At 52.3% G+C, this 142,505-nt stretch overlaps 2 protein-coding genes across 2 annotated transcripts; both read left to right on the forward strand.

Moving 5' to 3' along the window:
• Window positions 1–20,971: 20,971 nt before the first annotated feature.
• LAPTM5 (lysosomal protein transmembrane 5) lies at window positions 20,972–47,120 on the forward strand. Its single transcript, XM_007979702.3, has 8 exons — window positions 20,972–21,145; window positions 37,009–37,102; window positions 37,842–37,918; window positions 39,619–39,747; window positions 40,481–40,603; window positions 41,835–41,930; window positions 44,266–44,358; window positions 45,655–47,120. The coding sequence occupies exons 1-8, from the start codon at window positions 21,059–21,061 to the stop codon at window positions 45,742–45,744; spliced, it is 789 nt and encodes a 262-aa protein (XP_007977893.1). The 5' UTR covers window positions 20,972–21,058; the 3' UTR covers window positions 45,745–47,120.
• Window positions 47,121–58,485: 11,365 nt separating this feature from the next.
• MATN1 (matrilin 1) lies at window positions 58,486–69,039 on the forward strand. The gene is made up of 7 exons (XM_073007582.1): window positions 58,486–58,915; window positions 60,627–60,973; window positions 63,392–63,614; window positions 65,288–65,413; window positions 65,886–66,302; window positions 66,892–67,044; window positions 67,878–69,039. Exons 1-7 carry the CDS (start codon window positions 58,822–58,824, stop codon window positions 68,075–68,077), a joined length of 1,560 nt encoding a protein of 519 aa, XP_072863683.1. The 5' UTR covers window positions 58,486–58,821; the 3' UTR covers window positions 68,078–69,039.
• Window positions 69,040–142,505: the final 73,466 nt, after the last annotated feature.

The raw sequence follows: 142,505 nt of genomic DNA on the forward strand, positions 1-142,505 counted from the left end.
TTACAGACGAGGAAACTGGGCTCACAGAAGAGAAGTGAGTTGCTCAAAGCTCACATAGCCAGAAAATGACAGAGCTGGAGTTCAAACCCAGCTTCTCCTTCTCCTCCAGGTGACCATTCAAACAAAGGCTACTGTGCACTCTGACTCTGTGGCCAGGCCGCCTGCCTTTGGCTCCACCACTTACTAGTTCTGCCCCCAAGGGTTGATCATTCCACCTCCCCCAGGTTCAGTTTTCTCATATGTACAATAGAGCTAATAAGCCTTGGATGATTCCGGATTTTAACAGTGAAAGGAAACATCTTGTGTTAAAGGGAAGTCCCGGGCACAGCCGCTTTCAGGGATGGAAATAACAGGGTTATCCTTCTCTATCATTTATTCTTGGTTTCTCAGTCGCCTCTCCACCTCTCTGGGCTCTGCTCATCTCTGGGATGGTGGCCTCACTTTCTCCTGCTGCAGGCTTGCTTTCTTGATGTGATGGGTGAAGAAAGGAAGGCAGGGCCACAGACAACATTGAGCTTACATCTTTCCAGCTTTTCACCCTCGAGAGAGAGAGAGAGAGAGAGAGCTTCTCTACTCACAGCCAAATAGTAAATCACAGGGAAAGAGTCTGATTGGCTAGGCTTATCTATTCCTGGGCCAATCACTGTGGCCAATTGGAGATGAGGCATCCTAACTGGCTGATCTAGGTTACATGTGTGGCCCTGTGGTTGGGAGTGGGGTCCCGGTGAGCAGCCTCTCCAGAACCACTTGGAGTGGGGCCAGGGCAATCAGTCATAGCTAACGCATCACTTACCATGTGCCAGTGTTGTTCTCAGCACATTGAACGCACGAATTCATTTAATTCTCACAACCAGGGTCCCATTCTACAGGTGAGGCAACCGAGGCAGAGAGGCACACAGCTGGTGAGTGGTGGGATTTGAACCCATTCTGGTTCCAGAGCACAGGCTCTAGTTCACCTTGAGGAAGGCTGTGGCGTTATCAGAAGCAGAAGGGAAGGGCTGCCTGGCAGACAAACCCTACTCCATCCAGCACCCGTGGGATTCTTGGATGACAAAGAAGTCACCCTTTCCCGGGCTTGGCATACAGTAGGCCTTGTGGAATAGATGTTCTTCCCTTTCCTTGGAAAATCAGGGCAGACCCAAGGAACCAGGTTGGTGCTGTCCGGTTGAAAGTTCTCTGTGGACGCAGCCCTAGCCTAGGAAGCTCCAATGGCCACTGCTCCCCAACTAGGAAAACAGAAGGTGGCCATTGGGCCCTTCCACCCCACCAGCCTGCACAGAGGGCTCTCTCAGTGTGGAGGGAGCTTAGGTGAGAGGTGTGAAGTGGGATGAGGGCGGGGAGTCTGGCCGGATCCCCCTTCATCCTGCTGCCACCCGCACCATGCTCCTTCCCTCTGTGTTATCCTTGGAGCTGAGGCTGGGGCAGGGGGCTCACCAGGGGTGGGGGCGAGCCTCTGCTGGGTACACAAACACCACTCAGCCATCCAGTGGCCAGTGAACAAGGCGAGCCCTCAGCAGAACTCGATATCGTTTCCAAAAACAAGCCTGGGCCCTTGGAGGGCTGCATTCCTCCCTGCTGCTGACAGCTGCTAATTTATGCTAATCAGATGCAGGAAAACCCCAAATCCCCAGTGGGCCCTGGGGGACAGGGAGGATCCAGCCCTGCTGAGCAGGAGGGTGAAGTGGACCTGTGTTCCCGTGGCCTCCCGGCCCCTGCCCTGCCCTGGGCCCCAGAGTGGCCTCAGTTCTCCCGCCCAGCTCCTGCCCTGCCCAGGGCCCTAGAGTGGCCTCAGTTCTCCCGCCCGGTCTCTGCCCTGTCCAGGACCCCAGAGTGGCCTCAGTTCTCCTGGTCCCTCGCTCTGCTAGGCGAGAGGGGCTAGGACTTTGTCCCGGGTGCCAGTGCCCCTGAGAAAGATGAAGGGGATGGGGGTTTTGGGGTCAGTTTGCAGCCTGTCTGAAAACAGGCAAGGTGGCTGCCACCAGCCACACACTCAGGCATTAATTCATTGACTCCTCTCCAACCCTGCAAGGTGGGAGTCACTGTGGCTGTGGGGAAACAGAGGCCTGGGGTGGTTCAGTGACTTGGTCAATGTGGCCTGGAGATGAAAGCATTGGGTGGCCACTCTGGGGTCAGGCATCCTGGGCTGAGCTCCTGGATCGGCCACGGAATAACTGTGTGACCTTGGGCAAGTTGCTTCACCTCTGCGCATCAGTCCCTTCATCAGTAAAGCGGGAATGATGGCCATATGTCCTCACGGGATGTTTGGAGCATTAACTGAGATGTTGGCACGTGGCGGGCAAGAGCAGAGTTGGTCATGACCTTTGGCAAATTGTGGCGTGGCCTGGAGTCTGTCTCCATGGGTCTGACTCCGAAGCCCAAGTTCCTCCAAATGCCCCAGGCTCTTTCCTCCCTGAGGAGTTTGGGGACAAGAAAATCCCCAAGGTGCAGGCCCTTCCCATCCGAGGCCCCCACCCACATGATATGACCAACTGCAGAGTGCAGGGCGGCAGTGAGAGTCCCTGGGCCTGCTCCGGACTCCTCCAGGCCTCTCAGTAGGCAGCATTCCCCATGGTCTGCAGGGCTGTGTGTAGGGTGTCACCATTTCTGCCTCTTACCTTGGCCTGTGCTGTTTCTAGGCCTTGATCTCCCTTTCTCAGGTCAAGGCCGGTCTCTTCAGTCCAGCCCTGCTGGCTGCCCCTGGGTCCCTGTGACTTTCCTTTCCTTCCCATTCCCTTTTCCCCTTTCCTTTCCTTAGAGTCTCACTCTGTCATGTTGGAGTAGGGGTGGCATGATCTGGGCTCACTGCAACCTCTGCCTCCCAGGTTCAAACGATTCTTGTGCCTCAGTCTCCCATGTAGCTGGAACTACAGACAAGCACCACCACGCCAGGCTAATTTTTGTATTTTTAATAGAGATGGAGTGTCACCATGTTGGCCAGGCTGGTCTTGAACTCCTGACCTCAGGTGATCCCCCCGCCTCGGCCTCACAAAGTGCTGGGATTACAGGCGTGAACCACTGCGCCAGGCCGATAGTGCATTTCCTTAACCCTTTGCTGCTGGCCTCATGCTCCTTGGGGTCCATTCTCACTCCTTCCCTCAGAGTCCCTCCCTCCCTCCCCACTTCAGCTCCCCTCATCCCTCCCCAGTTGCTCTCCTCACCACGCATCTGCAGCCTGACCCGGTCACTGTGGCTCAGGCACTGGCATGGGGGTGGGATGGCCTGGTGGTCAGCACTGGCTGCTACATGTCTGTTTCCTCACAGGAGGAGCTGACTGAGCCCCAGTGTCCCCAGATAAGGAGGGGAGGATGCTCCTGGAAGCGCTAAGTGAAACCTGGGCAGCCCTTCCTCCAGAGCCCAACATCCACGAGGCCCAGGCTGGCAGGCATGGCCCCTTCTGGCACCAGCGTCCTGAAGGGCTGAGCAGTTGGTGACTGGATCATCCTTCTCTGAGTGTATCATGACCTCTGGCTGTGTGAAGAAGACCAGAGACCGACTATGGCTTCCTTGGGCTTCCAGAACATTCTCGGGTTTCTGGAACCATCAGAGCCATGGTGTCTGGTGATTGTGGGTGGGCTGTCTGGGGGCCTGGGTCTTGCAGCTGTGAAGGATTCATTTAAATTTTCCACGGAGGGATTGGCTCCCAGCCAGCCATGTGAGTTATTTTGAGGCACTCTGGTCGGTGCTCTCTGCCCTCGTCCAAATAAACGAGCCTCACTGAGTGGGCCTGGAAACCCCACCCAGCCTTGTTTATGACCCTGCTGGGCTCTGCGGCTGGTCGGTGGCCGCAGTCCGGCATCTGCCCCCATTCCCCCACCCCAGGCTGGGTGGAGTGGGCACAGGACGGTAACATGTCCTGGCCTATTCATGGCAGTGTGGTTTCTGGGCCAGGCAGGGGCATCCTGAACTGAAGAAAAATAAAAATAAGATAAACATAGCAATCCCAGTGTCACCCCTCTGGGAGGCCTCCCCGCGTGTGACAGGGCGTGCGGTGCAGCCGGACGCCGGGAGAAGACCGTGTCCCTGCCGGCCTACCGTGGGCACACAGCCCAGCACGGGCAAAGCTGCCCTGTGATTTTTCCACTAAGAAGTGCTTCAGCGCATTCAAGGTTGGCTCTGGTTGAGTGTCTGGCGCTCCAGAGGTCCCATCCCCTCTTTTCCACGGCGTTGCCCCCCAACTAGAGGCTCATGCCCAACTGCCTGCTCTCTCCAAGGTCCTCCCAAGAGACTGGGTTCCCAGCTCGCCTGGGAGGTCCGGAGAAGGTCCCGCTGCCCGCTTGGGGCTGGCCTGGGTCTTTTCCAATCCTCGAGTGAGTGAAACATCCTCAAGTCCAGGCCTGCTCAGGGCATGGGGCAGGGGGGTCCCTCACATGGAACACCTTTGGTGACCCACGGAGCTAAAAGATCCTCCCACTCTCAGCAGTCAGTGGGGAAGGGACAAGGCTTGCAGCGGGACAGACTCCCCTGTGCCCTGTCTTTCAGTCAGGACGACTGCAGGGGCAGCTGTGGAAACCAGCTTTGCAAAAAGTTATACCAGTTATATCCAGGGCCAAGCCCCCACACACTGGCAGTTCCTGTCATGGCAACCCTAGCGGATGGATTCCATTCAGGGGGAGGCTGGTAAATAGGCTCTCTGAAAAAACAAAGCAACCAACCAACCCCAAGCACAACAACTACTGCTTTGAAGTATTTATCAATTCTCACACTTCCACAGAGGACCGTGAGGCCACTGAACGCAGAGTTAAGCCATGGGATGCACCGGTCCTGTTCCCACGCCCACCATAAGCTGGGGAGCGGTCTCCATTCACAGATTCAGATGCGTGGGGAAAGCACCCTGCCTCTGCTTCCTGAACTGACCTTTGTTTCTATTTTAGATCCTCATTCCATTAAGTGATGGAAGCCCCACATCTAGACAGCATGGGTTCCTGCCCAGGCTTGTCTAGGGTGTGGGGGTTTAGGTGGAGCTGAGACACTGGTGGGCAGGGTGCTTTTCTTAGCGTTAGATTCTTAGCGTTGTCCCCTCTCGGCTCCCTTGTGATGTTTGCATTCCTTTTCCTCCTTCCTTCCCTCCCTCCCTTCCTCCCTCCCTCCTTCTCTCTCTCTCTCTCTCTCTCTCTCTCTCTCTCTCTCTCTCTCTCTTTCTTTCGATGGGGTCTCTCTCTGTCTGTCATCCAGCCTGGAATGCAGTGGTGCGAACATGGTTCACTGCGGCCTCAACCTCCTGGGCTCAAGCGATCCTCTCACCTCAGCCTCCCAAGTAGCTGGGACTATAGCCATGCACCACCACGCCTGGCTAATTTTTACATTTTTTTTTGTAGAGATGGGCTTTTGCCATGTTGCCCAGCCTGGTCTCAAGCAATCTGTCCACCTCGGCCTTCCAAAGTGCTGGGATTCCAGGCATGGGCTCCCGTGCCTGGCCTTGTGTTCTTGTCTAGACTTTGCAGGGAACTGCAGAGTCCTTCCTTGTTCCTGACCACAGTGTGTCTTCAGAGCCTCCACATCAACGCCATGTTCATGTCACTGTGAGAGTCACCACGTCAGTGCCGGGTCTGTGCCACTGTGAGAGTCACCACATCAGTGCTGGGTCTGTGCCACTGTGAGAGCCACCACGTCAATGCCGGGTCTGTGCCACTGTGGGTAGAGGGGCAGCATCCGGTTGCATCTGTCCCTCTGAGAGAACTCTCTGGCCCTGTTGCCCTCCAGGCAACACCCCATGCTTTCCATGGGGTGGCTCTGGCCATGCCCTGGGCTCTGCTCTCACCATATGCTGTCTTTCCCTGGGCCTGGGAGAACTGTCACCTCCAGGGGGGTGCAGGGGCCCCCCAACCCCAGCTTTCTCCTCTGTTCCTCACCTTTTACCCCAATCTCAAGGGTGGGGAGGATATTTCTGGTTCATCACGTGAGCTTCTAAATTTTCTGTACTATTCAGAGCGTGGGCTCTTGAAATGTGGAAAACCAGGTACTCTGACTGCTGTGCCTATGTTCTTCTGTGTCCTGCTCAGCTGCCCAGCTGTGGGGACTGGGAGCAGAGGGCAGGGAGGGAGGGGCAACAGCAAATTCTGGAGAGAGAGGCGTTGGTGAATATTTCAACAGATTATCCTGATAGAGCAAACACAGAGAGGTTAAGTGACCTGCTCCAGGTCACCCAGCAGGTCAGAGGCAGAACCAGCCAAACCAAATCTGAGTCCTTGGCTTTCAGCTCAGTAGAAAGCAACTAGTGAGAACATCATGATGTCCCTTTGAATAGATCGGGACGAGGCCCAGAGCAGGGAAGAAACTTACCCAAGTGGATGCAGCAAGTCGAGGCAGAGCGAGGACTAGAACTCAGCATGCCGCCTTTGCCTGGTGCTGCAGCCCAGAACCTCCCGGAAGCCTCAGAGAGCCTGAGGGAGGAGGAGAGAAAGGTCAGAGCAGGGAGCTACTAGGCTGGCTGCTCTGTTCCTGTGTGGCTCAGGAAGCGCTTGTCCCCTGTGAACATCTATTTGTCATCTCCTTTGCTGGGGTGCTTTGAAAGGCGAAGGACGGGCCAGGTACAGTGGCTCGTGCCTGTAATCCCAGCACTTTGGGAGGCTGAGGCAGGAGTATCACTGGAGGCCAGGAGTTTGAGACCAGCCTGGGCAACATCGTGAGACTCCATCTCTACAAAAAATAAAATAATTAGCCAGGCACAGAGGCTCATGCCTATAGTCCCAGCTACTCAGGAGGCTGAGGCAGGAAGACTGCTTGAGCCCAGGAAGCCAAGGTTTCAGGGAGCTGTGATCGCACCACTGCACTCCAGCCTGGGTGACAGAGCGAGACCCTGTCTCCAAAGGAAAGAAAAAAAAAAGTGAGGGATGTGTTTCAAGGCAGGCTCCTTCTTCCTGCCTCCTGTCTGACCATCTTGGCTCTGACCTGAGATTTCTGAAGCCCCTATCTCCTTTCTGATTTTTTAACAATCTCAAACATATAAGGACATCCCAAGTACACTAGGGAAAGCTATTTTTCTCCCTGGCCATCTGAGACTAAGTTGCTGTCATCGTGCTCTATCCCTGCTGAATACTTGTGTCTGTTTCCTACTAACAAGGACGTTCTCCTACACAAACACGATGCCACCTGAAAATCCCAAAGCGATCCTCACGCTGTATCCTAGGTCCCCCTGTTGTTCCAGGAATGTCCTAGCCATTGAGTCGTCCTGTCTCTTTAGCCTGGAACGACTCCTCATCGAGTCTTGGTTTTGCACCCTTGACATTGTTGGAGATTCCAGGCTGGTTTTGGAGAACGTTCCTTATGCTGGGTTTGTCTCCTCTTGGTTATATCAGGCCGGGCATCTTCAGAGGGCTGATCTCAGAGAGATGCTGCTTCTCCTCCTGCATCCCTGCAGGTGGCTCGCGGTTCTCATTTGCCCTGGTACCGATGAAATCCACTGGGCTCCCTTGGTTGGCGTCTCCACTGTAGAGTGAGTCTTTTCCCTTCATCGTGGAAAAGGATTTTGTTGGGTTGGGACGCTGAGATGCCTTGGGTAGCCAACTCCACACCAAACTTTTGTCATGCATTCATTAATTCACATCAGCCTGAACTCACAGTTCCCTATTTTTTTCAGTGGATCATGATGTGCTACTGTGGGTGTTTATTTTGATGCTCAGAAGAACCTGGAGGGACTTCCGTCATGTCCCCAGTGATGGCCCTGTCATTCCTTGATTTCTTCCTTACTTTGTGGCACAAAAGGTGTTTTAGGCTCCTCTTGTTCTTTCCCTGGCATAACCCTGGAATCAGCCATTTCTCCAATGCAGGGGCTAGTTTTAAGCTTTCTACCAGACTCCCAGATGAGGCTGAACATTTAGTTAACATATCGTGTGTGTGTGTGTGTGTATGCATGCATGTTAGATGTGTGTTAAAAAAGTGTACTTATGAAATACAACATTAAAAAAGATAGAGATTCTAAAACTGAGGTTGGGCAGTTCTTTTTTTTTTTTTTTTTAAATATACAAATACACTAGAAGCTTTAAGGGGGGCCTGGGATGGTGTCCTGGGCCTCTTGTGGTTTCTCCCTCGCCCATTAGCCTGTGAGGCGCACGCCCCTGACCTGGCCTCTCCCGCCTGGGCCAGCATGTCTGAAGCCCAGAGGGGCGCAGGCGAGGCTGGAGTCCTGCAGAGCAAACATAGCCCCTGTGCAGGGCCAAGGGAAACAGCGTTGGGTCAATATTAGCTCGTGCGAAACAGGCCTGAGGAACGTGTGGTTTGTCCCGCTCGGCCTCTGGGAGGGAGAGGTGGACTCAGGCGCTCACAGCAGCGCTTACCATTGTTGGGCCAGCCTCCTTCTGTGTGGATGGGGAAACTGAGGCTCAGATGTGGCAGGGCAGGGACTTGCCTTGGGTCACAGTGCTCAGAACAACACTCTTTTGTATTCTACTTTCTATTTTTTTTTTTTTTTTTTGGAGATGGCCTTGCTCTGTCGTCCAGGCTGGAGTGCAGTGGTGCAATTATAGCTCACTGAAAGCTTGATCTCCTGGGCTCAAGGGATCCTCCTGCATCAGCCTCTGGAATAGGTGGGTCTACGGGTGCACACTTCCATACTGGCTGACCTAATTTTTTTTTTTTTTTGAGATGGAGTATTGCTATGTTGCCCAGGCTGGTTTTGAACTTGTGGTCTCACGTGATCCTCTCGCCTCAGCCTCCCAAACTGTGTATTCTCCATTCTTTTCCTTCAGGTGTTTCTGGGAAGCAGCTGAAGTCAGGTCAGCGAGCACTGGACTGGGAATCGCGAGTTCTGGCCCCATTTCTGTCCAGCTCTGCGGTGGGACTCTGGGGATGTTACTGCTTCATTCTGGGTCCTTTTATCTCAAAGGTTCCTTCTCCCTGAAAATTACAAACTTCGACCTTCAGCGCATCTGCTCAACTAATTCAGGTCCTCAAAATGGAAATTCTTTAGAGGCCAGGTAGAGAAGGTAAATGTGGGTGTGACCGGTTCTGGGACAATAGGGAGAGGCAGGGACAGTGGAGAGCTGGAAGGTGTGCGCCTGTCGTGAAGACATTCAAAGTAAAACAATAAGATGGTGGGACCACGTTGATCGCGAGAAGCCCGGAGCTTCTCCTGCAGGCCCGGCTGATGACTTTCAGGTGTAGCAGGGCTGAGGCAGAGCAGAAGGACAGAGCCCCGACTCTCGCACCACGTCACACTGCCCCCCGCACCTGACCCTGGAGAAGAGGGAGGCCTGGCTGGGGCTGCAGTGTCCAGGCCCAGGAAAGTACCCTGATGGCTGCTGCGAGGCTCAGGGGTGAGACGTGGCCTTGAGAAGGAGAGGTGGTCAGGCCTGGAGTGACGTGGTCCCTGGTCCAGCCCTTCTTCTGGGCTCTCTGAGATTTCATCTACACTCCAGCTGCTGGGATGTGCACACCCGCCCCTGTCCACCTCCTGCTTTATCTGTAGGCCCTGCTGCCTCAGCCTCCTATCTCCCAACTCCAGCTGCTTCCCCCACCTCTTCTTCCTGCCACAAGGGAAAGTCACTGACCACCAACTGCTGCCCGCACCCTGACCCAACCTCCCCAGCCCCCTCCAACCCTTGGAGAAGCTGAGAACCTGCTTCTGCTCATCCAAGGCCAGCATTTGAGTTCCAGTCTGCCACTTAGGACCCTGGGCTCTAGGATCTTGGGCAAATGGCTCAACGTCTCAGAACCTTGGTTTTCTCATCTGTAAAACGAAAGGTCACCTGGCCTTGCTGGATCACTGGGTCGCGCTGTTGTGAGGATTGAACCAGGTAAGGTAAGAGAGTGAGGTGCAGAGCTGCTGCTCAACACACATTCCTCCTTGCAGCTTTGGCTCCCAGACTGGATCAGAAACTCAGGTCTCAGCGTACCAGGGCCTACCTCCTCCTGGAAGCCTTCCCTGTTTGCCAAAGCCCAGGCGGAACTCCCAAAGAATAAAATAGCTCCAAAGTGGGGGGGGAGAGAGAGGAGCAGGAAGGAGCTTTAGTGTGCAGCTAGTACATAATTCGCATTTTGAAGTTCATGAGGCGAGGCTCTCTTATTTTACAAAGGGGTAAACTGAGGCACACAGAGTAAGTCTGTACACGAAGCAAGTAAAACAGCTGACTTCCGCTACAACACCTGGCCTTGTGATTCACAGCCCTTCCCTTCCAGCAACCCCGGACAGTGGCCTGTGCTACTCGGTGGACAAACACTATGGATGCTCACTTCTGTGCCCAGGCTCACCTCTGCCTGCTCGAACCTCCGCTCCAGACTAACACAGACAGGATGAGGACACAGCATGTCCGGGCCTGAAACGTGGTGCAAGCCAGGACACACAAATGACTCAGAAGAGGGACTGATGTAAAAGCAGCAGCATGAAAGTGCTAGCAAAAACCGTGGAGGAAAGTTTTCATTTTAACAGATACTATAAATTACATTATCAACACATTCAAGTTCCTTTTAAAAATGGTGAAAGGCCGGGCACGGTGGCTCACGCCTGTAATCCCAGCACTTTGGGAGGCCGAGGCAGGTGGATCACCTGAGGTCAGGAGTTTGAGACCAGCCTGGCCAACATGGTGAAACCTCATCTCTACTAAAAATACAAAAATTAGCCAGGCGTGGTGGCGGGTGCCTGTAGTCCCAGCTACTCGGGAGGCTGAGGCAGGAGAATCGCTTGAACTTGGGAGGTGGAGGTTGTAGTGAGCCGAGATCGTGTCACTGCACTCCAGCCTGGTGACAGAGCAAGGCTCTGTCTCAAACAAGAAAAAAAAAAAAAGGTGAAAAATTCCATAAGCAAATCCAGGGATTCTTGCGACTTACATTACAGGTAAAAGAAGAATTTCCTTAACATCAAAAGAATACCTGCAAATCAATAAGAACTAGACCAACAACCAGAAAAAATAAGTGGGCAAAGGATCTGGGCAGTTTCTAAAAAAGGAAATACGAATGGTTCCTAAATATGTGAAAATATTGTTAACCTTCTAAAAAGAATTGAACTGCAATGCAAACCATTTTTTATCAATCATATTAGTGAAGATTAAGAAGTCTGATTCCTCACTGTGTTGGTGAGGCTATGGGAAGTGGCCACTCTTTCACCTTGCTGGTGGGAGTACGAATTGGTACAACCTCTGCGAAGGGCAATTTGCTGATACTGAAAAACACTGGAAGGATGGTACCCTTTAACCTAGTAATTCTGTTTTCAGGAACCTAACTTCCACATGTATTGTATTCACACATGTGAAAATGATACGTGTACAATAGTGCTTAGCTATAGTACTTTGCTATAGCGTGTGTAATTGCAAAAGGCTGGAAACAATCTTATGTCTGTGGGTTAAAATTTATTTAATGATGAGATAGTCACCCAAAGGAATAGTATGCAGCCAAAATAAAGACTGGGCACACTCTTCATGTAATTAAATGGAAAAGGCTGGGCCCGGTGGCTCACGCCTGTAATCCCAGTACTTTGGGAGGCTGAGGCTGGTGGATCACCTGAGGTTAGGAGTTCGAGACCAGCCTGACCAACATGGTCTCTACTAAAAATGCAAAAGTTAGCTGGGCGTGGTGGCAGGTGCCTGTAATCTTAGCTACTTGGGAGGCTGAGGCAGGAGAATTGCTTGAACTCGGGAGGCAGAGGTTGCAGTGAGCTGAGATTGTGCCACTGTGCTCCAGCCTGGCAACAAGAGTGAAACTCTCTCCTTCCTAAAAAAAAAAAAAAAAAAAAAAAAAATTAAACGGAACAATCTCCAAACACATTAAGTGTTGAACAGCTGGTTCAGAACATGGTAAGTTATACTACTATTTGTGATGCTGGTGTGTATTTGAATGTGTTTGCATATGCATAGAAATCTCTGGAAGGAAACACCACAAAATAGGTAATCATGTTTGTCCTAGTAAGAATAACAGGGTAGATGGGAGGGGCTAGATGAGTACTTATTTTTCACTGTATATCCTTTTGTATATTTTCAACTTTTTACCATGTGCATTCGCTATCTATTAAAACATAAATTTTCAAAAGTGGGCAGCCAGGGGTATTATTTCACCCACAAGGAGAAGGGCTAATGCCAACATCTCACACATTGCTGAGGGGCTGATGGAGAGGGAGGGGAGATGAAGAAGATCTATACCTTGTACATATCTCAGAATTCTTTTCAGTCCTAAGCAGCATCAGGAGATCATGTGGGATGGTGGTAAGTATACAGGATTTCATGCCTGAGCCCGAAGTCCAAATGTACTTCCAGTAAACCGCTTCATTCCACAATCCTCAGTTTCTTAGGTCTGTAAAATGGGGGCAACACAGCGCCTCATTCACAGGGTTACACTTGTGCTCTGCGATGCTGCCCCTTCGGCGTTCCCAGACATCACCATGACCCTCTGCCACCCCTGGGAACTCCCTCTGAGGCCGGCTCCCTCTCCGCTCCCCTCCCCAGGCAGGAGACAGAGTCACATTGCTTACCAAAACAGCTGAGGGTGGAGTGGAAAATGTCAACATCAGATAGCACCATGGGAAATGGCGTGCTTCTCCAACCACAAACGCCCCCACGTTTCCCTCCAGTATTTAGGGGAGTGGGGTGGGGCTGAGGCTGGTGAGGCCTTGTACACCTTCAGGCCTTGTACCCCTAAGCTTTCTTGGCTAAGGCATCCTTAGGTGGTGGAGAGTGCACTAGCAGGGGCCTTAGCCCTCTTGGCTGCCCTGCTCTGGGACCCAGGAGAGGTGCTGCATGTGGGCTCTGCTTCCAAGAAGGCCTTGGCTTCTCTGGAAAGCTTCAGACAGAGAGGCAGCACCTGATTAGTGGGAACATTCCAAGGCTCAGTTGTCTGGCTATGACTCTGCAGGCAACAGGGAGCCATTGAAAGTTCTTGAGCCAGGCAGGCTTGTTCTGAATGAGCCTATAGGAAGTACAGGTGGCAAAGGGGAAGGTGACAGGTTGGGGACCACCTGTCCAGTCCAACTTCCTCAATGTTTTCTTATTCTTTGAAGTAATTCCTCAAGAGGGGCCGACATATTGTTACCTCCATTCTACAGTTGAGAAAACCGGAGCAGCCGAGAGGTAGTGAGATTGGCTCTTGGTCACACAGCGTGCCGGGGGCAAAGCCGGGATGTGGACTAGGTTTGTCCCTTCAGGGTCTGCGGACTTCCCCTACACCTGATATGTCTCTAAAGAGGGGCTTGCTATTTTTAGCCCACTGGTGTCATCTCGATTGTGCCTTTGACTAAGAGATGGCATTGTTACCCGGCTTGTCTCGTGATGCTGTCACTCACGTTGTGACTATTACTGACCTCTGCCTTCCCCACCTGGAGTCTTTGGGGCTGCCATCTGCAGCCCCAGCCTCACCCAGCCCCCAGGCAGCCTGGACTGGGAAGGAAGTGTGGTGGGAGGGCTTCTGTGAGTGGGGCTGGGATCTGGCGGGCACCCTGAGCAGATGGCAGCCGCTGCAACCAGGGTTGTCTTGGTCACCGCTCTAGGGCCTAATGCAGTGCCTGGCACATAGCAGGCATTCAAGACATACCCGACGCTGCTTGGAGAAAGGAATGATACAGTCGCCTGCCAGATTAGCATATTCACACTGTCCCCCTGGAGGATGCCAGAACAGACCCAAGTTCTCTTCATGACAAGGCCGGTGTGTGCGGGGCCACATGGTCTCCTCACATGCGTCCTAATGGGGGCATCCTCACAAGCACAGGTCGTGGGCTCCAGGAGCCACGGCAGAGCTATTCTGTGGGGAGTGCGACCTTTCAGTTGGATGCATGCCCTAGTTGATCTCCTCGTTTGACAAAACGTTTTAATTGTTCAAGTATACATGTAGCCAGGTGTGGTGGCTCACGCCTGTCATCCCAGAACCTCGGGAGGCTGAGGTAGGGGCATCTCTTAGCCCAGGAGTTCGAGACCAGCCTGGTCATCAAAGTGAGACCCCATTTCTACAAAAGATAAAAAAGTTAGCTGGGCATGGTGTTGCATGCCTGTGGTTCCAGCTACTTGGGAGGTGGAGGTGGGAGGATTGCTTAAGCCTGGGAGCTCAAGGCTGCAGTGAGCTGTGGGCAGCATTGCACTTCAGCCTGGGTGACACAGCAGGACCTTGACTCAGAAAAAAGAATATGTGTATATATATTCTGAATTTGTTGGTGGCCTAGACCTCCTGCTCTTTAGCCACTTGCTGGACGGTGGCCTGGAGCCCCAGGCCTGATAGATCCCAGCCCTCCAAGCCCCTTGGCCAAAGAAACCCTGCCCTGCTGGGTGGAGCAGTGCAGCAGGCCCAGGCAGCAGCCCCTGGAGCCTGGTTGGTTCAGGTCAGGCCTCTTCTTCTGCTCCCCGCCTTTTGCCACAGCAAAGTCTCAGGTGTGGGGTGGCGTTGGGGGTTGGATCTGGGCAGTGGGGGTGGAGGAAACCAGAAAGATTTGGGAGGTGGGAGGGAAGCAGAATCCACAGGGCTTGGCGGTTGGGAGGAGGTGGAAGTGAGAGTGAGGAGAGAGAGGAGGCTGTGCTGCAGTCTCTGGCTGGGCAATGGGGAGACTGGAGGGGCCAGCACTCAGACGGGTCAGTTTGAGATATATGGAGTGCACGATGGGTGTGGGGGGTGTGTGTGTGTGTGTGTGTTTGTGTGTGCCATACAGGGGTACTGAGACTCGTGACTGATCTGGGCAGGCACTAGCCACAGCTGGAGTCGCCAGAGTAGGGATGGTGGCCCTAGAACAGCAGGGGTGGCCCCCTCATGGCCTGGCCCTTCAGGCTGCTCTGTGCCAGGCACTGGCAGGGGGAGCCTGAGTCGCAGTTGGGGTCTTCAGCCTGCAGCTGGCTGAAGATTTGTGGATGTCCCTGAGAAGGATGCAGTCAGGAGGCCTGGCTGGCTGACCAGAGCTGCCCAGCTGTTTACTCAGTGCCAAGGAATTTAAGGGCAGCAACAGCCCAGTCACTTTGGAGGGGGTTCAGCCTCTGGGTATAGCTGCTCAGAGTAACCTGCCTAGTGCCAGGGCCTGACTGAGAGGGGCCAGGCCTCAGAGAGCATGGATTTGGACCCCTCCTTGATGTTATAGATAGGAAAACAAGCTGGAGTGGGGAAGTGGCCATCCCAAAGCCCCACAGCAATTTGGTGCCCCGATCAAGACCAGAAGCCTGTCTAGGAGGGCAGCAGGAGGAAGCGATGGAGAGCTGTCACTTGCTGAGATGCTCTTGTTCATGTGTGTCCTTGTTCATCGCCTCTCCTACTAGAATGTTTGCTCCATGAGACCAGGGACCTTGTCTGCCTTGTTCACTGCTATGTCCTGAGCACACAAACCAAGGCTCTTGTTGAAGGGATGAAGTCAGAAGGCCTGGTGAGGTTTTTTCCCCTTATATTACAAGATATCCAGAGAAAGGAGGTTCAGGGCTGGTACAGAGGCTTCATGATGGCATCCGGGATCCTGGCTCTTCCTCTCTCTCCTCTCCGCATTAGGGTATGGTTTTTGTCCTCATGATCCCCAAATGGCTGCTGTGCCTCCAGGCATTGCACCTGCATTTCCAGAAGGTAGAAGGGAGTTAGGACAATGGGTAGAAGTCATGTGCTTATGAAGTCTGTCCCTTTCAAATCAGGAAAGTTGCAGCTTTCTTAGAAGTGACCAAATAGCAAACCATGTGTAGTAGTTCTCTACCTCGCTTCTTTTTTTTTTTTTTTTTTTAAACTATCTAGACCCTGGCCCCAGACTTGGTCCTCAGTGGGACCTGTCACTTTTGTTGTTTGCAGGTGGTTGTTGTTTTATTTTTTAAAATAAAAATCCCCTAGCTGGGAGAATCCCCTAATGAGGTAACTCCTACTGTGGTGTTAATGGCAGTTGTGCTATTTTAGCCACCAACTTCTTAAGGTGCCTCGATCTCTGAGGTTTTTCCTGAGGATGGGGTTAGCAGCAGTGAGGAGGGGGCTCTGGCAGAAGCCAGTGCTTAGGAAGGAATTACCTAGTTCTTGTGGCACCCTGGATGTGCTTTGACAATCCCCACTCTACAACTCAGAGTGAGGCCAAGGCTGGGTGGAGACCAGGGCCAGGAGGGAGCCGGGTTTCCCAGCTCTGCACGGACAGCACTGGCTGCACCATGATCTAAAATGCTCCATCTTGGGGTGTGCCCAGAGCTGATATTCAGCTGGAGGGTGCTGGCTTGGCTATGCCTGCTCTTCCCATCTCCCTGGAGCCTCCTGCCTGCAGAGCCTGTGGCAGCAACAGACTAGGATATGGTGTCATTGTGCCCCTGGGTGCAGCCAGGGACCCCTGGACTGCCTGGCTGAGGGGAGGCCTCCTTGGAGTGTCTGGCAGACAGTTGGGGTCCCCTGCCTGCCCACTGGACTGAGCGGCTGGTCTTTGGAAGGTCTGATTGTCCCCAGGCCGCAGGCCTGTGGGCTGCCCTTGCCAGGCTGACTCTCCAGGCTGACTTCAAGGCCTGGACCCCTTCCACAGGCAGGGGAGTAGGGGAGGGACCCTGTGGGTTGCATGTGCAGGCCCTGACCCCTGGTGACCGTGCTGGGTTTGGGGCAGGAGACAGGAGAGAATGCTGTGCCATTTCTCACATTTTTCAGGCCTTTGGCTTTGGCCGTACAGGTTCCAGACCCAAACCTCAAAGGTAGAAGTGAGGTGGGGCTCGCAGCCAGGAGGGAGTCACAGGCCAGTGGTCTGGCAGGAAGCTGACCTTCAGCCTGGGTGAGCTGCAGGGGGCACCCAGGAGCGCCTCAGGAGAAGACAGCCCTGGAGCTACCTTGGCTGCCACCACTCACATGCTGCCCACGCAGCTGTCTCCAAGGAGGACCTGTGTCCTGGCTCTGCTCCTGACCAGCTGTGTGTCTTGCAGCAGATCACTGGCCCCTTGGGTCTACGGGAGCTGATCTGTGCCTCTCTACTGCCAGGGCTGGGGGAGGCTCGGCTGAGAAAGGGTTTAAAGGACAGGAAGAAGAATCACAGTGATAATCGTGATCAAAGTGCCTCCCACTGTGCAGTCCTTACCATGACCCAGCCCCTCCTAAGTGCTTCATCTAGGTTAATGGAAAGGACACAAGACTCCCAAAGTCTTTGTTTAAATATGAAAGCTGGCAGAGTCGTGGGTTTTATTTTTACCTCCAGGCATGTGGGTGAAGAGGGAAGTTCTAGTGATGTTCTGACTTAATAAAGAAAGCTTACAAGTAATTCTGCCTTTGAGGAAACAGAGTTGTCTGTTTAAATATTAATATACCATGGCAGCAAATTATTAAGCAGGATAACCAGCCAGAATTACAGAACTTTTCAAGATTAAAGATGACTCTCTAGGGTCTGGGAACCATCTCTGAAGTCAGGGGGTCTTAGAAGATTCCTCTGTCAGAAATAACATTGACAAGGGCAGTTTGACAAGCAGATTTGTATTTGCCCTGCTGCGGCTGTGGCAGCATGGAGCATTTCCTTGTCCTTATCGTGATGAATTCAGAGGGCCTGAAGGTTTCAAGGGTTCCACCTGTCTGCAAAGAAGGTATGAAAAGCAACTTGAAGAAACTCAAAACGTATCATTCGTAACGGAAAACAGCAGAATATAAATAGTGAACTTATGTAGAGTGCTGCCACCTGCACGTACAGACAGCGACATGGGCATTACCATTATCCACACTTGGTGCAGGAGGAAGCGGAGGCTCAGGGAAGCTCACGACTTGGCCAGGGTCACACAGCAAGGAAGTAAGTGCTGTACTCGTGCAGATAGGGACTGTGGTCTTGGTGGAGTGCGTTGGGCTCCAGCGACAGGGGGCCCAGGCTTGGCTGTGGCCTCCACTGAGCAGCTGTATTTGTTCCCTGTGGCTGCTGTAATAAAAGACCAGAAACACAGTGACTACAACAGCACACATGTATTGTCTTACAGTTCTGGAGGCCAGAAGTCAGGAATGGGCTTCGCTGAGCTAAAATCAAAGTGATTCCCTTTCGAGCCTCTAAAGAAGCGATTCCCTTGCCTTTTCCAGTTTCCAGATGCAGCCTGCACTCCTTGGCTCATGGCCCTTCCTCCATCTTCAGAGCCAGGCGCGTGGCAACTTCCAGTCTCTCTCTGATCTTCCTTCACTTATGGGGACTCATTTGATGACCTCAGGGCCATCCAGATAATCCAGGATAATCTCCCCACCCACCTCAAGATCCTGAATTTCCTGGCGCCTGTGGAGTTCCTTTGCCATGCCAGGCCATGTATGCACAGGTTCCAGAGAACAGGGTGGATTTTTTTTTTTTGGGGGGTGAGAGGCATTATTCTGCCTATTGCAGTGGCTTTGGCCAAAGGGTCTGACCTTTGGGATAATAGCTATCCTCTCCATAGGGAGTTTGGTGGGAATTAAAATAAGGTGATTCAGACTTGTATTCCACAGGGAGTGACTGAAGCACCTGCCAAGGGGCCAGTGTGTGCTGGAGCCTGATGACCCGGTGATGGACAAATGATTCCATCAGAACTCCTGCTTCTGCGAGGGAGGCAGTGCCTGAGGGGACTCAGAATCAGACAGATCAGGGGTTCAATCCCAGCTCTGCCTCCTCCTAGCAGCCTGAGTATGGGTGAGATCGGGGAGCAGGGAGGGGCTGGAAGGGAGAAAACAAACAGATGCATTCATGTGACCTCATTTCACCTTCACCGCAGCCCTGCCAGGCAAACTTCTGTTCCCTCCCAACCCCCCCGCCATTTCGCAGAGGTGGAAACAACAGCTCAGAGAGATCAAGTGCCTTGTCTGAGATCACACAGCTACCAAGTGGGGAGCTGGGATTCCCCATGCCTCAGGATTCCCAAACGGATGCCACCCACTCCACCTCCAGGGCTGTCTGCCACATCTGCTTCCTCCTAGGCTGTGGCTTCCTTCATATGTTCTTTAAATCGACTTACTGCCTTTTTTATTTGAATGCGTTCTTTTAAAATGAGACTTTATATTACTCCTATAAATGGAAAATCACAGGATTCATGGGCTAGTTATGTATATTTTTATAATGCACATTAAAATGAATTTATCACCGTAAAAATGAGAAATGTTCATCCATAGACCATGTACAATTATTCCACATGCCATCAGTGTGTTTCATCCCTCTCTTTGGGAGTCGGCTTCGCACCTGTCCTAGTTTCACCAAATCACAATGTTATGAATGGCTATCATTTATTATGACATGAAATCGTCAAATGACTTCTGTGCACAATCAAATGCAGACTCCCCAGCATGGTCTCAGGGCCCTCCTGGCCCCTGGTTTCCTGATCTCCAGTTCCTCTGGCCTTGCTACTCTTAGACAAAGGAGGACTTCTCTTGTTTTTCTGCCTACTCAGCCAGAAGATCCCAGGGCATGGGCCTGTGGAGCCAAAGTTCTTAACCACTGCACTGTGTCACCTTTCTATGATGTCTGGCCTCAGCAAGGCTTATGAAGGAACAGAAACAGACTTGAAAATGAAGTTGGGGGCTGGGTGTGGTGGCTCACGCCTGTAATCCCAGCACTTTGGGAGGCTGAGGTGGGCGGATCACGGGGTCAGGAGATTGAGACCACCCTGGCTAACACAGTGAAATCCCGTCTCTACTAAAAATACAAAAAATTAGCCGGGTGTGGTGGTGGGTGCCTGTAGTCCCAGCTACTTGGGAGGCTGAGGCAGGAGAATGGCATGAACCGGGGAGGCAGAGCTTGCAGTGAGCTGAGATCACACCACTGCTCTCCAGCCTGGGTGACAGAGTAAGACTCTGTCTCAAAAAAAAAAAAAAAAAAAGAAAGAAAATGAAGTTGGGAAGGGATAGGCCAGGCCTCCCAGGAGCCCCAAGCTTGTGGAGTCCCCTTGGTCTCATTGGCACAAGGAGAATGGTTTGATCAAGTCCACCAACCAAGTTTTGTGGGTCTAACAGTGCAACTTCTGCCAAGTGGGAGGAGCTTAGGGACTTTTTATAACCTCTCCTGGGGCAGACACGATGGGCTGCAACAGTGTCCAATCCTAACTCCACGATCTCCTGGGAGGGCAGGGCTTCATGGCAGTTCCTGTCTGCTCTCCACTAGAAGCTTGGCATTGCAAAGGGGCTCAGTTGTGGGACAAAGCAGGGCTTCTTCCAGAAAAGTTGCATCTACTTCCTATTCCCTTTCTTTATTGCAATATGGATAACTTATCATCTGAGGAGGGAGTAGAGATCCCAAGGTAGCTTGCCGAATAGTTGTGCTTATTAATTCCAACTTTTCCCAAGATCAAGGGGAAAAGCAATCGCTGATTTTGTGTGAGTATGGGGAGGGTGTCTCGAGGTCCTGAAAATGAGGTTTGGGTCTCGCAGATTGCTGTGAAGAGGTATTGCCCCAGCTAGAAGAGAAGCCTAGCTCAGGGCCTAGCGCACAGTTGATGGGTTTGCTTAGTGGTTATTCTTCCGTCCTTGTCTGGAACTCTGCATGCCTCTTCATAGCTTAGGAAGAACATGCTTCTCCCTGTGGCTCAGGGCGAGGGAGTGGGAGAGAATGCCAGCTCCAGGGAGGCTTCTAGCACCAGTCAGCCTCAGTTAAAATCCTTGTACCTTCATTGACTAGCTGTGTGACCTTGCACAAATCATTTCCCCTCTGTGCCTCAGTTTCTTCATCTGTAAAATGGGGATCATAATAGTACCTCCCTCAAAAGATTGAGGTGAGGATGAAAGGAGTGAATCCAGGAGCATGCCTGGAAGAGGCAGGAAATGCCTCCTACACAACAGCTATTTTTGCAGCCAGACAGATCTGGGTTTGAATCCCGCCACCAGTGCTAACTACTGTGTGATTTGGGGCAAGTGCCTTGACCTCTCTGGACAGCTGTTTCCTCATCTGGAAATGGGCTTGGTAACAGTCCTGGCTTCCAAAGTTGGTAGTGTGCTTCTAGTAAGCAAGGTGTGTGAAACGGCAGAACCCCGGCCCTGGTGCAGAGCAGGGCCTGATGACAGTGTTAGGGTCTGTCCTCCCCGGAACCCCCTCCTGGGAAGGGCAGAGGGCGGTGGGGTGCTCTGAGGCAGGCTGCTGCCCTGCCCCCAGTCCCCCTCCCCAGCTGCCCCACCCCAGCTGTGACGACCTTGTCCCTGCCTGTCTAAGGGGCAGGAAGGAAGTGAGGAGGGCAGCCAGCAGCTTCCCCTTTTCTGCCCTGCTCCAGGCACCGGGCTCTTTCCCCTTCAGTGCCTCAGAGGAGGGGACAGCAGCACCATGGATCCCCGCTTGTCCACCGTCCGCCAGACCTGCTGCTGCTTCAATGTCCGCATCGCCACCACTGCCTTGGCCATCTACCATGTAGTGAGTGTGGGGGCCCCGGGTGTGCGTGTGTGCGTGCGTGCGTGAGTGTGCGAGTCTGCGGTGACCCCTCATCTACGGAGCCCCGCAAATGAAAGAGTTCCTGCTCTCCACCTCTCAGGGGGGATCCTGGGCAAATCCCTGTCCTGCTCTGGGCCTCAGTTTCCTCCTCTGTCAAATGGCTGGGGGGACCCGCAGGAGTGAGGAGTAAGGGAGCAGGAATCCACTTTCCAGGCAAATGTAACTGGCGTTCACTCCGAGGCTGGCTCTGTTTCTGCCTCTGTGAGATGGGGCACAGCAGCGGCCGGAAGGTTATTTGTGCGCAAAGCCAACAGCAGATGTGAAAGTGCTTTGGAAGTCAGGGATCTTGGAAGGAATGTGGGCTGGGATTGTTTGACCAGGATGTGAGGTCGGCCAAAGACACAGCCCCGATTCTTCCCCTGGGGCCTGAATGGAGCCTGGGCCACTCAAGAGGAAAAGAAGTGGGCATCACCCCTTTGTGCTTCCAGTGGGAAGGGAGGGGCCGAGTCCTCTTAGCTTCCAGCTCAGTCAAACCACGGCCTTCTGCCTACCAAAGAGAATTGCGACCTGTGCTAATAATTAGGGTAACTTGCCTGGCCCAAGCTCCTGTTGGGCAACTTGTGAAGTCACAGCTGTCCCTGGTTCCTCCTTTCCTGGTAACTCACAGTGTGATCTTGGGCAAGTCACAGTGCCCGGGGGCCAAGGCTCCCCCTCTGCCTGGGGTGGCTGAGGGTCAGGGTCCTTGTACTGTCCTGCCTAGATCCACCTCACCCCCAAACTCCTGGCCACACCCATCTCCCCTAGACCCAGGCAACTTCCTCCTGGGGTGACTCAGGGCCTGTGGTTGGTTGACAGTTTTCTCATGAGTCTGGAAGGGCTTCCTCAAAATTAGCCTAGATCCACATGCTGTGGTGGGCTGCTGCACATTTAGACCTGCCTGCATCTGCTTCCTGTCACAGGCAGGGCAGGCAGAGCTGTGGCAAGAGCCCAGCCTTCAGGGGGGCGATGCTGTTCAGTGGTTAGCGCGCGGCCTCTGGATGCGGACCTCTGCATGCAAATTCTGGCTTCCCTGCTTCCCGGCTGTGCAGCCTTGGGTGATTTACTTAACCTCTCTGAGCCTCAGTTTTCTCATTTAAAACAATGGGGATGTGAGTTATCGTACCTATCTGATAGGGTTTGTTGTGAGGCTCAGGGAGTTGATATATACAAAGCTTGCAGAACCATGCCTGATGCACAGGTGAGTGCCTTATCATTCATTGTGCATCATACATGGCACCTGTTGTGAGCATCCTTGGAGTCAAGCTGTCAGATTCAAGGACTCTAGTTTTGGGAGCAGGAACTCAGAGGTTGTCCTGCCCAGCTCCTGCCAATGCAAGAGCTGAGAGAAGCATATCACTCTTTGGGTGTCCCTGTACCCTGTCTTTTAGGCCTTCAAGCTCTGAGACTATGCAGCATTCTTGGAAGGACAGTGTGGCATGCAGGGACATCTCACAGGTAGCAAGTCCCTGGGTCCTCACCCCAGCCCTGCCACTAACTGGCTGTGTGGACTCAGACAAGCCTCTCTCCGGGCCTCAGTTTCCCTTTTATAAAGTCAGGGGTAAGGTGATGTTGACTGGCTCAGAGGTCTCCAACTCTGATGCCTCCAGGGTCTGGGCAGGCCATGTGAGTGACAGCAGGGGGCAGATGGGCCTGCGGTGACCTGGGGAGGCCTTGCTTGTCCCACCCTAAAGCTGCTCTCTGTTTTTGCTGGTTGTTTCCACAAAGGATTGTGGGCCCTGGTGGCCACTCTTCTGATGTTTGGAGAATAGGGAGCAGGCTTTTGTGTCACATCTTCTGATGTTTCAATGCTAGTGATTGATGCACGGTAGAAAAAAATCTCTGTGCCGGCCAAGTGGAATCCATCTGCAGGCTGTGTGGGCCCAGAGGCTGCCCTGCAAACCCGGGACTGTGGGGCTGTTAAGGTTTCTTGTTGATCAAGAAATGTTGATCCGATGTCCTCACCTGTAAATGGTGGTGTGATATACGGTCCCTGCTCACAGAGCTGAAGAATGTGTGGGCCCAAGCAATCATGGAAGACTTCTTGGAGGTGGTGCCATTGGCAAGAGGGAGAGTTTGGTTGTGGGAAGTATAGAAGGGGAGGAGAAACAGGTGAGCAATGGCGTATATGTTTGGCTTCTACAGGGATACAATAGAGACCAACCTGGAGTTTGGGGAGGAGGTGATAAAGGTTTTGAGTGACAAGCTAAGACTTTGGATCTTCCCTGCAGTGCACCGTTGATATTTTGGGCTGGATAATTCTTTGTCATGGGGGAGTGAATTGTGCGTTAGAGGAAGTTCAGCAGCATCCTTGATCTCTACCCACTACATACCAGTAGCACTGCCCCTCTCCCTACCCTGCCTCTTGTGATAACCAAAAATGTTTCTAGTTATGGGGCCCAGTCTCTCCCAGTTGAGAGCCAATGCCTATGAGTGATGAGATGTTCTAGAGCAGGAGCAGGCATAAGAACAGAGGGGTGTCCTGGAAGCTGTGCGCTCGGCCCAGGTTGTCTCCAGGCTGTGGTCCTCAGTTGACTCCAGTGGGGGGTTGTCTTCCTGCACCCCGAAAGAGTCTTCTCTCCTTCCCAGAAAGGGCAGGGCCTGGGGGCTTTCCCATAGGCTAGCAGGTGTGCTGATAGGACCTTGAGCATCTGAATGGAAAAAGAGAAGCTGTGGTCCAGATGTGTCAATAGCTCATGCTGGCTGTCATCTGGACCCAGCCATGGGTGACACTCTACACATCATGAGCTATTTGTGGACTTGGCCCCTCTGGGGAGGGTTAAATTGGGCCCTTGCCATCCTGAGACAGTGCTATGCTCTATTGAGTCATGAGGGCGTTATTACATGAGGGAAAGACTGGTCCATAGCTTTCGGCTTGGGCGTCTTCCTCAGGATGTCACTGGGTTTGTGTAGAGGATTCTCTGGGTCACCCAAACTTGCACACTTTGGGAAGCCAGCAAACTAACTTACTTACTTACTTTCTTTCTTTCTTTTTAAAATTTATTCTCTTTTCCAAAGTTCAGTAACTTGCCCATCTTTTGTTGTTTGTTTTGTTTTGTTTTTGTTTTTAAGAGATGGGGTCTTGCTCTGTCACCCAGGCTGGAATGCAGTGGTGCCATCACAGCTCACTGCAGCCTTGAACTCCTGGATTCCAGTGATCCTCCCGCTTCAGTTTCCTGAGTAGCTAGGATCACAGGTGCATGCCACCATGCCCAGCTAATTTTTAATATATATCTATTTGTAGATACAGTGTCCCACTGTGTTGCCCAGGCTAGTCTCAAACTCCTGGCCTCAAGTGATTTTCTGCCTTAGCCTCCCAACACTCTGGGATAACAGGCATGAGCCACTGAGCCCAGCCTAGATAAATTTCTTAAATTGATCTCTTGGGTCCTGGCTTTTTGTCAACCTGAAGCATGTCCTAAGTCAATGGGAGAAAGTGGGCACCCCCAGAAGACACTTTTGCCCAGAATTCTCTTCCTTTCCTGACCCCTCTTCCCCAGGGTGCCCAGAATTCCACTCTTAGAAATGCATTGTCTGGGTTAAAAAACTTAACACCTGCTATGATTTCAACAGTATCGAAACAGGATACGTCAAAACAGGGCAAGGAGGAAATGTGTCTGGGTTCTAGGATGGTGAAGGCTCTATTTTTTCTACTTTTCTGTATTTTCCATATTTGGTACAATGAGCACGTACTCAGAACGGTTTTAGATTTACGAAAAAATTGCAAACACAGTACAGATAGTTCATGCGTCCCCTGTGCCTAGTTCCGCTATTGCTAACGTCTCAATATTAGCAATAGAGCACAGTTAGCGTGGTGTGTTTGTTGCAATGGGTGAATGAATATTCGTGGGCTGTTATTAACTAAAATCCACGCTTTACCCCTATTTCCCCAGATTTCCTCTTATATCCTTTTTCCGTTCCAAGATTGCATCCAGGATGCCACGTCCCATTTAGTCTTCATGCTTCCTTAGGTTCCTCTTGGTACGATGGTTTCTCAGATTTTTCTTGTTTTTGAAAACCTTGACAGTTCGAGGAGTGTTTGTCAGGCATTTTGTCAAACGTTCTTCAGCTGGGGTCTCTGGTGACTTTCTCATGCGTAGACTGGGAATGTGCTTTTGGGAGGAAGCCCATGGAGGTGACGTGCCAGTCTCAGAACATCGTACTAAGAAAAGGTTCTGCCAACTTGACTCACCACTGTTGCTGGTGACGTTGAGCCCCCGGCTGAGGTTGCTCCCTTGTAAAGTTATTCTTTTTTCTCTCCTTCCCATGCTGTACGTTTTAGAAGGAAATCACTGTGCTGTTCCATGCAGCCCAAGTTTGATGAATGGGGAGTTCTACCCCACCTCCTTGAGGGCAGAGTAGCTACATAAATTAGAATTTCTTAAGAAAGAGATTTCTCAAATCTCCTTAGAATTTCTCAAGGAGATTTGTCTGTACTCCCAGTTTATTATATAAATAAATGATGTATTTGTATCACAGGGACCCAGGGATCTTTACCGTATGCTTTGGGTTATAACCCAATGCTACTTTACTTTGTGGCTCAAGTATACTACTTTTAAATCGAGAAAAATAAAAAAATAAAATAAAATAAGGCCGGGTGTGGTGGCTCATGCCTGTAATCCCAGCATTTTGGGAAGTTGAGGCGGGTGGATCACTTGATGTCAGCACAAAACCCTGTCTTTACTAAAAATACAAATATTAGCTATGCATGATGGTGGGAGCCTGTAATCCAAGCTACTCGGGAGGCTGAGGCAGGAGAATTGCTTGAACCTGGGAGGCAGAGGTTGCAGTGAGCCGAGATCGCACCACTGCACTCTAACCTGACAGAGTGAGACCCTGTTTAAAAAAAAAAAAAGGGCCGGTCGTGGTGGCTCACGCCTTTAATCCCAGCACTCTGGGAGGCCGAGGCGGGTGAATCACGAGGTGAGGAGATTGAGACCATCCTGGCTAACACAGTGAAATCCCGTCTCTACTAAAAATACAAAAAAATTGGCCAGGCGTGGTGGCAGCGCCTGTAGCCCCAGCTACTAGGGAGGCTGAGGCAGGAGAATGGTGTGAACCCAGAAGGCAGAGCTTGCAGTGAGCCAAGATCACGCCACTGCACTCCAGCCTGGGCGACAGAGTGAGACTCCATCTCCACAAAAAAAAAAAAAAAAAAAAAAAGGTAAAGCATTCAAATCATAGTATTTGAAGAAGGAGTGTCTATTGCGCTGACCTCATGCAGGTAAGTCCCCCCATGTCTTTCTGTGCCCAGTCCCAGGCCAGGAAACAGCCCTGACTCATTCATGGCCTCTGCCCTAGAGGGGCCAGTCTGCCAAGGAAAAACGGTGACAAGGACAACAGATGACATTGCGGGCTATGACGGGGGCACAGATGCAGGGCTGGAGGTTGGGATTCTGGAATAGCTTCTTGGAGGACGTCTGAGTCCTAAGGATGAGTAGGGCTTTGCTTGGGCACCTTGGAAAAGAGGCCATGCTGGGCTGGGGGGCGGGGGGGCGCGGTGGGGTGGGGTAGCATGAACACAGGCTTGAAGGGCAAGGACACTTCAAGCCTGTGTTCAGAGACCTAGGAGGTTCAGAGACCTAGGAGGTTTGTCAAGCTGGGTTAGGAGGGGTGGCCACGAGGTGTGTGGGGGAGCAGGGTGGAGAGGTCCCCAGGGGTGGGACCTGCCCGAGTCCTTTGCTTTTACAAACTTCAGAGCTAAGAGGATGGATCTCTGCTCAGTCCGTCAGCTCATTTTGCAGATGGGAAAACAGGTCCAGCAGGCCCCTTACTTACTCCAGGACACATGGAGAGGTGGGGCAGGAGCTTCCTTCAGGCCCCACTGCTGGCACACAGGTGTGTGGAATGATCCAGAAAGTGGGCAAATGAGTTCCTTCCCTGGCCCATGGCTGGGGTGGTGTGTCTGTCTGGGAGGCCCTGCCCTCATCCAGCCTCCCACCATTCATTTCTTCTTTATGGTCCCGTTCACGGGAAGCTTCCTCCTCCAGGAAGCTCTCCTGATTTGACCTCCTTAGAACTCCTGGGGCTCTTTTCTCTGCTCCACTTCGGGGACAGTGATTTGTGATTGAAAGGAACACAGGCCCATCTCCATTACTCACCGGCAATGCAACTTGAGCAGGCAGGCACCTTTGTTATCTGAGCCTTGCCTTCCTCATCTGTAAATGGGGCCAGTGGTCCCTGCCTCAAAAGTTATCATTTAGAGGAGGCCCTAGCGAAGCCAGGTCAGGGGCTAGCAGGCGAGTGCCTGAAGTGGGCTATGGAAGAAGAACACAAGGCCCCCGCTTTTTTTGAGACTGAAACTCACTGTTGTACAGACCGGAGTGCAGTGGCGTGATCTTGGCTCACTGCAACCTCTGCCTCCCTGGTTCAAGTGATTCTTGTGCCTCAGCCTCCCAAGTAGCTGGAATCACAGGTGTGTGCCACCACGCCTGGCTAAGTTTTGTATCGTTAGGAGAGACAGGGTTTCACCATGTTGGCCAGGCTGGTCTCAAACTTCTGACCTCAAGTGATCCACCCGCCTCAGCCTCCCAAAGTGCTGGGATTATAGGCGTGGGCCTTCGTGACTGGCCCCGTTCCCCTCTTGAAAGTTCATCTGTTTGGGGTTGAAAAATGGGTCCAAACTGTCAGGTGGGGAAAACCCTGGGTGAGAATCTGTTAGAACTTGCTACCTTTAACCCCGATGCCCCTGGGCTGGATAGAGAGGCTGTGTTCTCTGCCACTGCAGCTCTGTGCCCTTCATGGAGGGGTGAGGAGGCCGGTGGGGGCAGGGTGGGAGTTGTAGCCCCTCCTCAGTGTCAGAACTGAGTTGTTCTCCTCACCTCAGGGGCGTGAACCCCAGCTTCTAAAAGCAGGAGGGCCCCATGGCCCATCCCATCGAGAGAGTGGCTGAAGGTTCTAGCCTGGCCTGGCCGAGACTTCTCTGTTTCCAACCTGGCCCCGAGGCCTCCAGGAAATGAGGCTTTTATTTTGAGCCTAGAGCACCGGCCTGAAACCAGGACTTCGCTCTGAGCTCACTGTGAGGCGAGCGTTGGTCTCCCAGGGGACCCCACCCTGCCAGGGGAAGTGGCGCAAAGCACCCCCTAATGAGGCAGGAAGCAGAGCCATGAGCTGCACCGCCTCAGCCCTGCGCAGGGGCTGCTTGGGACAAGGCACCCCTCCCCCGGCCTCAATTTCCTCCCCAGTCAAATGGGGATCAGTAACTCCCACTTGTGGCACCGGACAAATGGCAGCTGCCACTGGGGCCGCCAGTTTACAGATGAGGAAACTGAGGCTCAGGAGGGCAAGTGACTCTGAAGCCTGTGTTAGATAAAGAATCCGAGCCCAAGTGTCTGCTCCAGGTGGAGGCAGGGAGGGCAGGCTTCCTGGCAGCCATGGGATGGGGTGGGAGGGTCAGTTCTGCCGTCCCCAGAGCCTTGTTCTGAGAAGCACAGAGCCCATGTGTGAAGAGCTGATTTCAATTCTACCTGCAAAATCAGAAAAACGTGGGACTCATGTCAGAACCTGTCTCTCAAGACTGGCGCGAGGATGACATGAGAGAGCGTGTGGTTGGTCGGCCCTCCCTACCCGCAGGTTCCGCATCTTGGGTTGCAGATTGAAAATACTCAGATGCAGAGCCCGTGATACAGAGGGCCGACTGTATATGTTCAGAAGAGGACCTGGCGTCTAATAAATGCACAATAATAATAGTATCAATACTTATTATCACTGTTGTGGGTCTTTGTTCTGAAGATAAAGGGAGAAGCGATGGTTTGAGAGAATCGTTGGGGGAGTGGAGGGCGCTTCCCCAGATATCTAGGAAGTGGAGGATGACAGGGCCTTGTGTCATACCTAGAGGCCAACTCTGAGCCCCCAACTGGCTGCTCCTAAAGGGAGATTTGATAAGCTACCACCAGCCAGCATACCTCTGCTGCTGGGATTCACTGGCACTGTTTGTTTTTGGGGCAAAGTTAGCTGCTAGCGCCCAGTCACAGCACTTCCTGTGCTGCCCACGACAGCCTCCTCCAGTGTCATCTGAGCCATCTGAGTCTAGGTTCTCTAGGCTTTTGCATGAGCTGTCATGTCTCCTGCATGCTCTTTCCCCTTTCTCTCTAACCCCAGAGGCCCCACCCCTGCCAAACCAGTGGATCCGTGTGTTCTCCCAGCCAACTGCTGCCATTTACTGAGGCCTGCTGTGTATTCAGCACATGGATGACACCAAATCACAGTTCACTAAGAGGAACGTCTTGCGGCTTCCTGAATGCAACGCACACACACTGGCCTCTGCTCATGCCCGTTCCTCTGCCTGGAACACTTTTCCCATTGCTCTTTGGGGGAATCTTCTTCAATATTCACCTCCTCTGAGAAGCCCTCCTTGACTCCCACCATTGGACCCTGAGCTTTGGGTGTTGACCCAGAGCCCTGTGTGCTGGGTCCCTGGGAGTCGTGCCCTCTGGCCTGGATGCTCGTTTGGGTCTTGACCCAGCCTGATTCATCTTCATGATCCTGTGGAACCTGGCACAGTAGGTGTCAGCCAATCTCTATGTTATTTTATTTTATTTTTGCAAACCTTTTCTTGATGTGTAATTTACCTATAGAAAAGCACAGTTATCGTAAGCGCACATCTTGGTGAGCTTGTACAAGGTGAACACGTCCATGTGACCTCCAGCCAAACTAGGAAATCAGACAGGACCAGCACCCAGAGGCCCCTAGAGCCCCCCCTCGCCACTGCCCCGCCCCCACTGACTTCTACCTATCTATGTAGTTCTATATCACATACAGCTGTAGAACTATGTAGAAATGAAATTCTGTAGCGCGTGTTCTTTTGCGAGCACTTCTTTCTCCCAACGATATGTTTGGGAGTGTCATCTGTGTGGTTGCGGGTAGCTAACTCATTTTTTCCATTGCTGTGTATACTCCATTGTATAAATCTACCACAATGCGTTTGCCTGTTTTCCTGCAAAAGAACATTTGGATTGATTCCAGCTTGGGGCTGTTACAAATAAGGCAGCCACGGCCAGCAGGCTCCGTGCTGGGTGTCCACACACAGCCACCTCTGCAGCTCTGCTGATCTTTCTGAATCACTGTCTTCAGTGATTTACTTCTCACACCCACTCCGGGAGGTGGATGGATTCTTCCCTCCCTTCTACAGATGAGGAAATGTTACAGATGAAGTAACGTGGCCAGGCCAGGATCCCACAGGGGATCGGCACTGGGGTTCTTACTGAGGTCTGTGAGCCCCAGAGCCCAGTGGAGGGAGGAGGGGATGAGGTGGAGGTGGGAGGGAGGATGAGGACTGCAGAAGAGTGAAGAAGAGAGAGAAGCAAGGCTCTGGGGAGCTGTAGGCAGCCAGGCGGGGCTGCTGCGGAGTGCGTGGCCCCAGGAATGGGGGCGTCTGGTGGTATCTGGGCTGGCTGGAGAGGTGGTTGGGGAGATAGAGCTCTTGGGGGGCTGGTCCCCACTGAGCCCCCCATAAGCTCTGACCAGAAGCACAGGGTGGGGCAGGGGAGCTTCCTCTTGACAGTGATACATCTGACTCCCTTCTGACATCCTCCTCCCAGACAACCCGGGGAAATCAGGGTGGGCAGGTGAGGTTGAGGGGACTGAGCTTCAGGGAGGGGCCATAATGATAATGATGATGGCAGAAGTGTGAGGCCATAGGACACAGGGTCAGGGTGGAGCAGCCCTGAGCGGGAGGGGCAAGGGAAGGCTGTGGCACTTGGGACCCATTTGGCAAACTGCATTGTCTGTTGGGAAGGGTTGAGGACAAGCCCGGGCGTGTCTTCTTGTGCAGCCTCTGTCCTGGGCTCGCACATTTGGTAGGAGGAGCCAATGAAGTAAACGGACAGGAAAGTGTCCACACTCTGGCTGGCACGATGGGTGCTCACTGAAGGCTAGGTTCTTTCTCTGTAACCTTTATCTCCCTGAAAATCTCAGAGGATGGGTCTCTGCCTGCCTGCTTCTGAGATGGTGGGTCCTGGGCATCAGAGAGTGTGAGAGAGTGGGCCTGTTCTTCTGCAGAAGGGACTGGTCTTTGAACCCCAGAATTGGGGGTTCTGGTGTCATCACCACCATCCACATGATCTTCCTTATCACCATCCTATCCTGATGTCCCCACTGCCGTCACCCCCATCACTGTCACCAGTATCACCAGCAGCATCTCTGATCATCACTGTCATCACCACGCCAACTCCAACAACATCCCAACAGCCACTCCCCATCTCACATGATCACCATGGCCAGTGCCTCCCAGGTGACATCTGGTGCACTGTTTACACGGCATCCCCTCTGGCACCGCCATCCTTATTGCCCAGCCATGTTCAGTACTGACCCTATTGTCCCCACCTTCCCTGATTTCCCTCCTCCAGCCCCTGCCCCCATTCTTTTAGCTCAACCTGTTGCTTGCTCCTCAGAGCCACCAGGAAAAGAAACAAATCCCCCTGCACCCTGGCCACTTCCCCACTGGCCAGCTTGGGGAAGCTGTGTTTGTCATTAAGAAAGAAGTGCTGCATGCAGACAGGAATAAGAACTGAAACCAAAGAGGGGCAGAAGGAAGAGGTGAAAAGCGGGAAAGGAGAGTGGGGGTGGGAAGGGTGGCTGAGCATGGCTGGGACCGCAGCCTGAGCCCGGATTGGAGGCAGGAGGACAGAGCTGATTCTGACCCTGCGACAGTTTTGGTGTGTGACCTTGGGCTGGTCGCTGTCTCTCTCTGGGCCATACTTCCCCACTGGTAACATCCTCCTCTCAGGGAAGAGACACTCCTGCACCTTCTGAGTTTCCCTGGAGAGACTGAAACACACCTGCACTGCCAGGCCTGTAGCCTTGCACATGATGTCCCCTCTTTTGGAATGCTTTCTTCTCTTCTGTGTTGGAAAACTCCTACTTATCCTTCAAAGCCATGCTTGTGGGTTTCCTGTTGGTGAAACTCTCCTTAAGTTTTTAAAATAGCAATGCATTATCCCTGGTCAAGGACCCCAAGCCCCATGCGTGTCCTCTGTCATGACTCTGAGCACACCATTCACGCACTGAGTTCCCTGGAGACTGAGACACTGGCACGTCAGAGTCAGTGGCTTGTCTAGACAGAGTTTGGAGGTGGTAGGTGCTCAGAGGGTGTTTACTGAGAGTCAGTGAATGCCCAGAGGTAGCAAAAACCACCACCCAATTGTGTTTGCTTGTGGCGCATCTGCTGTGTGCCCGGCTCTGTGCACCACATGATGCCATTTGACCTCAGCAATCCTGTGAGGCAGGTCAGTGATTAACCCCATTCCTCAGATGAGGAGCGGAGGCCCAGAGAGGTTAGTGGCTGACTCAAGGGTGCAGAGCTCAGCTGGGGTCTGGGGCCATCTGACTCCAGCACCCCAGCTCTTATCTTCATGATCTCACCAGCATAGAATGAAGGGACAGTGGGTTAAAAGATGCTGTAATGGGGGAACAGGTGGGTGAGGGCATGGTGTCTGCCTGGGCATTGTTGGAGGAGAGAAGCCTTGTGCCTGTCGTGGGAAGGCTTGGATTCCAAGGTCACAGCCCAGCTGGGCTCTCAGAGCTTAGGGAGAAGCCAGCGCTGTGTTCAGGTGGAAACCAGGGGCATGAAGGGAAAGCAAGGGCTGGGGGCTTGGAAATATTTTTTTTTTTTTTTTTTTTTTTTGAGATGGAGTCTTGCTCTGTCGCCCAGGCTGGAGTGCAGTGGTGCAATCTCGGCTCACTGCAAGCTCCGCCTTCCGGGTTCACGCCATTCTCCTGCCTCAGCCTCCTGAGTAGCTGGGACTACAGGTGCCCGCCACCTCGCCCGGCTAGTTTTTTGTATTTTTTAGTAGAGACGGGGTTTCACCTTGTTAGCCAGGATGGTCTCAATCTCCTGACCTCGTGATCCGCCCGTCTCGGCCTCCCAAAGTGCTGGGGTTACAGGCCTGAGCCACCGTGCCTGGCCAGCTTGGAAATTTTGACTCTTTGCATACTCTGTAGGTCGTCCAGGCACTTTCCAGGAATTACCAATAGCTGTTGGTTAGGGACATGGGTGGGGCAGTGAGGGCCTTCTGAGGGGTAGGGTGCTGGCCCTGGGGTGGCTGGGGGTGGAGGACTGTGGGCAGCCTGGGTGAGAGGTCCTGCAATGTGTAGGAGCTCCACCCCACTGACCCTCCTGCGCTCTGTCATCCCAGTGGTCCCAGGGGAAAATGAGGGTCTCTTCTCATTGACCAAAGGCTAACACAGGCCGGGGAGAAGCCAGAACCTGGCCAGGGCCACACAGCAGTGAGGCAGTGGCGGAGGCCTCCTGCTCCCCAGCTGTGGTCTCCTGAGCTCTGAGGGGCTGGGGCTTGGCTGCCAGCGAAGAGTGGGCAGATGGCTGGAGAGATCCTGGAGTCTCAGGGGAGCCAGCCCAGCCTTGTGGGGAGCCCCGGACCCCAGGAGAGAGGCAACAGGGTTCACACCCCAGCCGGGCCACGTGACACAGGACATGTGAGTTCTGTCTCAGCCTCCATTTCCTCATCTGTAAAACAGGAAAATGTTGCCTCTTTTGTAAAGTTTTGGGAGATGGCAGTGCAAGCCTGTGTGTGCGGGTCTGAGCACACAGTAGCTGCTGAATAAATATGAGTTCTTCTCCATTCTATGTCCTAGAGAGCAGCATGGGCGCCTGGAGCCGAGCTTCCTCCCTTTCTCCCGGGTCAGGGACTGGCATCTTCGTGGAAGGTCGGGGCCCCGCACAGTCTGAGTCAGGCTCTGAGGTTGCCTTGCTCTGTGACCGTGGGCCGGTCCCTGCTCTCTATGAGCCTTGTGGGCCATCCGGCAATGGGGACAAAGTCCTCCCCCGTCCCCTGCCTCAGGGTTGTTGAGACGGTGAAATAGGGGGAGGGTGACCTGGGTTTTAAGTGCACCTGGTTTTCACAAAAGTAGAAATACCTCTGGTGTCTGGTGCTCAGGCTGAGGGGAGGGAGGGGGGACTGCAGAGGGAAAGGGGATGGGGGCACCTCTCTGCCTCCACTGAGGCACTGAGGGAAGGGTCAGGCCTCAGGCAGAGCAGGGTGGCTGGGAGATGCTGGGCAGTGGAGGGAATTGGCCAAGATTTGAACCTTAACCCTACAAATGACCAGCTGGGAGGCCTTGGGCAAGGCCCTGGACCTCCCCGAGCTGCACTTTCTTCGTCTGTGAAATGGGAGTGAAAGTATTAAGAATAGTCCCTTTGCTGAGTAGAGGGGAAGATCATGTGGCGTGGAGTTAGGCTATACAAATGTCCCCTTCTTCCCCTGGGGTGGTTGGAGGGGTTGCAGGGCAGTGAGGGATGCTTGGAGGAGAACAGAGGAGTTGAGCAGGGAGTTGAGGATTAGTAGAGGTCTCTAAAGTCGGGTAATGTTCAGGGTGACCTCATGGCCTCAGGATGACAATATTAAAATTCTAAATTTTTCAATCATACAATTTTTTAATTTCTGGAAATTTTTTAGTAGCTGTTTTATGATGTTCATGATAAACTAGGACAGTAACACATTCATGTAATTTAGAAAGAAAGGAAGATAGAGGCGTGTGTTCAAAAGGTTTTACTGACATAGGTGCATGATCAAAATATCTAAGTCCTCCCCAGGGTTCAGGCTAGCAGGGCTCTGAGGCATTTTGGGGGTCAGGGGAATGGGAAGGCATCAGAATAGCACTGGGAGACTTGGGCTCCCCCCTCAACTTGCTGTGTGTCCTTGGGCAAGCCACCTAATCTCTCTGAGTTTATAAAACAAGCAGAGGGAGCTTATAAAACAAGTAGAGGTAGGCTCCTTCTAGCAAGGGGAGGTTGAGATGATCTGATTCTAGGCTTTGTTCCAGATCTCAGATACTCCTGGAATCTTGACACTTTGAAAGTCTTCTCATTTCACAGCTGGTTGATGCTCATGGTCCTTCTCTAAGCCCAGCTGTGACTCATCTGTGATCTGCTTACATACTCCCAGGAACGGGGAGCTCACCACTTCACAGGACACCCCATTCTGTGCTGGACGGAGCTGTCATCTGCCTCCCTTTCTCTTTCTCTCGTTCAAGGTGAAACTGAGAGGAGAGGGGCTGCGGCTTGGCCTTTAGGGACTGAGGAAGGAGTTTTTCTCTCAGGGCTGTTTCCTCTGAGTGTTAGCTACAGCCCTTACCACACCTGCCTTCTGCTCAGGGTGCTCTCGACTTTCATGATGAGACAAAGCCTTTCCAGCTCACTCTCCAGCAGCTAGAGGGGGCAGTTAGAGCATGCACCATGCTCCTGGTACTACTGCCCAACCACGTAAGCTTGCCCCAGCCAAAAGCAGATTCTGTTTGCTGGGCACCCCCTGCCAGTCCCTGAGCTCAGTGTTTTGTAAGTATAATGCAATTTAATCTTCACTGAATCCAGCGATTGCAATTTTCCGGATGAGGCAACTCAGAGATGTTAAGAGACTTGCCCAAGGTCACACAGTGATCTGGATTCAAATCCCTCTTGATCTGGAGCCCAGCTCTTCATCACTCTTCTGTTCAGTCCCTTTCCACGCCCCTAAACAGGATGTAATGTGGCAGGAAGACAAGTTGAGACCTGTGTCTGAGCAAAAAAAAAAAAACAAAACAAAAAAAAACAAACCCACACAGTCAGCAAGGGGGAAACAGATGGTGGGTAGCTGGTTGCCTGTCAGCTGAGCATAAGTTACCAGTGCAGGGCTGCCTAGAAAGCCAATGTAAACTTAGGGCCATATTAATAGAGATAGGGCACCCACTAGAAGGGAGGGGAGAGTCTTCTTGTTCTTTATATGGGCAGAGGAGAACTGCATGTGTGTCGTAGGGGAAGGGTGGAGGGCTTGCTGCAAGGACATGGACACACGTAAGGTTGTGAGTTCCCCATGGCTGGAAGCACTTCAGTAGAGGCTGCATGGCACAGGATTCCTGCACTGGCTGGTGGAAGGCATGGACAAGGTGATCTCCAAGATTCTTTAAAACTACAGTTTTGTGGCTGAATTTCAGTGGTTTCTAGGTCCACCCCAACACTCTGGCCTATCAGATTCGCCCCTTCCCCATCATTCTTAGCAACGGTCCTCTGAGAGTGTGGGGTTCATTTGTTCATTCGTTCATTCATTCATTCATTCATTCATTCAACAAATACAACAGCTAGGGGGATGAACAAAGACACACACAAGCTTTCCCTGCCTGGAACCTACAGTCGAGTGGGGATAACAGTAATAATAATAGCACAGATTGAGTACTTACTATCTGACAGGTACTTTAAGTGAATTATCCCATCTGGCTCCACCACAATCCTATGAGGAAGATGTTATTATTCCCTGAGGGGCCATGGGAGATGGGGATTCAGGGTTAGATGCTCTCCAGGGCCCTCGTGGGCCTGTGTTGATGATTCTGGGAACCTGAAGCTCTATGATGCTCTCTGATCCCCAGAGCCTGTTGTTAGAGAAGGGGGTGCAGTGGAGGGGCCTTCAACTTCTACCCCCCACCCCACCCCCTTAAGCCTGACCTTCAGTAGTAACAGTTACCACTCTTACTGAGAGCCGGGCCCAAGGGCTCTCCTGGGATAGTCTCATTTACTCCTCATGGCAGCCTCCTAAGGAAGTTACTAGTATTATCCCCATCTTGCAGATGGGCAAACCAAGGCATATAGAAGTCAAGTAGCTTGTCCAGGGTCACACAGCTGGAGAGAGGAAGACCCAGGATTCTGAGCATGGGCTTTCTATGTAAAGGCCACTCTTTTGTCTGGGATGCCCTACTGACCTGGCATGCCCTCCACTCCAGGATCCTCACTACTGGCTTCCCTGCTGTACACCACTAAGGTGGGAAGAGCTGGTCGGGAGGCCGTGATGCAGGCTCAGCTGACTGATGCTTTGCTCTGCCTCCAGATCATGAGCGTCTTGTTGTTCATCGAGCACTCCGTAGAGGTGGCCCATGGCAAGGTGTCCTGCAAGCTCTCGAAGATGGGCTACCTCAGGATCGGTAGGTCCAGGGGACGCCGGTGGAGTGGCGGCGGGAGGAGGACAGGGAGGTCCCCGGCCAGGGATAGCCAGGCTGGGGTTGGAGGCCCTGTCACCTCTCCATGGACGATGGATGACCTCTGGCAAGTGTCTTCCTTTCTTGGGGCCTCGGCTGTTTCATCTGCAAATGGGGATGTTCCACCTGACTCCACCCACATATGCAGGTGGTGAGAGCAGATGGAATGGCACTTTGCAAACCCCCACCAGCTGGTAAAGGTGACAGCCTCACTCTTCTGCTTAAAGCTGTCAGTGGCTGCTCATCACACTAGAATAAAATGGAAACTCCTCACCATGGGATCTAGCCCCTGCTCACTTCTCTGATAGCATCTCCCTGCAATTCTTCGCCCCACACCTTGCTTCAGCCACACTGACCTCAGCAACCTTGTCCCTGTCTCAGGCCGACTCCTCATTGCTCTCAGGCCACTCCCCAGGGATGCCTTCCTCGGCCTCACCCTGGCTGAAGTGGACCCCAGCCTGCACCTCCAGCCCAACACCCTCTGTCGCATCCACCTTGTGCTACGCATGATGTTCTGCTTTTGTCTGTGTACCCACTCCAGACTGAGGACTGTGTGAGGGCAGAGCCTGGGCTTTCCTGTGCACCCTCGTGTCCCCAAACCAGTGGTTCCCGAAGTGTCTTCCTGGGAGCCTGGCTGGGTGCCGGGGGTACCCCTGAGCGCCTCACTGCTCTCCTTGCCTTTCAGCCGACCTGATCTCCAGCTTCATGCTCATCGCCATGCTCTTCGTCATCAGCCTGAGCCTGCTGATCGGTGTGGTCAAGGTGAGGGCTCGGGAGCCCCGCTGCCCCCGCCCCTTCCTGTTATTCACACCCGCTGATGGGCAGTGCTGAGTGCGGAGAGGGTGGAAGGCGGGTGTGTTCAGAGGTCCCACCTGCATGCTGGAGATCTTCACATTTACCTTTTGGAGAACCATGTTTCTCCCTGAGATTCCCTGGGCTGGTGACCTCGGTTCCCTGGTAACATGAGCCTCCATGGGGCCGGGCCTGGTAGGCCATGCTGGTCACCGACATTTCGGTGAGAACTAGCTGATGACCCACATCCTTTTAAATGGCAGGTGGAAGCAGGGAATTTGGAGAGTGAGAAGAGGAAGTGTTGTTTCTGGGGGTGAGGGAGGGGAGAAGGCACTGGATTTTGTAATAGATGAGAGGAGCCGAAGCAGGAGGAACGTAGGGTGCATGTAGCTCTATCCATGCAGTGACAGGTGCCAGCACCCTGAGGGGGACCTACGCCCTGGAAGGCCCCCAGAGAGTTCATGATCTAACTGGGGAAGATGGGCCCTCAGAGAGACAGGGACAGTCTAGCGTGACAACGAGGGGCTCCTGGGCCCGAGGCAAATCTGGTGGGAGGATTGAGATGGGCTGCAGCTCAACCCCCTGCAGAAGAGGAAGCTGCTGTCCCTTGGTCCCCAGAAAGGCAGGAAGCCAGGGCCTCATCACATGGCCATGAGAGTAGGATCCAGAAAGAGGGTCCTTCCTGTGCAGACAGGGGCCTGACACTTGCAGGGCCAGAGGAGTGGGGCGATGATTTGGTGCTGGTTTGGAATGCATCCACCCTGCCTAAAATGCCAACACCCTCTCCCCTTGCTAACATCCACTGTGTCTTGGAACCCATGTTCCCCGGGGAGGCCGTTTGCATTGTGCAGGGTGGCTCTGGGTGCTTGTGCAGAAACTCAAATGGTTCAGCTAGGGAAATGGAGAAATGGAGCAAGTGGTCCTTGACTCTGAGATCAGTCAAGGTTGTTCTGGTTGCCTCCTGAGTGATTTTAAATGACCACATGAGACACCGGGAAACCCCTGTTTCCGTGATTTTGTCCCCAGCTGTGAGAGCATATGAATGAATACTGGTCACGGTGGTCACTTGCTTTCAATGGAAGGAGAGGGACTTCAGCCTCTTCCTGGCAGGGCCTCTTACTGTGACTTTGGACTCCTGGGAGTGGCCCACGGAGGGAGGTCCAACTGTATGTGGGGTGGTGGTGGGGGAGATGGAGGGGGTGGGGGGCCAGGGCTCTCTGCTGCCTCTGGGCCTTCGCTCATGTCGGTCCTTCTGCCTCCAGTGCCCCACCCCTCCCTCCCTCCTCGCTCCTAGTCTCCTTCCCCGATCTAGCCCTGGTGTCCCCAACTCCAGCAAGTCCTCGCCGATCCCTCTCCTCTGTAAAAAGTGCACAAAGCCCTTCCTTGCTGGGTTCTTGTGAGCAAATTGAGTCAAATCCTGCTCTTTGAGCCCTGATAGATGGGGATGGTTCCCTTACGTCTCCTAGGACACCAAGACTCCCCTCATTCAGGGCCTGGGTCTTATCCACTCCCTGTCCCCAGAGTGTCACTCAGAGGAAGGTGACCTCAACTGAGGAGGGCAGGGAAGATTTGGGAGAGGGTGGGCAGGGGATGTATGAGGACATCAGGCTGGGTAGGGGAGTGTGGGCTGCAGGCAGGGGACACTTGATGGTGTTGGGCCTACCTTTCAGAACCGGGAGAAGTACCTGCTACCCTTCCTGTCCCTGCAAATCATGGACTATCTCCTGTGCCTGCTCACCCTGCTGGGCTCCTACATTGAGCTGCCCGCCTACCTCAAGTTGGCCTCCCGGAGCCGTGCTGTGAGTACCCAGCCCCCACCTCTCACCGGACAGCAGACCCCAGGCCTGGCATGGGAGATGGGAGGGGGCCAGACACGGGCCCTGGGCTCAGGCTGGGGAGGGTAGGAGCCCTCTTCCTGGCTGCGGTCTTGACCTAGCCTCTGAGTCCCTCCACATTGCCCCAAGTTTCTTCCTCTGTGGAATGTACCTGCAATCACATCTCACCAGCCTGCCTTATGAAGGTTAAATGAGGAACATGCACACGGGGGGGTGCAGCCCATGGTCAGCACTTGGTCAGTGCCGCTGGGAGTGAATTGACACCTGAGGAAAGGGCACGTGTGCTTTTAGGCCCTCAGCCCCCAGTGTTATTCCAAGTTGAAGAAAGGAAGAGAAGGATGATTCATGCCAGTGCGTGTCCACTGTGGAGTGGCTTGAGGCCTGCTACCAGTCAAGGACACAGTCACCCAAAGTTGCTTTTCTCACTTTCCCCAACTGTTGTCCTTGAAGAGACCGAGGGACTACATCGTGGAAGGGCCCTGGCCTGGGAGTCTGGAGACCCTGGTTCTAGTCCCAGGTCTGCCACCAGCTCTTGGTATGAACATCTGTGTGTTCACGTCTCTCTGTGCACAGGGGATGAGTCGATGATGTCTGTAGCTGAGATGCTCTCTCAAGTGAGGGCCTACTGTGTGCCGCTCAGTAACTGGGACTTTAATTGCCACTCCTTATTCCTCCTCCTTGTATTTGTCCTCCCCAGAGCCCCTCCAAGTTCCCCCTGATGACTCTGCAGCTGCTGGACTTCTGCCTGAGCATCCTGACCGTCTGCAGCTCCTACATGGAAGTGCCCACCTATCTCAACTTCAAGTCCATGAACCACATGGTGAGTCTGGGGCAGGGGTCCATGCCCATTTGCTGGCTGTGTGGCCTTGAACAAGTTACTTCATGTCTCTGTGTGTCTGTGGTTTAGGCCAGGTTCCCTGGAGCTGGAACCTGGGAGGAAGATTCTTGTGCTGGTGATGTATTGAGGGAGCCCTCTCAGGAGGAAACTTGTAAGGAGTGAGGAAGGCAGGTTCGAGAAAAGGAGGAAACCAAGCAAAGACGCGACTATAGGAGCAGCCCTGCATGATCCCAGAGAGGGCCTTGGTGTGTGAATTGCAACACAGACATAATATCCGTTTTTACTGCTGTCTAATGAATTATCTCTAAACACTATGGCTTAAAGCAATAAACATTTATTATTTCACACAGTTTCTGAGGATCAGGAGCTTGGGAGTGGCTTAGTTGGGTTCTTCTGACTCAGGGACTCTGGTGGGCTGCACCCAAGATGGTCCCTGGGCCTGTGGACAACTGAGGGCTTGATTGGATCTGAAGGATGCACTCCCAGTGGCTCACTCACAGGATATGGGCTCTTTGTCTAATTCCTCATTGTGTGGACTTGTAGTAGTGATGCTTGAGTGCTCTCCTGACATGGCTGCTGGCTTCCCCTGCGGGAGCGATGTAAGAGATAAGCAAGGAGGAAAGGCAGTGTCTTTTACGACTTCCATCACTTCTGTTACACTCTGTTAGTTAGAAGTGAGTTGCTAAGTCCAGCCCACACTCATGGGGACAGGAAATAAACACTACCTTTAGAAGGGAGGAGTCTCAAAGAATGTGTGGTAATATTTGCAAATGACCACAGAGGCAGTCTCACCTAGGGCGAGTTCCTCTGCATCAGTCATTGGTTTCAAGCTGCCCCTAGAGGAGGGAATGTAACCTCCCAGGTACTAGTGGATTAGGTGGTCCCTATCAGCCAAAATGATCTTCTAGAGAAGGGCATAGGTGTGGCCCCTGGGCAGCTGACACCTGCCAGTTGGGGATGGGCAGGTGCACCAGCCTGGGAAGCGGATCTGGAGGTAGTAGTCACTTGGCTTTTCTTGGTTTGCCCATCAGTGGGATGGGGCTGAGGGTAGCACCTGCTTCCTAAGGCTGCTGTGGCGGTCGACCAAGGTGACGGCTGTGCCACACTGTGCTCCTGTGTGTGTGGAGGGTGGGATCATTAGTCCTGGATGTGTGGGTGCTGTTGGAATTCCTTATGTCCAGAGACATTGATGTGGCTCCCAAATCTGTTGCAGAATTACCTCCCCAGCCAGGAGAATATGCCATATAACCAGTTCATCAAGATGATGATCATCTTTTCCATTGCCTTCATCACCGTCCTTATCTTCAAGGTGAGTGGACCCCTGCCCTGTGGCTCTGGGAGGGGTGGTGAGGCGTGCTGGGCCCAGGCCTGCCCGTGCCAAGCTGTTAGAAGGCAGGGACATGTGTCCTCCATGCCTCCTCTCCTGCTTTTAGCTCCTTTCTCTTGCTATCCCATGCCAGCTCCTCTGACTTTACTTGGGATCCTCCGAGACAGCCCGTTTAGGGGATATGAATCCATGAAGGCCACCTGCGTTCAGATGTCTAATTCCAGCTGTCCAGAATTAGATTTGGACTGTCCTGCGTTTGAATCCCAGCCCCACTGTCATTAGCTGTGTGCTTGGTCTTCAGCAAGTCACTTCTCTCTGGGCCTTAGGGGCATGAGTCTTACTTTGCCTATGTTACAGTTTTATGTACTTCAGGCATCCAAATGTGCCTGAGATCATGTTAATAGAGGTTTGGTGATGAGAAGGAGGGAGGGGAATGATCTCATTCTTCTCTGGGGTGGTCAGGCCCAGGGATAGGGTCCAGCTTCAGGTCCTAGGTCTGAGTGATGGTGAAGCACCAGAGTGTGTTCACAGCAGTGCAACCAGCAATGTGAAGAGACAAGAAAACGTACCGTCTTAGGAAGTCAAAACCCCCCCACAAAACCCAACAAAGACCTGAGTGCTATTCTGCATGGAAAATAGAGGACTCAAGGGGGACATGACTGCTGTTTCTTAACACCTGAAGAACTCTCGTGGGGAATTTTGTGGGATCCTAGAGGCCACAATGGGGGCCTGTGGCCTGAAGCCACAGGGATGCTGATGACCACAGAACAGAAGGAAGGGCTTTTAAAAAGTGTTCTTTTCTGATCATAAAAGTAACATAGGTCATTGTAGAAATTAAAAAACTACAGATGAGCTGGGTGTGATGGCTCACACCTGTAATCCCAGTGCTTTGGGAGGCCGAGTTGGGAGGATTGCTTGAGGCCAGGAGTTCAAAACCAACCTGGGCAACATAGCAAGATTCTGTCTCTACAAAACATTAAAAAAAAAAAAAATTAGATGCATGTGGTGGCACGTGCCTGTAGTCCCAGCTACTAGGGAGGCTGAGGCAGAAGGATTGCTTGAGCCTGGGAAGTTGAGGCTGCAGTGGGCCATAATCGTGCCACTGTACTCCAGCCTGGGTGACAGAGTGAAAATCTCTCTCTCAAACAAAAAACAAAAAACTCCAGATAAGTAGAAAGAAGACAAACACTCCACCATGCCCACCCCACACAGAGAACATCACTGCTAACTTGGGGCATTTCCCCCCAGCCTTTCTGTGCTGGTGGGTGGGCGTCTGCGGACTCCAGCTCCTGCTTCCATCTGAGGCCCTGGGCAGTCTCTGCCGTCACCTAATGCCAACCTAGAAACAGAACCTTGCCCCTTTTAACATCTTCTCCAAGGACTGACCTAGCACAAAAGCACTAGTGAGTGTGCAGTGAGAACGCTCGAAAGGCTTCATGGGGGAAGTCAGTGTGGGGTTTCCATGGCACTCTCTACTGCAGGACCCCTCCCCAGATCCCACCACACAGCTCCATCTCCCAGCTCCCCTTCTGTTTTTTATCTTCCAGAATGAGGGGCTTCCCTCTTTGACCCTCATTCTGCCTTGCTGGCCCCCTCCACCTACTTGATTTTCCCTGGGCCTTCATGCCTCAATCTTTGTCACTCAGTACCTCCATATGTCTCCTTGCCCCACCTACGTGCCCAATCAGGGAATCCATCAAACAAGACCTTCCAGTACAGGACCCTCTCCTCCTACTCAGGGGGCATCCTGGGGGTTTTCTGTTGTTTCTTGAGCTCGCCCCTTGGGATTGTACGCCCCACTCTGGAAAGCTTCTGCCCAATTCTTACATCAACTTGCATCAGCTGATGGATATATACCAATTGTTCCTCCTTTATAAACATGGGCCAATACTGCACATGCTGTTTTGTAATCTGCTTTAGAAAACAACGTATCAGAAGCAATTTTGAAGAAAACATGTCCCACCATCAGCTCTGTTTCCAGATGGCCAGGGCTGTCTCGGGAGGTAGTGAGCTCCCGGTCAGTGTGGGCAGTTAAGCAGGAGCTGTGGGACTATTGCCGGGGACATTGGAGGGTGGGCCAGAAGCCACCAAAATCCGCTTGCTATGTGGTGTCTATGGGGCAATGAAAAGGGCAGTACCTGGAATATTCTGGACTGGCTGGTGAGGAACCCCCAACCAGAATGAGAGGTCTGAGCAGGAGCGGCTGGATGCTGGCTTCTGGGGAGAGTGGTGGCTCCTGCCTGGCATACGTCCTAGGCCTGCTGGAGTGTGAGAAGGATGCTCAGCAAAGCACAGCCTGACCTGGGCCTTTTTCCAGGTCTACATGTTCAAGTGTGTGTGGCGGTGCTACAGATTCATCAAGTGCTTGAACTCGATTGAGGAGAGGAGCAACTCCAAGATGTTCCAGAAGGTGAGTTTGGCTGCAGGCGGGTGCCAGCCTTGCTATTCACTGCCTGTGCCATTTGGGTCGAGTCTCCTTCCTTCTCTGGACCTTGGTTTCTCTATTTGTAAGATGAGGGTTGGAACAGAAGAAATGTGGTCTCTTTCAGTTCTGGTAGTCTAAGATTCATTCACTCACTCATTCACTCACTCATTCATTTATTCAGTATTTACTACCTCTCAGTCTTTGCTAGTCTCATATCGATTCCAGGGGACGCAGAGAAAACTAAGATGCCACCTCTGCCTTAGAGGAGTGTATAGTTCAGACACAGAGATACAATTACAACTTGGTGTGAAGCACAGGGACAGTAAGCACAGAGGAAAGACCTGGCCTCTTTTTGGATATCAGGGAAGGCTTCCTGAAGGAGGTGACAGTTGACTGGTCTTGGAGGGACAATGGATATGAGATAGCTGGGAAAGGAGAAGGAGGCTTTTGGGGAAGAGAGGATGGGGTGTACTTAGAAGTAGCTTATTGGAAAGTGATGTTTCAAATTCCTGGTAACTTACTTTCCTCCCCGGTAAGGTGGAGATTGTATTAGTTAAGGCACTTTTGGTTGCAAGTGGCAAAAACCCAACTCAATCTGACTTAAGGAATTTACTAGCTCATATAACTTAGCAGCCAAATGTAGGTCTGGCTTGGGCCTGGCTGAATTATGACATCAGGATACGATCTCATCCTCTCCATCTCTTGACTCTACTTTCCTTCATGTTGGCTTCATTTTCAGGAAGCCCGTCCCTTGTGGTGGCAAAATGACTGCCAAAACCCCTAGGCGATATCCCACCCTCTCAGTAATCCCAACAGAAAAAGAAGGTCCCAGTAGCATGTCTGATTGGACCAACTTGAGCCACGTGCCTATCCCCAAACCAAGGACGATAGCCAGGAGGATGGAATTCTACTTTGAGTGGCCAAGTCCAGCCACCCCGCTGGATCTGAGGGATGGGACGAGTTCTTTTGGAGGTATATGGATAGAGAATGTTTTCCCAAGGAAAATGGTGCACTGTATTCAAAATAAGGGGGACTTGATGCTGAATAGGCAAAGGCAAGTATGTCCACTACAGGGCTGGGAACTGCACCTATCTCATGCAGGCAGTGTCTAGCACATAGCAAACATCCAAGACCTGCCAGTCATTATCATCATCATCATCATCAGCAGCAGCAGCACCAGCATCATTTTGCCAGAGGTGGGGGTTTAGGTCCCATGACCCCGGGTTGGAATTGCAGGTCGTTTTTGACCATACTCAACCCTCATCTCTGTGTCTCTCCCAGATGGTCCTTCCGTCCTACGAGGAAGCCCTGTCTTTGCCATCGAAGACCCCAGAGGGCGACCCAGCACCACCCCCATACTCAGAAGTGTGACCCTCGCCAGGCCCCAGCCCCAGTGCTGGGAGGGGTGGAGCTGCCTCATAATCTGCTTTTTTGCTTTGGTGGCCCCTGCGGCCTGGGTGGACCCTCCTGCCCCTCCCTGGCAGGACAATCTGCTTGTGTCTCCCTCGCTGGCCTGCTCCTCCTGCAGGGCCTGTGAGCTGCTCACAATTGGGTCAACGCTTTAGGCTGAATCACTCCTCACGTCTCTCAAAAATTCAGCCCAACAATGCTTGGTTTATGTCAATCAGCTCCGACACTTGTTTAGACCATCGGTCATTCTAAAGTTGGTGAGTTTGTTAAGCAACTATCGACTTGATCAGTTCAGCCAAGCAACTGATGCATCAAAAACCCACTTGTCAGTTCAGTAAAATAATTTGGTCAAAACAACAGTCTATTGCATTGATTTATAAATAGTTGTCACTTCACATAGCAATTTACTCAAGTAGTCATCAATTAGCTACCCCCATATATAAATATATATGTAATCAATTTCTTCAACTAGCTTGCTTAAATGATAATCAGTTAGCCAACCATGAGTCGTTTAGAATAGTGATAAATAGAATACATAGAATAGTGACGAAATTCAATTTAAAAAGCCAAGTTAGCCTCCAAACCATTTAATTCAAATGAACCCATCAACTGGATGCCAACTCTGGTGAATGTAGGACCTCTGAGTGACTGTATAATTGTTAATTCAAATGAGATTCATTTAAACAGTTGACAGACTGTCATTCAATAATTAGCTCCAGGAAATAACAGTTATTTCATCAGAAAACAGTCTCTTCAAACACACAATTGTTCTGTGGAAGAGTTGTCATCAACAGTCCAGTGCTCACCTATTCAGTTGCTCTGTGGTCAGTGTGGCTGCATAGTGGTTGATTCCATGAAAGGAGTCAGCTCAATCACAGTCATTTTAGTGACGAGCCGCCAGTCCGTTCCCAGGCCAGGCCGTTGCTGGCCATCCCTTCAGTCGATTCAGTCATAGATGAGTCAGTTCTGCCTGAGGCTTGTGATCAAGCAAAAATTCAGCCCTGAAGTCGGGCACATCTGTTCGTCGGACTAAACCCACCAGTTAGTTCAGTCAAAGCAGGCAACCCCCTTGTGGGCACAGACCTTGCCACTGGGGTCATGGTGGTTGTGGCAACCAGGGAGGTTTGGCCCCCACAGCCCTCCTGTGCCTGCTTCCCTGTGTGTCGGGGTCCTCCAGGGAGCGGACCCAGAGGTGGAGACCACAGAGGCAGGGTCTCTGGGGACTGTCGGGGGGTACAGAGGGAGAAGGCTCTGCAAAAGCTTCCTGGCAATACCCCCTTGTGTAATTGCTTTGTGTGCGACAGGGAGGAAGTTTCAATAAAGCAGCAACAAGCTTCTCTCTGGCTGATGTGTTTCTGGAAATACAGTGTAGGGAGGGTGGAGACCAGCCTTCTACCTCCACCACCCCCAGGATTCGCCCACACTCCCCCACACCCACATACACACCCCCCACAACCACACCCACCAACGTACACACCCACACCCCCACACTCACACCAACACCCACGCCCTCACATAAGCCCCACACCTACACCTACATACACACCCCTCACACACTCCCAGCCACACCCACCAAAGTACACACCCACACCCCCACACTCACACCCCCAACACCCACCCCATCACCTAAGCCCCACACCTACACCTACATACACACCCCTCACACACTCCCAGCCACACCCACCAAAGTACACACCCACACCCCCACACTCACACCCCCAACACCCACCCCATCACCTAAGCCCCACCTACACCTCCATACACACCCACATAGACACCCGTCACACACTCACCCCCCACAACCACACCCACCAACATATACACCCAACATACCCACACACACCCACTCCCACCCCCTCACCCCCAATCCCCCACACATACACACCCCCACACTCACGCTCCCAACACCCACACTCACCAACATACACACCCACCAACATACCCGCAACCCCACACACAACCACACCCACCCCCTCACCCCCACCCCCACACACCCACACTCCTACACCTACATACACACACACTCACACACACACCCCACAACCACACCCACCAACGTACACACCACACTCCCACATTCACACCCACCCTTATCCTCCACCCCCACTCCCACTCCTACACCTACATACACACCCCTCACACACACTCCCCACAACCACACCCACCAACATACACACTCAACATACCCACACTCACACCCACCCCACCCCCTCACCCCACTCCCACTCCTACACCCACATACACACCCCTCACACACACTCCCCACAACCACACCCACCAACATACACACTCAACATACCCACACTCACACCCACCCCACCCCCTCACCCCAACTCCCTACACCTACACCTACATACACACCCCTCACACACATCCCCCACAACCACACTGACCAATGTACACACCCACAGCCCCCACACTCACACCCACCCCACCCCCTCACCCCCACTCCCACCCCTACACCCACATACACACCCCTCACACACATCCCCCACAACCACACTGACCAATGTACACACCCACAGCCCCCACACTCACACCCACCCCACCCCCTCACCCCCACTCCCACTCCTACACCCACATACACACCCCTCACAAACCTCCCAACCACACCCACCAACATACACATGCCCCACCCCCCACACTCACACCAACACCCACCCCCTCACCCCCACTCCCACCCCTACACCCACATACACACCCCTCACAAACCCCCCAACCACACCCACCAACATACACATGCCCCACCCCCCACACTCACACCAACACCCACCCCCTCACCCCCACTCCCACCCCTACACCCACATACACACCCCTCACAAACCCCCCAACCACACCCACCAACATACACATGCCCCACCCCCCACACTCACACCAACACCCACCCCCTCACCCCCACCCCCCACACATACACACCCCCACACTCACAATCGAACACCCAGCACACACACCCACCAACATACCCACAACCCCCACAACCACATCCACCCCTCACCCCCACCCCCACACACCCACACACCTACACCTACATACACATCCACATATGCACTCCTCACACACACCCCACAACCACACCCTCCCCCTCACCCCTAACCCCTCACACACCCACATACACGCCCCCCACACTCACACCCCCCACACCCACACCCACCAACATACACACCCCACCCCCTCACACATCCACACACCTAAACTCACACACCCACCTACACCCACATATACATCCATGCACACTCATACCCTCACCCCCACACCCCCACACCGACACCTACACACCCATATACTTACCAACGCCCCATACCCACACACACATCCACACATATTCACACCCCTCACACCCACACACACATATTCACACAAACATACACACCAACACCCTCCACACAACCACACACACTCACATCTACACACACCCCCATGCACTCACATCTACACTCACACACACACCCCTACCCCCTCACACTCCCCCATACAGCTACACATCCAAACACCCACACAGCCACACATCCACACACCCACCAACACCCCCCACACCTCCACACACATTCACGCACAGCCACACCTACACCCACACACTCCCACCCCACACCCCTACACATATACCCCCACACCCACACTTACATACACACCAACCTCCCACACACCCACACACCCAGCCAAACCCACATCCAAACACACCCACACACATTAACACCCCCCACACCCACACACCCATATACCCACAAACACCCACATACACACCAACTCCCACACACAGATACACACATCCACACCCAAACACTCACATCCACACACACCCATGCACTCACACTCCTCCCACACACACACTCACACATACCCCCCATACTCACACTCACATACACAGCAACCCTCCACACACCCAGACACATCCACACACAATACTCTCCAGAGCCACACACACCCACACACACCACCATACACACCAACACCCCCACACCCCCACACACATCCAACACACAGCCACACCCATCAAGCAATCACATCCACACACACCCACACATTCCCACCCCCCACCCCCCTCACACATCCACATCCACACCCCCACCCCCACCACCACACCCACAAACACACCTCCACATCCCGCACATACCCCACACTCACACCCCCACACCCCTCCACACACTCACACCCACCCCACACACCCACAAATACACCCACACACCCCCCACATACCCACACGCACTCCTCCACAACCCTCCACATACACCCACCCCCACACCTACAAACACCCCCCACATACCCACACACTCACATCCCCCACACCCCTCCACACACTCACACCCACCTCCACACACCCACATAAATACACCCACACACCCCTCACATACCCACACGCACTCCTCCACAACCCTCCACATACACCCACCCCCACACCTACAAACACCCCCCACATACCCACACACTCACATCCCCCACACCCCTCCACACACTCACACCCACCTCCACACACCCACATAAATACACACACACACCTGGTTGTTCCATCCAGAAACTCCTCCCATGAGCCATGCTGAGTGAGAGGTGGTCCTGACCCGATACTGGCTGATCATGAACCACAGCCCGAGATGAAGCACTCTGACGTCTCCCCAATCGGGCGCGCACTCCACTCCCCTGGGGCTGGGTCCTGCTCTGGACATGGGATGACCTCAACAGGTAGGACTCGCCTCCAGTTCCCCACAGTCTGGGTAGGAGGGACAGATCCACAAAAGGGCTGCCACAATAGGGAAAGCCTGGGGGACCTCAGATGTGGCCTGAGGGCCAGAGAAAGCCTCTTGAAGGGTGTCACCAAGTGGAGTCTGAAGGATAAGAAGGCAGCAGTAAGCAGAGTGGGAAGGGTGCTCTAGGTCTAGGTAGCAGGACGTGCAAGGACTCTGTGGCATTGGGGAGAGGAGCCGGGGCGAGACGCTCAGTGTGGCTGCAAGTTGGGTGGGGAGGGAGAGGAGGCCAGCCAGCTGTGGGCCAGCTGTGGGGGTCTGGGTGAGAAAGAGCGTTTGCAGACAGTGGGGCTCTTTGGGTGCAAGCTCTCCCTGGCTAAGTTCAGCCAAGAAGGGAATTTACAGGAGGGACAGGGTTGCAAGTAACAGAAGCCTTATGAACCAAGTTTATTATGAAAAACCAGAAGGTGGTTCACGATGTTTCTTGGCTCTCATACAAATAAAAAATCCAGGGATTTTCGGCTTCAGGTATGGCAGGATCCAGGACTCCAACTCTTTATTAATGTCTCTTTCTCTTTCTCCATCTCTTATCTTTTCTCCCCTGGTGTAGCTGAGCTGTTGAGGGCTCACCTGAGAGTAAAGTTAATAAAGAGACCAGGGCTGTTTGAATTGGAATCTGTCACCAATACCAAAAGAGCCCTCATAGAGCCTTGAATGTCACACCGAGGAACATGGACTAAACCGAGACAAGTGTCGTTGAAGGATTTTGGGCCAAGGAGTTACAAGATTTGGGTTTTAGGAAGGAAGAGCCCAAGTGCAGGGACCCCTACAAAGGCTGGGGAAGTTGTCCTATGGGGAGGTAGGGATGGGGATGAGTTTGAGAGGCATTGTCAACCTTCTGGTGGTGTCAGTTTTTTGGGGAAATGGCAGATTTCTTCATGGATGTTATCTGCTCCTTATCAGACCCCCAAGCAATCGGTGCAGTGTAACTCACAGAAATGGAAAGCGAGCTCCTGTTCACACTTGAGGGCAGAGACCCAGAGACATCAAGTGACTTTCCTGAGGCCACACAGTGGTCAGAGATGAGACCAAGCACCTTTTTTTTCCTACTCCGAGTGGAGGCTATTAGAGGGGCTGGAGCCCCAGTCTGTGTGAGTTGTTGCTTCTTGCAAAGACCCATGGGAAGAGGGCCTGCTGAGAAGCCCCAGGAAGTGTGGATGGAGAGCAGAGGTCACAGGAGGAGCGACATCGGCCCAGTCTTGCATCCTTTCACAAGGAGACCGAAGGGCCATGGCTGCCTGTATCACAAGGACCAGGAGGCCCTGAACTTGCCAGCGTGACTCTCCTGTCCTTCCCGCCTTCCCCGACTCCCACCTCTGGCCTGGAGCCGAGGAACAGGCTGAGCTGTGTAGTGGGATTGTACCCTGTGGCCAGGCAGCTGGGAGGGGGCCACCCGAGGGACAGGAAATAGCTGGGTTTGGGGAAGTCCGCATGACCAGCCAAGCTAAGCGAGCCCACGATCGCCTGGGCAGCCCTCACCCAGGCCCTATCAATGCTCCGTTTGAGGCTCACACAGGGGTCCTTTGACGGGGCTGCGATGCTTTGGACCCACTGACGGCGCCTGTTTGAACTTCATGCCTGGAAAGGAGCCGGCCCCAGGATAGAGGGAGCTGCTCCCAGGCCTGGGCAGGTGAGGGCAGCCTAGAGTGGCTGTCTCTTGGAGGGAAAAAAGAGCTGGTAAAATGAAACCTGGGGTGCTAAGTGGGGCAACCTCAGGTTTCTCGGGGGCTGTGATGGTAGCAGGAAGGGTCCCCATAATTGAGCAGGCCCTTCAGTGTGCTGGCTCCATGAAGCTCCCAGTGGCCTCACACGGCAGGTGCTGGGTGGTGATCATTCCTGAGGTTCAGGGAGGGGCTGCCTCTGCCCACAGTCATGTATTGGCCAAGGGGCAGAGCTGGTTGTACTTCAGTCCACCCAAATGGACCTGAGCTTGTCTCTCTAGACCTTTCTGGGTAACCTCACCCTTCCTCTGGGAACTTCCACCTCACAAGGCCCTCACTTAATTCCTATTCCAGGCTCTGAGCCCTCTTGGGAGGGCCCTGGCATAAGAGGGAGGCCTCGGAGGCGGCAGGGAGCTTTTGGATGTTGCAGGCCCCTGGATAGTGATGCCCAGCTCTGAGCAGAGGACACAGAGTGGGGGATGGCAAAGGACGCATCGAGTTTTGGTGGTGCTGGATTTGCACTACCTTGGGGGACATACCCTGGGAGGTGCTCAGGAGGCAGCTGGTTCTCTAGGTCTGGAGCTCAGGAGAGCGAGGAAGGAGGCAGGCTGAGATGTGAGCACCACTTGTGGACGTGTGGGTGGGATGTCAGGTTGGGTGGGTGTCACTCAAGTTCACAGAGGTGTTAACCCATCAGCAGGACGTGCTGCTGCACCATAGCCTCCCCAGACAGGCCTGCGGATGAAAGCACATGCCTCCTCACCCTGGATTCCAGTTTGGCTGACCAGGCGTGGGGCCTGAGACCAAGACAGCACATGGGAGGTGTCATGAACCACATGTGACATCTCAGACCATGGGGGCTGTGGTCCGAATGGGGCCTGGGCAGGAGGAGCAGCCCAGCTGCACTGCAGGCTCCCGGATGCCAGGATGAGCATGGCCACCTTGCAGATGAGGAACCTGCCCTATGACTGTGGGTCCCGCCACGTCTCTGCCTGACTTTTGGGAAGACCAGAGATTCATGCCCAATCCGATACTCTGGCAGTGTCTCCAATTTGCAATGAAACTGTTTAAGTGTCAAGAAAAGCAGTTGCAGGTTAAAGGTAGTCAAGGGCAGGACCCATCCTTCGGTTCTCCTTGGGTCTTTGGGTGGCAGCAGGGCCTCCGCGGAGGGTGTAAGAAGCAGCCACTGTGTGTCTCTGCAGCCACAGGCCTTGCCCATTGCCCTCCCGGATGGGCTCTCTGGGAATCAGTGCTCACATTCCAGTCTGTCTCCTGGGTCTCCGGGAGGAAGCCTCCCTAATCAGCCACGAAGAGCTCTCCGATGGTCAGTGGGCACAGCAGAGAGCTGCTGGCACGAGGCAGCCGCAGTTCTAAATCAATAAACAACATCCACCTGAGAAACAATTTTGCTGCCATCTCAGTGGCCCAGATGGTCAAACAGGACACTCGCCTGCTGCTTCCTCTGCTCTACCTGCTGGGGGGACATGCCAGGCTGGAAAACAGCGGGGCCAAGGCCTGGAGATATGACCAGGTATCCTGAGAAAAGGACTTGGGTGCAGGTAGCTTATTTGGGAGGTGATCCCAGGAAATACAGTGAGGGGAAGTGAGGTGGGGACAGGATAAAAGCCAATACAATGCGCATGAATAAGCTGGTCATCTCTGTGGGCAACTGGGGCTCACTCCTGCTGGGGACCTTCTGAGGAACGGTGAGGAGCGTGTCTCAGAACTGTCCAGTGGGGGATGGGGACGCTGGGGTCTTCTGATCCCCACGGGTTGTGGGTTACCCCTGGGGATGTTAAATCCCAGGCTGCCTGGCCCACTGCCCACGTCCCTGGGAACTACCTGCTGCAGCTGTAGGTGAGCTGGACCCACAGTGGGCTGAAGGGCCATGGGTCGGGGCATTAACTGGGCCAGCTAGAGTTCGCAGTGCTAAACCTGAGCCCGCTCCTCCAGATGCTCATTTCTTCTTCCATTGTGATTGACTGCAGGGGCCATTTGCTTGGGAAGCTCTCACAGCCGCTCCTGGGGTGAAGGCTGACCCTCTGGTCCCGAGAAGGCATGGAGCAGGGGTGGAGCTTGTAGTTTTAACAACAGGTGAGTAGCATGGGTGGCCAGGTGGAGATGACTTTTGAGTTTCCCTCACAGCCTGAGCTTCAGGGTTTGACATTTCCCCACAAATAAAATGGGTCACCATGGATTGAGTGCAAACTCTGATGGGAAGTTAGTGTGAGGGCTGGAGTCTCTCTGGGAGGCTCTGAAAACAGGAGTGACTCATTCTGTGCTAGAGAAGAGAGGGAGATGGCGGGAGGGAAGGAGAGGGGGAGAAAGAGAAAGACTGACAATGGCCTGGAAGGTGGAAGGAAGCTGACAGTGAAGAGCTTTAAATGCCAGCTAAGTCTGAATTTCCATCTAGAGGTGATACAGGGCTAACAAAGCCTTACCCCTCTGGCAATGGTGACAGAGACTGTCATTGCTAACTAAATGCCATATCCTGGCCCTGGGCATCCAGGTAGAGTCAGGTAATGTGTACTCCTTGTCTGAGGCAGTTAAGAGAGATGCTTGCTGTCTCTCTCTTGTCTACATGGCCAGAGACAAGGACTTGGAAATGGTGGAGGCAACTTTGGAGAGGGCCTACGTGGGGGGCACCTGCCTGGCCCTGACGGTGCCAGGAGAGAGAAGCAAATGCTGTATTAAGCCATTGTGATTTGGGGGGCGTGTTTGTTATTGCAACATAGGCTGTCCTAGCCTGACTGATATAAGAAGGCATTGTAAGAACAATAAGCATTGGCCCATCATGGTGGCTCACGCCTGTAATCCCAGCAATTTGGGAGGCTGATGTGGGCAGATCACTTGAACCCAAGAGTTCGAGACTAGCCTGGGCAACACGGTGAAACCCTGTCTCTACCAAAAATTAAAAAAAAATTTGCTGGGCATGGTAGTGGACACCTATAGTCCCCTACTTAGGAGGCTGAGGTGGGAAGATCACCTGAAGCAGGGAGGTGGAGGCTGCAATGAGCTGTGATTGTGCCACTGCACTCCAGCCTGGGTGACAGAGTGAGACCCCATCTTAAAAACAAAAAACAAAAAAACCCCAAAAACTAAAACAAAAAGTCCAATACGCATTGATGTAGCATTCATTGCATTGCTTCCTTACAACCTTCCCGTGGCATTAGCATTAAGATTCCAATGCTACAGACATGAAACAGGAAGAAAAGGGAGGGATTTACCGGAAATCGCCACAGCTGAGGGGGACTCAAGCCCAGCTCTCTTTGATTTTGAAGCCGTTTCACTTCACAGCATTCCTCAAAGTCTGTCGTGCATGCCACCGGCAGAAAACAAGAAAATCTTCAGTGATATGTGGATGAAAAAGCTAAATTTAATTAGTTTTGAATTTATTTAAATGTTATGTTCAATGAATGTTTATTGGAATAAGTAAATAAACCGTACATCAAACCAGTGATTTCATGGCTATTATTTCTTAGAAGGCAGAGACATTTTTAAGAAGTGAGTTGCTTTAGAGTGAATTATACAAAAAGATTAAATAAGTACTGGTAAAGGCGTATGTGGCTACTGCCAAACTGATGATGGTGAGCGAAGAGTGAAGGGGGCAGCCTGCCCCGGCTGATGTTGCATCTGGTTAGCTAGGTTATTGCAAGTTAACCAGGTTTGCTCTTTAGGGAAAGAGTTGATCCTGGGAGCACTGGAGAGGGAGTCCTGGGTGCTTCCCACTGAACCACACTGCCCATGGGCCTCTCCATGGATCACAAATGCTCTCTCTTGCATTAAACACTAATGGCTTGAAGGTTCCGGAAGCCGGAGGGATGTGAAAACAGGAGGAGGGAACAGCAGAGCCCTTCACTGTTTGCCTTGTGAGCAACCACGCGGAAGGCCTCTCCTGCATTTTTTTTTTTCTTCTGGCTCATACCAGACACACTGTTCTCAATTTTGAATCCTGGGGAAAAATGTTTCATATTAAAAAAACACAAATATTGATTTTCTTTCCTTAATGTATATGGTGAACTTCCAGATCTCCTCTCCACCACCGCCCCCAGGCCTTGCCCCTCTACAGAATGCCAAAGCTGCCCTTGTTTTTTTTTGGTGGTGGTCGGTGGGGGACCCATCTCTCTTCCTGAAAACTTACCTGTAGTGTATTTCGACAGCTTTGCTAATGAACGCAGAAGTGACACAGAGAAGGCGCCTGTGTTCCTCCGAGGAGCCCATAGAACTGCCATTCAGAGGTGGAGCTGAAAGGGCTGTTTCATGGGCCAGCTGCTACCCAGCTAATGGAGCCTTGTGCCCTGAGCCCTGGACACAGCCCTGGCCGTCAGGGGAGTTGCGGGGGGGCGTGCGCAGTTGGCGAGGAGACCCCAGCTCACGTTCTCCTCGTTCACCTCCAGCATGGCACGAGGACAGCACTGTACATTTCTCACCCCTGGTCACCGTCCATGGCCCTTGTGTGACCCTGGGTGGTTTATAGGGAAATGGAACCGGTTCGTAGTTAGTTCTTTTCATTCTTTCCTTCATTTGCTCACCAGAGATCCTGTGCCAGGCATCACGCTGGGTCCCAGGGATTCAGTGGTGACTGAGACAGGCAAGTCCCCTGCTCAGAGGGAGCTCATGTCCTGTGGGGAGACAGGTAACATCTTTATGACACCATTTTGGGAAGGGAGAGGCACCACCATCACCCCACCCCACAGCACCTCTGGAGGAGAATTCGACTTCAAAGTTGTAGCAGAAAAAGGAATCAGCAGCTTCACGTGGTTTTTGGAATTGGGGAGGGCTGTGAATCAGGCACACATAAAATGTAAGAGGAGAAAGTCAGAAGGCGATGCTCTTAACATCCTCCTTCCCTAACACTGGTGCAAAGGCAAGTGAGGCCTGAGCTTTAGGCTTGGCTCTGCCCCTAAACTGGCTGGGTGGCTTCGGGTAAGTCAGTGAACCTCTCTGGGCCTCAGTTTCTCCATCTGACAAATGGGCCAACACACTCAGCTCTGCTGACCTCACAGGTTTGTTGGGAGAGCGAAGGAGATAGAGTGATAGAATGAGTAACTGTGCCATGTCAAGGGTGGACGGGATCATTATAATAATTGCCAGAGAGCGTGGTAGCCATGAGTTGGGTCTGCTGCACCCGGCAATCACTTTTTGTCTGTATATTTCCTTTTATTAAGGATAATTTACACCGAGTGAAGGGCATAGGTCCCAAGTCTTAGGATTCTGCCTCCGGGAGCAATGACAATCCTTTAAACCCATCTCCACCTCTTGCCCCTCACATGGGGCAGGGAGATCAAGACGACCATTCCCACTGCACCATGGCAAGCTGAGGCTCAGAGAGGTTAAGTTACCAGCTCCAGGTCACACAGCCAGATAGGAGCAGAAGTGGCTTTGAACCTGGCTCTCTCAGGTAGCCAAGCCCATGCTCTTTCCGCTCTATCTCATGACCTACTGGACCCAAATGCAATGAAAGGGATCATTCCTGGTGATTTCACTTTATTTAGAAAGCTTTATCTTTGCCTTCTCTGTGCTGGGCCTGATGTAGAGTTGAATCCACTGGCTCACAGGTGAGGTGGGACAAGCAGGGACCCACAGTGGGAAGAGATGGGCATGGAGAAGGCACCTCCATCATGCTGCACTGAGACAGCAGCATGGCAGAGAGCCAGGCCTGGGGCTCTATCCTGGCAATAACACTTCTTAGCTGTGTTACTTCAGACAAGTTACTTCACCTCTCTGTTCTTTAACAGTAGCTGCTTTACAAAGTTGTCATGAGGATTAACTGAGAAACCACACCTAACTCCTTTGCTCCTCGAGTCAACCCTAGAAGGTAGGCGCTCTTACCATCCCTAGTTTCCAGATGAGGAATCTGAGACACGAGAGGTGAGGTCACTGGTCCACGGTCACACATGTGGTTTGCTGGTATAGCAAACCCAGGTAACCTGGCTCCCAAGTTTGTGCTCTTAACCATGGTCTATACTGCCCTGCCCATACTGAGTGAAGGTACATGTTAGCCCTGATTATGACCTTGAAAGATACTGCAAGGCAGAGAGTTAGCGAGAGGAAAGGATTCTGGGCAGATGGCCCTGCATGTGCGATGGCCTGGAGGCCTTCGAGGAGAATCCAGGGGTAGCTGGAGAGCAGGGTGTGTGCAGACAGCAGGGCACAGTGAGGCTAGGGAAGGGGAAGTGCATTTAATGAGAAACTTGGGGTTGTGGGTGGGGGAAGGATTTGGGTGTGGGATGAAGGTGCAGGGCAGGGCTGGGCTCGGCTGTTGGACTCAGGTATGCCTGGGCTTGGGGTGGAGCTTCAAGGCAGTGCGGGCTCCAGCCCCTGGAGGAGCCACCCCCCACCCACCTGAGATTTCCCAAATTCCAGCTGCGGCTCTGGTTGCTTCTGCAGGCAAAGGAGCCCTTGTGGTCAGAGGGGCCTCCGGAGCCCGGGCCAGGCGCTCCCGCCCTCTCAGGGCACACACACCTCCATTCAGCCCGAGCCCCGCCCCTGGGGGCCTAGGGGCCAGGGCGGGCTGCCCCCACATCAGTCGTCAGTTGGGGGCCACCTGACCCGGAGGCTGGGCGGGCAGCGAGGTTGATAAGACCTGGACCCCACTGGCCCCCACAACCGCGCCGGCTGCTGCCCGTGCTGCCAGAACTATGAGGGTCCTCTCTGGCACTGGTCTCGTGGTCTGCAGCCTGCTGCTGCTGCTCCAGGCCCCGTGCAGCCCTGGCCTCGTTCCCCAGTCCAGAGGTGAGGGGGCCTGTGTGAGGTGGGGGATACTGAGCGAGTGGGCCCTGACCATCAGCACTGGGGGTTGGGTACTGATATGGCAGGGAGCAAATGGGAACCAGGATGGGGAAGGGAGCAGGGTGGCAGCAGTGGGCAGTGGGCTGGTGCAGGAGCAGACAGGGACCATGGTGCTGATAAGGGTCAGGCAGGGGTGCTCCTCAACCCTCAGGGACCATGCATGCGGCAAGGACCTTGGTCTTCCAGGTCTCTGGGGAGCAGAAGCTACTCAGAGCTAGCTGACATCTGGAGCTGCATCAAGCCTAGGGCTGAGTCCACAGCTGTTTGATGAGAGCACACCTGGGATGCCAAGAGCTCATTCCCCCTTTGCGGGTCCTTCCAGCCGTGGGCTCCCTGGGGGCAACACCACCCCCCAGAGTTTCAGGTTTGGGCACTGAGTCCTGGAATGCCCATTCTTCCTGTACAGATGGGGAAACTGAGGTCAGCGAGGGCCTAAGACCACACAGTGAGATAGCCCCAGAGCCTCTAGCTACTGATCTACTGCTGTACGATGTGGCCAACTCCCTTTCCCTCTCTGGGTCTCAGTTCACCCATTTGTAGCCTTAGCTCGTAGACAGCAGGGAGCCAGCTGCATGGTGGTGTCTAAGGTATCCTGAGGAACTCTGATGTCCAGAGCTCCAGTCTGGGGCACTGTGAGTTACTGCGACTTGGGGGTTGGGACGGCCCTGCACGTTTCTCCTTTCCTCTTTGGGATCGGCTCTGCTCAGTTCAGAATCCACATGGGATGAGGAGGGAAGGGCCTTTGTAGTGAGCCCTTCCTGACTGCAGGCCCAGGCCAGTGACAGTGTCATGCAGTAGCCTCATTCTCGCCACTGGACACGTGAGATTACTGAGGCTCAGAAAGGTGCAATGATCTGCTCAGGGCCTGACAGAGTGGCTGAGCCAGGATTTGAACTCAGGCCTGAACTCACTCCGACCTTGCATACTTCCCAGCACATAGCGCTGCCTTCTTGGGTCTCTGGAGGACACTGCTCCTTGGGGGTGTGTCTTGGGGGTGCACCTGATCAGGCTGCTGAGGTGGCCACCTGGAATTCCTGCTCCTTTCCCCTGTCTTCCGCAACCCGCCAGCAGGCGCTACCAGGCTGAGGGAAACTGGTTCTACTTTGGTGATTTGCTTTGATGCTCAGATGAAAAAGGCCATGTTGACGGGCACTGCTTTGGCTCTCAAGGCTGCACCCATGCCCAGAGGGCCCATCCTTGGTGCCCTCCTGCCCAGCTAGAAGAAATAGCTGCCCTTGTTTCTGGCAGCAAGTCTGGGCTGAAACCTAAGTATGTTTTCAAGGCCACGGGATCCTTTGCCACCCCTGGAATACTCACTGCATGCCCAGCCCTCTCCTGGCTCCTCAGAACATTCTGTAAGGAAGGATTGCCAGCTCACTGCTCAGATGAGGAAACTGAGGCTCAGAGAAGTGAAGCGAATGGCCCAGGCCAGGCTTGGCCCTCTGTGTTCCCCATGGGCTGAGCCAGGGGCCTGTGACAAGTTGCTTGCTGGTGTCTGCACGTTGACAAAAGGGTTCAGTCAGCCCAGCTGAAGTCTGCAGCCTACCGGGCCTGAGGCCTCGCACTGGATCTAAGAAGCCGCATTCTGTGTCTTCAGGCCCAGTCCCTGACCTGTGTCCCTGCTCTCTGCTTACCCCTCCTGCCCCACTCCCAGGCCATCTCTGCCGGACGCGGCCCACGGACCTGGTGTTTGTTGTCGACAGCTCCCGCAGTGTGCGGCCTGTAGAATTTGAGAAGGTGAAGGTATTCCTGTCCCAGGTCATTGAGTCGCTGGACGTGGGGCCCAATGCCACCCGGGTGGGCATGGTCAACTATGCCAGCACCGTGAAGCAGGAGTTCTCTCTGCGGGCTCACGTTTCCAAGGCCGCCCTGCTGCAGGCTGTGCGCCGCATCCAGCCGCTGTCCACAGGCACCATGACTGGCCTGGCCATCCAGTTCGCCATCAGTAAAGCCTTCAGCGATGCAGAGGGTGGCCGTTCCAGGTCCCCTGACATCAGCAAGGTACGTGCACACCGCCCTGCTAGGATGCTGTTGTTTGGAGGCTCCCGCTCAGAGTTACGAGCTTTGCCTGCAGACACTTTAATTCCCACGATGCCCCATGAGGTGGCCATCTCATAGCTGGGGAAACAGGGTCAGAGAGGGGTGGTCATTAGAGGTCACCAGCTGCAAGTGACAGAGGTGGGATATGAAGCCACCTTTACCCAACCTTTCCATCCTAGGAGCTCACAATCATTTCAGTTTAGTTGACCTTGGCTCCCCGACCAGTCTGAGCCCCTTGAAGACACTGTAGACAGACCAGATGCTTACGGGAGGAGTGAAGGTGTGGACTCCGCCACCAGCCTGTCTGGCTTCACGCCCTGCTTCACCATACAAGCTGTGCCACCCTGAGCAAGCGATGTCATCTCACTGGTCCTCGGTTTCCTCACCTGTAAAATGGGAGTAATGATAACACCTTCCCCACGTGCTGCTATAAGGACTGAGTTCATAAGCATAAGGCACTCAGAACGGTGCCTGGCACCACATAAGCCTCATCATGGCATTTGCTAATTTTTAATTTCATAATCCTCTGAGGGCAGGGGCTTGGAAATGGAAAGGTTGTGCGGCCACCTGCGCTGTCAGCGAGGGTTCCAGGCAGAGAGCTGAGCGTTTCCCAGGCCTTGTATCCTCACTGTCATGTTCAGGGCTCAGCACAGAACCTGAGGTTAAGCCAGGTGTCCTCTGTTCCTGGGGCACACCCATAGGCTCCAGCACTTCCCCACCGCAGCCCTCATTAGCACCAGTCACCACTTCCCTGCCCAGGGCCCCAGCCCAGGGGAGGTTCTCTTTCTTATCCCCCCTTCATACCCCACTCTGTAGCACGCAGTGAATAAATGAGCACGATCCTGTTCAGAGGTGGTATCCCCATTTTACAGATGGTGAAACTGAGGCATAGGGAGCTTAAGCAACTTGCTTAGCCAATAAGTGGGAAAAGTGTTCACAGAGACAACAGAATATCATCCCAGCCATGACCACCCCTCAAAGAAATGACGTATCAGGCAGCCTGTCGGTCTTGAGGCCAACTACAAGTTTCAGCATGGGGTGCTGCAGATGAAGCTGATGGTTGAGGTGGTGGAGAGGGGGAAGGAGATGGGGGTGGGGATCTGGGGTGGTGAGGTCCTCCAGCAGGTGATACAGAGGGGAGCTGGTGCCAGACTCCAAGTGTTCAGCCTGGAGTTCGTCTGTGGGAGGACCCAACAAGGTGGACAATCTGAAAGCCGGGTTGCAGGGAGAGTAGGGACTCGAGGAGGCAGTGGGTCTCTGGATGGCAGCTAATAGTCACAGCTAGATTTTCAAAGCCAGGAGCCCAGGCCCCCGGAGAGGAAGAGATTGTGCAAGATCACTCCCCAGGGAGCCCAGGGTAACGACGGTAAAAATAAGAGTTGCTCTTTCTGGCTTCTAACCACGAGTCATCTCACTCAACCTCACCACAACCCCTTTCTACAGATGAAGAAACTGAGGCTCAGGAAGGAGACCTGTAGCCTGTGGAGCTGCATTTCTAACCACAGCTTGTCTAAACTGCCTGTCATCAGGACAGGGGGTCAGGGCCTGGGGCTAAGGATGGGACCCAGGAATCAGACGCAGACCCAAGTCAGAAGCAGAGAAGCAGCAAAGGGGGGCTGGACGCCTAACCCAGACTGGGCAGAGCTGGGAGCGCCCTAGCCTCAGGGCGGGTGGGTGCAGGCAAGGGGTCATGAAGCCGAGTCTCAGAATCTGCCGCCTCTCTTTCCAGGGTACAGACCAGAGGAGCCTAGTGGGAGGGGAACGGGCAGATTCTTTCCCTCTCTGGAAGGGGCATGTATCATACCGGGGAGTGGAGGAAGAAAAGGGAGGCATCTTCTTTGGGTTGAGTGGCCCTCCCTCTGTTCCCTGGTCCAGGGTCCCGGGGCTTAGAGGCACAAGGACAGCGGGACGGGAAGCGGCGGCCCCATCCCTTAGCCTCGGCTGCCATCTGGTGGCCAAAGCTCAGAACAGCACCATGTGGAGCCACTGGACCCCCGGCCCGGCATCACGGGGGCACGAGGGGCGTGGCACGGCTCCCATAGCCATCAGTCTGAGGATCCTGCCCTCAGCCGCCTCAGTCTGAGGGGAAGGCATGGCCCTGACCTTAGAGGCCCCAGTTTGGCGATGGGGCATCACATCCCTCCGGGCATCTCAGAGCTGCCTGCCCGAGGGAGGCGACGCAGATGGGAAGCCCCTCCGCCACGTCTTTCAGTCAGAGGAAACGGGGTCCCCTCTTTGGCCAGCTAGGTCCTTTTCCCCCGGGTGCCGCCTGGCTGTGCGACCCCGGCAGTCCCCCCGCCTCTCCGGGCCTCAGCCTCTTCTCCTAACAGTCCCGTGGGCTTCCCGGAGCCCGCTGTCACACCGCCCCGCGTGTCGCAGGTGGTCATCGTGGTGACAGACGGGAGGCCCCAGGACAGCGTGCAGGACGTGTCTGCGCGGGCGCGGGCCAGCGGCGTCGAGCTGTTCGCCATCGGAGTGGGCCGCGTGGACAAAGCCACGCTGCGGCAGATCGCCAGCGAGCCGCAGGACGAGCACGTCGACTACGTGGAAAGCTACAGCGTCATCGAGAAGCTCTCCAGGAAGTTCCAGGAGGCCTTCTGCGGTGCGCTGGCAGGCGGGGGCGGAGCCAGGGCGGGGCGGAGAAAGGGAGAGCTGCGGGGCGGGGCCAAGGCTGGAGGCGGGACCGAGGGCGAGGCGGGGACGGAGTCAGCGCCGGGGCGGGGAAGGGGCGGGGGCAGGGGGGCAGAGGTGGAGACCGAGAGAGCGAGACGGAGAGTGTCAATGCCCGGGCGGCGCCGGGGAAGAGCCGGGGCGGAGGCGGAGGCGGAGAGAGTCAGCGCCGGGGCGGGAAAAGGGTGGGGCCAGGGCAGGGGCGGAGACGGAGAGCGCGGCGGGGCGCGGCCAGGGCTGGGGGCAGGGCCAGGGCAGGGGCGGAGACGGAGAGAGTCAGTGCCGGGGCGGGGCCGGGGCGGAGGCGGAGGCGGAGGCGGAGACGGAGAGCGTCAGAGCCAGGGGCGGGGCCAGGGCTAAGCGAGACAAGGCCATGGCAGGCGCCGAGACAGAGTCCGCGTTGAGGCGGGCCAAGGCTAGGGGCGGGGCCAGGGAGGAGGTGAAGACAGAAAACTCAGAGTCGGGGGCGGGGCCACAGCAGAGGGCGGGGCCTGGCTGGGGCAGTAGCCTATAAAAGGGCGGGGACTGAGTTACACGGGAACATCAGGGCGGGGTCAGGGCTAGGGACAGGGCCTAAGTGGATTGGGGGTGGAACCTGGATTAGACTGAGGTGGTGCCAGCACCAGGGGTGGGGCCGTAGCTGGGGCGGAGCCTGATAACGGAGGAGGGTCTCCAGATCCAGGTGAAGGGAGTTGGGGAGAGGCGATGTTAAATGCCCTTTTATGGCCGGGCGCGGTGGCTCACGCCTGTAATCTCAGCACTTTGAGAGGCCAAGGCGGGCGGATCACGAGGTCAGGAGATCGAGACCATCCTGGCCAACATGGGGAAACCCCGTCTCTACTAAAAATACAAAAAATTAGCCGGGCTTGGTGGTGGACGCCTGTAGTCCCAGCTGCTCGGGAGGCTGAGGCAGGAGAATGGCGTGAATCCGGGAGGTGGAGCTTGCAATGAGCCGAGATCGTGCCACTGCACTCCAGCCTGGGTGACAGAGCGAGACTCCGTCTCAAAAAAAAAAAAAAGCCCTTTTATGTGGTGGAATCCTGGCAGGGACCAAGGAGGGCCCGGAGCCCAGGAAGGAGAGCTCCCAGAAAACCTACACATGTTTCTGTGTCGTGAGTTTTAGGTGCCAGAGTTTTCTGTGACGCGGGAGAGTCTGAGGGGGCCTGGCAGGGGCTTTACCCATTTGCAAAATGGGTCTAGGACGAGCATGCACGTTATTCCGAGGATCCAGTGACATAATGCAAGGTGTAACTCTCATTTTATGGTATTTAACAGATATCTGCTGTGTTCATTGTATGCTATTCTAGGCACTTGGGTGTCTTGATACAGCAGTGAACTAAACAGACTAAAGGCCTTAACCCTTGGCCTTTACCTTTTTAGTGGAACTTTTCATGCTTATCATCAGCATTAACATCTTCTTCAGGTATCTAGGCACTGGTGCAGTGATTCCAGACCTGGGTCAGGGACCTGGGCCACAGCACGTTGGAGGCCTTAGTTTCCCTGAGTCTGGATGGGGCCTGGTATCCACAGTCAGGGAGGGACAACCGGTCTGTAGTGCCCAAGGCATTGTGATTGTGAGATCTGAGCTACCTCTTGTCCCCGCAGTGGTGTCAGACCTGTGCGCCACAGGGGACCATGACTGTGAGCAGGTGTGCATCAGTTCCCCGGGTTCCTACACCTGTGCCTGCCATGAGGGCTTCACTCTGAACAGCGACGGCAAGACCTGCAATGGTGAGTGGGGTGGACACAGGCTCGCCCTGAAGAGGGTGTGGAGGGGCGGTGATGGGGCCTCAGCAACTCCCCAGGAAACCCAGTCGAGCCTCCCTGCACCTTACCTCTGAACCAATCTTCAAAGCAGACAGATGCCTTTTAGAATTTGGTATCTGCAGAAGTTCTCGCCTGACTTCTGCCCCTGTTTTCAACACAATAGGTGGTGGGTTTAGTGTGGTAGAAGGACTCACATAGTCTCAAAATCAAATCCTGGTGCTACCACTTCTGAGCTGTGTGATCTCACAGCTGTTGGAGTTTCAGTTTCCAATACTGTACAGTGGGACCCGTCACCTTGGCTTTATAGAGGCAGTTCTGAGGGCACAGTGGAATGACCCTCAGCACAGAGCTTGATGTGTGATGGGTACCCAGCCAGGGAACAGGATGGATGACTATGTCCTTCAGCTTCATCCCCTTGCCTTCCTGCTCTCCCCAGTCTGCAGTGGTGGTGGTGGCAGCTCGGCCACTGACCTGGTCTTCCTCATTGATGGATCCAAGAGTGTGAGGCCAGAGAACTTTGAGCTGGTAAAGAAGTTCATCAATCAGATTGTGGATACACTGGATGTGTCAGACAAGCTGGCCCAGGTGGGGCTGGTGCAGTACTCAAGTTCTGTGCGCCAGGAGTTCCCCCTGGGTCGCTTCCACACCAAGAAGGACATCAAGGCGGCTGTGCGGAATATGTCCTACATGGAGAAGGGCACAATGACTGGGGCTGCTCTCAAGTACCTCATTGACAATTCCTTCACTGTGTCCAGTGGGGCTAGGCCTGGGGCCCAGAAGGTGGGCATTGTCTTCACTGATGGCCGGAGCCAGGACTATATTAATGATGCTGCCAAGAAGGCCAAAGACCTCGGTAGGTGTTGCCTGCCTGGACCTTGGACACCACTGATGTCCAGGGGTACACATGGGTACAGCCCAACTGTAGTTTATCTTGTTGTCTTCTGTTTAGTGCCTTAAACCCAGGTAAGTTTGAATGAGGAGGATTGGTTAGTCCAATTCTCTCTTATATCAATGACAAAATTGAGGCCCCAGAAAAGTAAGATGGTCCTTTTGTAAGTGAGGCTTGGAACTTTTCCAGTCGGATATTCCCAAGAACACATCAACTGTTGGAAGGCAGCTCTACTTTGGAACAAGCCCGAGTCTCAGTTTTGCAACCTATTAAATGAGGCAAAAATAACCACCAGATGGATGATTATTAGGGTTAAATGAAGCTTGCTGAACAAAGCTTCCAGTACAGGAAGTCACTATAGGGTCTGACACAGAGTAGAACCTCAGGAAATGTTGATTTCCTCATTGTCCTTGTTCCAGGCATTGTGCTTGCAATTCCAGCAGCTGCCAGCAGGAGGTGTCTGGTGTTGGCTGCCTAAGCCTTCCCCAGGAAGCTCAGCCATATGGTTGCCCGTCCCCACCTGCAGCCTTACTTCTCTTGTTCCTCCTGGCAGGCTTTAAGATGTTTGCTGTGGGTGTGGGCAATGCTGTGGAGGATGAGCTGAGGGAAATAGCCTCGGAGCCTGTGGCAGAGCACTACTTCTACACGGCTGACTTCAAGACCATCAACCAGATAGGCAAGAAGTTGCAGAAGAAGATCTGTGTGGGTGAGTGAGGCCAGGGCTGGCATTGATGGAATGTGCAGGTGGGGCACTGTGGGAGTGGAGCCATCCTGGAACTCAGTGTGGGTGGAGAAAAGCAGGGGCTGAGGTGGCACCAGGAATTGGCAGAACCAGAAAGTGGGCTGGCGAGTACAACTCTTACTACCAGAAAACGTGTTGAATGCTCATTACGTGGCTGGCACTGTTCTCAGTGCTCTCCGGATATTAAATCATCAGATCCTATCTGGTAAGAATGTCATTACTCCCATTTCATAGATAGGATAAATAAGGCAAAAGGGGCGGAACAACTGTTAATAGCTGGGAGAGCCAGGATTTGAACATTACTGCCTCTCTGGTCATCCCTGGTGACCTCACCAGCTGGTTCTTAGTGGTAAGGCATGTGGGCTTCAGAGCCAGGCATGCCTGGGCCTGTGTCTTTGCTCTGACACTGTTGGCCATGGGCAAGTTGTTTCACTTCTTGAATTCTTCACTTGTAAGATGGGAAAAATGACTTCAAACCCAAAGGGCTGGGGTGAACTCACTGAGGTGACATAGAGGTCCCTAATAGTGTTCTTCATGCAACAGGTACAGGGATGCTCTCGTAGTTCACTCTCAGGGCTCCAAGGGACCAGGAAGACATTAAGGGGTCACCCCTCCATCACTCCTAAGGGTGCTGTCTCAAGGACTATCTATGTCTTTCTGCCTCCTCAGGTCCCCTGAGCTCCTCACTCCCCCAAGACTCCTGAGTCCTGGCCCTGGGCAGTGACCGTCCCGCCTCCCCCTGGGCAATCACTCAACAGTGATTTTCTTTCTCTTTTCCTCCTCCCTGTCCCCTGCAGAGGAAGATCCGTGTGCCTGTGAGTCCCTGGTGAAATTCCAGGCCAAAGTGGAGGGGCTGCTGCAGGCCCTGACCAGGAAACATATCCCTTCCCAGAGGTGGCTGGGGCCGGGGAGGGGTACGGGGCAGTGTTGGGGGAGGCAGGGGCATGGTCCAAGTGTAGTCGGTTGGGAAGCCTTCTCTTGGCCTGCTTTCTGCTGATGGGCTGCATTCTGGCAGAATAGGCTGAAGATAGTGCAGACCCTGTCAAAAGCGGAGACTCCTAGAGGGTAAATAGAGAAATTGAAGCAGAAACCAGGATCTAGGGACTGGACACACACCAGAGTCCTGGACATGCTCTGAAGAACATGCAGCTCGTGGACACCCCATTTCTCAGGCTCATGGTGATGTGCCTGACCCCAGTACCCACTCAGAGGTGGGGCTGGGCCCCAGACAGTTCCCCTGGCTCAGCCAGGACTAGGTGGGGGACCCAGCAGGGCTAAACCTGCAACTGAGCAGGGCTGGGCACTCAGGGCTCACAGTAACTGGCTGTGTTTTTTGGAAAGCACCATTCTGAGGACAGTGGATGGATAAGTTCTGACAGAGGGGAGAACGCATGTTGTAGTGGGGTGTTGCAGGGGCCTGAGTGCAGGGCCACACCTACCCCTGCCCTGCTCTGGCCAACCTGCTCCGTCTCCTTAACTCTGAGTCCACTGGAAGCTGTGAGTAAGCGACTGGCCATCCTGGAGAACACAGTCGTCTAAGGCTGCCTGTCGCCACTGTGGCCTCTCCAAGCATCCTGCGCATGTCCCCTGTAGCTTTGCCATTTTAGTGAGGGAAGCCAGCCTGGGAGTGGGAGGGGGTGTGTCTGGGTATGCCTACTGGGAGTGTGTAACGGCGTTTGGGAGCTTGTGTGTTTATGTGTGCATGTGTGTGTGTGCGCGTGTGCACGTGTGCCTGAGGGTAGGCATGAGTGTGGAAGCCAGAATGCGAGTGTGAGGGTGATAATGCAGGGGTGAGTGTGAGAGAGACTGCGTTTGCATTTTTATAATCAAAAGCTTAATATATTCCCATTTTTTTTAGTTAACCCTTTCTTGACTCTGAGTGCTGTGAATTTATTTACTGATTTCTCTATTCTCTGGTGAGAAACAATTAAATGTGATTTAACTTAAGCACTGAATGGGGCTGGAGGCAGTGTGGTTATTTGGGGACCAGGGCAAAGGATGGATGAAGATGTGGTGGGAGGCGATGGTTGGAAGGATGGTAACAGTGGTGGTGACAGTGATGACAGTGACCACACCAAAACTGCCTGGTGTTTGTCCTGCCTTTTCAGTTACATATTCGTTTACTTGACCTCATTTCACTTCCAGTAACCCTACCCAGAAAAGACTCAAATTATTGCCATTACAAATGGGAAAGCTGAGAGTCTAAATGATAAAATGTCTTGCTCAGCAGTGGGTCGATTGGAGAGACAGGACTTGAATCTAGGACTGAAGAGCATCAAAAGAAAAAGATGTCAGAGAAAAAGGGGAATGACACCAGATAGGACTCATTTGTTCATTCATTCATTCATTCACTCATTCATTCAGGTATCATGTACTTACAGGGCAGTTGGGCGGGGGATGGTGGCATATGAGACAGATGTAGTTCCTGCCCTAAGGGACTTACAGTTGAGCAGGATGCTCATGTCACCCCCACCCCAGCTAGAGGAAAAGAGAGTGGGTTTAGGTTGTACCAGGGGTTTGTGCCTCCTCTTGATACCTGGGAGCCCACGGGATGAGTGTGTGCGTGAGATGATGGGAAGGGCTCCAGCCTGGGCCTGGGCTGCCCTTGGTGCTTCTCCACTCCCGCCCCCAACACGCCCTGTTGGAGTTGTTTGTTTCCTGTGCACAGGTGGCATCACCCCCAACCTAAAATCCCCAACGCAGATGGCAGCAGCTCCACCTCGGAGACCACATGAGAGAAAGACTCCTGGCCCTATGTTCCCTTCCTCCAGCCCTACGCAGGGTCTGCAGGTCACACCCTGAGATCTTGGCCATTTCCCCCAGGCCCCTATTGGATCTACCCCTCTGGAATCTCCATCTCTGTCCTCTCAGAGGGACAGCTTTGGTGATTTTCTGAATCTATTCTTGTTTAATGGAGCATTTTTAGTGTTACTACTAGATTCACACGTGAGAGCATGTCTAAAAGGCTTTTACAAGAAGCTCAGACCACACCGAAAGATCTTCCTCAGAGGCAGTTCATAGAGGCAGAATAACAACACGAACAGTACCCAAGAGCCACATCAGTACAACAGCACAACGACACAAGAGTGATTTAACCGGGACACAGCCACTCTCGCCCCTGTGACCTGACTCCAAGTCCTACACGGTTCACCAAGCCCTTTCTCTCTGCCCATCCCTGGGGTAGGAGTGACTCTGCCCATTCTTCCTTTCTTCTGAGATTATCCACTCCCTCTCCCCACACAGGTGGGGTGGGGGAAAGGCAGCCATGTTGATACGGACTGAGAAGGCTCAGCAGTGTGTCTCCAAGGAGGAGGAGGGGGTCATTAGCAGACACCATGGCCTGGGAACTGGTGGGCAGAAGCCACAGATGTCCCTGATGAGTGGAGACAGAGATGGGGTGGAAGCCCTGCCTGGGAATAGGACCTCGTTCTTCCCTGCCCGGCGGGTGGTGTAGTGGCAGGACCTTGTTACCAGGCTCTGAGGAAGGCAGGGACCAGCTTCTTGGGGTCTTTCAATCCCAAACTCTTGCCCGTAACTCATTGCAGTTTTCCCCACGGCTACTCCAGGTCCTCTTGAAATCCGTCTTCTCCATGGACCTCCCACATCCCTCTCTGCTCTAGGTTTGATTAACAGAAGGTTGTAAACGAAAACCAGCATCTCCCTCGGGCAGCCATGGTCTACTGACAGATAACAAGTTACTTTGTAACCTGTAATTTTGTTTTTTTTGAATTTTGTGTAAATAAACAGGACTAAACTAATTAGGATTGTTCTTTTCTTTCTTTCCTCAGGCCTTGGGCTACAATGGGAGTCTCTTGGCCCTGTAGTGCATTGGTTACCAGGTTTCAATAAGGGGTTTGTCTTTGCAATTATAGTTCATTAATGGATTTGCAAGGGAGAGAAGATGGCATAGTCTGCTAAGGGGATTGTTTTGCATTTCTCCTCTTTTAATTACATGGTTTTCTCCTGGACCAGTGCTCTTTGAAAAAAGGGGGCGGGGGTGAAGAGTCCCAGTGCTCCATCTGTTCCAGATGTGAATGCAATTAATCCAGGAGTAGACAGGAGCTGCTCAGGGACTTCCTGATACCTTCGGCTGGGCCTGCATCCTCTTCAGAGCGGGCTGTGAGGCCGGGGGTTGGGCGCCCTGCTACTCAACCCTGGTTGGCATCAAAGTATATTGACAAGGGGAGGGGACTACTCTGCTCTTGGGGGCGTGGCAGCTTTGGAGTATTTGGGGTCAGAATCAAGTTTGGGTCACCTATTGAGTTACCATTTTTGGATGATTATGTGCTGGGTGATATATATACACACAATTTCCAATTCATACTTCTCAGTGATCCTTTTAATAAACTTATTTCACAGATGGGGACACCAGGGCTGCCAGATGTAAAGTGTCATGTGGACAGGAAGTGGCTGGGCTGAGATTTAAACCCTGAAGTCTCTGCCTTCCAGATCAGGGCTCTTTCCAGAACACGACCTCTCCGAGGTTCAGGCTTACCATGGTGAAAGGGGGCCCTATTCCTTTCTCCACAGGTTGGGGCCATCACTGGTTAACTGGCCTTCCTGCCTTTGGGCTCTTGTTCTTTAGTCCATTCTGCACACTGATACCAGAGTGATGATCTTACCGTGCCCATCTGATCAGACCTCTGCCCAAGAACCTTCTTTGGCTCCCTACTGCCTCCTGAATAAAATTCAAACATAGCCTGACACCTTAAGTGCTGTATGGTCTGGCTGCTGTTTACTTCCGTCTCACTTCATCTTACTGTGATCTCACAGAGGCTGCCTTCTAGAAACGTAGAACTATATGACGTTGCCATCAATACTCCCATTGTGAAGATGGAGAGACAGGCACAGAGAGCTAAAGTCACTTGTGCAAGATAGAACTCCCAGGGCTGGAGGTCCTGAAAGGGTGGCACTTTCTAGGCTGTGAAACAGGGTGAGGACTAGGGTAAGGGGGTATAGATATCTCTCCACTTGGGTCTTGCTCACCCCATGGTGCTCCAAGAGTCCCAGGCATTGCCATGGCAGTCAGATTGAGAAGCCTCAGGTGGTTTTTTAATTCTCCAAATTCTTCCTGAGAACCTGCTGTGTGCAGGGCACAAGACATGTGCTGACGACAGGGAGACAGTGATCAACTAGTTACTGTCCTTGATCTCAAAAGGCTTCCGGTCTGTTCAGTGCAACAGATACAGATGGGACTGGAACACCTGAGCAATGATAGTAATAAAATGACAGCCTCCCTTTATTGATGGCAAATATTGCACTGAGTGCACATTGCTGTTCTTGCTCACTGAGGAGTAACAAGTTTGGAAAGGTCAGATAGATTGTCCAAAACTGCACAGCAAGAAGCTGCTCAAACAGGATTTGAACTGAGGATTGTTGTGCTTCAGAGGCTGAACCCCGTCTTCTGCAGTGAGCTCTCCCTGCTCTGTGATTATGATGGGGGAAGGGCTAACGAGCAAGGGACAGGGTAAGACACAAATGGGGGAAGATGCTAGAAAGAGTTGGAGATGTCGAGGCCAAATGCAGTTACCAGTAATAAGGGTCAGTGTTTATTGAGCACCTACTATGTGCCAGGCACCGCTTTGGGCATTTTTCATAGACTAGACCTCGATTTGATTACTTCTCACTGTGATCTTATGAAGGACTTACTATTTATCATTCCATTTTACAGATGAGGAAACTGAGGCATGGAGGGTTTCAGTAGCATGTCAGTGTGCCTCATCTAGTGAGTGATAGAACTGGGACTAAACAGATCTCACAGACTCCTGAGTCAGGTGCTCTCAGTCACAGTGCTAACTGAGCTGACAGAGTACAGCCGTGCATTGACAACTGAATATGATGTTAAAAAGGAATAATGGTGTAATTGCATGTGAAAGAGGGGACCAAAAGTAAATCATTCATTGATTTACTCATCCAACAATGATTTACTGAGCACCTGCTCTGTGCCAGGCACTGGCTCAGGTCCCGGGGCCCCAGCAACGAGCAGGTTGTCTGTTTCTGCAATCATGACCCTGCTTTCTCACAGGAACCTGACTACGAAGGAAGGGGCCAAGGAAGTGTGGGAGCGTTGCAGACACAGCCGTGCTGAGGAACAACATACAGTGAAGCCATATTTGGCAGGGGGGTGGGGTGGTGGTGGGGGTGGTGCCCTGGCCTTCGCCCTGGGGGAGCCCAGTGTGAACATGGCCAAGGCCTCTGGTTTCAGACTTGATTCTGAGCTTGTGCACAGTGTGGGGTGCGGCCTGGAGTCAGAGAGGTGGACATTCCTACACAATCATGATGGCAAAGACTGGCGTGCTATTTAACAGTTCACAAGCACGAGGTGAAGCCAGTATGGCTATCAGCTCCATTTTACAGATGACACACGGGCTTGGAGACGGGAAGAGACTCACCTGAGTCATGGCATAGTGGAACTGGGATTTGAAGCCGAGCTTGTTGGACTCCGAAGTTCACCCTTTACTGTGCCTTGGCTGATACTTTCTGAGCCTGTTTGCCCGTCTGTGAAATGGACTCCTGACACGGGGCAAAATCATTTCAGGGACTGCCTTGGACCTTGGAATTACAGATTGAAAAAAATTTTTTTAAATTTATTTGTTCCTTCTTTATTTTGTCTTGTCTATAGTGAAGGTGTACAACAGGATGTTTTCATACACATAGTAAAATGATGACTGCAATGGAATTATGTGATTTGAATGGGGCCAGAATGGCTGGCTTTGAGGCTGCTAGGGAGGAATCTGGCCACAGGATGGCACCATTGGCCCAGGAATGGGGTGACCAGGCCCTGCTGGGGGATGGGGCTCAGGCTTCGTTGCTGTGAGCTGGGCTAGTCCCTGTCACTGTGGCACCTGTCGCACTTAATCTAATCTCTGTAATCCCCTCCTTCCCAAACTCCCTCCCAAAGGCACCTGAGGGAGTGGTGACTTCTCTCATGGGGACGGTTATATCTTCCCCAACTGCAGCCCGCCTTGCTATCCCATCACTCACTCTGAGATGCCCTGAAGGGGCATGTCCAGAGGCTTTGCTGGAGCAGGGGGTGGCAGCTCAGATCTGGAGCATTAGGGTACAGTGGGGGTCAGGCAGGAGCACACCAAGGAGGTATTTTCCTGTGCCCTACCCTCCCTCATTCCTATGGGCAAATTGCTGAGTCCTTTGTCCCCAAGTCAGAATGTAAGTGTCTTCAAGCCAAAAATAGCTGCAGCCTGGTGGGGGAGGGGGATAGTACAGACACCAAACAGAGGTGTCGAAGAGAGCTTGGAGAGACCACAGGCACCTTGGAGAGACCACGGACTCTGCCATCCAAAGCCCTGGCATGAGTGTGCTCTGTCCCTGCCGTGCCCTGTGGCCATGGTCATGTGACTGCAGCTCTGGGGCTCAGTTTGCTCCTCTGGGAGATGGCGAGAATGATTTCCCCTCGCTGGGGGAGACTGTGAGCCTAGGGGATGTTTGCAAAGCACCGAGCACGGGCCGGGCGCCTTTGCTGTTCAAGAGGAAGCTGCACCTTTGTGGCGACAGCAGCGCAGGGTCTGGGCCCAGGCTCGAGGCTCAGATCACAGGTTCACACCAGGGCTTCAAGGAGGCCGCCTCTCCTCCAAATTCAGAGCTATCTTTCCTCCCTCTTGGAAAACCTACACCAGGTCAAAGCGTCTCCCTTCCCATCGCCCCTCCAGGGTGTAGGGTGTCTCATGTGGCTTCTCTCTGTCCTTCCCCTTCCTTGTGAGAGCAGCTGCCCTGTCCATGAGGGTGATGGGGAGTCTGCTGTCAGGGGGAGTCGGGGGACGGTCCAGGGAGTGTCCAGAGAGTGATGTGAAGGTGGGTGGTGGTGGGCATGTGGGGGGGTGGGGCGGGAGAGCAGCTGCGGTGGGGTGGGGGCACTCAGGGAGCAGAGGGGCTTATTCAGCACAGGGCATGGGGCCTGATTATCACTGTGTGGCCAGCAAGCCAGGCCATCCATGGGGCAGGGCCAAGCTCCTGGCTCCATGCTGGGTGCCTGATTTTCAGAGATTCGGGGGAGGTTGAAGGTCCCCCCACCGATTCTTCTTGGAAACTGGAGTTCCCTCTGCGTTTCCCCAGCGCAGACTGCTGTCCTGAGGAGGCTTTCGAATGCAAAGTCCCAGCACTGTGATTTAAGGAGTCTTCAGGGGACTGTGCCCAGACCTGGGTGTGACATGTGTCTCTAAACTGAGGCCCTGAGTGACCTCAGGAAGTCTCTGCCCCTCTCTGAGCTCTGTTCCACTGATGGCACCGCTGGCTGTGTCAGGCACTCAGAAGGCATTTTGTCCATGTGGACTGAGCTGACACTCCAGCACCCGCTGTGGGAACTCTGCCAGCCAGTGTTCGCTGTGTCGCACTTAGCCTCTCCTCAGATTGAGGCAGCTTTGCTCCCCAGGGGCTTGATACAGATACGTAGTGAGTGAATGAGGGAAAGCATGAACCTGCTCTCCTTGCTTCCCACAGCCCTTCCGTGGTAGTAATAGTAAATAATTTATAAGTGGTGATTTATAGTATAGTATCTACAGAGTAGATACTATTCAAGTATATATACTTATATATAATACTTGTATATTACAGAATAAACAGGCAAGAGAATCACTTGAACCTGGGAGTCGGAGGTTGCAGTGAGCTGAGATTGCGCCACTGCACTCCAGCCTGGGCGACAGATCGAGACCCCATCTCAAAAAAAAAAAGAAATATAAATATAAATATAAAATATGTATGTTATTTTATAATAGCATACTTGTGGTGTATTATATTTCCTAACTAGTAATTAGTAAATATAAATTTATAAACAGCCAACATGTATTAGTGCTTATCACGAGCCAAGCATTGTTCCAAGAAAAGACTAACTTCTTTTATTCCTCACACCTCTTGCGGGAGGTAAGGCTGTTACTGAAATGCCTGCGGTCTAGGTCCTGCTGCTCACTGCGCAGAAAGTCAATCACTGAGACAATGAGTACTGTTGGGGAAGAAGGCTTTAATTGGGTGCTGTAGCCAAGGAGATGGGAGATGGGAGATGGGAGATTAGTCTCAAATCTGTCACGACCAACTAAAGTCAAGGGTTTCAATAGCGGGGAAGAAATGTACCTACATGCAGGAGAATAAGAATTAGGGAGGGATAAGGAAGAGAAACTGGTCAACAGGAAGCAGGTGGTCAGTGAGACCATCATGATGGGTGAGGGGTCTGGCATCTCATTGTCCTGATGCAGTGACCCGTGACTTTCAGCTCCTTGATACTATCTGGGGGCCCTGATGGTTGGTTTCCTGAGAAAGGAACTTAGATAAGACAATTGTAACTTTCTCAAGTTTTAAGACTGGGAGGGTCAATTCTATGTCTATTCAAAAGAAACAAAAACATTGTTCTAACAGACAATTGGGCTGGTTTCAGGACTACTCCATGTTCACAGTGGGGGAAAGCAAGGCTGAGAGGACAGATGAACCTGCAGCAGCAGATCGGACCTGGCACTGGGACCCAGGCCTGTCTGCCCCACATGGCCCCTAGGTGTTCCTTCCTCCATGGGGAAACCCCTTTGTTGCCTCAGGTGTTCTCTGGGGCACCTCTGGTTCACGGGTTGGGGTCTTGCCCCTGCTGGCTTTATTTGTGGACCTGCTGCACTGTGGCCAAGTCTCAGCTACAGAACAGGCTGGAACAGACCCCCTTCCCAGTCCGGTAGCCTCCACTCCTGCCTGGAGGCCTGTCTGCCTGCCGTCTTCCTCCTCCCATGGCTGGTGCAGTGGTTGCTTAGGCAGGTTGCCACAATTCGAGAAGGATTTTCCCTTCTTCTTGGTATCAGATTTTCCCTTGCAGTCTCCTGACCTCGTTCCTGGCAGAATTCCTTCGCCTGAGGACTGCAAGTGCCTTTCAGCCACTCTCCTGTGAGTGGTGCAAAGTGAGAATTCCGTCCCATGCCTGGGGCTTTTTCCAGGAGTTAGGAGTATTGGGGAGTGCGTGTGGTGAGCACCGCAACGTGCATCCCATTCTCAGGGGCCCTTGGGTCCATCACAGCCCTCCAATCCCCCACAACTCGCCCGGAATGGGCCTTCCCTCACAGAGCCCATGGTCAGCTGAGCCCCCTCCAGTTGCCACAGAGTTTCCTTTGTCCACGCCCAGCCTGGGAGCAGCAGGCGTGGGTGGGGCCTTTCCAGGAGGGAGAAGAACCGGCCCTGCCCTGGGCTGCCCTGGGCTAGGCTGGGCTGGGCTGGGCTGGGCTGGGAGAGGCCGGGCCACATCCACTTAGGATGCTGTGTCCTTCTGGGTCCTGCCGCCTCTCCAACAGCAGTCAGAGTCACCCAGGGATGGAGGTGAACTCAATGGGATACAAGGTGACCATGGGTTGTGGGTGTACAAACATTTTATATTTCATAGTTTCCCAGTCATTTATGTATTTTAATAGTATCAGGAAAAAACCCACCCAGCAATTAGTGGATTGAAGACTTGATTTCATGCATATCGTTGCTCAGGGTGAGACAAATGGAAAACAGAGGGCCTATTTCAAGTGGGATTAAAGGGACGATTGAGTCAACATTGTACAGGGGGAGAGGACAGCAAAAAGCATGAAAGTGTCAGAGAAGCTGCTCAAGTGTGAGGGATGTGGACGAGGCCTCTGAAGCCCAGAGTCAGACACCCAGGGCCAGCCTGGCTCTGCCTGGGGCTGAGGGGCCTCGGGCAGGTCTCTGCACCTCTGTGAGCCTCAGTTTCCTCATCTGTGATATGGGATGAGCAGTAACAGCTCGCAGGGTTGTGGCGAGGGTTGGTGAGATGAGGAGGGTGGCGTGCTGGCAGAAGTGTGGCACAGGGTCGGCCCAGCCAGGGCAGAGGAGGTTGGTGTTATCATTATGATTATTATCAGCATTGGCACTGCCATTATCCTCAGGAGCTTTACTCTGGGTGAGGTGACTGATGGCTTTTAGAGGGGAAGGGGCCAAGAGCTTGCCACCCCAATCTGCAGCAGAGCTCCATGAGGGCCGTCCCTACTCAGGGCCTCCTCCTCAAACTTCATAGCCCTGGGCCAGGCAGGCTTTGGTGTGTCACCCAGTGGTGACAGCTTCTTGGAACCACCGTGTCCTTGATGGTAGGCTGACACCACAAGGCTGACTTCATGGGGGTGACTGTGAGGAGAACCAACGAGAGGCAGGTCAAGTCCTGGAATGTAGTAGGGCTTTATCCTCTGAGATTTTGTCCTCCACAGGGGAAAGATCTGTTGTTCTGGTGGGGACAGGTTTGGCATAATCTCTGGGGGTCTGACCCTGCTCTGATTGTCAGATATGTAGTCTGGCAATTAAGCCAAAATTTCATCCTACCTATGCTAATCATCATTATTTATGAGGTTCTTAGATACCCTGAAGCTATCCAACATGTCCACTCACAACATGGGAGCTATGTAGCACCGAAATGTAAATTTAAGTTGACAAATATTAGGCTGGGCGTGGTGGCTCACGCCTGTAATCCCAGCACTTTGGGAGGCTGAGGCGGGCGGATCGGGAGGTCAGGAGATTGAGACCATCCTGGCTAACACGGTGAAACCCCGTCTCTACTAAAAATACAAAAAATTAGCCAGGCGTGGTGGTGGGCGCCTGTAGTCCCAGCTACTCGGGAGGCTGAGGCAGGAGAATGGTGGGAACCTGGGAGGCAGAGCTTGCACTGAGCTGAGATCATGCCACTGCACTCCAGCCTGGGCAACGGAGCTAGACTCCGACTGAAAAAAAAAATCAACAAATATTAATAGAACATTTGGTAAGTCACATTCATCTACCCACCCATCCATGTCCATCTATCATCCATTATCCATCCATCAATTCATCCATCCATCATCCATCATCTATCCATCAATCCATCATTCATCATCCACCCATCTATCCACCATCCATCATCCATCCATCATCCATCATCCACCATCAGTTCTTCCATCCATCTATTCATCATCCATCCATCCATTTATTCATCATCTATCCATCCATCTATCCGTGCATCCATGCATCCATGCATCCACTAAATGGCAACCGAGCATCTACTATGTGCCAGTATGGTGGAGCTGGACGAGACACCCAAAGTTTTTGCCAGCATGGTGCTTTAGTTGAGCAGAGAAACTGGTGTTGAGCACATGTCACCATGAGGTGTAAGGATGGCTATGAAGGGGAGCACAGGCTGCTGTGGGTGCCCCTGGCAAAAATCAGGGAAACCTGCCTGGAGGAAGGGGCATCTGAGCCGGAACCTGTAAGACCAGGAGGAGTTCATGGGTGAAGGGAACTCTTCCTGGTCTTGCCAGTACTGGCTCAGATGCCCCAAGTGAAGGGGGTGTCAGGGGGCTAAGTGGAGGCTTAGCTTTACCTGGGAGGTGCCGATGGGTGGTGAGATGGGCCTGAAGCTAATTAATATGGCTGCTTGGATTAGGGTAGAGTGAGTGTGGAGTGTAGAGTTGACATCCTAAGTGTGACAGTTGCATGTAGGGTATAAGTGGGAAGGCATATGAGCAGATTTGGGTCTGAAAGTCCCTGTGACCACCATGTGGGTGCGGACAGGACTGAGACGGGAAGGCGTCAGTCAGGAGGTGGAGGCTGTAATGCAGGCTAGAGGCCATGGGGCTCTGAGTAGGATAGTGGCTGCAGGCTTGGGAGAAATGGGCAGTTTGAAGATATTTGGGGGTTTCAGTCTTAGCCTCAGTGATGAGTGATGGGAAAGTGGAGGGGGGCTCCCAGGCACCCTCACTAAAGTCCTCATATAGAGAAGTAGGTTTGGGGTTAGGTGAGATTCTAGATGTGGCTGTATTGGTGGATACCCCATGAGTGTCCAGGGGGCAGGGGAAGCAGGTCCTGAGCTGCAGGTGAAGGTTTGGGGGTCATTGGCAAATATGTAGATGACTGAAGCTTCAGGGAGTGATGAGCCCTGAGGGGGAGGAGTTGAGAGGAAGATCAGGGAAGAGGACCTGGAACAGAGCCCCAGGACCCCTACATTTCAGGGACAGCAAGAAGGACCAGCAAGGGAGCCCAAGGAGTGGCCAGGGGGATAAGAGGAAAATAGACAGGGTCCCAAGGACCAAGAGGAGGGAGGAGGAGGAGGAGTAGGCACAGGCTGAGTGTTGCCCCGGGGCTAAGCATGGACCAATGGTGCCCACTGCCTGGTCCTTCCAGGAGATGAGTGCAGCCTTACAAGAGCAAAGTCTTGGGGACAGCATGGGGACTGAGGTGGGCAGAGTGTGTGTGAAGACCAGGCAAGAAAGATGGCTGGTTCGGGAAGTTGGGCAGTGAAGGGAAAGTGAGAAAGTGAGAGGGTAATAGCTCGGAGGAGATGTCAGGTTCAGGTTTGTTGTGGGATGATAGACTTGAATATGATTCAGTGCTGAAGAGACGGGGCATGGAGACAGGGATGAGTATAGACAGGTAGAGAGATTAAACATGTCCCCACCACCCCGGACAGATCCAGGCAGTGGGTAGGCGGGGCTGGTCAGAGCAGGCTGGATCCCCAGACAGCAGGAGGGGACAGTCTTCATCTTCAGGAGGAGGAAGGGGAGGGCCTTGTGAGTGCCAGGAGTTTGGATATTTGTCGTCAGGAAATCTAGCAAGTTCTTATTGTGAGACTTGGATTTTCTCTGGATACCAGGAAGCCATGTCACCAGCTGAGAAAGATAGGAGATGGGGGAGGGAAACCTAGGGACAGGAGAGAGAGAGAATTGTCCCCTTGCGGACCTGCCACAGGGGAGGTAGAGCACATGTCCTGGTGATGAGGCCTCGCGGGCTGACAGCCGCCCAGGAGTAACTCCAGGAATCCCTTGGGCCATTGCGGGGGATGTGCAGTGTGCACTTTTGTGTTGAGTCATGGGCTGAGCTCCAGTTGGACTGACTGTGGGCCACTGCCCAGCCAGGCCCCCACTTGATGCTTGAGCCTGAGCTATTGAATTCTATGGGTATCCCTGTAGGTGCAGGTGGAGGGGTGCCAGGAAACCTGCCATGAGCAGACTGCCCTAAAGTGCTGGGCCTGGGAGGTGCACCAGCTTCCCGGCTGGCCCCCTCACTCCTGTTTCTCCCGAAACTCTTCCTGCTGACTGCTGCCAGAGAGTGCTCTCAAATATGTGAATTTTATCCTGTCATGCCCCAGCTCAAGAACTGTCTGTGGCTTTTAATTTTCTGTTGGGTCAAGTTTAATCTCCTTGGCCTGGAACTCAAGGCTTCCCAGCCTGACCCTGCTTCCTTTCAGGCTGTGTCCTCTCCCTGCTCTCTCCATCCCCTCCCCATTACCTACATGCTGCGCCTGGGTCCAGCCATGCTGAGCTGCCTGCCCTTCCTCAGATCAGCCAGGTTCTTCTGCACCTCCGTTCCTTTGTACATGCTGTGCCTGGAATGCTCTTCCTGCTCTGTTGAGTCTGGAGATGAACTTAGCCACTCTCTCTTGCAGCCCTTCCTGACTTCCTCTTCAGGTTGGTGCCCTCCCTGTGTTTCCCCCAGGACTCCTGCAGAAGGGAGAGTGGGTGATGGATGGAAGGACCACCAATTTCCTTAGACCTCTGTTCAGGCCGGAACCCCAGTCATCCCTCTGCCTGTTGCTGCACTCACTAGGCTGAAAGGGCCTTTGGATGTCAGCGACAGTGTCTTGTTGATCCTGGTGTCTCCCTCCAGGGATGAGTGGTTCTAGATTAGAGCTGAAGAAATCAACAAGAGGATGGATGGATGGATAAATAGAGGAATGGATGGATGGACGGATATGTGGATGGAGGAATGGATGGATAGGTGGATGGAAGGATGGATGGATGGAGGGATGGATGGAAGGATGGATGAATGGATGGAGGGATGGACGGATTGATGAAGGGATGGATGGATAGAGGGATGGATGGATGGATATGTGGATGGAGGGATGGATCATAGGTGGAAGGATGAATGGATGGATGGATGGAAGGATGTATGGATAGATGGATGGATGGATGGATGGATGCATGAAGGGATGAATGGAGGGATGGATGGCTAGATGGAGGGATGGATGGAAGCATGGATGGATAGATGGATAGATGGATGGATGGATGGATAAAAGGATGGATGGAGGGATGGATAGAGGGATGGAAGGATGGGTGGCTGGATGCACAAAACAGTCAGGAGTCAGGAGCCAGGAAATCCCCAGGTGAGGAAGGGGTCACAGCAGAGAGCTCAGAGCTCAGCACAGCCTCAGATCCTGCCTCAGCTTATATTCGTTGATGGCCCACTGTATGCCATCACACAGGTCTCATTTTAACCCTCATACCACCCCACAGATGAGGTCATCCCTCCCATTGTACAGATAAGAAACTGAGGCTGAGAGATGCCCAAGGCCATGCATCTAGGAAGTGCAACACCGTGGTTTGAGCCTCAGTTTCCCCACTTTCAGTCCAGAGTCCTTCCTGCAACTTACACCCATGGCCCTGAGCCCCGTACTCGGTGTCGGATAGAGTCTGTAACTGTTGGTTATTTCATGTCTTTGTTGACTGAGACACAAGGAAAGTCACATGCTTTGGAGTTGGATAGGCCTGGGTGGGAATCCTGGCTTTGCCACTGAACAGCTAGAGACTTGGGCATGCCATGTCATCTCAGGCAGTCAGTTTTCTCATCTGAAAAATGGGGACATTAATAGAAGTTCCTAGGGCTGTTGTGAGGATTACCTAAGACAGAGTGTGTGGAGTGCCCATTATAGGGTATGGTGGGGAGTGGGGGCTCAAGACCCAACCTCCCTCCCTCTCTCCCTCCTCTCCTCCTTCTCTTCCAGGACACTCCTCCCTCAGGCCCTCAAGGCCCTAGTTTCTTTCCGCGAGTCCGCCTGGGACCCTGCAGGCTCTGGGGTCTGAGATGCCCCCTCAGCTGTGCCGAGAGCTGCCCGTGTCACCACATCTGTGCGGTTACTATAGCAGCTGCCTTGGCTCAGGGCAGGGAAGTGGAAAACAGACCAGAGTGTGATGAATCTGCTTGTTCTCATCTGCCCCCTGAGCCCCTGGCCGCACAAGGCTTCTCTCCACACTGAGGCCGTGGGCTGCTCTCTGGGCCTTGAGCTGAAGGCCTGTCCTGCCTTGGCCAGGGTGGGTGAGGGGCTTCCCTTCTTTCAAGTCTGACCAGAGACAGCTGGGTAAGTGACTTGGAGAGATGTCTGGCCAACCAGGCCCCGGGGCTGTAGGTAGCGGATTGATAGGTGCCCTTGATTGACAGGTGCCCTCCACCTGGTCCCAAGAGACTCCCCTTCTCCTCCCACGCCGAGGCCTCTGCACCCAGGGCTGTGGAGGAGTTAACCTGCCAGTCACCCTGTTCCTCTCCTCCAGGCTGGGAAGCGCAGCCCAGAACTTGCCTCCACTCTCCTGGCAGGCTTGCTGGGCTGGGTGGGTGAGTGGGGCTGAGTGTGTTATGGTGGGGGATGCTGCTGGGTGGTGGAGGAGGGTGTGCTTGTACTCAAGGGACAGGTCCCTGGGATCCCTCGCTGCCTCTTTCCTGTCTGGCCAAGTGAGTCCCTGGTGGCTGGGAACCAGCTGTCTCTGGGCCCACTTGTGGCCTGGAAGGTCTGTTTGTGGCTTAGGCCTCAAGAGGTCCCTTCCTCAAGCCTCCCATAGTGAGTCATACTGCTGCTGGCTCAGTCCCACTTGGTTTCCTGAAAGTGTCACTCAATGCCTGGATCTGGCAGTGAACCCAGCTGTCTGGGAAGGGCCCCTGTCCCAAACAGCTCCCACCAGGCTGCCAGAGACTCCAGCTTGGGGCTGGTTGTGGCTTCCTTTTAAGTAGCACTGCATTGGAGAGAGTAGGAGCTCTGGGCTAGTCCCTGGCTATTTAGCAATGAACATGATAGCCGAGGTCCCTGAGGCGCAACAGACATTAAACAGCTGGAGGGTGGGAGCAGAGGCCCTTTGGGTCCAGGAGAGCCAGTGTACAGACCTGTCAAGCCCCTAAGCCACAGGCTGGAAAGTCTGGAACTATCCGAGCTGAGAGCTGGATCTGTACAGCCTGTGGAAGCCTCTACACCACCTTCCCTGGTCAGAGCCTTCCCTGCCAGCTCACAGGGGCTCAGGCCAGGCTAGCTGGGGACTGTTTCAGGGGAGATCCCTGAGTCACCGAGATGGGAGTCCCCACAGCCAAATTTGCCTGGCTCTAGGCTGTGGTTTCTGCTCTGTGGCAGATGGCCCTGGGACCCCAGCCTGCCTGCTGAAGAGCTGCTGAGGTTAGGGTGAGGGTGGGGCTGGGGGAGGAGGCTGTCTTAAGATACCTGGGGAGCTCAGTGCAGATCCAGCCTCCTCCAGAATTCCAGCCCCTCCCTGCCTATTCTCCCATTTCTCTCCTGTCCGGAATAAAATCCCTTTATAGAGAAACCCGAGCTGACCCTGGCAGGACAGCGGTTGCTCAGAGCCCACTGAGAATACAACCAATTAAATGGGGAAATACGGGAGAAGACCTCCACAGCGGGGCAGGGCGAGTCCATCAGAAGAATAAACAGACTCGAAACGACAGGGGGCTTCTCGCTCCCGAAGCTGCTTATCCTGAGTGAAAAACACTAGAAAAATTCCACTTGGCAAATTCTGCGTCCCTACCATCCTCATAATGAATACTAGAGGAAAAAACCCTGAAGTGTGTTCAGCTAAGACCACATCTACCTAGAGTTTTTTCTAACAAATTTTGTTACCTGGGGCTTCAAGACCCATTTAACCCACTCGACATGTGGAGTTGGATGCAGGAGTCTCTGGAATGACCTAACCATCACAGGTGACACCCCTATTGAGAAGATCCCAGTGGCAGCAGTGATACGGCCCACACTCACTGCTCTGGGTTTGGGGCCTGGAGAGGGTGGAGGAGAGAAGCCAAGAGGTATCCTAGCCCTCTTTCTCCAGGATGGGGGAGGGTTCTGGGGAGGGTGTCTGGGAGAATCCAGAAAGCAGTTTTGTAGAGTAGTGTCAAGGACCAAGGCCTTCCCAGAGGGCCCATCTCTGCTGGCAGGTGGACCAGGCTCAGGTGGAGGTAAGGACTTCTTTGATGTTTCCTTGAACCCCGAGGGCTCTGAGTCCTTGCTGGGAGAGACCAGGTTGAGCCAGGTGAGGAAGAGAGGGGAGAATGGAATCAAGAACTTCCAGGAAACCCATCCTTTCATGCTGAAGTTCCTGGAGATGAACAGCCAAACCTTCTAAAGATACTGGATCTTCCAACCTTCACTTCTGTCAGAGTTGGGGCATTTTCAGATATGTTAGTACCATTCATAGCATCTGAGCTGCATAGAATCTTGGAACTAGAACATCTTTCTTATGCTCAAAGATGCTTTTTTGTACAATCTTTGAATTGCCGGGTCTAAGCATCTTGTCTTTATACAGAATCCTGGAATTACAGGATCACAGATGCCTTCATGGACTCACAGGCCCACAGAATGTTAGAATTTAGGAATCTCTACAAAAGCCTTTGAACATGGAATCATTCAGAGAAACTTAGAATTGAAATAGAAATCTTGGAATCACATAATAACCTTCGTCCAACTCCCTCCTGTAATCTGGGAAGCCCTCTCTTCACTGTTTTGTAATAACTTAAACACTTCTAGGGATGGCGTGCTCATTACCTGTCAGGGCAACTTGTCTCACTTTTAAGCAGACATAGCTGTGACTGCTGAACCTAAATCTGTCCCCATGTGAATTCCCACCCTCTCTTGCTGGCCACAGCCCTTGCCATCCCCATTTACCTCAAAGGGCCAAGTGTATAATAAGTAACGTAAATACCAAGGCAGAGATTAAACTCTTTCTCTAGCCAAAACAATGACTTTTGAGGGCTAAGTGGCTATGGAAGGTGTGTGCTGTCATACTCTCTGACAATGACATTTATTTCCTCCTTTTGGTGCCCTGCCTAGAGCAAGCCATCTGTAGCCTGCCCAGCCTCCATGGTATCCCTCCAGCCCCTACAGATGCAGAAAGTTGAGCAAACTATAAACCACTGGAAAAAATCATCGGAAAAAGCAAGATCTGCTTCCAGCAAAATCCCAGCCAACAACAAGATGGAATGATTTGATGATGAAACTAAGCACCACTGGGACTGTGTGAGCTGGATTTTATTAGTTTGTTTTGAATGTCCTCTGGGGGTGGGTGGGGGTGAGGTGGGTAGGCTCAGTCTTCGGTCAGCCTTGGCCCTGGCACCAGCCCAAGGCTGAGCTGGAAGTGTGGGCTCTGGGGCCAGACTGCCTGGTTGGAATCTCAGCTAGATCTCGTACTAGCCGTGTGACCTTGGGCAAGTTCCTAATTTCTCTGTGCCCGTTTCCTCTCTGATAAAGCAATATAATGGGCATATGTCTGGTATGATCTAGTCTTGTTCACTCAGGCAGACTTGCTTCCTTCCATCCAGTAGTTCACACTGTCATTTGTTCAGTGCATTCGTTCATTCTTGCTCTTACCCATTCACACCATTTGTTAATACATTCATTCAGGCGTCAGTTCATTTGTTCCTGCATTTGTCAATGCATTAATTCACACACACATCCGGGCATGATCAACCCCACTGTTCGGCCTTTTTCCAGCTTGTGGGCAGACAGACCAGGCCCCAGAAGGCGCTCTGAACATGGCTGGTAGAAAACACGTGATCACTCCCATGTCACTTAAAGGTGCTGAAATTGTAGGATCTAGGGCATTATAGCATTTGGGTCTCATGGTCCAGGAGCTCCAGATCTGTGCCCCACCACCTCCTCCTCCAACATCTCTCAGGGATTGGGCACTAATGAGCGGACCCCAGAGGTGACCAGAGCTGCTCATCAGAGGGAAGCCTGCCACCACTCAGTTGTGTCCATGTGACCTGGGCCATATCACCTTCCCTCACTCTGCCTGGGGTGTCCTTTCACCCCGGGCTTGGGGTAGGACTTATCTGAGCATCCAGGTGGCTCTGGGTGGGAGAAGGGTCTACCTCTGCTACGTTTGTAGAGAGGAGAGGCCCTGGTTTTATAGAGGGATATTATGGTGGAAGCACAAAATAGCAGAGACTCTTTATTCCAGAAAATTAAGTCATCCTTTTTCCTTGAGCGTCTCACTTCTGACCAAGAAAGGCTGGTGGTAGAGACTGGGCCCAGTTTAGGGCTGGCTCTGCTGACCCAAGAGGCAAAGAGACAAATCTTGTCTAAAATCCATTCTGTGTGTTACAGTGATCTGAGGGCATCCTGCAGCCAAGTGCCCACTGGTCGGCTGCACTAATTAATTGATTTTATTGCCTATACTTGAGACCTCTGGAGCCTTGGCATGTAAATACATGCAAATGAGCAGAGGAGTGGGTTGAATCCAAAGCCTGGGGAGTGTCTGCCTGGATTGGGCTAATTTCTCTGCTCAGCTTTCCTGCTGTAATCCTCTGTGTTCTCAGGGAGCAGGAGAGCGGGGGGGGCAAGGAGAAAGGGCCTTAGAGCCGGAGACACTGGGGTTCAAAGTTCAGCCCACCCCTTCCTGCTGTGTGTGATCCTGGGTGAGTCCCTGCACATCTCACTCTACCTGTCTCCATCCCTGCAGTGGGGGTAATGATCCTCCTGCCCTGCAGGGCTCTCGTGGGCCTGAGGAAGCAGCACTCAGGAAACACGCTTCACACCCTTGCTGTAAGAAGCAGTGCAGCTTAGAGCTCTAAATTACGCATTTCTGAGGTGGCGGGGAGGAGAGTGCAGTCATCTGGGCTTTGCAGCCCTGGCAGAGCAAGCGCTCCTTGAAAGGAGGCGCTGTGATTTCCCTTAATGAATGATGGCAACTGCTTCTTAATCCTGCCCTCGCCTCCTTTCCCATCCAGTACCGTATGTTTTATGTGTGACCTTTGCTGAAACACAACCATCTCTCTTCACATGTTGGGGGAATTACAAGAAAGGTTGGAATTTAAACATCCTGAAAGATTTATTCTATGTAGTGGGTGGAATAACCCTCACAAAAAACATACAAATTATGTTAGGAGAAGTAGAGCTGAGGTGGGCTCCAGGCCCGGCTGGGGCCTCTGATGATTGGGGCTGGGGACTGGAGGCTGCTCTGATCAAGGGTTCATGCAGAAGCTTCTTTGATTCTTGGTTCTGTCTGCCTTGGATGCAACTTATAGCGTTTGATGGGCTTTGTCAGGACTGGTGGGCGCTGAGGTTTACTGTGTGCCAGGGCTGCCCCCATCAACCCTTGTGCTGTCCCCCGACAAGGACATGGCCACTCCCACTGTCCTGGAGGGGAGTCTGAGTTCCTGAGGCTGACTGACTTGTCCCAGGCCACTCAGCTTGTTAAGTGGCAGGAGGGGAATTTGAACCCAGGTCTGGTTGACCCCAAAGTCCCTGCTCTTCCCCTGGCCCCATGCAGGAGGGACAAGGGGGTTTGTACATCAAGGGGAGCTGAGACTGCAGACATTGGTGGTAGGACTTGCCAATGATCCAAGCCTGGGCTAAGTCCAGTTAGTCCTGCTGAACCTTGGGTCTTTTCTTGTGAAGCACAGGGCTGCGCACTTGGAGGTGGGTCCCATGAGGCTGGTCTTGGGCCCCGGGAATGCACATCTCACTGGAGGAGCCGACACTCCAAGCAGGCAGTGGGGAGAGAGGTATGAAGGCTTTCTGGGGAAGCCCAAGTCACCCCTGAAGAGGCAGGCTGTGGAGACAACACTGGACTCATAGACGGTCTAGGAAGGGCACCTGGGCAGGGGGCTGGGAGGAGCAGAGGCAGGGGTGGGAGTCGACTGGCAGATGCATTCATTGAGAAAACCTCCATTGATGCCACCAGGAAACTTGCTGTTCTCTCCACTGCATCCTGTTCTTCTCCTTTGTCCTCTTCCTCCCTGATTCCTCCTCCTTTCCTCCTCCTCTTCCTCTTCCTTCCTTTTCCTCCTTCTTTTCTCCTCTTCTTTCTCCTTCTCCTCTTCTCTTCCTCTTTTTCTTCCTCCTCTCTTCTCCCTCCTCCCCTCCTCCTCCTTGCTTCTTCTTTCTCCTCTCCCTCCTCTTCCCTCTCTTCTCCTCTTCTTCTTCTTCTTCTTTTTTTTTTGAGACGGAGTCTGGCTCTGTTGCCCAGGCTGGAGTGCAGTGGCGCGATCTCGGCTCACTGTAAGCTCTGCCCCCTGGGTTCATGCCATTCTCCTGCCTCAGCCTCCCAAGTAGCTGGGACTACAGGGGCCCGCCACCTCGCCTGGCTAATTTTTTGTATTTTTAGTAGAGATGGGGTTTCACCATGTTAACCAGGATGGTCTCCATCTCCTGACCTCGTGATCTGTCTGCCTCAGCCTCCCAAAGTGCTGGGATTACAGGTGTGAGCCACTGCACCTGGCCCCCTCTTCTCCTCTTCTTCCTCTTCCTCCTCCTCCCTTGCACATCCTCCTCCCCTTCTCCTCCTCCAGGTAGAATTAACCCCTGCTCTCTTCCAGGCCCCAGTGTAGGCAGCACTTCCTTGGGGAGCTCCCTGACCCCCAGGTTGGGCTAGGGGTCCCTGTAGCTCCCACACCCCCTGTGTCTCCCCCATCAGATCCCACAGTGCTGCCACCATCTGTCCTTCAGTGGACTGGGGGCCCTAAGGGCAGCGATGGCTTCTCTGTCCCTGTGGTGACCAAATAGCTCTGCCCTCGCTGGTTGCGGGGGCTGGACCAGTTTCCTCACCACTCAGGCCTCAGTGTCTCCTGTCAGAGGGGCGGCAGTCCACATCCCCCAGGCTTGTGGGAGGGCTCAGGCACAATAATGGTGCAGGCAAGACGTGCGCTCTGCTAGTCTCAGCCTCCCCTTTCCCTCCATGCTTCCTTCCTCCTGTCCATCCTCATCTCCACCTCTGAGGGGCCTGGGCTCCATTCTCCTGCAGGACCCCCCACCTCCTAACCTTCTCCCAACCTTCAGAGGAGAGAGAATGAAAACCTTCTCCAGCACCATGTCCTAAAGTTCCCTGCTTAATTAGTGGTGCTGTGCTCTGAGCAGCTACGGCTGTGCCTTTCTAGCTCTGATGCTGCCGCATGGAGTGCGAGACACCTGGCTCCTCCCTGACGTGCTTCTTTCTCTTTCTGCCCTTCAGGCTTTGTGTCTGTCTGAATCTGCGTCTGTTTCTCTGTGTTTTATATTTGGAACTCAGAGAGCGAATGACGATGCTTTACAGAGATGAACGGAGGAGGGAACGGAGATGTCCTGGGGGCAGGCCCCCAGCTGGGGGTCACACAGCTCGTGACAGTCAGAGACAGAATTCAAACCCATTAATTAACACACTAATTCGTGTAATGAATGTTTATGAAAGTGCAGTTCTGTGCCACAACTTGGAAGGCCTGAATTTAGTAAAATCCAACATTATCTAAGGGCGTCATGTGAACTGACTTGGCACCTGTGCATGGGGGCATTGCCTGGCCTGTTGCCCAGGCTGGCGGGCAGTGGCACGATCCTAGCTCCCTGCAGCCTCGACCTCCTGGGCTCGAGTGACCCTCCTGCGTCAGTTTGTGTTGACTTGGTAAGTGTGGATTTCCTTTCATTCTCACAGCAGTGTGGGCAAGAAGATACTGTTATCCTCACATTACTCAGGAGGACACTGTAGCTCCCAGAGGTGAAGGAACACGAACTGAAGGTGACCAGCTAGGAAAGCATCGAGGTGGAGTCCAGCCTGGGCCCCTGGACTCCGTGTCCAGTGCTCTTACCACAGATGGGGTCAGCTGTTAGGAATGAGGTCAATCACATGTGTGGGGGTGGGATCTTCGGATAAGAAGGCCCCAAGGCTGGGATTAGAGGAGGGGGAGGGTAGCGGCCATGTCTCTCTTCTTCCCTCTTTCACCTCACTCTTATCATCTGTCACTGAGGCCTGAGATTCCTTCTTAGAAACATTCCCTGTATCATTTAGGCCCTGCTGCTCAGTAGGGGGACTTTGGACATATCCTCAACCTCACTAAACCCCTGATTCATCACTGGAGATGCCCAAACTTAGCATTTTCAGTGGCTGGCACACTGATGAGGAGCAGAGGTGAGACACCCAGCATAGGGCCAGGCGCATAGTGGGTGCCCAGTGACCGCTAATGAATGAGCAGATTCTTTTGCCTCCTCCTTGTGTCTGGGTCTCCAAGTCGCATTCATTCCACCTCCTGCCTCCTAATGGAATCTGTCTCTTTTGCTCCAACCCGGATGTTGGCTGGGACAAGGCCACCATCCTCTCCATTAATGACTGAGGCAGTTTCTCACCTGGCCTGCCTGCCTGTAAAGGCAAATCCACTCATGGCTTCCGGTTCAAGGAACATGACGTAACAGAAGACAACAGAACAAAATGCAAAAAACAAACAAACAAACAAACAAAACCAAAACAAAACCAACACCCAAACTGTCAGGCTTTAATGGCTCCCAGCTGTCTTCAGAATAACACCCAGCTCTTAGGCACAGCATTTGATAACCCCCTGAGTTCACCTGAATCACGGCATCAGCCTGGTCTCCCGCTGTTCCCCCGGAGTGCCCTCCACTCTGGCTACATGGGACTCTTCCCTGATTTCTATGTGGGTCAGACAGGGCCATCTTAACGAAGGCAGTGTAATTGGGGGTGGGCAGGGTCGAAAGTTCAAGTGAACGAGGATAAACCTAGAAAGGGCCTCAGGTCCCCTTCCCCTGAGGCCCAGAGCTTCCCGTTGTCCTGGCAGGAGGTCCAGCTTGGCTCTGGCCCTTGTTGTGGGGCCCCCTCAATCCTGCCTCAAGGTTTACCCTCTCACCTCTCAGCTTGGCGCTCCTCCTTTCCTCTGAATTCTTGTTCTGCCTGCTGGGGTATCTACTCATCCATGGTTGCCTCCCAGCAACTCTCATTCTAACATCCCTTAAAAAGAAATCCACACCTTGGAATAATTCCTGTTTTCTGCAAAGCAGAGAAATGTTAATTATGGTCAGTATCTTCCTTTCTGTCTCCTTTGAAAATCTCCATCTCTGAGCTCTGTGATAAAGGAATTAGGCTCCGATTAGAGGAAGGCAACACCATTCTGAGATCGTGTTTCTCTGTTCTCAGAGATTACAGGCAGCAAGGGAAAAAGCAGAGAAAGAGGAGGGAAAAACAAAGCAAAGAAGAGAGAAACAGTAAAAAAGAGAAAACAGCTGTTCATTATGCTGGAAATTGAAGCCCAGGGCTTTGCACACATCCCTGGGGGTGGGGGACAGCGGGTGACGTGGGTGAGGCCAATAAAACCTGCAGAATCCGAGGTTGGTTTTTATGTCTCTGACACCTGCACACATTGTACTTTCCCCACTGCTTGGCTTTAGCAAAACCACAGCGATTTGTCAGAAGAAAAAGATTAAGTGTGCCGCTGAGCTGTCTGGGTCCCAGGTACAGATCTGGGCAGGTGGGGTGCAGTGGGTTTCCATGCAAATAGCCCCAGGCCCAGCCATTGTGTGCCCATTGCAGGCTCTGATAGTTCCAGGGCTGGACATGTGATAGGGATTAAAACGGACCAGGCTTTCTTCCTGAGTTAGAGCCTGCCTCTGGGCTGCAGGGGTCTCTTGGGAGGGGCACACAGGGGAACATGTGCACCCAGCTGGGGGTCTGCTGTAGCTAGCGATCTCAACAGCCTGTGCACAGAAATACAACATGTCACAGGAAAGCTAGTCTGCACAACGCTATGGTCCTCCTACACCTGAGGTGCACCCGAGGGAACAGCCATTTCTTGCAAAGTCCCTAGCTGGGAGTCCCTGGGGTGTCTCACGTGGGTTCACAAACCTACCCACCAGGTACAGTCACCAGGTGGAGGCTGTGCTCTTCTCCCCCTGGCTGTCACTGATCTCTACTCAGGAAGCCTCTAGAGGTGCCTGGAGGTACCCTACTGGTGGTGCCCCAGCAGGGTTGAGGATGACAGTGTCCATGCCATGGGGGCTGGGTCCTCAAGACCCCAGAGCCACTTGAATGCTGCAAACCTTAGAAGTAGAAGAGAGAAGATTTAGTATACAGGGATGGTGGGAGGCAGGGAGGCTTTCTGGAAGAGGAGGCCTCTAATCTGGGTTTTGCTGGATCAGTAGGGGTTTGCCAAGTGGATAAGGTGGAAAAAGGATCATGAGAAAAACACAATGCACAGTGGAAACAAGAACTGCCTGTGGTTCAGGGTAGGAGGCCAACCCGGGCTGGGGGAAGGTTAGGTTAAGAAGGGCTTTGACCCATCAGATCATTTGAGGTCAGGAGTTCAAGACCAGCTTGGCCGAAATGGCGTAACCCCATCCCTCCTAAAAACACAAAAATTAGTGGGGCATGATGGTGCACCCCTGTAATCCCAGCTATTTGGGAGGCTGAGCCAGGAGAATGGCTTGAATCTGGGATGCAGAGGTTGCAGTGATTGCAGAGATCACACCATTGCACTCCAGCCTGGACCTCTGTCTCAAAACCACCCCCCCAAAAAAAAAAATTTGCCCCATCAGGCTAAGGGGTCTCTGGTTACTCTGCTGCTCGGGCCTGTTCCTGCCCCTTCCTGGCCACTGCAGACTGAGGCCAGTGAAGAGCTGTCAGCCTGCGTGGATCCAACCGCTCTGTCCTTTGTGCTCCTTTCCAGATCTCCCCTGGCCACAGAGTTGCCTGCAGGTACATGGTGTGGTGGCTGGAGTCTGAGCACTGGAAAAGGCCAGATTTAGACACATAGGATTTTAAAAAATAACAGTGAAGCAACTGGAGGCTGAGGCCAAGCTGGCAGGCAGTGTCAACAGCCCAGCCTCTGGAATCAGAAAGACCAGACTCACTGCTTTGAGCCACTTCAGTGACTTGAGGAATATGATGTTGGCCCCGGGAGGCTGTTATTAAGATAATAAAAATAGCCACCTTTCACCAAGCACTTACCAGATACCAACAGCCCTTCACACACTCCTTCAGTCCTCTTCACACCCCATTAAGCTATGCTTGGCAGGAAGCATATAGTAGCTGCTCAACTCACAGTGAGTCCCCCGCCCCCAAATCTCTGGGAGCACCAAGGAGAGTTTCCCGCAGTTGTGATTTAGTGGCTCCGAGATCCCTACCCTGCTGCCTCATTTGGCCCTCCAGGGCATGTATATCCCACCACTGTCCCCGGCTCATTGGAGATGCATGTTCATTTTGAATTTGCAAAAGGCACTGTCCTCAGGAAACTGGGGTGTTGATCTCACGATGTGCAAGGCCCTGAGGACCAGGGTCAGGCCATGGGCCCGTGTGGGGGGTTGAGTGGCTCCCTATGTCTCTCTCTTTGTCTTTCTCTCTCACTCTCATCTACTTAGTCAGGCTGGTCTATCAGACTCTTGCTCTATTTCTTCCCCCTTGTCCTCTTTCCCTTGTATTCACTCGATTCTTCTGCCAGAAACCCAGATGGAGGAGAGGGGGTGACAGGAGGATGGACACTGTAGAGCCTTGTGGTCTGCGATTAGGACTTTTGGGTTGACCCCGAGTGTGATGAGGATGTGGATCTTGGTGGTTTGGGAGCAGAGGAGTGACACGCTTTGATTGATGGGTTACTGTGACTGGCTGCTGGATCGAGGAGAGTCTGCAGAGGGTGGGCGTGGACAAAGCAAGGCATTCCTGCGGGCAGGCAAGAGAGGCAGGTGGATGGACCAGGGCAGTTGTGGTGAGAAGTGGTCAGTTTCTGGCCATGTTTTGAAGTTAAAGCCATCAGGATCTGCTGGCAGATTGAAGGTGGGTGTGGCAAGTGAGGTGTTAAGGAGGACTCCAATGTTTAGACTGAGCAACTAGATGGATGGAGTGTCCATTCATGGAGATGGGGCAGCTGTGGGAGGAGCAGGCTTGGGAACTGCTGGGGACAGCAACGAGTCTGGAGTTAAGTTTTGGATGTTGAGTTTGAGAAGCCCGTTAGACCTTAGAGAGGCGACATGGAGCAGGCAGTTAGATATAAGCAGCTGGAGCTCCAAGCTGGAGAAACACACTTGGGGGTTTTCAATGCTCAGTCTCTATTTAAGCCCTGAAACTGGCTTGGGTCTCTCTAGGCAATAAGGCTAGAGAGAGAAAAGAAGAGATCTGAAGACCCAGTCCCGGGGCATTTCCACATTTGGAGGACATGGTGATGAAAGAAACAGGCAAAGGAGGCTGAGGAGGGGTCCCAGTGTTTCCTCCCCTTCCCTGAAAGCCCCCAGACCCAGCCTGTGGACCTGCCCAAGAAAGAAAGAGGGAGAAAAAAAAATAAGCCCTTCTAACTTGGATTGGGAGTCAGAGGGGAGGTAGTACATGATGTGGGGGTTGAAATCAGAGCACTGGAAAAGGCCAGATTTGGACACACAGGATTTACAAAAATAGCCGTTAAACAGCCTCTTCTCAAGTTGATGAGCTGCTAGAAAAAGCCTCACTAAATTAAAGGGTTGTGCTGTCTCTGCACTAGATTCCTGGCTCCCCTTTCCCTACTATCTGCTTCAGCCCCTCCAAGGAAGTCCCACAGCCTCCCCTCTCTCATTCCTTTTTTTCCCCTTCTCCCTCCTTGCCTAGAGATGTACCCTGGGAGGTTCCAGTGCAAGCAGAGAGCTGCGAAACGGAGGAGGGCAGGAGGCGTGATAGCTCCTCTCCCTCAGCCGCGCCCTGGGCCCTACTTTCCGCCCCTGTCTAGGAGCCGTGGGGGATCCCGGAGGGTCCCTCCTGCTGACAGCTGCCCCAGCATCTACCTCCACCTCCTCTTGACAGTGCGGGTCGGGGAAGTGCAGGGCCTAGGGTTTCTTGACTTCAGTTCCTCTCCCCTGAGGAACGAGGCCCACATTCATGGCTAACCAAGACTGGCCTTAGTGGCTTCGCCCCTGCTGGGCCTCCACTCCCTCCTCAGCCTGAGCTGGGAAGGACTCCTGTCTCCTGGCTGCCCCAGCACCTATGGCTCCTGGCGGGGGTGCATTTCAAGATATTCAGGGAGGAGGAAGCTGAGCCTAGGTCTGCAATCTCTTACTGAAAAGAAATTTATAAAATGCGTAAGGCATAGCACTCACGCAGCCTGCGCTGACTGGGTGACCACCCCACTGCAGGTGAGGAGGTGGGGGCTCAGGGAGGTCGAGAGGAGCAGAGGAGGACCCAAGCCCAGCTCTGCTTGCCCCTCGGCCCTGGATCTTTCTATTGTTGTGGGGGCCTCTGAGGCTTTGTTATTCATTCACCCATTCCTCTAGAACACCAGGAGCCCGGTCCCTGGGAAGCTTGGGTCCAGTAGTGGCCCCAGAGAAGACAGGGCAGGGGCCCAGAGGGGTGCAGAGGAGCTGGGGAGGGGATGACACTGGTTTGCTTGCGGGGAACAGGGGAAGCGAATGGGGCGCTCTGCTGGGAGGGACTGAAACCTACTGGGGCTGGCTTAAGTCACAGCTGGGACCTGACTCCCGGGAGAGGCGAGGTAGGGAGGGCAGCAGGACCTGAGGGAGGGGACCGCCCTTTCTCCCTCTCGGGTCCTAGCTTAGGGCCTGCCTTCTGCCTCCTGCCCTCAGCCTCCCGCCCTCAGCCTCCCGCCTTCCCTCGCTCAGATCCAGCGGGTGGACTGGGCGCAGTCCGGGTCTCGGGCCAATCCTAGAGTTGATTGGTCTGCCTGGGTTCAGGTGTCCACCTCGGTCCAATCAGCTGTGGCGGGGGCGTGGCTACACATCACGTGCAGGTGCCCAGGGCCCTCCCAGGGTCCAGAGGCGGCAGGCGTCGGGGGGCAGCGCCCGGGGAAGGGACTGTCAGGGACTGGAAGCCCAGGGCCGAGGGGGGTGTCAGGGCTGCAGGCGGGCGCCCGGAGGGGGCGTCGCTACGCCAGGACCCAGAGGGGACGCGGCCCTGCCTGTCGCTGCGCGGTGCCATCTCGCTCCGCTCTCACCTGGAGCGTGAGGAACTTTCCCGGAGGAGCCTCGCTCTCCTCACAGCTCCCTCTTTCCTTCTTCGCTTTCCTCATCACGCTGGTGCTGGTTTAATTCATTTGTCAAGTTCCTCGAGGGTCGTCGTTGTTCCTACTGGAAAGACAGTTCCCAGGGGAGGGGGCCCTGTCTGTCTCTTTCCCAGCCAAGAGGCTGCTGGGCCTGGGAGGCGCTCACCGTTGGGGGAGTAGGAAGTTATATTTTATTAAAGTAGTTATTAATATTATTAACAGCAGTTAACATTAATTGAGCACCCAGTGTGTGTGGGCCCCGTGCTGACAGCCTCTCACCCGCTGTCGCATTTGATCCCCACAACAGCCCCTGGCAGAGGTGACAGTGCTGTCACCTTGTTACAGATGAGGGATCTGAGACCCTTAGAAGCAAAGCGCCAGACCACATGGGTAGCCAAGCCAGGACTTGAGCCCAGCCTATCTGACTCCAGGTTCATCCTCAGAACCATGGTGCCATGCTGCCCTGCTGTGTGCCAGGCCTTGTGCTGGGAACACAGATGGAGGATGCACTGTTCAAGTGGGGCCCATGGTGAGTCAGGGAGTTGAACTTTCATTACAATGGGTAATGAAAGGTGTTGGTGTTTGGCTGGGTCCCCTGTCTGGACCTCACTCAACGGATGGGGAAACTGATGTCCAGATTAAGGAAGGGGCTTGCCTGATGCGACAGAGCTCATGTCCTACAGGCAGGACGTGAGAGATGAAGGGGGGTGGTCAGAAGCTGTGGGTCCCTCTGGTGGTGTTTGTTCTCCAAGGATGCAGAGCTGAGGGGCTCAGACCCTTGGCTGTCCAGGGCCCAGCACAGTCTTGGGTGGAGTGCCAGGCTTACTGTGTGGGCTCCAGGGGGATTAAGTGAGTAGCCAGTCACCTGTGGGTGGATGGAGAGGAGATGGGAGGGAAAGAGCTACTGCCTTGAATTCAGGTCATGTGGACATGATGTCAGGGCAGGTGGTTGGAAAAAACAAAACAAAACAAACGAACAAACAAAAAAAACTATAGGAAACTACAGAAACAACAACTCAACCTTACAGAGTATTTTTCTACATATTTGGTGGGTACTGAAGACCTAGAACTTTCTAAAGGTGAAATGTTGTGAAGTTGTCACTTTGTAAAGAAGGAGTCAGTAGGGCCCGTACCAGTAGGGATGGAGGTGGCTTTTGTCCCTGATCCCCCCTGGGAATCCTCTGCACTCCCAGGAAGGGTGGTGATGAAGGTCTCTGTGATTGGCTAGTCTAGTGGAACTGAGAGGGGCTGCACGATAGCATTGACCTCCTTGGATTTGTCTTGGCTGCCTGGAGATAATGGCTTTTCCCCCAAAGCGCTTGCATTCTCCAGAAGGGACCTTGTCTGGTTGTCTCCTGCTGGTCCCCAGGCTTAGCATGGTGCTAAGTAGTGTGCAGTGGATGAATGAATAAGTGCAAGATCCTTTACCTTTGCCCTGACACTTGTTCAAGTACATACCCAGGGCAGGGGCTATATAGCTAGTTGTACAAGGTTTACACAGCACTCACTTAAGACTGGAACTCCTCTTCCTGGGCCCACAGAGCAGCCCAGAAAAGGAGAGGTGCCAAACTCTGCAGTGCAGTGGGTGGAGGCTCTGGAAACAGAGAGGGTCTGGGTTTCAACCAGCCTGGGCAACAAAGTGAGACTCAGTCTCTACAAAAAGAAATAAACATTGGCCGGGTGTGGTAGTGTGCACCTGTAGCCCCATCTACTTGGATGCTGAGGTGGGAGGATCCCTGGAGCTCAGGAGTTTGAGGCTGCAGTGAGCTATGATCGAGCCACTGCACTCTAGCCTGGGCGACAAAGGGAGGCCCTGTCTCAAAAGAAAAAAAAAACAACAAAAACAAAACAAAACAAAACAAAAGACAGAAAGAGAGAAAGAAAAGAAAAGAAAGTATTTCATTGTGGGCAGCATGCTAAACTTCTCTGAGTCTCAGTTTCCTTTTCTATAAAATGCTACTTCAGAGGCTGTTTTCAAGAATTAGGAAAAAGAAAAGCATGTGGACCACTTAGCACAGAGCTGGAGAGCTGGGCATGTAGTAGACAACCAAGGAGTGATATTATTTAGGATGATAATGATGATCGGCCATGGGGGCAGGGGCCTCACCTGTCTTGTTCACTGTGGCATCCCTGCGCCTGCCCTGGCCTGGAACATGGTAGGTGCTCAGTGCATGGGACTGTAGCCCCCAGACTCCACTGCCAGCAGTCTGGGGTCTTCTCTGTGCAGTTGGATGGATCCTCCTTGATCCCCTTTCCACCAGAGACAGCAGCAGACTCTCAAGGAAGGAGCCATTTCACGGGATTCTCAGTCTCTCTTTTTCCCTTCAGCGCCGATCCATTTCCTTATTGACTTCAGTGGCTTTGTGTGCCAGCTTGTCTCTGGCACAGCTGGTGGCAAAATGACAGGGAGTCAAGGTCTCCATGCCCTTTGCTCCAGCTTTTATCCACTTGATTTCATGGGGCTGGAGCCGTAACTGCTACTCAGCTGGAGAAATGTCAAAATGATGTTGAATCACAGGATGCAGGCAGGTGACAGGAGAACACTTGTCACCCACCTCTTGGCTGTTGCCTGGTCCCAAGCCCACAGCAGGGAGGGATCATTGTTCCCTGAGGGTCCAGCTTATTTTATCTGTGCTCCTCCATAATCACAGTCTTGGAAGCAATTTTCTCGAGGTGAGAGCTGGCGGTGGCCAGGCGCACGCGCTCATAGGTTGTAGTCGAGGATGGCTGGCATGGCAGGCCCGGGGGCTTTGTGTGAGGATGGCACTGCGGTGGAGAATCCTGGGGAATGGACTAATCACAGGCAGTTGCTGGGCTGGTTTTTGTTAGTTTTTTAAAATACGAAAGTGATGCAAACTCACTGTTAAAATTCAAGCAACGTAGAAGAGTGTAAGGATTTTAAGTGTTTTGTTCCCCAAGCCTGAAACCCACCTCCTGGATGAGATACTGCAGATATTAATTACAGTGAGCTTGCTGAATCATGCCCATGGGTAGACCCCTGCAGATTCACTACATCCTTCAGTCCTGTCATCAGCACTACAAGGTCGATTCTGCCATGGTCCTGTTTTAAAGGACAGGTAATGGAGGCTCAGAATATTACAGTGACCCCCCAAGGCCACTCAGCTGATTTCAGAGCAGGGACTGAACCCAGCTCTGTGTGTCTTCAAGGGTATATCCAACCCGCCTCTGCCTCCACAGTGGTTTGGCATCTGTTGTTTTCCCCTAAGTATATGATAACTTGTCTTTCCTTCACAAACATGAGATCATACCCTAAGCATCATTTGCAGCTTGCTTTTTCATTTGAGAGTATTTTCCTATTTGGATCTGTCCCATTTATTCAGTGGCTGCCTCGTAATCTTTTGTCAGAGGCACCAGCATTTATTTAGCTGGTTCCTTCCCAGTGGATGTTTAGGTTGTTTTTGAGTTTTCTGCTATTACTGGCAATGCTGCAATACACATAATCCCCTGACTTTTTTTTCAAATCCTAATTTTGACTATGCAAGTGCTAGATGCATATATTCTCTTTGTCGTATAGTCAAACAATTTAGATAAAAAGTTGCCTGAGCTACGCTCCTCCACATTTGAATCCCTTCTCCATAATAGCCACTGTTATCAGGGTGGCATATAATCCTTATAGACCCAATTCCTATGCATTTATATGCATACATATGCATGCATTTTTATTATGGGTGTTTTAGAAAACATCATGCAATATGTATTTTTGTGCATCTGCCTTTTTTTAACATTAGTAATATCCTAGACATATTTCCATGTCAGTACATATAGAACTACTCCATTCTTCTTCCTCCTCCTCCTCTTCCTCTTCCTCCTCCTCTTCCTCTTCCTCTCCTCCTCCTCCTCCTCTTCCTCCTCCTCCTCCTCCTTCTTCTTCTCCTCCTTCTTCTTCGAGTTGGAGTCTTGTTCTCGTCGCCCAGGCTGGAGTGCAGTGGGGCAATCTCAGCTCACTGCAATCTCCACCTCCTGGGTTCAAGTGATTCTCCTGCCTCAGTCTCCTGAGTAGTTGGGATTACAGGCACTCACCACCATACCTGGCTAATTTTCATACTTTTAGTAGAGACGGAGTTTCACCATGTTGTCCAGGCTGGTCTCAAACTCCTGACCTCAGGTGATCCACCTGGCTCAGCCTCCCAAAGTGTTGGGATTACAGGCGTGAGCCACTGTGCCTGGCCAAGAACTACCCCATTTTTCTTAATGAGGCCATATATCATGTTCCATGGCATCGACGTGTCATCTTTTAAAAAATGATTTTCCCATTATGAAATATTTAGGTTCCTTTCATTTTCTCCTTCTCTGTAAAAAGTACTGCAATAAGTACCCCATGCATGTTTCATTGCATTCATATTGGAGTTTTTCTCTGGTGTCGATACTCAGAAGTGGAATGGCTGAGTTGAAGGGTTTTCCAGGCAAGGTCTTGTCTGACCTGTCCACAGTGTTGCAGGATCCCTGGGGTGTTGCTTTTCTGGCTGTAAACCTCTGGGGCTGGTGGCTCCTCTGCCCAAGTTTTGCTTGGGCCCACTGGGCTTGTTCTGCCCACTTGGCCTAGCAGGCTGGGCTTGGCTCATGCTCCCAGCCTGGGTTCCATGATTGCCAATGGTGAGCAAGGCATGCAGCAGCGAGGGGTGTGTGAGTGAGCAAGTGTGGGGTCTGGCCACTGTGCACAGTTGGGCATGTTGGCTGCTGCAGTGGGGCAGGCACCTCCAGGTACCTCTCTGCAAGTCTGCAGCTGGACCAGGTACACAGCAAACAGCTTCCATGGCTTGGAGACTCCAGGAACTGCAGGGCCCCAAAGAGGGAGTCACAGCCCTGGCTTTGGAAGCTCCCAGGTCTGCATTCCCTGAAGGGCCACAGCTCTTCTCTCCTTCTCTTCACTTGTAACATGGTGAGCAAGGGACATGTTTCAGCCCTGTTTGTGTTATAGCTCTTTCAGCCCTGCCATTTGGCAGGTCCTGAATTCTTATCCTGCGTCCAGGATGAAAGAGATGCATGGACAAGTGGAGGGTGAGCAAGGTGAAGAGGAGCTTTATTGATTGACAGAATAGCTCAGAGGAGGCCCTGGAGTGGGTAGCTCCTTTCTGCAGGCAGGTCGTCCTGTCATTCTCTGCAGCTCTCAGCAGAGAGGAGGCCCTGGAGTGGGTAGCTCCTCTCTGCAGCTGGTTATTTCAGTGTCTGCTCAGCTCTGGCTGAGTCCAGGGCTTTTACGAGACTCAGAGGTGAGGAAGCGTGTGCTGATTGGTCCATGGGTAGCCATGGGCAGGCCCAGAAAAGGCAGAAGTTCCCACTCTAGTCCATGGGACCGGCAGCCTGGCCCCCAGCCTTCAGGCTCTCCCTGACTTGAAGGTGGGGCCTCATCAGGAACCTGCTACCTTCTGTCCAGGAACCTGTCTGCCTCCTGCTGTTGCTAATGGCACCTAGGCTGTAGGTGCCAAGAAGGCACCTGCAGACCAGCCCTGAACTGCTCTCAGCACCCCCACACCCATCCATTGGCTTCCCTCCTATGCTCATCAGTGCCCAAAGTCCAGAGGGAGCCAAGGTGTCAGGGGACTGGCATGTCAGCACTGCCCCAAGCACATGCACACCCAGCTGGGCTGTGACAGCGCCCAGGCTCAGTGCTGACTTTGCTTCAAGATTGGAATGGGCGCTGACAGCAGGCGGAAGCTAGGCAGTGGGAGCAGGTATTTCCAACTCTGCAAGGACAGGAGCTGCCTTCCTGGGCCCCCAAGAGTGCACGGATGCCTGGGTCCACAGCTGCGATTTGGGTGGCTGCAGCTGTGCCCAGTTTGGGTTGGGGTGCGGGACCCCTGCCTGCTCCATGGAGCAGGAGACAATGGGTCTGCAGCCACAACTAGGGCTGCTGTGGCTGTATCTGGGGAGCTCCTGGCCCACGAACTTGGAAGGGGTGAGGCTCCCACTTGTCCCTAGCCTCTGCCGGCACCATGGAGTATGTGGTCCCAGCTGTGCCTCACTGCTGCAGCCAGTGTAATAGCAGTGGCTGCTCTAGATGTGCTGTCACTGTCATCAACAGGAGGAGACTGGGGAAGATCTGGGTTGTGAGTTCCAGGTTGCTGTTTGCTGCAGGCAGCATGAGGTGACATGGCTGAGGATCTGGCCTTTGCTTAATGGTCCACTCTCTGTGTCCATGTTTATGGACAGCTCTTGGTGACACTGCCAACTCTGGGTAAGATTTCTTGGTTGTGTGGCTCTTTGGAAAGAATTGTCAGAACAACCCTGTGGGCCATCTATTGGGCCAGCCCCACACACCATTTGGCTCCCTCCCTCTTCCCTCTTGTACTGACTGGTGGTTGGATTGACTGATCCAGGTTGACTGGCAGTTTTGGTAGTTTCTCAGCCCATTTCTACTAGCTAGCCCTGGGAAAATTTGGGGGAAGATGTGCATTAAGTTGTTTAACTACCAGCCATTGCTAGCACCTCCTTTATGCTAGGATGGTGGCTCAGAAAGACCTCTGCTCTCACGAGTTGCAGTTCAGTGTGGGAGACACGCTTGTACCGGCTGACAAGGGCTGTGACAAAGGTAAGTGCAGAATTCTGGGGGGATGCATAAGGGGAGTTCTGACAGTGTCTTGGAGGAGTGGTCCAAGAACGTTCCTGTTATAGGCGATAACAGTGGTGTCCTAAAGGACAAGTGAGTGCTTATACCTAGAACATCTGTTTGGTTTTTCTTTATGTGTTTGCTGGCTATTCGTTGTTCATTTTTATCCTGTTTACCAAGCCTCCTCCTTCATCTGGTAATGGTCTTTCCATGTTTGTTCTGTCAATTACAGCTTTTCAACCCCACCCTAGCCCACTTGGATCACAGGGTGGGCGTGTGACCCAGGCCTGGCCAATCAGAGTCCTGAATCCTTAAGCCACAGTAACTGCCTCACCATGGGCCAATCCAAGCCTCCCGTGGGATTTTCTGCTGGAGTTGATGGAAGACACCTGCCCTGGCCTCATGGGGCATGCCCAGGTGTGGTGGGAGAAACTGAGGCCACTTTGCAAAAAGAACCAGACAGAAAGATGAAAGATATGTAGAGAGAAAATCCTGGAGCACTAAGATCTGATTCTAGAAGACTTTTCTTTTACACCCGAGCATCTTGGTCGGCACTAGGGCCAATCATCCCCATTCTAAAGGCCTCAGCTGCTGGACTGGGGTCTGTTGCTGTGGTCTGAGGTCCTGACAGATACTGGGAGTGGGCTCATGAGGTTCTGAGTGCTCTATATGGGCAGAAAGCAGGACAACTGGGTATGAGGGTGTCCTCTGACCCAGTACTGACTTCAGTATCTTTCTATACTCGGTTCACTCTGTCCTCTAAAACCCAAATAAAACACGACACTCTCTCTTAGAAGCTTTTCAATGGCTCCTCATTTTCTTTAGGATAAAGCCCAAACTCCTTAGCCTGCCATGCTGGGCCCTGCTTGGATTGTCCCTTGCCTGTCATCCCTCACTGACCAGAGCCTAGGCTCCAGCCACACCAGCCTTCCTTCCACTCCACACCCAGGCCATTCCCTCCTCCCAGCCTTTGCACATGCTGTTCTTCCAGCTTGAAAAACATTTCCTGCACTTTTCTACCTCACCCTCACTCCCATTCTTCTTTACCAGGATGACTCATGCTCCTTTTCCAGTTTAGAAGTAAATACCCCTTCCTCCAGGAAGTCTTCCTGCTCTCCTGCTCTGAGTCCCCACAGCACAGCATCATCTAGCTCTATGGCAATTATTTAATGACTTATTTCCTTCAATGGACTCTAGGCTCTAGGAAAGTGAGTTCACATCCACCTTGTTCATTATGGTACCCCAGCTTTGATCACAGTGTTAATGAATACGTGGAAATTAATCAACAAGTGAGCCCCAGTTCAAGGGGCATGAGGTGTGGTGGAAACAACTCAGTTTTGGAACAAGACAGACCTGGGTTCAGATCCTGCCTGCGTAGTTTATCTCTTGGGAAATCACTTCATCTTTCTGAGCCTCAGTTTCCTCAAATGCCCACCTGTTAGCAATTAAACAAATGTATTTTTTAAGAGTTAGATGTCTCACTATATTGCCCAGGTTGATCTCGAACTCCTGGGCTCAAGCAATCCTCTAGCCTTGGCCTCCCAAACTGCTGGGATTACAGGTGTGAGCCACAGCCCCTGGACTGTGTTGGCTATTATGAAAGACAGTGAAGGAGATAGCGTTTGCAAAACTCAAAAGTATGAAGCAAATGTTAAGCTTTCTTTTGAAAGTAACATGTCAATGACACCTCATAAACAGAAATTGTTGTGACATATTGGTAGTGTTTTTCCACTTCGGATTGACAATAACAAATGCCTGAACTGTAAGGGAGTGAAAAAAGAAGGATGCACAATCCAAGAGCTACGACATGCCAAGGTCTGAGATAAACAGGTTGTATATGTAGTATTCATTTTCTCTGGAAACGGCTTCTGTAACTTTTATTGGAGTCATTGCTAGGTATTTTATGCTTGCTTTTTTTTTCTGTTGTATATGGTGTTTTTTTCATTTACTGATGCATGGAAATGTAATTCAACATATATATTGATTTTGTATCCAGTAAACATGTTAAACTTCTTTATTAATTGTTTACTTATCTGTAGATTATTTCAGAATTTCCACATAGACAACCACATCTGCAAATAGTGACAGGTTTTTTTTTTTTTTTGTTCCTTATACCTTCAATTTTTTTATTTCTAACTTTTCTAGGAGTGATACTAGGAGTGATCAGTGTTGTTGCTGATTTCAAATGGAAAGCTTTGAGCTTTGTGTCATAATGTATGATGTAGGTAAGTTTTCATAGATGCTGTTTATCTAGCTAAGCAAGTCCTGTTTAATTCTTAGTTAGGAATTTGCTCATGAAAATATATTGAATTTTATTTGCAGCTATTAAAATATTCATATGTTTTTTCTCCTTTAATCTGTTAATATGATCTGCATTAATTTTCTGATATTAAACCAACCTTACATTCCTGGGATAATACCAGCTTGGTCATGATACACTTACACTGCTGCATTTCTTATGCTAATATTAGGTTCAGGACTTTCATACTTGTGTTCTTGAGTAAACTTGGCCTGTAATTTCCCACTCTCATATTGTTCTTGCCTGACTTTGGTGTCAAGGTTTTCTTAACCTCATAAACTACAAGTGTATTTGAAATATTAGATTTATTTCTGTCTGGTGTGTTTAGAAAGCATGTTATAGAATCATCTGGGCCCAGTGTCTTTGTGGGACGGTTTCTATTCCTAATCCAGCTTTTTAAATGGTTACATGATTGCACAACTTTTAAAATGCCTTTTTGAGTCAGTATGCGTAAGTCGTATTTTTATAGGAATGAGTCAGTGTCATGTGCTTTCAAATGTACTGTTATAAAGTTGTTCTGGATGTGTTTCTATTTATTTATTTAATCTCTGTAGCTTCTATGATATGGTCTCTTTCCCTTTATTAATGCTGTTTCTTTGTGCCTTCTCTTGCTGTTTATGTTTTTCTTTTCTCATTTCAGTCATGTGTGGGCCTTCTCTTTATTTAGTCTTTTCCAAGAACCAGCTTTTGGCATTGTTGATCTTGTCTATCATATGTTTGCTTTACCTTCTCTATGCCTTAGTTTCCCCATCTATAAAAATAGGAACAGTAACAATATGCATTCCATATACTTGTAAAGATGAACAGAGTTAATACATATCAGCATTGTGCTTGGCACATAATTGCTTTATGTGTTTGCTTTCACTTCTGTTTTTGTTAATAATTTATTTCTTTCAAATTTCTCTTCCTAAAGATCTTTTTTTTTTAAGAGACAGGGTGTCACTCTGTCACCCAGGCTGGAGTGCAGTGATGTGATCATAGCTCACTGCATCCTCGAACTCCTCGGGTCAAGTAATCCTTCTGCCTCTGCTTCATGAGTAGCGGGGACTACAGGTGCATGCCACCACACCTGGCTAATTTGTAAATTTTCTGTCAAGATGGAGTCTTGTTATGTTGCCCGAGCTGGTCTTGAACTCCTGGTCCCAAACGATCCTCCCACTTTGGCCTCCCAAAGTGCTTGGATTACAGGCATGAGCCACCACACCAGGCTGTCTTTTCTTAAATTTCTTTAGGTTTATTCTGTTCTTCTCTTTCTAATTCTTAATCTAGATGCTTAGCTTATTGAATTTGAGTGGTTTTCTTTTCTAGTGTGAGCATTTAAGGCTGTACTCTTCTAAATACAGCTTTTACTGCATCCAACATGTTTTAATGTTTTGTAGCATCATTATTGTTTTTCTGTATATTTAAACATTTCCATTATTATTTCTATTTTTATTTTGAAGTGTTGAGGAATATGTTGTAATTTCTAACCACATAAGCATTTTTTTACTGTTTAAATTCATTTCTAACTTAATTGTTTTGTGATCTGAGACTGTGTACAAATCCTTTGATGTTTGTGGAACGTACTTTATGCTGGTCAGGCCTTCAGTCTATAGGATAATAAGGGAATAGACCTATCTATTCTCCAAGTGGTTAACCTAGCTGTTTTAAGATGCCTACTTAATTTAACAAGGTTTAACATTCACCAGTATTTGTATACTTTTCCCAAACAATACAAGAGTCCTCTAGAATGTGCTGATCACCTTCTCCCAACCTACCTGGGCTTTTAATCTCATATTTTAATTCTTTCTTGTTTATTTTTAACCTCCCAAATTAGACATTATTGTTATTATTTCTTACATTTAATGGTAGCTCAATCCCCATATGGTTATTACATATTTCCTCATCAATCCATTTTGTCTGTCAGTCCTTATATTGGAACTTATTTTCCTTCTACTTAACCAACTTCCTTTAGAATTTACCTCTCCTGAGGGTAAGCTTCTTTTTTGCCTGAAAAAGGCATGTTTTAGAATTTACTTCCTGCTGATGACAGTCTCTGTTTGTCTGAAAATGTCTTTATTTTGCTATCCTTCTTAAAAAATAGGTTTGCTAGACTTCTATGTTAACAGTTAATTTTTCTCAGCACAATGAAAATAGTATTTTACTGTGTTTTTCTAGCTTCCATCATTGCTGTTTAGAAGTCAGCCATCCTTGTTTTATGGACATCTGTATTTTTTTTCCTCTGGCTGTTTTTAATATTTTCTTTCTCTCTTTCTTTTGGTACTCTGCAGTTTTATTATATGTGTTTCAGCATGGGTCTCTTTTTAAATTTATCTCATTTAATGTTTTTGGGATGAAAATTGTTGTCTTTCAACAAGTCTGGATAATTTTCTTCAAGTATTTCTTCATTTCCTTTGTCCCTATTATCCCCTTCAGAACCCTGATGGGATTATTGATTCAGCTTTTTCACTTATTCCCCACGTCTCTTAGTCTTTCTTTCATATTTTTATCTCATTATTTTTCTGTGCCACATTCTTCAGCAATATCTTTCAGTTCACTAATATTCTCTTCAACTGTTTCTGGACTGCCATTTTCCTTCTTTCTAAAATTTGCTTAGTCATTTTTCTATAGTCTCTTATTCCTTGCTTATATTTTCAATCTTCTCTTTTATTGCATTATATATATTAGATATAGCTCTTTTATAGCTTATGGCTAGTAAGTCCAACATCTGGGGCTGTCATGGGTCTGATATTGTTGTCTGCAGTTTACGTGGGCTCTCGCTCATGGTGCTTTGTTTCCTTGTGTGTTCTGTGAACTCATGTTCCTTAGAGGTTGCGTTCTTTCAACTTGTATTTGTTGTTGCTCATCACCTGGGGCCACTAGCAACTCAGAATCACTTTTTTTTTTTTTCTTTGAGATGGAGTCTCACTCTGTCTCCAGGCTGGAGTGCAGTGGCACAATCTTGGCTCACTGCCTCCTGGGTTCAAGCCATTCTCTTGCTTCAGCCTCCTGAGTAGCTGTGATTACAGGCTCGTGCCACCACTCCCAGCTAATTTTTGTATTTTTAGTACAGATGGGGTTTCACCATGTTGGCCAGGATGGTCTCGATCTCCTGACCTTGTGATTCTCCTGCCTCGGCCTCCCAAAGTGCTGGGATTACAGGCATAAGCTACCACGCCCGGTATAGAATCACTTTTTATTAAATGTTCTATTTGAAGTTTTGGTCATGCATGTCATAAATTTGACTCCAAATCCACATGAAATACAGTCTTATTTTTTTTTACACAGTATTTCCTCTGTTTACCTGGCACTGAATTTGAGACAGACATGTTTTCTTGCTGCTCCTCTCTTTACAGCATGTTTATTTATTATTCAGTCATTCACAAAGGGTGTAGTCCTTTGGGGTTCTCATTTTATGCTGACTCTTCTATTAGGCCCATCACCATGGTTGGCTCTAGGCTTTATCTCCTATGAATGTCTCCGGGGTTTTGTGAAACTTTGGGGGAAATATGCTAGTTTGGGTGCTTTTCACTGCCTAGGAATCCTTCTATCTCTTTGTTTTTGGCCTCTTAGAATTTCATAATTTTGTGCCAGTTCACCGATGCCTTTAAGAAGATGAAAAAGAACTTTATCCAGCATTGAGTTGTTTGCATGGGGAGAGTTTAGGGTATCTGGTTGACCACACTGCCAAGAACAGAAGTTCAGGTGGGTCATCTGAGCTGAGCTTTGAAGGGTGGATGGGAATTTTCCAAGTAAAGTAGGGAGTGGGGAGAAAGCGAAGCCTGGAAAGGGAACAGCAGGGTGAAAATGGGGCATGGGGGCAGGAAACTACACAGTGTCTTCTGGAAAGGGAAAATGGGTCAAGACTTGTCTCATAGCAGGTGCTCAGAAAGAATTTGTGGTTATCTGACTGTGTGAGTGCATTCAGCTAAGGACACGTGCTCAGAAGATTGCTTAGAAGTGAGGCTGGAGAAGCACATCAGGGCTGAATCATGACGGGCCTTAATGCCTGACAAATGGACTAAATGCAGAGGGATAAAATATTGAGAAACCTAAATCCTAAGGAATAGGCAGAGAAAGAAGATTCTGCTGAGAAGACTGAGGAAGAGTGGCCTGAGACACAGGAGGAGACTGCGGAAGACCTCGATAAGGGCTGAGGTGGGGTGATTGCGGAGAGCATCTCCTACCAAACAGCCTTGTACTCGGTTGGGGAACTGGGGAGGGACGTGCTGAGTAACTTAACTGACAGGACACTGAGCATATATCTATATTAAGACAAATATGAATATCTTATGAAATGAAACATCAATGGTTCATAGTATTAGAGATAAAATATAACTCAGTGCTTGTTTTCATCAGGGCTCTCCAGAGAAATAGAACCAATATATACATATATGTGTGTGCATGTGTATATACACATACACACATATATAGATACTATGTATATGTATCTATATACATATCAACATAGTATTATAGATACTTTAGTATCCACAGTACATAAATACCGTGTGTGTGTGTGTGTGTGTGTGTGTGTGTGTGTGTGTGGAGGCTTGGCAAGTCCAAAATCTGATGGGTGGGCTGCCAGGCTGGAGACTCAGGGAAGAGCTGCTCTCTGGGTCCGCTAGCAGTATTCGTTCTTGCTCAGGGGAGCAAGTCATTCTTTATCCTACTCAGGCTTCCGACTGATGGGATGAGGCCCACCCACATTCTGGAGGGCAATCTGCTTTACCAGAAGTCCACCAATGTAAATGTTAATCTCATCTAAAAAGTACCCTCAGAAACACCCAGAACAATGTTTGACCAAATATCTGGGCACCATGGCCCAGCCAAGCTAATCCATAAACTTAACTACTATGGTGCTTGAGGGCATCAGCTTTGGTTAAAACCCCTGAGCCCAGTGTGGTCTACTCTTCTCCGCTTTTTGGAGAAAGCATGTGGAAAGCATTGCTCCTGCCCCCGCTGTCCTGAGGCTGAGTCCTGGAGGAGGTAGAAGAGCCCCCCATGTCGCAGGCACAAATCTCAGTTCAGAAGTCCATGAGACGTGGCTTGTTGTCTTTTCTTGTGATCCTGACACATCCAGATCCTACCCCAGGGTGTGTCTCACTCCTGGGCCCGTTCACCATCTTGGCATCTGTAGAAGCATCCCCTGCCCTCCCCTCGGCCACCGAGTCATGCAGGGAGCTGGGCTTGATCTGCCTGCAGGCCTGCTTCGAGACAGCCTCATTGGGCCTCTTCTATGCCACACCAGGTGCAGAAAACCCTGTGTGGCCTCCTGCAGCCAGCCACAGCCCCTGGACACCTCAGCGTCCCTTTCTTCCTGGGACTCCAGCAGGGAAAGCTGCTCCACGCCCCTCTACTCTCAGATCCCACACACCATCTGACGGTGAACATGTGGTTTCCTTCCCAGGCATAACTCCAGGAGGCAGGTGGGAAGGAAGCCCCCAGTGTAGGAGTCCATTCTGTATTCAACAGGTATTGATTGAGTGCCTCCCTTGGGGAAAATAAAATGACAAAAGGTCCTTGCCCTTACATAGCATAGTCTAGTGATGGGCAGGCAGATTGTAAATACCATAGAAAGTAAAACTGCAGAGTATCTTGGCAGACGATGACCATGATGAAACATTGTGATGCAGGATGAGGGAGCAGGAATTGTTACCAGGGCAGTCCTGGAGAAACACAGCAGAGGGAACAAAACACGTGAAAGAGCTCATTATTTTCTTAAGCAGTAGATGGCTGAAAAAGCTTGATATTGTCTCTTCAATAGTTTCTTTCAGTCTCTTTAGCTCTAGCTAGCTTACAAGGACTGCAGATGCCCTGGGAACTTCAGGACCCTTCACCAATTATCGGAGGACGAGAAGGCCTGCTGGAAACTGGAACAAACCAGAACTAGTGACTCCTTTAGATCATTAGCATATCATTATAATACTAAATCCCCACCCATAGAAGAAAAGCACTGCCATTTTCTGAACATGTGTCTTATGAAGAGACATGTTTATGATTTGTGCCTGCAAATCTAAAGTTATTCCCTGCACATACTTGCAACTGCCCCCCTTCCCCATATCTAACTCCTTAAAGTTCCCTAGCTTCCCACAGCTTGGCGGGGAGGAGGTGTCTTGGGAGCAAGAGCTCACTCCTCCTTTGCCCAGCCAATAAATCCTGCTTGCCATTTTTTTTTTTTTTTTTTTTCCCCCAAGATGGAGTTTCGCTCTTGTCACCCAGGCTGGAGTGCAGTGGTGCCATCTTGGCCCACTGCAACCTTGGCCTCCCGGGTTCAAGCAATTCTCCTGCCTCAGCCTCCCAAGTAGCTGGGATTATAGGTATGCACCACCACATGTGGCTAATTTTGTATTTTTAGTAGAGACAGGGTTTCATCATGTTGGTCAGGCTGGTCTCGAACTCCTGACCTCAAGTGATCTACCTGCCTCAGCCTCCCAAAGTGTTGGGGTTACAGGCGTCAGACACCACCCCTGGCCAATCCTGCTTGCCTTTTAAAGAAACTAGATGTTCTTTCTCTGCAACTGACACAAAGTAGGGAAACAACTCAGTTTACCAGAGACAGGACTGCTGGCTCAAGGAGGACAGAAGTGTCGTTGTAAAGATGGTGGCCTGGTCAGGGAAGGCCTCCTTGAGAGGGTGACGTTTGACCAAAGGCTGGAAGTGGGTAAAGGAGAAAGCCGTGCAGAAGTCTAGGAAAAGGGTGCTTCCTGCAGAAGGAACAGCTGGTGCCGAGGGCCTGGAGCAGGAGCGCATCTGGAGTGTTCAAGGCCCATGAAGGGTGGTGAGACTGTAGGTCAATGAGAGGGTGGAGAGTTCCTGTGGGAATAGGAGGCTAAGAGGTAAAGGAGGCCAGAGCGTGGGGAGACCTCTTAGGCTCCTGTAAGCACTTAGCTTTGACTGAGTGAGGATGATCACCTGAGGCTCTGAGGAGGGGGCCGACACGATCTGACTTAGGTCTTCAGGGGCCGCTCTGGCTGCTGTGAGGGCAGATTATAGGGGCACAAGGGTGGAGGCAGGGAGCCCAGAGAGAAGGCCACAGCAGTAACCTGGGGGAGGATGATGGGGGCTTGGTAGGCCATGTGGCAGTGGTGGGGACCACATCTGAACTCTTGGCGAGCGCCTCCCCAGCTCTCCATATCCTCACTCCCCCAACCAGGGGCATCTTTCTCCTGCCCCTTGGACAGCCCTGCTCAGAATCCTTGTGTGTGCTTTCACATCTATTGTCAACACCCTGGGGGCCTAGATTTTTGTAACTTAATAGGCAGAGGAGGTTCACTTTATACTCAGTTTCCTGCTAAAAGTCCTGGCTTGGAGTCAGCAGGGCCTGAGCGACCTAACCGTGGCCTGAAACATAGTTGAGGGATATCTGGAAATCATAGGAGAAAACATTGGTTGCTATTTCAAAGGCATTTTCCTTGCAGAAATGAAGGGGTTCATGGTAAAGACCTCAGTGGCCAGAGAAAGAAGCATCTGAGACAGGTTCTTTTTTTTTTTGAAACAGGTTCTCATCCTGTTGCCCAGGCTGGAGTGCAGTGGCGCAATCTTGGCTCATTGCAGTCTCCACTTCCCAGGTTCAAGGAAATCTCATGCCTCAGTCTCCCGAGTAGCCGGGATTACAGGTGTGTGCCACCATGCCCAGCTAATTTTTGTATTTTTGGTAGAGATGGGGTTTCACCATGTTGGCCAGGCTGGTCTTGAACTCCTGGCCTCAAATGATCTGCCCACCTTGGCCTCCCAAAGTGCTGGAATAGAGGCCTGAGCCACCGTGTCCGGCCTGAGACAGGTTTTTAGACCTCACCAGAGGAACTTCCTTCCTCACCAGAGCGTCTGGGTCTGCAGCCAAGCATGCAGAGTGGGTGGAGCCTGCTCATAAAGGCGGAGGGCTTGTTAGGTGTGTCCAAGGAAGGTCCACGTAATTCTCTCCAGCAGTGGTTGGAGACCAAGTGTTCCGTCATTTTCCACTCCCCCGCTCCCTTCTATCCTTCCATTTGATGAAGCGCAGTGACTATAAACACAGACCCTGGAACTTGGCAGCTTGGATTCACATCCTGTCCTACAGGATCCTGGAGGGGCTGAAAGCAGAGAGGGCAGGAGGGATAAAGAGAGAAGATGCAGACCTTGGGCTCCAGCTCCTGCGGGGATCCCTACCTCCAGTCAGGCTCGAGCTGGAGCAGAAACAGTGTGGCTTGACCAGACTGGACCTGTCAATGCTGACAAGTGGACAGGATTAACACAGGGTTGCTGGTGTGTTTGCGGGGTCCACAGAGCCCAAAGACCCATCTGGAATGTCCTCGAGGGACGGGGTGGGCATTAGGCAGAGCACGTTGGCAGGCGGAGGTTGTGGTGGTGGGGTTTATATCCTTTCTGTTTATCCCTTGGTCAAGTTCAACCCATTCAGTAGATTGGTTACATATATATTTTATGTTTTTAATAAGGCATGAACTCATTAAAAGATCCCCTATGCTTCTCCTCCCAAAATTTAGGCATAAATATGTTTATCACAGGGCTACTTAAAATAGCAAAAAAAAAAAAAAAAAAAAAATTGAGAAAAGAAAAAAGGAACAACCTAAAACTGTGGACCACCCAGAATATTCCACAGGCAATGAAAACATTGTTTACATTCATGCTAGATGGGAAACGCTTAATGCTATAATATGAGTTTTTAAAAAAAATCCCTAGGATGTTAAATTATACATACATATCAATAATAACTATGCCTGAAAAACTGATTTTAAAATACTCAAAGAAATGCAACCAAATGTTAGAAATACACCTTTGGGTGTTGAGAATTCACATTAAAAAAAACAAAACAATCCAAAACACTTTTTTTTGTTACCAGAGTGTGCTAATTTAATTTGAAAATGAGTGTTGTTATTGTTACTGTTTTTCTGACTAATAGAAGCTTTCAAACATTTCAGAAATACCCAGTGTAGAAAATAAACATCGCTCATCTCCTTTGCCCTCCCGACACCCACCATTCAAGAGTTGGCAGTTTGGTTTCCAGACCCCCGGAGTCTTTTATTTTTATAAGAATGTGATCCCATTTTATGCACTGTTACTCAATTTTCTTTTTTTCTCTTCTAATTGGTCTTGGAAACGTCTCTCTGACAGCCTGTATAGATCTGCCTCATTAAAAAAACCAACTGCATTTCTTTCCTTCATGTGGATGCTCCGTGTTTCACTAACTAGTCCCCCATTGATGGACATTTGGGCGCATTTCAGTGTCTCCCTGTTTTTACAAACAGTGCTCCTAGGAACATTCTTATATGTACATTTCCTGGCATTTAGCGTATATTTCTGTAGGGTAAATTCCTAGATATGGGCTTGCTGGGTCAAAAGGTATATATATTTTAACTTGGATCACTATTACTGAATTGTTTTCCAAAATACTGTACCAACTTATACTCTCACCAGCTCTGTCTGAGGGTGCCTGGGTATTGTTTTTATGATGGAGATAAAAATAATAAAATAAAGTTGGTATTAGTTTTTAAATTTTTCAAAGGTTGTCCCTAAGCCTCCCTACTCCCATTCTCTTGGGCTCTGCTCCCCTCACCTTCTCTGAGCTGGGGGACTGGTTGCTCAGCTTCTGCATCCCTCGGGCTTGTATCCAGGGTCTGAAGTTCTGGGCAATTCAGGCCCTGGATGCATTCCTCTTCATCCTCCGCAGGTGGGCCCTGGCTGCTGTTTTTAGGCTCATCAGTTCTGGACTGCAGGTGTTTCCCTGTCTCTCGCCCTGAGGGATTGGCTGGGGAGGCAGCCTGAGTGTCCCTGGCATCTTGAGGGGCTTGGGAGTGGAGCTGGTTTCTGTTCAAGCTCCAACACTGAATGGGAATCAAGGTGGGCAGGGGAAGGTGCCCTGGCTCCAAGTGCAGGGCTTGTGGGTGAGAAGGTTAGCCCAGCCCAGAGACTTTAAGTGATTCTTCCAAAGTCACACAGGAGGTGTTTTGAATCGACAACTCAAACCCACTTGCAGAAAAGAAGTGCCAGATCTCCAAGATGAGCACTCAATACACAGATGGGGAACCTGAGACACGTGACCTTGGGTCACACAATGAGAAAGTGGCAGAGGCTGGCTTAGATCTAGGCCTCCTGATCCATGGCCAATCGCTTATTCTAAGCAGAGGGATGGGATTTACTGGGGACAGAAGGGAAAAGGGGTCTGGGGTACTGCAGGCAGAGAGGATGGTCCAGGCTCAAGGGGCCTTTCAGACACTGAATGACAGGATTTACAGGAAGTGCTCCTCACACTGGCCTGGTTGATGTGCAACACGCAGTACCTGCTGTGCCTCCCAGCTTTAATCTTGCGAACTGTCTGCTGCTCAAAGCTCTGATTATGGATGGTCAGAGCTTAAAGACCTTTATTTCTAACTTCTTTGCAGATGAGAAACCCGAGGCTCAGAGAGATCAGTAACTTGCCTAGGGTAGCATAGCAAGTGAGTGGCAGGGCTGGGATTTGAATGCAGGTCCATGAGATTCCAGGGGTCCACCCTGTACCACTACCTGTCTGCAAATCTTCCTGTTTCCCTATTAGAGGCTGCTGCCCTGCCTCAGGCCCATCTGCAGTGGTTCACTTTGGTCCATCTGTGGGTTGTGTACTTGTGGCTGGAACTGCAGGTGTGGGTGGCTGCCAGGCCCAGCTCTGTGCCTGCACTTCCCACAGCTGCTGTGTGTCCACTAACCTGATCTGGGAAGGCCCAGAGGCAGGTTCTGAGCCAGACAGGGCCAGATGCCTCCTCTGGAATCCCGATCCCTTTCCCAGGTCATGTGGAAGCAGGAGAGGGTGCTCATGCCTGCATTTTCCCCTGAACTCCACCTCCTTGCTGTCTCTGCACCTCCCTTTGTCCTAGGCCCCTGTGAGCCTCCTGAGTTCCCGACTTGCTTTTGGGTTCTGTGTTTCTGGAGTGTCAGCTCCCTGAGGACAGGGACTTTTGCTTGCCTTGTTCCCCAGAGGCTAGAACAGAACCCAGAATATAGTAGGAACTTAATAAATAGTCACTGAATGAATGAATGAATGTCTGCTTAAAGTTTCACCCATCATCGTTGTTACCTGTGCCCCCATTAACTGCCAGAGCTGTGACCCTTCTCCCCAAGATGATTTGAACTGTGTGTAACCAAGTGTGCCAGGAACTGGCTTGACCTGCTTCCAATGAGACTGAGGCTCCAGGCCCACCCCTCCCTCTAATCTGCTGGGTGTCCCTGGGCAGGTCTGTTCTTCTTCCCTGGGCCTCAGTTTCCCCATCTGTACACTGAGGGGATTATATACGGTAGTTTCCAAGGTTACCCTGTCTCCCCCAGTACTGTCTTGCAGTCTCTTTGACTCTCTGGCTCTCGGCTGCTTAACTTGACAATCGCAACCCAGTGGTCTCATCTCGCCATGCGGAGGGAGGCTACTACAGCAGTTGTTTCCCAGTGTTGAGAAGCCTGGCACGTCCGCCATTCGTGTCTAATTACTCTGGCAACTGTTTGCTGCCTCTTTAATTCCCTCGGCAAACATCCCCATTACTGGGAGTAATTTACTGGCACCGGCTTGGGCTGCGAGGCATGAACGTGCTCACTCAGCTGGGCCCTCTGAGTGGGGTGATGGGAGCCGAAGGCAGAGCGCCACCTTCCCTGGTGTCCTGGGCCTGGGGGCTCTCAGGTTTGTCCCTGTCCCCTGGAGGCACCCTCTGACCTCTGTGGGGTTTCAGACTGCAGAACGGGCAGGGCCTCCTGGTTTTTAGAGCCAGACTCTGGAGCCTGATGGATCTGGGCTTGGGTCCCAGTTCTGCTGCTTACTCACTGTGTGACCTCCAGCAAGTTCCTTCTGCTCTGGGAGCCTCAGTTTCCTCATCTGTGAAATGGGGGTGTCGGTCTGCCCAGTTGCCCTCCCCCTTCCTGCACCCTTCCTGACTCCCTTTCCATATGGCAGTGGTGGAGCCTCCCATGGTCTTACCTGGCCATGCTGCCTCCCCTGACCACAATTTCTTGGTGCATAAGGATGGGCAGCTCACCAGAGCTGGACCAGGCAGGGCCCCTGTGCCTTTGGGCACAGTGATGGACACCTGACTTGTCACTGATGCCTCAGTGAGAAAGTCGGTCCCACTGTGAGGATGTGACTTGCAACAACTTGTTTTCAGCCTGTGGTAGGAACCAATGCAGAGGTGAGGAGCCCAGCCCTGGGGGCCTCTGATTCTGCCTCCTGCTTCCTGGAGGCCCTGCTGCTTCCCACTGGGAATGCCCCCTTCGATATCAGCCAGGGGAGCTGGGTTTTTGCGTCTTCAACCAAACTAATCCTGAAAATCCAGCCCTGACAGCTATGCTTCCCCACAGGCTGTGTGAGACAGCGCAGCTGGGTGGGACCTACCCTGGGCTTGGGGATGGCGGGGGAGGTGTGGGAGGGGAGGGCTCCCGTTACCCCACAATCGATCCTTGGTACAAGGTCCCATTAGTCTGGGTGCCACTTAAGTCCAGAGCAAACACCATCCTCTGGATCTGATCAAGACTTTCACCTCCCTCAATCTGGACACTAAATCTTTACTAATAAAGCCCAGCAGAGACTAAGGCTCAGAGGGAAAGTCCTCAGTTTGGGGAAGAGGGAGGGGTTAAACCCAAGGTGTTGACAGGACAATGTACTACCCTGCCAAAGGGCTTGGGGGTGGGGACAGGAGCCTTGGACCGCACGGATGTGGGCCCGCAGATCTGGGTTAAGATCTGATCTTGACATGCCATATTGAGCAAGTTTCTCAGTCCCCCTCCACCTTCGTGTTCCTATCTCCCAGATGGAATAGTAGCGGCACCTACCTTGCGTGGATCAAAGGAGGAAAGGAGGGGAAATTGACTGGTTAAGGCTAGTGATGGGCATGTGTGAGGGGCTGTTGTCGGCTTTATGACGACAGTGGTTTGGGGCCAAGTTTATTCCCAGGAGAGGCTGGGGGTGCCCCAGGGGCAAGTGACCTTTGCATCCATTTGATTACTCACTTGCTCACTTGTTCATTCACTTATTCATTTCTTCACAATATGCATGGAGCTGCTGCCCGGGGCTCATCTGCTTTGGGCAAACCTGGCCACAGGCTCCTACTGTTCCTGAGCTCAGGGACGGGCAGGAAGGGAACTCTGACAGAAGGAACAGAGGGCTGTGCCGTGCATAGAGGCTGGAGCGGGTTGTACTGGGAAGCTCTGTAGGGGGTGGAGTGGAACTGGGGAGGGATGGGGAATCTGGTGGATCAGGGAAGAATTCCACTGCTGGTATAGAGGTCCAGTTGACAGACGTGTGAGTGGGTTCCACGCTGAGTGAGTGCCCGTGATCTCTGCCTCCCTTGCCTGGCACCCGTGCAACCCTCTGGAAGCTGCAGGGAGAGAACCCTGGGAATGAGCTCTACTTCCTGCTTCCTCCCCACCTGCAGGAGCCTCTGCCTAAGCTCTCTAGCTTTGCAAAGCAATGAACTTGGAGGTAAAGTCCTGGGCAACTTCAGAACCGCGGTTCTCTGGAGCACGTGCTTGACCAGTGCTTCTGGCTGAGTGAGACCTGCCTGAGCTCAGTTCTGGGCCCAGGGTGGCTTCTCTGTGCTCCTGAGGTCCTCTTCTCCCCACAGGCACACCTGGAGTTTTCCTGGGCCTGGTTGGCAGGAGTGTCCGCTATGGCTCACTGGTGAGGGCGAGGCGGGTTGGAACAGCAACCACTGGTTTGGGGTTTACCCTGCAGTTCATGCTGTGCCTGGCCCTGGCAGGTCCCCCCTGCTCCCCTGACCCCGGTTGGAATCTGAGTCTGGGGAAATGGAGACTCAAGGACGACGTCCCCAGAGCACCTTGCCCAGCCCAGCATGAGCCCAGAAACAGCCTTTGATTTGTGAACTGCTGGATTTAGGGTGGATTTAGCAACTGGGTTTCCAATTGATTTCCAGGGTGAGACGGATTTACAGCGGACACAGGTTTGCAGCCTTGCCGGGATCTGCAGCAGGCAGTGGCAGGAAGTTATTGACTTGACCCCCGACCCTAGGGAGGAAAAGATAAAGAGGTTAAGAAACATCCTTCTTTGTGGGGTTTATCCTGAGGCCCTTGAAATGGTAACTTCTACTTTTGATGCAGTTACACCGCTCTGCAAAGGTCACGGGAAGAGGACCCAGAGAATGAGATTCTCCTCCCATCTTCCCTCCTGGCCTCTTGGAGGATTGAAGTCTGTGAAAGATCCTGGAGACTCCAGAAATCAGAACTGCCCTGCCTGCCCTCCTGCAGGCCCCAGCTGGCCCCTCTGTCCCTGCAGTGCCCTCCCTACAGTGGCGTTATCGATCTCCCTGCAGGCTTCAAGAACAAGGCAGGGAGGAGGGAGCCACCTTCACTGTGGGTTTGGGAACAGATGGCCCTGGGTTTGAATTCTGTGGGATTCTTCCACTCATGGCTGTGGAGCCTTGGGGAGTTCCATGCCCAGCATGGCCTCAGTTTCCTTGCCTGTGCAATGGGGAGTGAGATTTCCCTCCAAGGATGCTGTGAGATTCAATGAGGTGAGTGTGTGTCGGGAGCCGCACAGCACTTGGCACGGGTAGGTGGGACGTGGGGCCTGGACAAAGACAGATCCGAGTTAGAGCCGACTCTGACGGCCGTTATCTGTGTGATCCTGGTCACGTGTCTCAGCCTCCTGAGCCTCAGTTTGCCCCTCTGTGAAGTGGGAATAGAGTTGTTGTCATGACAAAAGAGAAAATGAAGGTCAGGTGCTCAGTGCCATGATGGGCGTGAGGTCAGTCGTCTTTGGACACTTTTGCTACCCCCTTCTCCTGGGCACTGCCTGGACAGCAGATGCCGGCCTGGCCCTGAGCCCGTGCAGACAAGAGTGAGAGACTCCAGCGTCCTGCCCCCATTTGTCCCCTTCCAAAGCGAAGGAGATATAGCAACTCCTGGGACTGCACCATGGAAAGTAGGTCAAAGCACTGGCTTCTGAATCCCGGCACAGCAATGTCAACAGCTGCAAGGACTCAAGGAGGCCACTTTTCCTCTCTGAGCCTTGGTTTCCTCATCTGTAAGATGGAAAGAACGATAGATAAAAACATTACTACTATACGTAGTATAGTAAAAACATTACTACTATACCTATATCATAGGTGCTTTACATACACCAAATCACCTAACCCTTGCACCAAGCCCATGATGTCGGTATTATTATCATCTTTCCATTTTATAGCTGAGGAAACGAGACTCGAAGAGGGAAATACCTTCCTCCAGTTATGTATCTCAGCAATGGCAGAGACAGGATTTGAGTCCAGGGAGTCTGGCTCCAGAGCTCATGTTCTCACTTGCCTCTTTGGGTCGCTCTGAGGGTCCCCTAGGAAGAACGGCATGAGAGGGCTCTGCAAGGTTCCAAGCTCAGTGCCAATGTCAGAGATGCTCATTTCCATGGGAGAGAGAATGTGAACCTGCCAGTGATGCCCGTTGTTCCCATAAACTGTTCAGTGCTACAACAACAGTAAGCTACGCTTCCCGAGCGTTTCCTGGGTGCCAGACACCCTGCATAGCACTTTCTGCACATCATCTCACTTCCCTGTTGTCCCATCAGGGAGGAATCATGACCACCGCTTTACAGATGAGGAAACTGAGCCTCAGACAGGTGAAGAAGCTTGGCCAGGGTCACACATAAGCCGGGATGTGAACCTAGGTCTCTGACTCCAGAATCCAGGCTGCGACTACGTCAGTGCGCTGCCCCCACAGGACAAGCTGCCCTGAATGTCTGGTTCAGGAAAAATAGGCTGTGATCGGAGCCAGGGTTGAGGGCTGGGTGGTCTGGGGGACTCCTTAATGTATGCAATGTGTTTGGGGCTAAGAAGACTGTATATGAGGGGCACAGGTTGTGGCTGAAGAGGGAATGACAACCTTAGGTCCAGAGACAGTATAAGGGATGCTGAGTTCTGTGTTTCTGATTAGAGGCCGAGCAGGGCCAGACCGTGAGTCCAGGCATGGGGTTCTCTCCTGGGGACACTGATGGGGTCCTCAGGAGTCACATATATGGCTAGAAATTATGGCTAGACAGGCCACAGGTTCTGATGTTTCCCAGGTAGCATTCATTATCACTTGAGCTGACTTCTGTCTCTCTCGTTAGGAAGCTGCGTGTTTCCTCATATTTCAATGTCATAGTTTTGTCAACTAGATGACTTAGAGGCTGTGTGTGGGTCGTGTTGCGACTTAAATGTTTGTGTCCCCTCGCCCTCCACATTCAGATGTGGAAGCCCTAACCCCTCACACAATGATATTTGGAGGGGGGTTTTGGGAGGTGGTTGGGGTTAGATGAAGTCAGGAGAGTGGAGCCTCTTTGATGGGATTCATGCTCCAGTAAGAAGAGACACTGGAGTGCTCTCTCTCGCTCTTGCTCTTGCTCGCTCGCTCTCTCGCTCTCACTCTCTCTCTCTCTTGCTTTCTCTCTCTCTCTCTCTCTCTCTCCTGTGAGGACACAGTGAGAAGCCTCCATCTGCACCCTAAGGAGAGCTTTCACCAGCACCCCACCGGGCTGGCACCCTGATCTTGGACTTTGAGCCTCCAGAACTTTGAGACATCAATTTCTACTGCTTAAGCCTCCCAGTCTGTGGGGTGTTGTCATGACAGCCCGAGCAGGCTAAGGCAGGGGAGGCATTGGGACATTCCTCCTCTGCCGTTTACTCAGTACTATTGACTTGTCCTTCCTCATTATTCTGCAAGTAATTCTTTCCATGAGCTCCCATTGATTCCCAGATTGAAATATTTCTTGATGCGCTTTGTAATGAGAATCTGTTTCATATGAACTAGTGTCTGGTTAGAGCATTTCACCTTGGGCCCGTTTCACTGGGAAAACAGCACCAGTTCCTCTTTAAGGACTTCTGGGTCCCCTCCTCCTGCCCCTCACTGGGGACACCTGTGCACCCTCTTCCTGGGGTCCTCCTGGGAATGTCACTGCCCCCTCTTCCTCCTCCTCACTGGAGACATCTTTACCTCCTCCTCCTGGTCCTCCCTGGGGACGTCTGTGCCCCTTCTCCTGGGGGTCCTCATTTCTTCTGGTTCTCCCTGGGGGCGGCTGTGCCCCCTGCCCCTGGCCCTCACTGGGGACATCTTTGCTTTTCCTCCTGGTCCTCACTAGGGACATCTGTGCCTCCTCCTCCTGGGGTCATCATTGAGGACATTTCAGCTGTCGTGTAAGAAGCTTGCACTCAGTGCCAGGCAGGTGGCAGCTGCTCCAGAAACACCAGCTCCTCACTGTCCTTGAGGGGACAGCCCCGCCGGCTGGGTGTTAGTGCAGGTGCATCTTGCAGGGCCGGTCAGTGTTGCCCTACATGAAGTGTCCCCACTTCCCTCCTGCAGTGTCATTGTCAGCAAGCATTCGTTGAGCACCAACTGTATGCCAGGCCCTGTGCTTGGCCCTGGGCTCCCAGAAGGTTCTTCTGAAATGAGGATTGGTCACGTCCCTTTCCTCCTGACCCTTCAGTGGCTTCTCCTTCCCTCCAGGATCAAGTGCAGACCCCCCACTGCTGCTCCCAGGCCTGTGTGGCCCAGCCCTCGCCCTCCCTCCCCTCCCTGCTGTCTCTCCCGTGGACACTGAGCCCTTTCCTGCCACAGGGCCTTTTCCCACGCAGTTCCCTCCGCCTGCAATGCCTTTTCCTGCTCTCCTCCACTTAGCCAGTCCCTCTGATCTTCATCAGCTTAAACGTGACCTCTCCCCCCACCGCCCCACAGACTTGGTTCCCCTCACCCCAACTTCTTGGCATTCCTCTGGTTTCTCTTAGCACTTTCTGTAATTCTTTCCTTGAGGGGATTTACTGGAATCACTGTTGCTCTCACTAGTCCATGAGGTGGGCAGGGACCTCATGTGTGTTGATCCTGGGTATCTCCAGGGCCCAGCACACGCCTGGCACAGGGTTGGTGTCCGGCTATGTTCCTTGTTCACCACCATCACCATCATCACTACCACCATCACCACCACCACTACCACCACCACTACCACCACCGTCACCACCATCACTACCACAATCACAACCACCACCACCACCATCACCACCACTACCACCATCACTACCACCACCATCACCACCACCACCACCACCACCACCATCACTACCACCACCACCATCACCACCACCATCACTACCACCACCACCATCATCACCACCACCACCACCATCACTACCACCACCACCACCATCAACACCACCACCACCATCAACAACACCACCACCATTGCTACCACCACCACCACCACCATCAGTACCATGATCACAACCACCACCACTACAACCACCACCACCACCACCACCATCACCACCACCACCACCATCACTACCACAACCGCCACCACCATCACTACCACCATCACAACCACCACCATCACCACCATCACTACCAACACCACCACCACCACGATCACCACTACTGCCACCATAACCATCACCACCACCACCACCAGCACCACCACCACCATCACCACCATCACCACCACCACTACCATCACTACCACCACCACCACCACCATCACCATCACCACCACCATCACTATCACCATCACCACCACCACCACCATCACTGCCACTACCACCACCACCATCACCACCATCACCACCATCACTGCCACTACCACCATCACTACCACCACCACCATCACCACCACCACCACCATCACTGCCACTACCACCATCACTACCACCACCACCACCATCACCACCACCACTACCATCACTACCACCATCAGCACCACCACCACCATCATCACTGCCAGCACCACCACCATCACTACCACCACCACCACTATCACCACTACTGCCACCACAACCATCACCACCACCACCACCACTACCACCACCACCATCACCACCATCACCATCACTACCACCACCACCACTGCTGCCGTCACCACCATCACTACCACCACCACCACTACCACTACCACCACCACCACCATCATCACCATCACCACCACCACCATCACCACCATCACCACCATCACTACCACCATCACCACCATCACCACCACCACCATAACTACCACCATCATCACCACCACCACCACCATCGCTGCCACCACCACCACCATCACTACCACCACCATCAACGCCACCACCACCATCACTACCACCACCACCACCACCATCACTACCACCACCACCATCACCACCACCACCACCATCACTACCACCATCATCACCACCACCATCACCACCACCAACACCATCACTACCACTATCACAACCATCATCATCACCACCATCACCACCATCACTACAACCACCACCACCACCACCATCACTACCACCACAACCACCGCCACCATCACCATCATTACCAACACCACCACTACCACTACCACCACCACTACCACCATCACCACCATCACCACCACCACCATCACCACCATCACCACCACCACCATAACTACCACCATCATCACCACCACCACCATCACTGCCACCACCACCACCATCACTACCACTACCACCATCACCACCACCACCATCACTACCACCATCATCACCACCACCATCATTACCACCACTATCACCACCACCAACACCATCACTACCACTATCACAACCATCATCATCACCACCATCACCACCATCACTAAAACCACCACCACCACCATCACCATCACCACCACCATCACCACCATCAGTACCACCATCACCACCACCACTACAACCACAACCATCACCACTACTACCACCATAACCATCACCACCACCACCACCATCACTACCACCACCGCCACCACCATCACCATCACCACCACCATCACTATCACCATCACCACCACCCCCACCATCACTGCCACTACCACCATCACTATCACCACCACCACCATCACCACCACCACTACCATCACTACCACCATCAGCACCACCATACTGCCACCACCACCACCATCACTACCAACACTACCACCACCACCACCACTATTACCACTACTGCCACCATAACCATCACCACCACAACCACCACCATCACTACCACCACCATCACCACCACCACCACCATCACTACCATCACCACCACCACCATCACAACCACCACCATCACCACCATCACTACCACCACCACAACCATCACCACCATCACCACCACCACCACCACCACCATCACAATCATCAGTACCACCATCACCACCACCACTACAACCACTACCATCACCACTACTACCACCATAACCATCACCACCATCACCACCATCACCACCATCACTACTACCATCACCACCACCACCACCACCATCACCACCACCACCATCACTACCACCACCATCACCACCAGCATCACTACCATCATCACCACCATCACCACTATCACCATCACTACCATCACCACCACCATCACTACCACCACCACCACCACCACTGCTATCACCACCATCACCACCATCACCATCACTACCACCACCACCACCACCATCACCACCACCATCACCACCATCTCTACCACCACCACCACCACCACCATTACCACCATCATCACCACCATCACCATCACTACCACCACCACCATCACTACCACCACTATCACCACCATCACCGCCATCACCATCACTACTACCACCACTACCACCATCACTACCACCACCACCGCCATCACCACCATCACTACCACCACCACTACCACCATCACCACCACCATCACCACCACCATCACCACCATCACCAGCATCACCATCACTACCACCACCACCACTACCGCCATCACCACCATCACCACCACCACCACCACTACCACCACTACCACCAGCACCATCACCACCACCACCACCATCACCAACACTACCATCACTACCACCACCACCACCACCACCACCACCACCACCACCACCACCACTTATTGAGGGTTTCTGCTGTGCCAGGCACTGCCTGTGCTGTCTCACCTCATCCTGAGGCAGATTTCCCATTTCACCAATGAGAACTTTGGAGTCAGAGAGGTTGAACACAGTAAGGAACTTCAGAATTTGAACCTGGGTCTGTATAACTCCAGAGTCAAGCTCTGAAGCACTTGGTGGGAGAACACCCTGGACAAATACTTTGTGCAAAGGTCAGGAAGGGGGTGCACCTTTGGGAAACTGCTGAGTTCACCTGCTAGCTCATTACCAGCTGGGCTCGACCCAGGCACCCTGTCTCCCACTCTAGTGCCCCTTTGATGCACTGGGTGACTGGTGCTGTGGAGAGTCTGAGTTCAAGTTGAGGACTGAGTCCAAATCCCATGTCTGTGACTCATTGTCTCTTCAGTTGTCAGTTGTTTTCCCTTGTTAAGCCTCAGTTTCCCCAGCTGGAAAGCAGGCAGATGTTTACCATGCCCATTTCACCTGACTGCTGGCAGGAGTCACTAAGACAGTAGACATGGAGACTCTGACTAAAATAGAGTTGTGCTGTGCTCATTCTTGCAGGTGCTGCACTTCCACTCTCTCTGGGTGACAATGCCACTCTGCTCTGCCCCAGCCTCCCTGACGATGCTCTCCTCCCTTGCTGACGATGAGGGTTCTAGCCCCTTCCGTGTGGTGGTGGGTGAGGAGGAGGCCTTGTCACCTTCTCTGAAAGCATTGATGAGCAGAGTCTGGGATGAGGGTGTAGGAGGGGCCCTGGCTTCACTCTGAACCCACCTGTGACATCGGGTGAGTCAGCCGTCTATCTCTACATGCCTTGTCTTCCTGGAAACTCCACATGTCCAGGGAAGTGAGATGAGGGTCCACGGTTTCCAGCCTCTAGTGATATCTGAGAGGAAACACTTGCTGGATGTGTGGGGCATGGCGCTGAGCTCCTTGCCCACCTGTTTGATCCCAGCCACCCCACTAGGTAGAATCTGACATTGTCCCCATTCTACAGAAGAGAACACTGAGGCTCTGAGTCAGAAAGTGACCTGCCCAGGTAAGTGCAGCTGGAAGTGGTGAAGTTGGAGTTGGGCCTGGGGCTTTGGAATTCACTCGGATGCCATCTCTGAGGGGCCTTTCCCTCCTGGGTGGTCTGGACAAGGAGACTGGGGCTACCACCTGGGCTACATGACCTCAGGACCCCACAACCCTCAGAGGCTGCTCCTCTTTACCTATAGGCCTGAGCATGCAGGCTGAGGAGGGGAGGCTGTCTCCCATGCATGATGAGTTTTCATGAAAAGTCCATCCATGCCCAAGGCCCAGTCATCTTCTTCCTTCACCTCCTCCCCTACGCCCATCAGATGCAGGGCTTGGGGCTCTGGCAGGCCTATAGTTTGAGCCACTGTGGTTAGAGCTCTGAGGTCAGATAGGGGGCAGGGGTGGAGTAAAGTTCTCATTTACACCTCCATCTGGATGCGGCCAGGGAGTGACTTGGGGTGAGGTGGAGGGGTCGGGGAACCCATGGGGCACTTTGAGTCCAGATGGGACTCCTCCAGGAGTGTGGGGCTTAGTCCCTGCCCTATTCTGTTTCAGTGGATGTCTGGCTTAGGTGAGACCAGAAAGGCTGCACTGAGCTCTCAAGAATGTGGGTCTCATACCTGTCAGCTGCAGACCCTGGGTCAGGTCACTTAGCCTCACTGGGCCTCAGCTTTCCCATCTGTGCTGTGGGAGTAATCATGCCCCTTCCTTCTGGTCTCTGTGAAGATTTGCTGGCTTGATGCATGTAAAATGCGGGGCCTACTGAGGGCCACTTGCGCAACCCGGCTCAGTGAGCATCAGTGAGCATCAGTGATGATTGCCACAGCCTTGGAAGGTCTGACCTGGCCTGACGCTCAACTGGTGTCTTGGCTGCTATAGGATCCGGTGATGGGGTGGTTTAAAAGTGATACTCAGAATAATAATGGTGCTGTTATCACTACTCATAGTGTTGGGTTCAGAAAACAGACCTGATCAGAAACTGCCTGCATTCGAATTCTGACCCCAGAACTTACTGGGTGGGACGTGGGGCAAGTTACTAACCTCCCAAAGCCTCAGCTTCTCCCCTCTAACACGAGGGCATAATCTCTAACTCAGAGATGGGCAGAGAAAAGTGTTCAGCACCCCCCCGGCACACAGCGAGTGCCCAATCAGTGTTGGCTACTGTTGGCCATTTGTGGAGGACTTTCAATATAAGCTCTGCGGGAGGCTTTTGTCTTTTGTCCAGTGCTGTTGTGAGTGCCTAGAAGGGAGCCTGGCACATAGCAGATGCTCAGTGTACATTTGCTGAATGAATGCATGGGAGGATGTTGGTGTGTTTCACTGAGGCCTGACACGGTGAGTGCTCAGCCAGGTTTGGGCCTGGATTCTGCCCAGGGCTGTGCCCAGCTCACTCTATTTCTTCAGACCCTGCTTGGAGCATCCTTTCTGCTCTTAACAGATGAGATGCTTTACCACTGGACTGGCGCCAGGCTTAAAGAGTGTCTGAGCTGCTACCTGCTGTGCACTGTCACTGAGTCACGGGTCTTTCTCTCTCTCTCTCTCTCTCTCTCACACACACACACACACACACACACTCTCACACACGGTAGCTGGCTGTTAAGCAGTGGTCCCTTCCCAGCTTCTCTGCCTGGTGTACCCTGCATGGTTTCCCTGCCTCAAGGGCAGGTGTAATCAGTGGTCAGGAACCTGGAGGGTCTCTAAATGCCCTCCCACCAAGATCCACAAACCTCTGTCTGCAAATGGACAATGCTGCCCTGAGGGATGAGGTGCCTGCCCCTCCCCCACCTCAGCCAATTAGGCTACAGTGAGAGGGGATTTCCAGGGCCTTTCCTGAGAGGACTTTTGATGGACATGGACAGAGAGCCCAGGGGCTGGGCTTCCAGGGCAAAGGGAAGGTACCAGAAGGGAGGGAACAGTGGCTAAGATCCACCTATGCCCACCCTCTGCTGCCTCAACACAGCTGCAGTGACCTGTTAGGTGCCCTTTGGTCTCCATTCATCTATGGGCTCTTCGCCCCCAGCAGATGTCTCTGGGGTCTCCCTTTATCCTGGGCTGGGGATCCCTATGACCCTTTTCTTGTTCTTCCCTCTCCCACATGAACTCGGAGGGTATCTGGCTCAGGTTTGTCAACTCAGGGAGATTTTGCTGCCCAGGGGACAGCTGGCAAACAAAGCCTGGAGACATTTTCAGTTGTCACAGCTGGACTGGTGGTGGTGGGTCCTCTTCTAGGGAGAAGCCAGAGCTGCTGCTGAGCACCCTGCAGTGCACAGGGCGGTGCTCCACGAGAAAGAATTATCCAGCCACCAAAAGCCCATAATGCTGCTGTGGAGAAGCCCCACAGGACGTACGGAGAATAAGAGTCGGAGGGGGCAGTGATCCGCCCAAAGGTGCACAGCGTGTTGGTGGCAGGTCCAAGACTCTAACCTGGGTTTCCTGACTCTGCTGGTCTGGCTGCGGGGCCGACGTCAGTGCTGCGGGCCTGAGTGCCAAGTGGCCTCTTTGTCTCTAGCCTGGTTTTTGTTTCTCCCTAAATCATTTCGATTTCGGGAACATTTTTATCTGTGTTTTCATTCTTCCTTGTTTTTCATTGTGCTTTCTCTCTGGATAATCCTAGGCTTGCAGGCAACTAAGTACGACGTGTACATTTCAATGAAATGCAATAAAATATAATTGAACATATTTCTTTCATGTCTGAGTGATGGATTAATCTCCCAGACACATCTCTGTTTCCTCTTTGCTCCCTCCACGTTTTGTCGGAGTGTTTCCTCCCCTTCCCAGCATCGCTGGGATTTGAATGGTTCCCTTGCCCCTGGTCGCTGGAGATAGACACACAGTCCTGACTCTATAGCCCCACATCTGTGATTGATAAATGATGCTCCCGGGGCAGAGGAGAAGGAACTGCTGGGGAGAATGCCAGCCCCAGGTGGGGAGAGAAGAAGGGTCTCTGCTGCTGATGGGGAGCAGTGGGAGTCCATCAGTGGGACTGGGAAGGCCTCCTGTGATGCAAGGACCCTCCCAGGAAGACACACTCTTGGTTCAGCCATTGTGGGTCCCCTGAGTGCAGGATCAGCAGGGACGCCCTGGACTGTTTTCACATAACTGTGAAGTGCAGGCTCAGCTCAGGGGAAGAGCGAGAGGCATCAGATAGAGCAGGGGCCACAGCCTCAGGGGCGATGTGAGAAACATGGAGGAACCCCATCAGGTGGAGAAGGTTCATGGCAAGGACCTGTGCGTTCTTGTCAGCTGTGGGGAGCAGTTTCACTTCCATCCTGGGAGCAATGGGGAGCTCAAAAGGGATCTAAGCAAGGGATGCACGAGCAGATAACTGCTTTTTCTGGCTGCTGGTCAGGAAGGGACTGTGGGGCAGGAGCTGGAGCAGGAGGCTGAAAAGAAGCTGCAAAAGGGTCCAGATGGAGGTGATGGGGATGGAAAAGGCCAGGAGTTGGAGAGAAAGAATGGATTGCAGAGATCCTGCTGCCTCCCTGAACATTTATTTTATTCATTTTCTATGTCCCGTAATAATTGCTAAAAGTAAAAGAAGGCACAATCACTTTGGAGACTAGTCAGAGGTGAGCAGGCTGGCAGCAGGTGATCAGGCAGGTAGGAGGAAGGCAGGCAGGGAGGAGTTGGGGGCAGGTGAATGGGCAGGGAGGAAGAAGGTAGACAGGGAGGAGGTGAGCAGACAGGGAGGAGGTGAGCAGGCAGAGGAGGTAGGCAGGCAGGGAGGAGTTGAGCAGGCAGAGGAGATGACCGGCAGGGAGGAAATGGGCAGGCAGTGAGGAGGTGAGCAGGCAGAGGAGGTGGGCAGGCAGACAGGAGGTGGGCAGGTAAGGAGGAGGTAGGAGGAACTGGGCAGACAGGGAGGAGGTGGGCAGGCAGGGAGGAGGTGAGCAGGCAGGGAGGAGGTGAGCAGACAGGGAGGAGGTGGGCAGGCAGGGAGGAGGTGAGCAGACAGGGAGGAGGTGGGCAGGCAGAGGAGGTGAGCAGACAGGGAGGAGGTGGGCAGGCAGAGGAGGTGAACAGGCAGGGAGAAGGTGAGCAGGCAGAGGAGGTGAGCAGGCAGGGAGAAGGTGAGCAGGCAGAGGAGGTGGGCAGGCAGGGAGGAGGTGGGCAGGCAGAGGAGGTGGGCAGGCAGGGAGGAGGTGAGCAGGCAGGGAGGAGGTAGGCAGGCAGACAGGAGGTGGGCAGGTAAGGAGGAGGTAGGAGGAACTGGGCAGACAGGGAGGAGGTGAGCAGGCAGGGAGGAGGTGAGCAGACAGGGAGGAGGTGAGCAGGCAGAGGAGGTGAGCAGGCAGGGAAAAGGTGAGCAGGCAGAGGAGGTGGGCAGGCAGGGAGGAGGTGGGCAGGCAGAGGAGGTGGGCAGGCAGAGGAGGTGGGCAGGCAGAGGAGGTGGGCAGGCAGACGAGGTGGGCAGGCAGGGAGGAGGTGAGCAGGCAGGGAGGAGGTAGGCAGGCAGACAGGAGGTGGGCAGGTAAGGAGGAGGTAGGAGGAACTGGGCAGACAGGGAGGAGGCGAGCAGGCAGGGAGGAGAAAAGCAGGCAGGGAGGAGGTGAGCCTGCTAATAGGAAATGAGCAAGCTGTAGGAGATGCACAGGCTCTTGTAGGCAGTGAGCCAGGTGTAGGAACATGGGCAGGCTGATATGAGGTGAGCCAGCTGGTAGAAGGTGTCTAGCATGATTTTAAGTGAGCAGTCTGGCAGGAAATGGGCAGGGTGGCCAGGGAGTCCTAGACCTCATGGCCGTCCAATGAAAGGATCCTGTGGAGTGCTTGTGCTGGGCATGCCGGTGGGGTGGAAACCTTCCCATGTTGCCTGGGGGCCTTATGAGTGTCTGTGTGTTCCAGGGTCGGCTGTGTCTGCTGAGCCCCATCATGGCTCCTGTGGGAGCAGCTGTTTGAGCTGGGATATGCTGCGGGGCTCAGGCAGGGGTTTTGTTGGCTCCAGGTGCCATGCGATGGACCCAGGCAACCATCCTCATAATGGGCTAAGAGAGTTTAGGGGAGGCAGCTTGGCATGGTCAGACACTTGAACTTCCCTGTACCAGGAACAGGGTGGTTCCAGGCTTCATGGTGCTCACATTCCCATGGTTGCCTTATCTTTGCAGTGCCCTGATGCCCAGCCTGGAGCTGAACACATAAGTCACCCAGGAGCCCTCAATGTGGTGCAGTGGAATCTAGAATTTAGAGTCAGGCAGACTGAGGTCAAATCCTTATTCAGTTGCTTACTCTTCGTGCCACCTTGTGTGTTAGGCTGTTCTTGTGTTGCTATACAGAAATGCCTGAAACTATGTAATTTATAAAGAAAAGAGATTTAATTGGCTCACTGTTCTGCAGGCTGTACAGAAAGCATGGTGCTAGCATCTGCTTGGCTTCTGGGGAGGCCTCAGGGAGTGGGGAGTGGCCTCAGGGAACTTACTAAAGGCGGCGGAAGGTGAAGCGGGAGCAGGCGTGTCACACAGCAGGAGTGGGAGCAAGAGAGGGGTGCCATACACTTTTTTTTTTTTTTTTTTTTTTTGAGACGGAGTCTCACTGTCTCGCTCTGTCACCCAGGCTGGAGTGCAGTGGCACGATCTCGGCTCACTGCAAGCTCCGCCTCCCAGGTTCACGCCATTCTCCTGCCTCAGCCTCCTGAGTAGCTGGGACTACAAGCACCCACCACTACGCCTGGCTAATGTTTTCGTATTTTTAGTAGAGACAGGGTTTCACCTGTCCTCATGATCCACCTCCTTTGGCCTCCCAAAGTGCTGGGATTACAGGCGTGAGCCACCGTGCCAGGCTGGGGTGCCATACACTTTTAAAACACCCAGATCTCATGAGAAATCATTCACTGTTGTGGGGACAGCCCCAAGGGGATGGTGCTAAACCATTCATGAGAAATCCACCCCCATGATCCAATTGAGGTAAGAGGCAGGACTCAACTCTAGTGGTGTGGCTTGGACACTAGACCAAATTGAGGACTAGCTAAGACAAGCGTGGGGCGGAAGCAGTTTTCCATAAGACATGCCAGTGTGCCATGTCAGTTTACCGTTTCCATGGCAACACCTGGAAGTTACCCTTTCCCTAGAAATGTTTGCATTACCTGCCACCTAACTTGAATATAATTAAAATTGGGTATAATTTAAAAGTGAGTTCTGACAACAGAACAGCCTTTGATCTGCTACTCTGGGCACACTGTCTGTAGGGTAACCCTGCTCTGTGAGGAGCAGTAGCTTTGCTGCTGCTGCACACTGCTGCTTCAATAAAAGTTGCTGTCTAACACCACCGGCTGGCCCTTGAATTCTCTCCTGGGCGAAGCCAAGAGCCTTCCCAGGCTAAGCCCCAATTTTGGGGCTCACCTGCCTGGCATCGCAATCACCTCCCACCAGGCCCTCCTACACTAGGAATTACAATTCAACATGCAATTTAGAGGGGACAACATCCACACAATATCACCCTTGTAGGCATTTTACTTCCTGGAGCTTCGTTCTCCATCTGGGAAAGGGGCACCACTGCTGCATTTCCCAGAGCTGCTCTGATCAATCACTTGGTGCCCTGTGGGTACCCGGTAACTGCCTCATCGTTACTCCCAAAGCACCATGGTGAGAAGGCTCCTCAGCATGGGAACTGTGGGGTCATCTATTCCTAAAGGTAGTGGTGATGAAGTTGCTCCTTCTGAGGACACAACCTTGTGGGCCTCAAAGGCTGTTCAAGTTTCTGGGGCCCCTGAGAAATACAACCATCCCTGGGGTCTCACCCTAAAGACTCCACGAGCTGTGCACATTGAGACAGGGGGCAGGCATCCAGGAGCAAGGTGTGGGCAGAGACGGGGTGATGACGAGGGTGAGGGTAGCTGGGGTGGAGGAAGGGGGAAGAAGGCATTGGTGACAATAGCAGTAGCCAACACATCTCCACTTGCAAATGAGGGGACTGGGTGCAGAGGGGCTGTGTGCATTTCCCACGGTCACACATCACTGGTGTTCGAACCCAAGAGACCCAGCTGCACAGTCGGGCTCTCAACTGTGAACCTGAGAAGGGAGAATGTGGGCAAGGAGCTCTGGGGAGCCTATGGCCACCCTGGCACAGTGCACCATCCTGCCCCTATGTCCCCAGTGTGAGGTGACAAGCTGGGGCAGGGTTGTCATGCGTAGCACCAGTAATTGACAAGGGCAGAGCATTCAGGTCTCTCTAAGAGGAAGGAACTGCTCAAGGACATAATCTCAGGCTGGGAATACATTGATCCGGGAACTGGCTGCACCCAGAATTCAAACCTAGACCTGCCTGATGTCAATGTCCTAGGGCTTTTGATGGTCCTGATTCCCCCTGTAGCTGCTGGGCCTCTTCAGCACTCCCGAGACTGTTTATCAGATACATCATTACCCAGTGTGAGCGTTTATGCAATGTTAATTAGTCCCAGTGAGGATCAGTAACTGTTTAGGAGCAGAGTTTGTCAACTGCAGCCCGAGTTTCCTCCTCTTGGCTTCCTCCTGGGAGCCTGGGTAGTGGCTCAGCAGAAGGGGGAGCCAGCACCCCCAGCCCATTAGAGGCCTGGTCTGGTGCCTGGGAAATGTGGCCCATACCTTCCCCACCCCCACTCCCTGCGTGGCTCCCCAGGGCCTGTTCTGTCTCAGCTCTGCTCTGTTGAGCTCCCCTGGCCCTTGAGGCTGATGAACACCTTCACTCTCCACCCTTTCCCCACCTCCCCTCCCACAGCCCTGCAGTGTCTGGGGCTGGTCGTGCCTCCTTGGACATTTAGTGCTGTGATTGGAATGCCCTTTTCAAAAGTCATGTCTACATTCAAGTGCCAATATACCACTACTGAGAGTTGGGGTCTCAGGTCATGAGGGGCTCTACCCTCATGAGTGGATTAATGCCGATATGTAGGGAGTGGGCTCCTGATAGAAGGATCAATTTGGTCCCATTTCTCTGTCTCATGTGCACTTCCTTGCCACCCAATGTCTTCTACCATGGAAGAACCCTCGCCAGATGCAGCACTGTGCACTTGGACTTCCCAGCTCCAGAACCGTGAGCCAAATACACTTCTGCTTTTTATAGATTACCCCATCTGTGGTATTCTGTTATAGCAGGAGAAAATGAGCTGTCATCTAGCACCTCCCTACCCCCAGGGGCTCCCTACTCCAGGCTTACCCCTTCCAGCCCCCTCCACTCATGTGGCCATCATTTTGGAGTGAGGGCCTTGGAGTCAGACAGACCCAGGTACCTCACCTCTCATTGGTGTGTGACTTTGAATGAGTTACAAAACTGCTGTCAGCCTTAGTTTCCCCATCTGTAAATTGGGCTTTATAAAAATGAGTGGCAAATGTCTGTTAAATGCCTGGCTGATGTCTGGTCATTGTATGTGCTCAGTAAACAGGGCTTACTATTTTATCCCTTCTGTTCTCCAAAAACACTAGTGAGACCCCATTGATAGTCTTAAGATTTTAGCCTGGCATTTAGGGTCCTGACAGTTTGCCTCCAGCATCTTTCCAGTCTCATCACTTTTGTCCCTACCTTCTCTCTCAGTCTGGAGTGGTGTTTTTTCCTGACCACTTGCTGTGACTCAAACGTGCCTCATACTCACTCATGCTGTGTGCTCTGTATGAAGTCATCACTCTCACTGACTCCTTCCATCTTCCCCACAAGGCCTAATCCCACTCCCGCCCAGAAATCCACCAAACTTTGAACCACACCTCCTCCAGGAAGCCTTCCAGGATGCCTCAGTTGAGCAGACCTTCTCCCTCCTCTGAAGTCCTATGCTCCAGCTAGAGACCTCCTGTCTCCAGGTGGTGAGCTTTTTCTCACCTCTGAGCCTGCACATTAGCTGTTGCCTCTGCCTGGAATGCTCTCCCTCTGTGCTTCACGGAGGGGCTGGCACATACCTACTCTTCAGATCTCTGTGCCAATATTGCCCTCTCAGAAAGGCCTTTTGTGACCAGCCTTGTTAATCCCACCCCAGTCCCCAGGTGCACTCTCTGTCCTGTCACCTTGCTATGATCTTCAGTGTACTTGTCAAAATCCGCTGATTTTTTTTCTCAAATAAGTCTTACTGGATGTAAACTCCATGAACTCACTGGTTCACAGTCATTCCCCAGCACAGGGCAGTTCCCTAAGAGGCCCTAATAAACATGTGGAAGTGGGGAGAGAGGAAGGAGGAAGAGAAGGAAAGAGAGAGGGAGAGAAGAAAAGAAGGTAGGAGGCTGAGGCGGGAGGATTGCTTCAACCTAGGAGATCAAGACCAGCTTGGGCAACATAGGAAGACAAAAAATAAAATAAAAAAAATTAGCCAGGTGTGGTGTTGTGTGCCTGCAGTCCCAGCTACTGGGGAGGCTGAGGTGGGAGGATGGCTTGAGCCTGGGTGGTCAAGGTAGGTATTAACTGTGATTCCACCACTGCACTCCAGCATGGGTGACAGAGTGAGACTCTGTCTCAAAAAAAAAAAAAAGAGAGGTAGGGAGGGAGAAGAGAAGAAGAGAGGGAAGGAGGGAAAAAGGAAGGAAGGTAAAAAAGAAAGGGAGGAGATAAGGCCAAAACACTCTGGATGAAACACAATTATGTTCAAATGGCTAACAGAGTTCTCATGGTGGAATGTGTTTTGTTTAATACTTTGATCTTTCTTGTCTGCTGGAATAATGAATTCTGTTAAGCCCCTTGAAGCCAACTGTCAAAGTAAAGCATTTTGGGGAGACATATCTCTCACTCTGATGGCAAAATTCATTTGAAATGGTTTTTTAATCCAGTCTCCCTGTGAAACCTGGAGTTGAAATTTTAAAGCCTATTCACCCTAAAAGGTTTCTTCCCACTTCTCCCCACTGCACCATCTCCCAGTGCCCTGTCCTCCGTCTCTTAGAAAATAACACAGCAAAGAATTGCAGCTGGCATAATGATGACCATTTTTTCTCACGACGGGTTTTTAGAAGGAAAATGACAGAGCACAGAGCCTTGTTTTTCAGTGTTTGGGAAAGGGAGGGAGGTGCTTTGCTGTCAAAGCTGGCAAGAACAGAGGAGGCTCAAGGGAGCAGGTGGGTCTTTACAGTCTTGAGGTCTGTAAAAGCAGGAGGGAGCTCTGGGAGGATGATGGCGCCTTCATCCCTGCTAAAGCCAGGGTGAGGAGGTGTGGGCCGGGAGCTGCCTCTTTGTCTCTGATCCCTGCACCTCTGTGTCCACCTGCCAGAGCCTATCCCTGTGTGTGGGCTTGGCACTTTTCAGTTCCCAAAGTGCTTCATTTATTTGTTCATTCATTAATTAATTCACAAATTCATTTGTGTTATTCACATGTTGATTAGGGCTCACCACGGATCATGATCTGTATAGGACTCTGGGGTTATGCAGACCCTATAGACAGATCCCCAGGACATGTCATGTAGTCAGATGGCCATGAATCTTAGGAGAGATAGATACTTGGCACACAGTAGGCGCTTCCATTAGAATGTGTGGGCAGCGTACAACAGAAAAGCCCACAACAGGGTTCAAGCAACTGACACATGAAATGTTCTCATAGAACCTGATGTTTCAGAGCAAGGGTTGCCCAGCTGCAGACTGTGGGCCAATTAGGGCCACTGTCTGCTTTCATTCAGCTCACAAGCTAAGGATGGCTTTCATACACAAACGTTCTTAATGGATTTGACAACAGGGAAAATGCAACGAAATCTGAATCCCAAGTAAGCAAAATGTTATTCCCCCCTGCAAAAGAGAATGTCATTGTTTTCATTAGATCTGGGTTATAAAAAATTGTCCTTGATTGTTATATTTTGAATTTCATTAATACATTTTGATGAAATTTGTGGAAATTTGTTTTCTCTCTTATTACATTAATACTTACATGATATCCTTGATTTTGTCTCTTGGCTCACAAAGTCTAAAGTATTCACTATCTCTCCCTTCACAGAAAATGTTTGCTGGCCCCTATTCTAGAGGGAGGTGGTTCCTGCTTGGTCAGACGCTCCGGGATGTCAACAAGGACTTCTTCCCTCTTTACCATCTTTGGCTGTGGGGACTTTTTAATCCTTAGCTTGTTGCCTCATGGTTGCAAGATGGCTGCCACAACCAGACATCAGGTGCCCTCATGACAGCATTCAAATCAGGAAGAAAGGAGGAGGCAGGGGCAGAAGGGATGCTTCCTAGAAGCAATTGTTTCCCGAGAGCAAGTTTCCTCTCTCACCCCAGTGGCCAGGTCTGGGTTGTGTGCTCAGGCCTAAAAGGATCTCTGGAGAAGGCGGATGGGGTGCCTGGCTCAGCTTCACCCAAGGCTTCTGTCCTCAGAAAGCCAAACTCTTGTCAGAGTTTGCTGATGAGTGCAGTGTGGGGTCTGGGGTAGGGACAGAAAGCCTGTCTCTGAGGCTCCACCCCTGCGGGCTGTATGATCTGGGAAGTACTCAACCTCCTCCCCTGTGGAGCAGGGACCATGACAGCACCTGCTGCATAGGGAAATCGTGCAGGTGACGTGGGTCATGTGTGCAGGTGCCTGGCTCATGGGGGTGTTAACACCTGTCAGCTATTGCGGGGATGAGGCCCATCTGTAAAATGGCCCATGGTGCCCTCTCTGTAGCAGTCCCGGAGATGACAACAGCAGGAATATCAGTTCACAGGTGTGAGCACTTCCTACACGTGCAGGGCACCCTGTACCTGCACTCGCTCTCCTAGTCCTCACAGCCACCCAAGGAAAGAGCCCTTTTCATCCTCATTTTATGTCAGAGGAACCGAGGCTCAGGAAGGGGAACCTAGGTGGAGTGAGGGCAGGTGGGGCTCCAGGGTGCTCAGAGTCCAACTGCTGTGCTCTGACCTACTGCAGGGCCCTGGCACAGGCAGGTGACTAGGTGACCCCTTTCCACCCTGGGTCCAGGCCAGTGGCTGGGCCACTTGCTCTCCCAACTCTGTTGTCTGTCCCTCCCCGGGCTCCAGGGCCCTAGACCAGCCTGTGGCATGGGGAGATTTGCCACCGTCCCGGCTGCCCTCCTGTCCAGGATAACAAATGGACACATTTTGTGTCAGCAGTGGTGGGGATGCACGACAGTCAAGCTGGTGATGCCGTGTCTTGGTTGTGAATTGGCAACTTGCACTTTTTTGTGAAACAGGATACAATTATGTAGAACATAAGCATATGCTAATGAGGGATAATTACACTCCATATTTATAAATTTATCAAAATATGCAAAACCCACTTCCATAATTATATACCCACGGGCACACCACAGTTTAACAGCTGCTCGAGGTCTCTCCCCAGCACCATGATGTGAGCTTGGGCACCAAGTGGGACCCGAAGCCTGCAGCCTAGCTCTGCTGGGGAAGCCTCCACTGTCACTGCTGTTGGCCCCATGCAGACCTGCCCCCTTGCTGTCGTTGTCAGCCTTCCTGGTGCTCCTGGATTCCTAGTTTGTGGAGGCTGGGGGATGGATTCAGGCAGAGGAAGCAGCATGTGTGAGGACACTGAAGCAGGAGAGGTGCGGTGACTTGGAGGATCTGAGCCAAGCCTGAGTGGAGCAGAGCACGGGCTCAGGGAAGGAGAGGCTGGCGGGGGTGGGGGACGGCAGCAGACTGCCGGGCTTCATGGGTGCAGACGAGGAGAGATGAGCTGCGTTAGGGAGCAGTGGGGAGCAACTCCCTTTCCCCTGAGGAGGTGAGGAATGAAGCCCCCTCTCCCAGGTCGGGCAGAGGCTGAGAACCCGGAGCTGGGGACAGGGGAAGAGGGGTGGGGATGGCAAAGGCTCAGTCCTCTTAGGGTGATGGTCTGTCATCAGACGGGGACCCCATCAGAAAAGATTCATTTCCCGGGGGCTCAGCTGTTTCTGACTCCCTCAGTACAAGGAAATTTAGGAACAGCAGAAATGGACCTATTTGGTATAACCATCACATAAAATAGCTGACAGATAACCATTTTGACATGTAAAGACGGCAATTTCAGTGGATCCAAAGTAATGTTTTTGCCACCAGCAGTGACCAGGTTGCTTTTCCTTTATCAAAACGATACTTTCGGTGAGAAACCTGCCTCATCCTTCCCTCCACTTCCCTTCCTGTCCCTCCCTGGATGAGATGATCCCTGGCAGAATTTAGAGGAATCAACCATAGTAACAGTTGCCAAATGTTAACCTGAGATTTTTAAACCTGGGGAGGTTTAAAAAGATGGCCTCCCACATGCCAACCCCTGAGACTCAGATCAGCTGGTCTGGGCTAAGCTGCCAGCTGCCTCCCCAGCGAGCAGATTCCCAGGAGTTCCTCAGATTCTCAACCTGCCCAGCTCAGAGATACCAACATCTCCTTATTGCTTGGTGGAAAAATCCAAACTCGTTATCCTAGCCTGTGGAATCCCCCACATCAGGACTCACCTCACTCTGCCCCCACCATTGCTCCACTTCCCTTTGGGAACCCCTGGCAGGACTGATTGAATGGGATTTGATTAAACAATAGATCTCCCTGCAAAGCCACACTGTATGTCATTCTCTGTGACACAGGCTGGTGCCGATACTCCATTTCACAGCCGAGGAAATGGAGGTGCCAGGGCTCACAGTGTGAGGATTTTAACTTCATCCAAGGCTACAGCTGCCACTGCTTCTGCCTCTTAAACTTCAGTGCTTTGTTCATCTACTCAATAAATATTTGTTGAGCATCTACTACATGCTCAGCTCTGTTCTAAGTGCTAGGGATGCAACAGATAGCAAAACAGACACGGCTTGCCAAGGAGGGGGGATAGATTTCGTTGGTAAAGAAACAAAAAACAAAAACTGAGCTCTCTTTAGATTCAGGCAGCTTATGACTTGAATAGCCAGCAAAAGCAAGGTCAGCAAAGTGCCAGCCCCCCACGGCCCTTTGCCCACAGGATGACCTGAACACAGAGGGGCCCGATGACACCACGACGTGGGCAGTGGGGCGATCTGTTGCTGAGAAGCTGATCCGTGCTGTGGCTAAGCAGTCGACAGCCTGCAGCTGCACCCTAAGGCAGCCACTCTCATGTTCCCAGCGTTCACGGGCATTCTGCTAAGACTTGGATCAGTGGTGGTTCGGTCTTGCCCACAGGGTCAATGTGGAGAGAATAAGGGGCCCAAAATTGGCAGGGCCACTCCTGTACACAGCCCTGTCTCAGGGGCCCTTTTGAATCCATGAGTTAAAACTCCCAGGTAATTCCAATGGGAAGCATGCAGTGAGTGCTCTAGTTTAGTTTGTGTGATTTCCAAGGATTACTTGCAGCGCTGCCACCCCCACCCCCTACACACCCCAATCATATACTGTTTGTAAAATACAACATACACATCTGTGTCTATTTCATATCCAGTTCTTAGCTGCTAAGCACCACCCGCCCATCTTGCCATTTCAGGTTCACCTACTCCATGAGGGGGGCTTAATTTCCCCACTTTTCAGATGGAGCAAGGCAGTGGTGCCAGAGCTAATCATTGGCAGAACCAAGACTTAGATCCAGGCCTCTCTGGAAGCCTCTCCCCTTGACTCCTCAACCACTCTGGCCTCCTAAGCCCAAGATGCTGACAAGCCGTGTCCAAGGTTCTGCCATGTTCTAAGCATCCCAATAGTGTCCCATGCTCACACCTGGTATTCTGCTGTTTTGTGACCCTTACTTTGTGATCTTGACAATTCTGCTCTCTTAGTGTCATGCATCTCTACGTCCAACAATAAAATCTTCTTCTTTCACTGTGTTCAATAGTTTCTGACTCCCACCTTCGGTGAGTGTAATCTCTGCGACTCTGTGACTGCCCCCAGCCTGAGCCTGCCCAGGGCTTCGAGTTATTCCACTGCTCCCCTTTTAAGCTCCCTCCAAACCATTCAAGGCCTCTCCCTTTTCCGGGGCCCATTTTAGACTTCCTGAGTTTGTGGCTATGGCTGTCACCTAATGTTATCAGTCATGACAATGATAATTAGAGCAATTAGGTCTGGTGATAAACTCCTGCTGGATTTGGGACTCATGGTGAGTCAGGGCCTTGCCTGCTGAAGAGCTGCCAGTCACCCCAGCTATGCCTGATAGGCCCTGGTCAGCCCAGATAATGGCATTGGCCTCAATGACAAGGTGAGCGACTTCCTCTAGGTTCACATGGGCAGACAGTGCTGTCCCTCTCTGCCCACGGCAGGCCTGAGCTTCCAGGCCCCCAGCGTTGTGGCCGTTTGTGGTCCAG

The sequence above is a fragment of the Chlorocebus sabaeus genome, chromosome 20 (assembly GCF_047675955.1).
Source record: "Chlorocebus sabaeus isolate Y175 chromosome 20, mChlSab1.0.hap1, whole genome shotgun sequence".
Lineage (NCBI taxonomy): Eukaryota > Metazoa > Chordata > Mammalia > Primates > Cercopithecidae > Chlorocebus > Chlorocebus sabaeus.

Excerpts from the sequence above, each read along its gene's own strand:
- LAPTM5 (XM_007979702.3), top strand. The coding sequence starts at position 21,059 with ATGGATCCCCGCTTGTCCACCGTCCGCCAGACCTGCTGCTGCTTCAAT. Across the intron at positions 39,748-40,480 it reads TGGCCTCCCGGAGCCGTGCT|AGCCCCTCCAAGTTCCCCCT; the intron begins GTGAGTACCCAG and ends TGTCCTCCCCAG. Across the intron at positions 41,931-44,265 it reads TCACCGTCCTTATCTTCAAG|GTCTACATGTTCAAGTGTGT; the intron begins GTGAGTGGACCC and ends GCCTTTTTCCAG.
- MATN1 (XM_073007582.1), top strand. The coding sequence starts at position 58,822 with ATGAGGGTCCTCTCTGGCACTGGTCTCGTGGTCTGCAGCCTGCTGCTG. Across the intron at positions 58,916-60,626 it reads CCTCGTTCCCCAGTCCAGAG|GCCATCTCTGCCGGACGCGG; the intron begins GTGAGGGGGCCT and ends CCCCACTCCCAG. Across the intron at positions 66,303-66,891 it reads CAAGAAGGCCAAAGACCTCG|GCTTTAAGATGTTTGCTGTG; the intron begins GTAGGTGTTGCC and ends TCCTCCTGGCAG.